Genomic DNA, 135558 nt, shown 5'->3' with positions numbered 1-135558 from the left:
GTTTGCATCTATTTGCTGAGCGGAAGGTCTCATTCAGGGAGGTAAACAGTGGTAGGAGCACGCAGAATAGCAAAAAAGGCCCAGAGGCATAACATGTACAAACTGCAGAATTCCATTAAGTGGTACTTTTTTTGAACGTCAAGTTGCAGTAAAAGTTTCAGTTTTAAAATATGCATCCTTTTCAGTTTAGTTTATGAAAACTTTGGCATTATTTATGGCGGTCTAACAATGGATGATCTACACTTACATAACTTTAGTGATGATGTCTCTTTCTTGTATTCGGTTGTCCAAATGATAGTTTGAAAAATTCCAAAGGTTGTGTAAAAGAGGCTGTTGGGTTGTGGGGGCCGGGGTGGGTTATTGTTATTTTGCAAGTCCTTGCAGATATGTTCACATCCCTTCAATATTTTCATCAAGCAACAATTGATGTCATGCTATTTTAGAAGCACTCTTTAGTGTAATTAAATAGATGACTAAACTGCATCTTAAAACAGCCTTGACATTATCACCTATGACAGTTTCATATCCAAGAATCAATTTCCGGAATAAGACAAACAGCAATTAAATTGCTCTTTATCTCCCATTGTTTATTCTTGTTAAGGCTTACAGCGAGGTAACACTCCCTCTCTTCCCCTCCCTGCCTCTCGATCCTTCTCTCCATATATTAAACGATGGGTGGCACTTTCCCCTCACAGCGCTATCTGCTACGTCGAGTCACCCCCCAGACACATTAGCATATTTATCATCAGTTTCACAGACTTCAAAGTCAGTGCTTGCTTCTCACAGAGATGGGGAAGTGCCACCAGGAAGCCGACACAGATTGCAAAGCACTAGGTGTTCCCTAGGGATCGAATATCCATTTAGGTAAGAGAGGTGGGGGAGGGTGGGGAGGCCGAGGCAAAATTCAATTCATTTATTTGCAGGGCTGATGATGTCTTTAGCAGTGACTTTAAATATTTGCCCAGTGCTAACTGCAGTCTTCAGCACAGTTTTCAGATGTTAACACACAGCTAATGCTGGAGGGAATGATGAGAATTGGCCAGGGTTTAAATAGACATGTAAAGGATGAGTCTATTTAGGGAAATAACAAAGTCAAATAATAAAAACAAACTGAGCTCATACTATGTGAACTGAGCTAGTTAACATAGTATCAGCTTTAATGGGTTAATACAAAGTGAATTATAAATAAGGAGGACAGCGGGAAGTGGAATAGATTTGATAGCTTGCCAATTTGATTTTACATGTGAACTGCAGAAGTAAAACATTTAACCTGGAACTTCCTGTTATAGAACTGCAAATGTATCAAATTGCAATTATATTTTCAAAGGACTCCTTCTATGCAATATTGTGTACAATATTATATTTTATTGACTTTGCATTCACTCCCTACAAAATTGAGTGGAAGAAAAAGCTTGGTTGAACAAGTTCCATGCAGTGATACATCTTGAGACTGTTCAAGAGTTTGGTGATGATTCAAAAGATATGGCTGTGGCTAAAATCAGTGTTTCAAAGGTCAGCACACAGACAAGTCCAACACATGGGCAACAAACTGTTAAATATCTTGTGTTAAGCTGCTCCTAAACACTGCGTTGAAAATATTCTACCTGGATTAATTAAAAAAAGAACAAGTTGCTCACTGCAAAGTCCTCTTTATGGATAAATTTAAATTTGAAGTTTACCAGTCTAAGCTGCTTGAGATTCATTGGGAAGTTTCCACATCAGTGATGTTGGGAGCTATGTCATCTGCTGCTGCTTGTGTTTTTATTAAGTCCAAAGTCAGTTTAGTCGAATATTAGATAATTTTGTATCATTTCCTTCTTTCCACTGCAACGAGCTTTATGGAGATGTTGATTTTATTTTACAGCGCTATTTGGCACCCAGCCCAACCAAAACACTTGCATTAAAGAGTCATTGTCACAAAGAAGATCAGAAACAACAGACTGAACAATCCATATGAACTGAAGGCCTCTGACAAAGCAATCTGAGCTTCTGTAACATACACCATCAATGATACCGTTTTTCATGCAAAAGGAGCCCCCACCGAGTATTGAGACTTTCCAGCATGACAACATTTCTTTATGCACCTTTTGTTCTTTTTTTTTTAATAAAAGGGAGCTTATTAAACTTCTTACTAACACTGTTCTATCCTTGTTTATTTGTTCCTTTCTTCTGTTGCTTTGCTAAATTATTTTCTCACACTGAATAAATAAATGGATTTCCTTACTAAAAAACGGAAAGATGGCTAGCTCAAGCTATATTCTCCTCCTTTTGTAATTAAATTAAATTGTGACAGATTAATGTGATTAATAATGCATGTGGTCGTTTTTCCACGAGGTTAACCTCTAATTCACCAGCTATTTCATTTAACAACTACACCTGTAAATAATCAAACCTCTGGCACAGTCCTTGACACAGATGCATACAAAATGTTTCTGCGTTTCTGATATCACTGCAGACCTTAACTTTGACCTTCCTTTCACCTAGGCAGAATAATAATGGAGTCGAGTCTGACAGGATGCTATTTTTGTCCTCGTATCGCAGCTCAAGGCTTCCTTTTGTTTGGATCCCGTTTAATGTGTAATGACACTTCCTGTGAACCACCGCTGTGTGAAATGCAACCTCTTTTTCTCACACATTCCCTCCTGATTCTAAAACACACACGCTCTGTTAATAATGTGCTTTGAATCATTAATATGCTACATTGTAGGCAACCATTATAATTGGAAAATTAGTTACAGTGCAGTGTCTAACTGCTTCCTACAACACTAATGCCAGCCCTCACTCTGTGTAATCTAAACCCCTATGCTAATGAAGCATGGGCCCACAACATGCAGAAGGTTGAATATCAATTTAATCAGGCCCTCCCTGTAGGGGGTTTTCGAGGGAGAAATGACAGCCCAAGTGCATTAGTAATTCTACTGCTGTCACTTCTTATAGCTGCTTACCTTGCAAACAAACTGCTCTAATGGCACCTGCCTGCTGGGCAGCTTTGCCACTGTAGAAGAAAGAGGACATAAAATGGACTAGAGGCCATTGACCTAAATATAAAAGGACTCTGTCCAAAGTAGCACAGAGTATATTCTCATTTGTGTCACTGTACAATTATTATTGCGTACTGTTGAAATAAAATATCTGAGTATTTCCACTGTATAAAAACATACACAACCAGTTTTATCTCACTAGCTAACATCAAATCAGAAAAAACTTTTCTGGTTGCCAATTAGGATCACCTAAATTATTTCTATTTGCTGAATGCCAGAAAAAATGTGAACATTTTTGGCAGTTTTTTTTTAGAACTTAAATTAAATTAAATTTACACACACACACACACGTACACGCACCCCCCCCCCCCCCCCCCCCCGCCCCCCCCCCCACACACACACCCACACCCCCCCACACACACACACACCCCACACACACACACACATATACAGTACAGACCAAAAGTTTGGACACACCTTCTAATTAAAATGGGTTTTCTTTATTTTCATGACTATTTATAAGGCAAGAAATCCCACTTGTTAACCTGACAGGGCACACCTATGAAGTGAAAACCATTTCAGGTGACTACCTCTTGAAGCTCATCAAGAAAATGCAGAGTGTGTGCAAAGCAGTAATCACAGCAAAAGGTGGCTACTTTGAAGAAACTAGAATATAAGGGGTATTTTCAGTTGTTTTACACTTTTTTGTTTAGTGCATATTTCCACATGTGTTATTCATAGTTTTGATGCCTTCAGTGTGATTCTACAATATCAATAGTCATGAAAATAAAGGAAACTCATTGAATTAAAAGGTGTGTCCAAACTTTTGGTCTGTACTGTGTATATATATATATATATATATATATGTGTGTATATGTGTATATATATATACACATATATATATATATATATGTGTATGTATATACCACGATTAAAACACATTAAACAATTTGTGAAAACCCATATAAAGATGTCAATTTTTTAAATTCACAACATTTGGCAAGTAAAGGTTTTAAAGTGACACAACGACAAAAAAAAGTTACATAATTTATTGGGTTTTGTATTTATGTCTTCTTCTTCCCTGGGTGTTGGGGTGTTGTAGGGTGGCCAGCATTTTTCATGGCCCTTCCTGGCCTCCTCTTATGGGCGCCACTGCATCTGAGTTAATTGATGGCACACCTGTGGATGTATTTCAAGACAACACCTCAAACACACTGCTCCCTTATGTACCATCATGGGAAAGTCAAGAAAATTCAGCCAAGATCTCAGGAAAAAAAACTGTGAACGTTCACAATTTTTGTTCACCCTTAGGTACATTTTTCAAATACCTGAAGATGCCATCGTAATCCCTTTAAACAATTATGCATACTGTATGCACAAGTTTAAACACCACAGCAATGTCCAGTGATGGGATGAGGCAGGTTCTATGTCAGAGATGAAGGTGTTTTGATGTGAAATATGTGCATTAAACCCAGAGCGAATGCAAAAGTCAAACTGAAGCTGCTGCTAATGTTGGAGAGTTTCAGTATTCACAGTGAAAACAAATCCTGTAATCTCCTTTGCTGAAAGGAGAAGAAGCATCACACAATCAGATTACAGTTTGGATTTGTACTAAGGATAAAGAACCCAGGCCCCGATGTTTGGAGACATGTCCTGTGGTCTTATGAATTTTGAAAAAATAATGACTTTTGCTATATTTATTAAATCTAGAGAAATTTGCAAAACAAACAACAAAATCTCATCTGATTAACATGAAGGGGCCCCCATGAGGGTTTGTTTTGTTCCAGGAGGGACGGTTGCACTTCATAAAATCTATGCCATCATAAGAAAAGAACAGTGTGGAACTATTAAAAGCATATCTGAAGACAGCAGACAGGAAGTTAAAGGTTGGACACAAATGAATCTTTTTCATGGGCAATGACCCCATGCATACCCCTAAGTTAGTTGCAAAATGGCAGAAAGTCAACAGTCAATGACTTGGAGGGTCCATCACAAAGCTTTGATGTCAGTCGTGTAACTGAAAAAGTGTGTGAGCAAGGTGATCTAGAAACCTATATATAACAGGAAGAATATAGTCTTCTTAAAAGTCAAATAATGTGAAAAAAATAGTTCCATGTCTTTTAATACGGTAGGTACTGTATATCTAAGTGACAGTTATATCTAAAATTTTCTTTTACAATTTACATTTTGTGCAGCTATTCATTCACATTTCTTCTACATTTTATAACATTTAGCGGTAATTTTTTACCTATTACACAAAGGAAGAGATAAAAGAAATAGTTCATTACTTCCACTCAAACAACTGAATTGCTTTGACATAATCCCTTGTAAATCCTCAAGGGGATGGGGGCAGGGAAAGAGCATGATGGGATTGGTGTTAGCCTGAGTGTGTGTCTCTGTGGTAATATGTTTGTCAAATGCAAGGCTTGGTGTGGCTCATCTCAGCATTATCCTTTGAACATCAGCAAGATGGAAAATATGTCGTTTGTGACTGCAACCAGGGTAACAGCCCATGTTTTCATTCGGTTCAGGTCATCTTGACACACTGACGCTGCTCAGTGTGACGGCTTTAGCAGTTGATTTGAACATGATGACTGGTGAACTAGCACCGCATGTTGTTATTACTCCCACTCTGACCAGCTACATGTCCTTCTTTTATTCTTCAGTGAGTGTATTTTGCTGGTCTTTTTTGCAACACTACTTCTGTCAATATGCAGAGGACAGATGCTCCTTAACACTCAGGACTCTTCACATCAATAAGTCAGGTCAATAGTGTTGGGGGTATTGAACTGAGCTTGAGAGGTGGTGGCTGACGGCATCCTCTAGTTGAGCAGATTCATTCAAAGACAAGAGGCAGAGAAGCTGGTCTAGGGAAAGGAGAGACAGCAGAAGTACAGGAGAATCTCTAGGTGCTAATAAAGCACTCTAAAATAGCTATCTAGTCTTTCAGCTCAGTTCAGTTTATTTGAGAAAATTCACAGCAAATATTATAAGTTATTTTACAAGACCAAGAATTCTACTTCACTCCAAATCCATTCATTCCAGTCCAATACAATTATAGTTAGATTCAGATCCATACACATATACTTCAGTTTGGTCCGAATTATTATATAAGGCACTCAATTACTGTTTTCTGGGGATGAAAAATTTGCAGCACAAATTCGACATCCTGATATGCATGATAGTGGAAAGGAGGCATGTGTCACAGACAGCTGGGCGATAAAAGGACAAAAAGGAGGCAAATAAACTGCCTTTGTGAGGAAAAGAAGCCAGGAGTACTTTCTATGGGATAGAAAAATAAAGATTACACAAATTTATTGACAGCAATGTTGATTGGCTCTATCAATGACTCCATCTGGAAAGGATTAACAGCTAAATATGGCAGTACAGGAATAGGCAAGGAGTACTTTCTACATGACAGAAAAATGGCTGCAAAAAATAGTAAATTCTTTTTCTGAAGCCCCAAATGTGCAAAGATTAAAAACAATTATGAAAAGAAAAGAGGACCATCATCCCCCCACAGAGATGTGTTGCCAGGTGTCACACAGCAGCAGTTGGTGCTGCCTAGGTTGGCACAAAAGGTTATTAGATTAAATGACCAATTAATTTTTCAGATAAAGCCTCAGGTTATTTACTCAGGTTATCTTCGCCTAACATTAAAGTTTTATTACCCGAAACATTCAACTATGGAAATAAACAGAATAATTCTGTGATGTGGCAAACATTTATTTTACAGCACTGCATATTATAACCTTTTTAGCCTATAAGTTCTGCCGAAATATAGTCTAAACAAATATGTGAAAAGTCAAAGAAACGTTTGGTTAAAGGAAACTGCCCTTCAGCTCCATTCGAGTCTCTAGTACTCGAGTGTACTAAATGCAATGACTGAATGACTCCCTCCTTCTGGCACTGAGTCTTGTTGATGGCCTAATTATTTTGTCCAGGTGTTTTTGCGCTGATCACCACCCTTTAGGCACTCAGGTTTATGACTCCTGTTCTAGACTCCTTGCATAGATGTCTTTGGTCTTTTATACAAAATATGAAGCATACAATACGGCTACTGAATCAGAAGCCGTATTGTGTGCTTCATATTTGATTAAACTAATAATTTGAATAGCTTGGAATAGGCTTAAGTTCTTAATTCAATCATTTACCTCTAGCTTCTGTGCTTAGCTTATGACCTTAACAATATCTTGGGAAGGTCTCAATCTGACACAAGCACTTACGGTAAATAGTTTTACATATTTACTATGCAAATTGTCTTAAGTGGAGGATTAGACAGACACATTTCCAGTGACTTTCAGTTTATTTTATAATGTTTGTAATAAATGAGGTATATTGTAATATTTTTTTTCCATGTAGGCACCAAACATCTGAATTAAGTAATACAGTTAGAATGAAACTGTTTTGGTTTTAAAGTGACATTCTACAACATGCATACAGATTTTAAAAAAGCATTTATGGCACGTTATTTTCCCCTCTGCAGAAATGTGAGATGAATGCAGCTTTCTTTGTGGCTTTCCCTGCGGTTGGTTGGCTTCACTCAGCAGAGTAAGGTTTGTGTTTCATTCCAGTCGTGTTTCCTCCTCCTCCCCCCAAACACCCCACCTCCTGCGCTCCTGTCTCCTGCAGCAATCTGTCTGAAAAATGCATACATAACATCCTGTGAAAATAGCTTTCTGCGGAGACTTCACTAAAAAGCGGCGCTGCATCAAATGTTTCTGTCATTCTCCACCAGGTCGGGTTGACGGCAAAACATTTGCATGCTGCACCATCAGAGAGAGAGAGCAAGAGAGAAAGGGAGAGGGACCACAGATGAGTGAAAGTGTATCTGTGCATGGAGTGTATTCATGCGTAATAATCTGCATCAGTCCCTTATCCTTGTTGCACAAAAAGGACACCTTTTTCTTTGTTGACCTGATTGGAATTTGCTTGTATTGGTTTTTATGGGAACTGGTTTTTCATTAAATAAACAGTGTTTATGATAACAGATGATTGCAACATTAGTGTGTTAACTGTGACTATAAATAATCTCTCTGGAAATGACATCAACTACATCAGATAATATAACTACAGAGATGAAAAAAAAGTTTTTTAATTTCAGTGAGCTGACCATATTTACAGTTTTGTAACTGTGCTCTTGTTTGGACTAATTATTCAAGGTTATAAAAATATATTCTTTAATTAAATCATTATCGCTTCTAGCCCACAAGTGGAGAAAATAACATCAACATAACGCCCAAATCTGTGTACCACCAGCCAAAAAGACAATTAAGACAGAGGAGAGTAATTTCATCACAAACTCGTCTCCCTCGTGGAGCAGGGCTGTGAGACATTCGATTCTCTGACTGTGATTATTCAGCCCTCAGCTATGAGATAGATGACTACGAATCAATTGTGTCCAGGGAGAATCACACTGGGGCCTTGGAGTAGTTAAAGACAAGGGGGAGTCTTAGAAAAAAAAACAGTCTTCCATGGTTAAACTGACCATGAGGTAGTCCCATCTACTACACACAGCATCTTAAATATTCATGTGTACTTAAGGAAGGAATGAAACCAGCCACAGTGCACATGGAAATGCCCCCCTTTGCCTGGGAATGGTTTCACTTGCAGTTGCTGTGACCAGTTGGCAAATAAACTATTTCGCTTCACGTCACCCAATCAGAAATTAATAGGAGCCCAAGACAATACTAATTATACCAGACTGCTCCTCATTACATAAAGCCTGTATGAAATTTGTGCCTGCAACATGTTAAAGACCACACAAATCATGCAAGTGGATGCTTCTGGATTAGGGTGGCAGGGCGAACAACAGTTCCCTATAAAACAAGTGTGCTCCAAAGGTATTTACTTCAAAATTGAATGTTTTCTTGTCTTTTCACATAGAAAATACAACAGGTTCATATCTTCTGTTTTAAATGAACATTGTTCATAAATGAAGCCACTGATAGATATTGCTCCCAATAGCTACTGACTTCCCATAGAAAGTACCCATGATGGACATAATGTTGCTCTTACCCCAATGTATTATTTGTGTTTCTTTCCTATTTCAATTACTTATGGGTCAGTTCTTCTGTGTTTAGCTGTGTTTTCTTCCTAGATGAAGCAATTGACAGAGCCAGGGTCAGAATGTTTTCTTTTAAGACTCCAGTGCAGACAGCAATTACAGACACAGCATTCAGTTTGAAAATGTTCATTGGATAAAGGGAAAAGTACAGCAGGCTCCGCAAAATTATGTCTGTTTCCATTTTGGAAGAGAGGTAAGTATGTGTTATTACAATTCTGCAGAAGACAGAGATGAGCAACAGGAGATAGAACTTTCTTAGTATTCTGGAGTTAGTAGTCAAGATCCAAGGTGGCATAAGTATAAGGAAGTTAGCATTGAGTGGGTGACTTGTTCTGATAATAATTGTGTCTCTTTTCTTTGTTCAGTGTACAGCTTTGAGTGAGTATTGGAGGGAAGACAGGGAGCTGAGTGCGTTGTGAAGTGACACTGTAGCAGACAGCTGAGAACCAGGAGAGGATTTACAAGCTCAAAGGATTTGTTTAAGGGTGCAAGTTTGATGATCCTGGAATTCATACCACAAAAAAGGCATACCATCATCAACATTTTTCTTACACAATCTTATCAAATTAGGCAATATATCCAGTTTTGTAAAAAAAAAATAAAAAATTAAAGTCCCAAATTCCTGATTCCAGATCAGAATAAGCCAGTAATAATATCTCTTGTAGCTTCATTTGCCTCTAAGAGAACCACTTTTGGTGAATCATTGATTTTCCCAATTGAAGGTCCTAAGGCAAAGCCCTTTGACTTGATTATATTGTACAAAAATACACAATATTGCTCAATCAGATGCACCAAAGTACTAGCAAACATTTTTAGTGGGATCCTTGTAGAGATGGGGACAGTTCACATCCTTTTGAAACAATATTCTGTGGAGTTGTTATCCTCTACCAACATCTCACCTCCTGCAGACAGCTACATGAAAGACATTGATGGATGATTGAACCGATCTTGAGATGTTTAAAGCTTGTTATGTTGTCTTTATGACCTAACTCCTGTCTGCTGTGTTCCTTGGTCGTCATTGTTTGTTCTCTAATGTTCTCCAACAAACCTCTGAGGCCTTCACAGCACAACTGATTTATACTGAGATTAAATTACACACTGCTTGCTTCTAGTTTCTAATTAAGTGACTTCTGAAGACAGTTGGTTAGGACAAAGGAAGCTGAATAAAAAGCATACCACACTTTGAGATTTTTATTTGTGAAAGTGTTGATGATGTATCCTGTTACTTACACATCACATTTATTCCCTACTTGGCATTTATCATGCTTGGCACAGTAAACATCCACCAACCCTCACATCTTTGTTTACTGCTTAACTTAATCCAGTAATGGCTCAGATTCACAAAGCAGGTGCCTTGTGACTAGCCTCGCTGTTTGACAATAAAACTTGCCCGAACTGAGCAAAACAGCATATGAACAGATTCTAGGAACAACTTGTATATTTCAACTCTCACAGTATTTTGCTGTTTAGCTGCAGTGGATTACAGGAGTGCAGCTGGGTACAAGTGAAGAAACATGTTTCATTTTCAGTGGGTTTCTGCTCTTTCCCGGGAGATACCAGAACCCAACCTTGCCATCTGCCATTTTAGTCCTGGTAAACAAATACCTATACCGCCAGATAACTCAAAGCGCCTTAATATGAAAACAAGCTGTAAGAGCTTTACACATCTCTTTTTGTGACAGGTTGATTAGGACTAAGAAAAAACACTTGCAACAACAAGTGCTCTTAGGTAATCTCTGTAAAACAGGGTTGTTGAAGGAGGGAAGAGAGAGCAGGAGGGGAAAGAAACAGAATGTAGGAGAGATGGAGAAGTGTGGGGAGGGTCGTTGGAGGAGGTTTCAATGCTTCTGAGAGGTGCCTCATTTTCCAGCGCCATCTGTTCCTGTTTTCTGCGAGCTGGAAGCCCTGTTTGTGTCACACACCTCCCACATGCTCACAAGAGCCAGACTTCCACTGCAAGGACTCTGTCACCTGTTTCAAACAACTGCACAATGTGACCCATTGCATTTATTAACTTCTAATCACACTGTGTTTGATGATGTTGTTAACCTAAACTCCTTAAGGAGTTTGTTCCCGCAGGTTGCTTACAAAAGTTCCAGTGGGGCCTGAGCGACTGTTTTTTTCGTTGTGCTTTAGGTGGATGAAGATTAAAAGACTGAAGAAATATCAGACCTGACCTGCAGGCTGAAGGGTGTACCCCCCAGGAAGGTGTGTGTGTATGTGGGTGTGTGGGGGGAGGGGTTTACTGTCATGAATCATAATTGCTCCCATTTCACCTACAACCATGTTGTAGGGTGCTTCTATGCAGATGTGTCCAGAGAAGGTATGTAGTTTATGCAGTGCTCACTGCATGACTGGTGTGTGAGCTAGAATATCACTCAGACAAAAGCCTTGGTATGGGGGGGACAGGTATTATAATTCATTTGGATAAATTATTCATTAAGCGGAGGGAGCGAGCACGCTGTTTCTCATATATAGATAATGTTTTGGCATGGATGTATTCCACCCAATCGACAGGCACTGGCCTCCAGTTAAGATATATGGCTTTAATAATAGTGACGAAGATGCAAAATAATGAGATGTCTGGGAGCAGAGCTCGTGGATGTCCATGAGAGAAATAATAATCTCCTTCAGACTGTGGACCGGTGCCTGTTACACTGAATTCTGATACAAACTCAAACCTTTATGAAAATCCGCAGCATGTGTTTCTGTCTCAGTCTTTACTGCTCTAGCAGAGTGGTCTGCACTTGGATGCAGTTGAGTAATATTGCAAGAGTATTCATAGCGATTGAACTTTTTTCACATCTGATCATGTTTCAACCATGAACTTCAGAGTAATTCATCTGGATTTTATGTGCATAATACTGAAGCCAAAGGAAAATAATACATGGTTTCCAAATAAAAAAATTGAAAATGTGGCTTGCATTTGTTCTAATCCTCCTTTACTTTAATACCTCAAAATAAACCATTGCAACTAACTGCTTTCACTTGAATAGTAAAAAGTCCACCTGTGTGTATTTTAATCTCAGTATAAATGAATTTGCTGACTTGAAAAACATTAATATTTTGTTCTACATATTTAGAAGCTAAACATCTTAGCTTTTGTAGATGTGTAGAGCTGGTAGAGATTGGTCTTACAAATGAATGATTGAGTTGGCACTATAATATAGTGTCACTATTACACTGCTCTTTTAGTTTTCATGTTTTTAAATTGAACAACATTCAACTTTCATCAACATGTCTAACTTTGTACACACAGGGGTTTTTTATATGGAGGCTTCTGGTGGTTTTTGAAGTGTTGATGCTTATAATTCTCACCTTTAAAAGGTGTGAAAGGAGGGGCAGTTGAAGTGGAAAAATTGTGATGGGGGGCACCTGTAAGATCGGTATGAATATTTTTCTGAGGTCCAGTGTTTTTGATAAATAAAGCAAGTTGGGTCAAAATGAAGAATCCAAGAGCATTCAGCTGACGGCACACTCTGACCAGCTTATCTGCAAACTCTTACACTTAAGAGTGGTTGGTTTAGCGTCCCAATTTGATCATTATTATGTCATCTTATGGATAGACCAACCTTTGTGATCTTGTTGACACATCATTGTACTATAAAGCTAGTTCTGATTGTAAACTGGAGGCCTTTTCTTTACTGAACTGAACGCTCATAAAACCATGTTTGATCAGTCCTTACCTAATAAAAACAACCTTTAGAAAAGAATCAGCAGACTAGCATTTTCCTTACTTAAACAAGTACGTAAGTTTTTATCTGCCTCATATAATTTTTTTTAACCACCAATTCACAATTAAGTTCTGCTTTGCTTTGACTAGTTTGTTATGAAAAAATGACAGAATATGGAAAAGTTCAGAGGTGTTAATACTTTTATAAGGCACCATTTCACAAGTAGCTCAAACGTCTTGTAAAACTGACAGCATACAACAGCGTGTACATTCTATGGATCAATACAACTTGTGAAGAGAATACAATAGAGCTCATTTTCATCCCAGCCCTCAGTGCATACAGTCATACTCATGCACGGGAATAAAGGGCTCTTATTACCAACCCGTCCATCATAAGTGACTACAATCTATACTGTGATCCCAATGGCTCCCTTGGGAAGCTCCTCTCATTTCATCTTTTTTATCTCTCACCTCTTTTCTTTTGTTTCAGTAATTCAAACCCCTTAAACCCAAATATGATGCGACACAGAGCCCTGCTGTTTTGACAAGTTAAATGACTACAGGCAACGATGTATGTCTCAGTCGGTCTGTAAGCAACACACGTCGCCAGCCACCGCCTTGCTGTGAGTTAAACAGATATGTGTTTGTGTCTGTGTGGATGTGTTCTTTCCACCAGCACCCTGCTTCGTTTTCTTTTTTTTATTTTACATATATTTTTCTTATGTACACACCCCGACCCTTCGGCAGCCTCCTTTTCGAGGTGAAATTGAAATGGATTGTGTAGCTCAATATTTTATTGACATCAACTTCAAAGAATGTTGCTGCAGTGACACCGGGGATAATTATTTCACCACAGATTTTTTCCTCTTTGCATTGCATGTCTCTCCCTCTCTCCTTTTTTCTCTTTCTCTGTCTGCTTTCCTCCGAGCCCTTCCATTCCTGTAGAGAATTAGTTCTGCATAAATTACCCAGTGGAATATTGAATCAGTCTTCAGCCACCAAAGGCGAGTCTGTGTGGCTGATTACTGAACAGCACACACAACACACATGCTGACACACACTCAGAAACTAGATGGAGGAAGGGGGTTCTAAGTGCAGAGCTGACATTGTTGCAGAAAACATGGTAAAAAGGAAAAAAGGGGGGAGGTGTGGAGAGGGGTGGTGTCGGCCAATCTGGATAAAGAGAACGAAAGCTGTATTAGCCTCCTTAGCCACACACTATCTACTCATTACTTAGTCATTAGCAGGGGGATGGTTTTAAAGAAGGGAGAGATCAATCAATTGTCATGGGTCAATGTTTTGCAGCCACTATTATGAACCTTGGGTGGCTTTGTAAATTAGGAAGAGTAATTACTCATGTTAATTATGCAAAGATGGTGGCCGCATTGATCCACAAATATGTTTTGCACAATGCAGATGGTATGATGTGCAGGAGTTTATAGAACAGCTATTGCACTGGTCAGGCACAGGTCAATCAGAAAGCCCGTTTGATAGAAAAGTAAAGAAGTGTGAACTGCCATATTTTTAAGCAAAAATATGATTATGACTTAAGTGATCACTCTGTTTTTAGAGCTATACCTTTCTTACTAGATGTTATTCTGAATGGAAACTCTGCATGTTTTGCCCTCAATATCTGTTTCACACAGGAAGATCATTTGTGGCACACCACACCCTTGTTCAATTTCCTTTTAAATAACCATCTACTTATGTGTCAACAACCACCCCTTGCAAATGGGACAATGGTTTGAAGGTTTGCAAACTACAGTTTGGATTAACTGCTGCGACATTTTTGAGAATGGAGTTTTTTTAAGACATAGAAAGTCGCTTTGTTGTCTGCTCTCCCAGAACAGAATCTCACTTTTGAAATGCTGAACTGTTCCCTTACAGGCCGGATTATGGATCAACCGGTGGGTTGCTAGTTCAAACCCCCATTCCATCCTTCGTAGCATCCTTGGACAAAACATTTCACTTGCCTTGCCTGTTGGTGGTGGTCAGAGATTCCAGGGGTGCCAATTGTATGCCTTGCTTCTGTTAACCTGCCCCAGGGCATCTACTGCTATAATGTAGCTTACCGTGATTAGTGTGTGAATGACTGAATGAAATGGTGAACATTTTGGAGTTCTTGAACTTGCTAGTGCAGACCATTTAATATGTATGTTTTGGTACTGTGAGAAAGGAGAATCAGAAAAAAATGGGGAGAACATGGCAACTCCAGAAATAAAACCAGACCTAGAGCTTACACTTAGTTCTGGAATAAAGACAAAAAAAAGAATTAAGGGATTGTCCTTAATTCCTTCCTTGCTTCTTATGTAAATAGTCATCATCTTAATAACCCTTTCCCAGATACTAACAAAGTTTTCTTTTTGTAAGTTTGTTCTCAGTGGTTGCAGAGAGAGAAAAAGTAATAACAACGGATAGGTTACTTAAACTTGTAAATGTTACGCCTAATCAGCAGCAAGTTATTTTACTCAGACGAACCCTTATGTTACACAATGATATGTCAGAAAAATGATGAGCAGCAAGAAAATCCTATAATGGAGAGAATATAATAGAAAAATATGCTTAATGGGAATGAATGAATGAATGAATGAATGAATGAATGAATGAATGAATGAATGAATGAATGAAAGAATGAATGAATGAATGAATGAATGAATGAATGACCACTGCATACAGCTAATTTGCGTAGCAGCGTTGACCAATCCAGGAGCCAATTGAGATTTTTTTTCAGCAGATGTCAAACATTTAAGATACTGAATTCTTCCATTGGGAGTACAGTGTTTATACATGTGTGTTTAAGCTCCTGATTGGTCGATTAGCCTTCTCTACTATAGCTGATGTACAGTTTTGTACACAACGATGCTCAAGAGGCACTTTAAAGAGAGCCAACTGAGCAACTCCTCATGGTTAGAAGCATTATTTGTAGTGGTCCCTTGAGTGGTTTAAAGGACCTCTTCATACACTCCTTAGATATATTTATACAGGCAGATACATCTGTGTATCATTAAGTCAGCTGGTTTCCCTACAGAGAGAGATGTCTTTGGGGAATTGTTGTCTTCAAAGGGAGGTGTTTTTTTTCAGAGACAGATCATGTAGAGCATTATATTAGTGGTTCAATTAGAAGCCATCGTAGTACTTAAGTGGCAGCAGAGTTGGAAAATGAAAAATCTGATTCAGTCAAGCAATTTTCACTGTCAGCGTTTATAAGCTAACAGAACAATTAATCAACACAAACACGCAGTGGAAGGAAATTCTCATCAGGAAGTCATCAGTTGTCATCAGCGATTTCATGCCACAGTATTAGACATCACAGGTAGCACCAAACAGCAAGTTTATTCAGTCGTTGCAGCCTCCTCTGTCAGTGAGGTTCCAGTGTTTGTGTTGGAAATAATGTACATTTGTCTCCCTCTACAGGCCAGCTAATCATATTGCATACAAATAAGAGAGCTGCATTGACGCTGCTTGTTACCTGTAACTTTTTTTCTCTCCCGCATGCAAATTAAACATGGCAGTCCTACACGTAGCATTTCTAATATTATTTATATTTATGCTGAAAAAATAGCTCAACTAAATTTCCAGACACGCACTGAAATATATAAATATGGGGATATTAATTAATAATTCATACTGCTTGAGCTTTAAGTTTTGTTTTTTCAAATTTTGGAATTTTATGCAGTAGACCAGGATACAGCAGTGAAACATATTGACGTGGTATTATCCATCCATTTTCTGTTCACCCTTGTCCCTAATGGGGTCGGGAGGGTTGCTGGTGCCTATCTCCAGCTACGTTCCGGGCGAGAGGCGGGGTACACAGGTCGCCAGTCTGTCGCAGGGCAACACAGAGACATATAGGACAAACAACCAGGCACACACACACTCACACCTAGGAAGAATTTAGAGAGACCAATTAACCTTACTGTCATGTTTTTGGACTGTGGGAGGAAGCCGGAATACCCGGAGAGAACCCACGCATGCACAGGGAGAACATGCAAACTCCATGCAGAAAGACCCAGGACCTTCTTGCTGCAAGGCAACAGTGCTACCAACTGTGCCACTGTGCAGCCACAGTGGCACAGTTGAAGTGGTATTAATCATACTTAAATGCATTTTTTGGACTGCACAAAACACTGTACATGAGTATGGGATTCACGTTAAGTAGAGAATTCCCATTTTCCCAGCTTGGGAAAATGGGAATTTTATGGGAATATTTTATGGAATATTTATGGGAATATTTAAGGGCTATCTTGGAATGTTGCCTTACAGCAAGAAGACCCCCGGGTCAGATCCTTTCTGCATAAAGTCTGCATGCTCACCATGTGCATGTGTGGCGGTTTTAAGGTGCACTGGCTTGTTTACACAATCCAAGAACATAACTGTCAGGCAAAAACATCAGGGAAGAAAAACGACAATAAAATTCATAGCCGTTAGAGGGCAGCACAATCTCTATACTTGCCTCACTGTGAGTTCTCTTTGGTGTGCTGCTGCGCGCGATGCTTTTACATGCTCCTCGTAAATTTGAATTTTCAAATCGGAAAACGCCCAAACAAACACCCAAACAAAGCGAAATGAAATTCAGTTGCTGAATTTAAAGAGAAAATATTTATTGTTAAATTCCAAATTGTGACGCAAAATTATGAAAATATTTAAAAAAGTACTCGACATTAGCTCCCTTTTTAAGTCGCCATACATTGTTGTGTTAAGAATGGGGAAAAAATAAATGCTAGCCTATTATTATGCATGTTAAAAGGATATTTAGATGTATAAATATACTTTTTGACCGCACCAAAGTCCAGGGAGAACGTCAGCATTTCAAAAATACGTCTCAGGATAACGCACACACCTTGAACGTAGCACCAATGTGCCTCATGCTACCAACACATTGCTGGGCTTGTTGCTAGTTTGTTCACAGCATGTAAAGATAGCGTGGCAACATGTCGGAATAAGGATAGATTAACAGTTTAATTACTTGTGCGAAAGGTTGTGTAGCAATAGCTATCAAAATGGTGAAGGAACAATTCAGAGAGACAGATGTGGCGAAGAAAATGTGAGTGAGACTGCTAGCCTGTTAGCTCAGTCTGATAGCCGCAGTTAGTTGAAGTGTTGCAGTTATTGCCAATATATTTAAAAGATTAAAGAACAAATTAGGCTTAGTGTGTCTTGATTAACGTATCTGATAATTAGTAGTACTTACAATAATTTATTGCCATTGTATTTGGTGTTGACGAGGCAACTTTGAGTGTTTTTGCAGGCATATTGTAACGTATTTGTGCAACATTAACCTTTATATTCGCGTTTTATTTGTTAATTTTATGATCTAATTTCTCGATAATACTGCTTTGAGTTTCCGTTATGAATATTGCTCATCAAGAGCTGTTAATAATGCGTATGGATCGTTCTTTTTCAGTTGAATGAGATGCAACAGTCGGCAATGAATTGTAATGACTAGGAATATATTTGAAATTATTGTGGATTTTCTGTAACCCACAGAGGGCTTATTTTGTAGTTACAGGCTCAAATATTGACAAACAACACCACTTGTATTTGGTTAAAGGTCTCTAAGCAAGTTGCAGAGAATTCACACACTTGTTAGCTTCTGATATAATTCTGGGTGAATATTCACCCGCGCTTTCCACCAGAATATGTTAGCCAATATTTAAAATGGTTGGTTCTTGGTGAGTTTTAATGTTGCTTACGGTCATTGTCCCAGTTTTATTGAAGTTTGAGCTGTCTTACCTGTTGAGCTCAGAATAAGTTGAATGACTTGGAGGTAGATGTTCATCTTCATCATGGTATCTAATATGTGCAAAGTAGCAAATCTGACCCTCAGCATGATGGTGACAGTCGGTCAAACGAAAGTGTCAGAAACATCTCTACAGCCCAGAATTAATATGACATTGATATTATTGAATGTAGCAACTATTGGTTTGAATAGTTCACACTGAAATGTGTATGTTTCAGCCTTTATCTGGACTCTTTGTGCTTTTTTACAGAAGCCACATCTGCTTTGGGATGAAATCTGCAGAACAGATGCGAAAGCAGGCCCACATCCAGGTGGTCAGTAAAAATCTGTACAGCCAAGATAACAAACGCACTCCTTTGCCTTATGGAGTGTTGGACCACCGAATGGTATGGACCACAATGCTGTCATTTGTTTTTTAATTAATCGTTTTAAGTTATGTCAAGAGGGATTCTGTGCAAGTATAAATCACAAGTTATTCCATTTATTAAATCCAGTTATGCTCACAAAAAAACTGCTCAGGTTAGCTGTCCACATGTATAAAGGTGCTCAAGCAGCCAAAGTTTATGTACTTTATACAGCATATGCAGTCTGTAAAGGTTTGGAAATGTCTGGATAATTTTGGGAAAAGAAAGTAATAGGATAGAAAAATCCTTCTTTCCTTCCTCTTTGTGTCCTTGTACAGATCAACCAGACCAGTCCTTTACTTTTGTTCTCCCTACTTCCTACACTCCTTACTTTCATACTAATAGTTTCCTTCAGAATATGCCTTAAGACTAAATACTTTCAACTCTATATGCATACAAATGCAGAATGTTAAAGCTTAGAAAATGGAGGTGAAGTTAACAATGGAAGTATAACATTTTACAGGATTTTGCACATTAATATTGTTTGCTAATTTTTCATGAGATACATAATGTTTCCTGTAGGGAACCAGTGAGAAAGACAGACCATGTCTGACATGTGGGAAAAATCTGGCCGATTGTTTAGGACATTATGGCTACCTGGATTTGGAGCTGCCCTGCTTTCATGTTGGCTACTTCAAAGCAATTATTGGGATTTTGCAGGTAAGAAATCGTGATTTCCTTTTTATTTAAAAAGGAACATCTGATCATCAGCATGATCAGTGAAAGCTATTAATCCTGCCTGAAATATTCTTTAATTTCTCTGTATGTCCTGTAGATGTCACTAGAGTGAACACTCTAGATGTCACTCTAGATCTAGAGTGACATCTAGAGTAGTACTCTAGATGTCACTAGAGTGTAACAAGATAATAAATGAAGTTCTAAATAAATTCTCTGATCTTAAAATCATTTTTCCTTCTCCTAAATGTATTCATACAACTTAAATGTTGTGTGTTTTTAAATGTTTAGACATCTGAATCTGTCATCCTGTCTTTCCTCATTGAGGCATTTTTGTGACTGATTCCAAGGGTAATTCAATGTTCAAATATAATTAAATGTTCTGTGTGCAGATGATTTGCAAGACATGTTCGAGTATAATGCTGACCAAAGAGGACAGGCAGCAGTTCATGGATTACTTGAAACGGCCAAACTTGGCCTACCTGCAGAAAAGAGGCCTGAAGAAGAAGATCTCTGATAAATGCCGCAAAAGGACAATTTGCTTGAACTGTGGCGCTTTCAATGGATCTGTGAAAAAGTGTGGCTTGCTTAAGATCATCCATGAGAAGTATAAAACAACCAAAAAGGTGGTGGAGCCCTTCGTGTCTGATTTTCTGCAGTCCTTTGATATTGCCATTGAGCACAACAAACTAATGGAGCCTTTATTGCCAAGAGCACAGGTAAGGTTCAAAACTGTTCAAATAAACAGAAATACATAGATACATGTATACTAAAGAGTGTTAGCGTTTTTTTTCCCTCCATTGGAGACTGGTTCACTTTGAATCGCATTCATTTTTACAGGAAAATTTGAACCCTCTGGTTGTTCTCAATCTGTTTCGGAGAATTCCTGCAGAAGACATCCCTCTACTGTTGATGAATCCAGAGGCGGGGAAACCTGCAGATCTCATTATCACCCGTCTGCTTGTGCCGCCTCTCTGCATCCGACCGTCAGTGGTCAGCGATCTGAAGTCGGGTACCAATGAGGACGATCTGACCATGAAGCTGACAGAGATAATCTTCCTAAATGATGTCATCAAAAAGGTTGGTATTAATCAGTGAAACTGTCATCAACTGAAATATAGTTCTTTGCAAATGTATCTGTACCTGTTGACGTTCTGTCACAGTCCTAATGAATCCAACAAACTTTGAAGTATTTTATCAGAAATCTATTCGGTAAACCAAAACATTTTATTTAATTGTTTTGAAAAATAAAAATACAAAATTGTGTACCAAAAATGAAAGGACAGGGGATGTGCTGTGGTGGCGCAGGGGTTGAGCACAACCCACATAAGGAGGCCTTAGTCCTCGACGCTGCTGTCGCAGGTTCGATTCCCGGCCTGACGACCTTTGCCACATGTCTTCCCCCTTCTCTCATTACCCACTTTCCTGTTAATTAACTATCAAATAAAGGCCACTAGAGCCAATAAAACCTTTTAAAAAAAAAAGTATCTTAAAAATGAAAGGAATGTGTCTTTCTTCACTTATACGCCCTGGGGTCTCTGAAAGAAGAGTTCTAGAACTTTCTCATGTTAACATGACAGAAATTCATCAGTTTATAATATGTTATTCCTTCACAGGCCAGATGTCCTTATTTTGCTATTTTTCCTTTTTGCCTGAGATGTTTTACAGCTGCTGTTATAAAGGTGCTATAGAATGTTATAGAATTTTGCCAGATAATATGCTCTAAATCCATGCCTGGTTCAATGTCTGGTTTACCCCTCCTCAAAGATTGCAGATTGTCAATTGCAACACTGGTATTTAACATTCTCTCATAATTTAAGGTTTGAACGGGGTTGAATGTTGAAATTTGTGAATCCAATTAGCTAAAAGACACACTGCATATGTTAAACCTTCACTATAGAACAGAAATATGTTTGTCTTGTTTTTTAGCAGGCAGCTTTAGACCCTTGTGTGAAGATTGTAAATAATTATTTAAATTATGAAGACTGAACTGAGATGGATCAGCTATTATGTCTGATGTTAATAGTTTTTTCAAAGCGTAGCGTCATTGCACTTGGAATAGAAATTACATTTCAGTCAATAGAAGTGTTTTTATCTACAGGGGTTCATTGATGAGACTTGGCTTTTACTCCTGCATAATTAGGTCACTAGTCTGCGTAATTTGTCAAATTAGCTGTTCTGCAAGTTTTAACTGTCATTATCTTCTGTAGAGAGTCTCTGATTCCTTAATTTAAAAACATTACAGTTCTACAGATCGTCTTAATGTAATAAGTCTTATTTTTCCTTGGAACCGTCTACTTTATCATGCCCTTTACCTTTAGCATCGAATGACTGGAGCAAAAACCCAGATGATAATGGAGGATTGGGACTTCCTGCAGCTACAGTGTGCCCTTTACATCAACAGTGAACTTTCTGGCATTCCCCTCAACATGGCACCTAAAAAGTGGACCAGAGGCTTTGTGCAAAGACTAAAGGGCAAACAAGGTACAGTTAATGGAGAAAGCATTCTCTCTTTTAGTCAAATTCCTCCCGCTCGTAACGTCTAATGTCAATCAAGTCTTTCAAAACAAAAGTTTGGCATTTTCTGTTTGTTAAATAAGCAAATAATCATCCATCCACCTTCATGTATTTCTTTTTTTCTTCCTGCCTTCTTTCCTTTTTTCATTCCTTCTTTCCTTTTTACTTTTTTGAGTGACAATATTGAGTCCGAATCATACTTACTGAGACATTTTGAGATCAAGCAGCAGTTCAATAACATATAAAGATTATCTCAAATCTTTGCACAATTAGTACTGTTTTGGCACTTTTATGGTATTACGCTTTTAAATAATTTCTTTTAATTTGACTAATTTTACTTTAATGATTCAGGTCGATTCAGAGGAAACCTCTCAGGAAAAAGAGTGGACTTTTCTGGAAGAACTGTCATTTCCCCTGATCCAAACCTAAGGATTGATGAGGTTGCTGTCCCTGTTCACGTGGCTAAAATCCTGACATATCCAGAGAAGGTAAGGTGTTCTTTATAAGTTTAGGAAATTCATTACACAGCCTACATAAAGTCAGAGTGTAAATTGAAGTATCTGCCTTTGACTCTATCTCAAGGTTAACAAAGCCAATCTGGAACTAATGAGGAAACTTGTTCGTAACGGCCCAGAAGTTCACCCCGGAGCCAACTTTATCCAGACTCGTCACACACAGATAAAAAGGTAAGTTTAGTTGCTTTTTCCTCAGATTAAAAGCAGCATGTATAAAGCTTATCTCAGAGCAAACATCTTCATCTTTCTTCATTAGATTTTTGAAATACGGGAACCGTGAAAAGATAGCTCAGGAGCTGAGGATTGGTGATGTGGTGGAAAGACATCTGATTGATGGAGACATTGTCCTCTTCAATCGACAGCCTTCTCTGCACAAACTCAGTATTATGGCTCACATAGTAAGTTGGGTCTTTGACAAAAAATACTTTTAAGCTCTTCATAACTTTAGTTTAGTTGTCAAAAGGCACTTTACCTGACAAACTGGTATTTTTCATAAGGATTAGAATCGTTTTAGGACCAAATTTAACTGAGCGTTAGTCCAGTTCACTCTTCAACTGAATATTGATGGCAATGCCATTTTAAAAGTTTTTTCTACCCAGGGAGGTCTAGATTGTGTTGACTTTTACTTTATGCAGCAGCAGCAGTCTCTCCTGAGCAAGCTTAGAGGTTTAGTGGGAAAGAACAACTCCAGGAGTTGAAAATGGATCTGTTGCAGTAGCATTACCGCAGCTTTGTCTGGGGAAGAGACACTATATTTAGGACTGATTGTTACAAGGACCAGTCTAATGGAAACCATATTTGTGAGGGCTATTCATCATTTGTAAAGACTTTTTAAGTATTAAAAATGATTAATATGAAGGTCAGCTATTGACTGCCTACATTACGAAGTTAATCTGCTCCTGCATGTTACCTCTTTTGCAATTATCATGTGCAATTTTAATGAACTATTATCTTTCATTTTTAATTTTGATCAGAAGTCACAGCTGAAACATTTTTTTTTGCATATATGAACAAAAGGCAGAAAAGAATGTAAGCAAATTAATGCTCAGGCACTTTACATCACCCACCACATTAATACTTTTCTATGATGCACTAATGAGGCATGAAGTCTCTACAAAGAGCTATGGCTGATTGGAGGAACATAGGTAATTATGGTTATTGTGTGAATTCCAGTGGTGTCTTTTGTCTCCTGTTGGTGATTTAATGTTGCAAAGTCAAAGAGTAGAATACTGATTTTATTTCTTTTGCTTATGAATCATTTCTTTTTCAACCTCGCAGGCTAAAGTCAAACCACACAGGACATTTCGGTTTAACGAGTGTGTGTGCACGCCGTACAATGCTGACTTTGATGGAGATGAAATGAATCTCCACCTGCCTCAGACTGAAGAAGCCAAAGCTGAAGCCCTGGTCCTGATGGGGGTTTGTGTCATCACATTATTGAAGTAGATTAGCACCCTACACAATTATTGCCGCCCAAAGTAAAAATGTGTAAAAAAAAAAACCCTAAAAAAAAACCCAACTTTTTTTTTCTTTTGTTTTTGTACTTTTTCAAATCATACTTACATATAATGTTTTTGATCTCATGCTAATTGATCAAAAATTCAAATCCTCAGCATTTTTTATTTTTATGTTCTAAGTTTTTAGGTCTTTTGAACACTGCAGATGTTTGTCTCAATAAGATTTTGGACTACAGTATTTATGGTGCCATGCATTCAGACTTGACTTCCCAATATTATTTTTGACCAGTTGTGACCACTTTGACAGTTTTGACAGTGTTTTAACTGTTTTATGTTTCCACACCTAGTTTGAGATCTTAGTGAGATGCTAATGCTTAGAGCAGGGGGGGTAATGTGACAGTGGAAAATGAAAAGCTGGAGTAATAATGACAAATTCTATAGTCATTGTCATATTCAACAATAATATTAAACCCAATGTGTTCCTTATTTAATTCCTTCATTCACTCATGAATGAAGATGCTCTCATGACTGAAGCAAGATCTACTTTTATTCTTTTTTTTAAAGTAATATTTTGTCATCTTAAAGTTGGCGCTTTTTACATCTATTTAATACCTCAATATTTCTTAAGTCTAATGTTTTTGTGATGAGCCATAACAGCATTTCTATGGTATAATAGAAATGCTCCATTTGGTTTTTGGAGGAAATGTGGTTATTTAGATTGTTGGGTTCCTTGAAAAATTTCCTTGCTAATAAATCACTTGAAATCCAATAATTTAGTTGAAATCCAATAATGAGACGTTGCCTTCAGCAAGTTTTCTTGTAAGGAATTCACAGTTATTTGTCTTGTCTTGTAGACTAAAGCTAACCTTGTCACACCAAGAAATGGCGAACCTCTGATTGCTGCTATTCAAGACTTCCTGACAGGTGGGTGCAGAGAGGTGTTGTAGGCATGAACAGATGACAGTGGTTTGTTTGGTTTTTTCCTAATACGATGCTTCAAAATCTGTAACTTGGAATGAAAAAATAAAATTCTTCATCAACAAATGTTAGAAATTCTCACAGTTTGCCTAATGTTTAAAAATACATGTTTATGTTGTTTAAAGTGTCAATTTTTTGCTTGTCAAGGGAGCAGTAAAGCAGTTTTGAGAAGTAGCTATGTTTCACCGGCGCTAACTTTTCAACATATTTTATCTTCTAAGGTGCGTACCTGTTGACGCTGAAGGACACCTTTTTTGATAGATCGAAAGCCTGCCAGATCGTTGCATCAATACTGGTGGGAAAAGATGAAAAAATCAGGATCTCTCTCCCTCGCCCTGCTATAATAAAGGTAGTGCAACCACAGTGTCTCTTGTCACGCAACCCTGTTTCCTTAGACCGCTAATATGCTGTTGTGTTTCCATCAGCCAATTGCTTTGTGGACAGGTAAACAGATTTTCAGTGTCATTTTGAAGCCAAGTAAAGATTGTCCTGTCAATGCAAACTTGCGGACCAAAGGCAAACAGTACTGCGGCAAAGGAGAGGATCTCTGTCACAACGACTCTTGTGAGTTTCACATTAAAAGTTTGAATGGTTTTTACTTTCTTTCTTAGATTATTACTTTTTATTCACAGAATGTGCCTGTACTTTGATTTTATGTGATCAGCAATCCCAAAGTAGCTTATAATAGGATCATGGGAGAAAAATGATACACAATGTTCATTATTTTTGCTTTGTTTTGGAATATAAAATCAATAGTAAAATACTTTCAAATTTGGATAAGTATAGTGAGAAATCACAAAAAGTTCGAATGACTTGTTTTTCTAACCAAAATATTTAATTTCACAAAATGCTCTCTCTTAAGGAAAAGATAATTTTTTTCACACTATTCATTGAGTGACTATCTCTCATATTTTATTGCTGAAACAGCATCAGCTGTCCAGAGGGAAACATCACATTGTTCTATTGACCTTGTTGGCATTTCTCTTCTGGATCTAATGGCTTCATCTCTGTACCTGCATTTTTTGTCGCACACCTTCAGTTGTGGTGATTCACAACAGTGAGCTGATGTGTGGAAGCTTGGATAAGGGCACCCTGGGATCCGGCTCAAAGAACAACATTTTCTACATTTTGCTCAGAGACTGGGGACAGCTGGAGGCTGCCAACGCCATGTCCCGCCTGGCAAGACTCGCTCCGGTCTATCTCTGTAGGTGGTCCACAGTGTTTGCCTAAAATTTGGTCACTAAAACTTTGTAAATGTTCAGTGTACACCAAAACATACAACGTAAATATTCCTAAAAACAAACAAAAATCTCTAAATTACGGAAATTTCTCTCAAACAGGTAGGCTAGTTTTTTGGGAGCTTTCTTTAAAAAAGATATATTATAATGTTGATATTGAGACATTTTGTAATTTGAAACCTTTGAAGAGAAGGGTGTGTGGATTGAAACAATAGTTAAATATTTATCTCATTTTCTTTGATTTCCACATTTTCAGCTTCTTAAACTGATCTTTAAAATGAGAACCACAAACTGGAAAATGCTTCCCAAGTTATTGCTTTACACTTTTTCTTTTTAAACATGGTTTTAAACTTTTTTTTTTTTTTGAGGGTGACTCCACAAGTAGGGTAAGCCACAAAGGGTCATTGTAAAATAGAGTGCTTTTAGTAAGCGTTTTTAATGACAAGCTGGGCAGAAGGTAAAGTGTGGTTGAAAATATATTAAGTAAGCTATTATGCATCCGTAACTCGCATTTAAATTTCCAAGATTTCCCCCAGAAAACCTGCTAAGCCCAGTGGTTGGGTGCTAGGGTAGTCATTCATCCAGCGGCCCGTCGTGTTTTAGAGTTAAAAAATGTTTAAAGTTGACAAGAAATTTGAAAATATCACTTGAATGTGGTTTTGAATGTAGTTCTTTCTCATTCAATTTTCAGCCAACAGAGGCTTCTCTATAGGAATCGGTGATGTGACTCCTGGGACGGGTTTGTTGAAAGCCAAACAGGACCTGCTGGATGACGGCTACAGGAAGTGTGATGAATACATCGAAGCTCTGCAGACAGGGAAGCTGCAGCAGCAGCCCGGGTGCTCAGCAGAGGAGACCCTGGAGGTGGGCTTATTACACCCGGACTCCTCCTCACTAACATTTTGATGGTGTCTCATTGGGAGTGTTACTGAATTTTCTGATTTCCAACAAAACAGGACATTCAAACTAGCCTCTAGCAGAAATTTGAGTGATTATTATAAATGTTTAAAAAGTCTTTTTACAGCAGCGGTGATCACATGCTGATGTGACCCTACAGGAATCATTTAACAATCTTTAAAAATAGAAGCCACTCATTAAGCAATTTTTTCAGTCTTATAATGGCCGCTTATTCGTCAATGTTCCTAACAGAACTTACTCCACTAACAAAATGTAAAAGTTTTAACTTGCCTTTTTTACCTTAAAAACATATCAGTTTAATTCAAAGTCACGCAGAACAGCAATAAGCAAGGGCTTTACATCTTTGACATTAAATCAGTAAATTAATGTACATACTCGACACTGATACAAATAGCTGAAAATAGCTTAGCTTGTATGTATAGGATGAAAAAGATCCTGTCGTTTTGTGATGTTCACCAACATGTTTTGTTTTGCTTTTTCGACAGGCTCTCATCTTGAGAGAGCTTTCTGTGATCAGAGACCGAGCTGGCAGTGCCTGTCTGAGGGAGCTTGATAAGAGTAACAGCCCCCTCATTATGGCTCTCTGTGGTTCCAAAGGTAAGCCTGCCTGAAAACTATTCTAGGATTACCCTTCCGTTCTTAATTGGTAGTTATCACAGAAAAGAAACACAAAAAGGGTGAGCTTGATCAGTATGTCTTTCTAAGATTTCTAGGTAAAAAAAATAGCAAAAGGAAGGTAGAGAGGCTAAGATACAAGAAGAACAAAAACTTTCAGGTGCTTTAAAAAAAGGCATTTTCTATAGATGCAACATTGAATAGCAGATAAAACCAGCTGATAATCATACAATATGCTGAATGCAACTGTGTATTAATGTTTTTGTCTCTTTTTTTAAGCCATAATTTAGTTGTGATACATACAGCTTTGGAAAAAAATGAAGACACCACTTAAAATTATCAGTTTTTCTGATGTTACTTTTTATAGGTATATGTTTGAGTAAAATGAACATTGTTCTTTTGCTCTATGAACTGTTGACAACATGTCTCCGAAATTCCAAGCAAAATTTAGTATTTATTTACAGAAACTGAGAAATGGTCAAAATAACAAAAAAAGATGCAGTGCTTTCAGACCTCAAATAATGCAAAGGAAACAAGTTCTTATTCATTTAGAAACAACAATTCTATTGTTTTAACTCCAGAGGAGTTCAGAAATTAATATTTGGTGGAATAACCAGGAGGTTTTCAATGGGGTTCAGTGCAGTAGTCTCTTAATTTTTTCCAGAGCTGAATATTTGATGTGCAGATAAGTTTATAGTTGATTCAGTGACTCCCTGATTCATGAGGTCCTGTGGCTGTTTAAATCATCACATCTTTCGCATTATGCTTAACAATTTATATAAGATTTATTTGCTTATATGCTGTTTGTCTTCACCTAACATGGTGCTGCACAATGGTGACTCATCTCTGCTCTGCATAAATCTCTTTCATTAGTTTTCATTCGTTCAAATGCAACTTTGCAAACTTTTTTGTATAAAAATTTCTGGCAGCATTCACAAACATTCCAAACTTTACCCTGTAATGTCAGATGCTACTGTCTAATGCCCTGTTGTGAATTTTAAAATGTTACATAGGATCTAAGCTCTATAGAGATTCTAAGATGGTGCTCCTATACGGCCCTCTGATGACTATATCTGTTCAGAAGAACAGTTCTGTTATCAAAGAACGAGGGACTACGTTAAGTAACTCAACGTTTTGTGAGCACATTCCAAATACAAAACTTCTTCTGCCAGAATTACTAAGAGGTTATTCGGGAGTCCTTGTCCTTACTTTGAAGGACTTGCAGCAATTATGGGTTAGTATTAATAGCACCCTTTGCCTTATTCCTGCCTTTCTTTCCCATGACTGTCTCTTCATCCCATCCTATCTAATTTAATTTTATAAGGTTGAACTGTAGGAATAGTTGTTGTTGCTGATTGAGTTAGCTGGAAAAAGATGTGCAGCATAAGCTTTGGTAGTCCAGCAAGCTTTTAGACAACATCAGGAAATTGTTTCTAAGTGATTACATCCGAAATTCAGATAAGTGACACCCTGACCTCAGTGCAGCCTCTCTGTGGCAGCTCAGTACAATTAGATAGAGTGATCTTGCTAATTTTTTTTCAGAGGAGACTTGATGCTTTAACACCATGAAAGAAGTGCTTACATTTTTACACACCAAAAGAAAAAATTCTTCTAGACAATGGAGGTCTGAAAGGAAGAAAAGAAGTCTAATTACAGTTGCAGTTTCTTACAATTATAGGTCTAAAATATCAGCGATATAAATGAAATATGTTTTCTTTCATCTTTTTACTATGTATCTGGAACTTTATTTCTTTGTAAACGTTTCTGTCTGGAGACAAAATCCACATCAATGTTTATGACCATACTTTTATTTATATTGTGGCTTTCTTTTTCTTGTTGTTTTAGGACTTGACAGTCACTGTAGTAAAAGTTAGCTACAATGGATAGTAAATGTGAAACTTCTAGAACTGCTATTTCCTACATTTAATATGTTTTGGCCTGCATGCTCCGTTTACTGTCTGATCCTTTTGTTTTGCTTGCATTCAGGATCCTTCATTAATATCTCCCAGATGATTGCCTGTGTGGGTCAGCAGGCTATAAGTGGCTCTCGAGTCCCGGATGGTTTTGAAAACCGCTCCTTGCCTCACTTTGAAAAACACTCAAAAGTAAGCTCTTTCATTCTTCTGTCTCTATTCATTTGTTGTTTATTCACCACTGTTAATACTGGGGTTGCAAACAACCCAGTAAGCAGAAGATTCATGTGATGTTCAACCTTTATTCCTAACATATTTTAATTATAAATCCCTTCCACATAACAAAAAAGAAATTAAACAGCCCAATGGTCATATAGATAAGTAAAATTGATAAAACAACGAAAGAAAGTAACTAAATGCATCAGAAATATTATCCAAAGCATCACCAATGTAGCGTTAGACACAAGGGTAACAATTTTGTAAAAATTATTATTGTCTTGTTACTGTGATGCTTATAAACTACACTAACTTATTTTCAGTAGTCCTTGTCATAATGTCTTGCCCCACATTCTATTGGTTTGTCCCCATTCATGTGTTGAAAGTGATTATAGATTGAACCGCAGGAGAAAACTGGATAAAATCTAGATAAGTGCAATGCTTTCAAGGACATTTTTAGAACATTTGAAAGCTTGCTTAATGATTCGATAATAATTTCACCTCCAGCTGCCTGCTGCCAAGGGTTTTGTGGCCGACAGCTTCTATTCTGGTCTGACGCCCACTGAGTTCTTCTTTCACACCATGGCCGGTCGAGAGGGTCTGGTGGATACTGCTGTCAAAACGGCAGAGACTGGATACATGCAGGTAATGCTGATGGAGCCATATGGTAACTGAGAACCGAATTATACTGGGAATTGAGTAAACCTGTATGTCTGCAGAACATGGATCAGCTTGTCCTCAAACTGCAACTTCAATGCAAACAAACTGTAAAGTGGCCAACAATTGCTGTTATATATTGACTGTCAGTCAATTGATTGATTATTTTTATTCATGGACCATTTTTCATAATTAAAAATTAGCAGTAGCTCTAATGATATGCTAACTTGAACGATTCTTATTGGTAACTTTGATGGACGTTTGGTTTGACAGAGGCGTCTGGTGAAGTCCCTTGAGGATTTGTGCTCTCAGTATGACCTGACGGTGCGCAGCTCCACAGGTGACATCATCCAATTCATTTATGGGGGCGATGGCCTGGATCCGGCTGCAATGGAAGGAAAGGATGAGCCGCTGGAGTTTAAGAGAGTTCTGGACAATATTAGGGTGAGCTAAGACCAAAGTAAACAGATTGCTAGCGATACGTTCTTTTCTTTTTGTTCTCCTTGTCTTACCTGTCACACATCTTGGGGTAGACCACCAAAATACACTAAAAGTATTTGTTTAGCTTAAGGCCCTTCCTAGATTCCAGTTGTTTCTGCTGCCACACAGTAATTTAGTAATTATTATTCTTAGTTTAATAAACAGACCCACTGTTAAGATAATTAGAAAAACTAAATCTATTTTCCAGGCAGTGGTTTGATCCGAAAGATAAATTGGGAAATCTAAACTAAAGTGAGATTCAGTTTGATCTGGTCCAAACCTCTACCACTTTAGCTGCTTAAGGAAGGCTGTCCTTGTAATTTACTGTGTAATTGTTATGATCAAACTACCTTCTGTATTGAATCTTTATCTTTCATTCAGCACAAATTTTCTGAATGAGTGCATTTATGAATATATTGGTCAAATGTTCAAAGTTTCAACATCCACCTTAGGGGATTTGGAGGATTTTCTTATTTGAGGATTGTGGTATATCATTTTCCCCCTCTTCCTCGACCTGAATTATTATAATGGCACTGGAAGCATTAATAATATAAGATTAAGTCATAATTCATAATATGGATTATAGAACAGTAGAATTTACTTCCAGTTTTGATGCAATTGATCATTTGGCTTGTAACAAGAAAAACATGTCCCACAAATCCCAGATTTTCTTGAGCAGCAAAATAATAAAAGATATTTAACTTGGAAATAGGCTCTCGTTTTTAACATTTGACCAATCAACATAATGGATGGGCTCATTTCAAAAGGCAGATCCACTTTCCATTTAAAATGCCTTGATAGCAACATTCTTAACTTGGAATGCAGGTAGCTGTATTGAGTCCATAATAATAACTGTAAAGTTATTCAGAAATGTTTAAAAAATGATAGTCATTTAGACTGTTAAACACTAATGTAATGCAGTAAATGATGGAGCATGCATGTGAACCATTCATCCGGAGGGTTACTGTCTCTCTGCCAGTGACTACTGATTGTGCGAATGATTGCTTCTGATTCTTTGTTCTCTCCAGGCGGTCTACACTTGCCCAAATGAGCCTGCCCTCAGTCAGAATGAGCTCGTCCTCACTGCTGACAGCATCATGAAAAAGGCGGACTTTTTGTGCTGCAGAGACAGCTTCTTGGAGGTAAGAATTGGCCAAGCGTATCACTGTTGTAAATCTGTTTTTTATTTTATCTGCCTAGGAAAAAACATGCTTTAGCATTTTATACAATTAATTGTTGACCAGTTTACAAATTTTAAAGCTGTTTGCTTATTTCACCAACAAATGTGCTTACTATTGTAGCTTTCAGACAGTTTTTGTTCTGTAAAATGATGGTGCTGTTGCCCTTCTATTTGTGCAATGACCTCTTTCAAAATTATAAACAATTTTACATTTTTAATAACAAGTGGAACCGTTATGGAGCACATTCTTTATTTTACATGTCAGCTGACCGACATTTTATGGCTTATTGATTGAGTTCACATGGAGACTGAATGAAGAATTTTGTTCTTTTACATATAAAACCAACATTTTCAGGTGTTCAAACAAGTTGCAATCACCAGATTGAAAAACTCCTGCCTTGACTCCACAGGTCTGCAGTGTGAAAGAACTTGAGTTTTTTTACTCGGATAACTCTACTGTACCTGAAACCAGAGCACATCCAGCTGCTTTAACAGGGTCACATAAACAACAATGTGAGCTAGAAATTGGATAAATGTTGTAAACCCACATTTATATCTTGGGTAGGAGGAGTATACTTTTTCCACCAGAAGCAGATTGACCTTTCTTCTACAAACTACAGTGTTATAGCCTAACAAGCCAAGAAAACCTGAAAAGAGTTTATGTAATTTGTCTAGGCTAAAGTTAGAGTTTACTTTCCAGAGCTAAAGATCAGTAAGCTACTTTGACACTCGCTGTGACACCTAGCATTCATGAGTAAGAAATGTCATGAAGCCCAATGAAAATATCAAAAGTATTTGCTATTCTGTTTTCTAATATATAATTAGAAAGAGCTTCAACATTTTTATTTCAAGGAAAACAGGGACTGGATCTGTTCGCTCCACCAAACAGAGAGGCGGTCTTCTATAGTTTCGTTGACTTTTATAGTTTTGTGACTCTTTCAGCCTCCCTGTTCTTTCATCACTGTTGTTTTTGATCTTACTGTTTTTGATCTCCTGTTTTTATGCCTTTTTTGGGATTTTTCTAATTATTTAGAACGCTACCTATGTTATCTATCATCTAAAACTGGGATAAAAAAAATAACTTGCAGGGTTTTTTTTCCCCCTGTTAAATCTCTTAATGGACCTGTGACTCGAGTTACATTTACATTTTGATTTCAGTTAACTACTATGACCTTGTTGTTTTTTGTGGAAGCAAAAGATGTTTGGAAATTGGTTTGACCTTGCTGTTGATGTTCTGTATTGTAACCAAGTTGTTTTATTGGGCATAGTTAGTTTGCTTGTGCTACACTTTTATTTGGAAATGTAAAAATGAGTTAGATATATTCGGTGTATTAAGCATCTACCGTATACTTGCTTATTTGTATGTACCGCTTGAACTTCTCAACATTGTTTTAGATACAACCACAAATTCCAATGTATTTTCTGGGGTTAAATATAATTGAAAACAACATAGTGGTTAGTTGTAAAGTAGAAATACAAAGTAGTATTGACTTGCCTGTTAAACACTTTGCCGGTTGTAATATCAAACTTTCACCCCTATTGTGAAGGAATTAACAGAGACTGGCGCAGAGAAGTACCTGGAGGTACTGTGACCATGCATGTTGGATTGTTGTACTAAATCCAGAATGGTGTGCCAGCAAGATTTGTGTCTTGAATATATCAAATAACAATGTGACTATTAAAATTACTCTGATCTTTGTCATTTAGACTGACTCAAATATCTGAATGCTGTCTTCATTGCTTAGATTTTTCAGTGAGGTTTTGTAATCTGTTCAATTAATTTCTAACAGGTTTACTGCAGTGTCTAACTTTTGCATGACAATGAAACATATTGCATATCACACAAACAGGCAGTCATCTCAGTCAAAAGAATGTTCATTAATGGCCTTTTGATTTTGTGTCATTCTTTTCTTTCAGGAGATAAAGAAATTTATAAAGACCATGTCAGAGAGAATCAAGAAGACCAGGGACAAGTATGGCATCAATGATAACGGAACTACTGAGGTATTGACAATTTTAGAAAATTTAGTGTGCTCATGGCTGCATTAGATCTAATCTTTCTTATAAATATGTCTTTAAACTATTTATTCCCTACAGCCAAAGGTTCTTTATCAGTTGGACCGAATTACTCCAACCCAACTAGAGAAGTTTTTAGGAATCTGCAGAGACAAGTATATGAGGTACAAAAACTCATGGTGGTTTAATTTTATTGAGTCCCTATTCTAAATGCTTTGTGATATATCTGGCATATGATGAGCGATGCCATTTTGTACTAGAATAGTTACATTCAGCAATACAGAAGCCAATGCAACATCTGTCAACATCATTTGGAAAACTGTGTTTAAGTGTTGGCGTCTTTAATATCTAAATGTTTGGTTTTGAATGATCTTTCTTGCCTATTTTTCAGCAATGTTTGATTATTCCTTCCAAAAGTATTCATACCTCTTAAACTATTTAAACAGTTTGTCATGTTGTAAGCAAAATTACAAAATGATGCACCTCTAAAGCTGTTCTAGTTATTCTCATTGACTACTTGATTCCACAATTGGCCCACCTAATCTCATTGCTGTAAGAACGTCAGTAAAACGTGACACTCTCATGTGACGACATGTGGGATTTTACAAGACATAACTGTTAGCAATTAAGTTGTAAATATATCTCCCATTTGAGAAAAGGACAAATGTTTGTGCCAGTAAGTATTTGCTGTAGTTCCTAAATAAATAAATAAATAAGAGAGAAACATTTTGCATTTACTCGATGTGTGATTTCTTCCTCTGCAGAGATTTTTTTGTGTGTGTGTAAAAATAGCTTATTTGGAATTGGCAATCTGGTTTTTGGATCCAGAAGCTATAATGAAACTGACTTGGGGCTGAAATTACCTGCATTTTTATTAATGTTAATATTGCAGTAATGTGGTTATTTATACTTTTGCAAATACTATACAGTAGAATACCAATTTCATAGAGGTAAATAACAACTTCTTTCCTTCTCTCGTGATCCTTATTAATCTTATGTTGTAACATAGAATTTTATGCTTCCAATTTTGCTTTCTTTGCTGAGAGACTGATTACTACGTTTATTTCTTGGTAAAGAGCTCAAATGGAGCCAGGTTCAGCAGTTGGAGCGCTCTGTGCCCAGAGCATTGGAGAGCCAGGCACTCAGATGACACTGAAAACCTTTCACTTTGCTGGTGTGGCGTCGATGAATATCACTCTGGGAGTGCCTCGCATCAAAGAAATTATTAATGCTTCCAAGAATATAAGGTAAGTAATTACAGAGAAAATTCAATATCGTCCGTGTCGTTTTAGCGGAGAAAGTGTTTTTCAAAGGTGGCGCTTTTCTTTGAAATGGTGCATTTTTGGAAATGGGCTGTAATTTATGGCTGCCAGATTGAGCAAGAGTTTAGTTATAACTACAATTTAAGTGGCTAGAGGTGTGTGTTTTAAAGAGTCATCCTAACCTGTTGAAAAGTTTCTCAAGTCTACAGCTTTAGCACCTGATTCAGAGTATTAGGTAAAATGAGCTATTCAATGTTCTTCTGTATCACAGTAGTAAACAGGCCCCTAATTTGTTTTGAATAAGCAATTGAGAGTTCTCCTCTCACTATGCAGCACCCCTATTATCACGGCTCACTTGGATGTGGAAGACGACGCAGACTTTGCCCGGCTGGTGAAGGGGAGAATTGAGAAAACGCTTCTGGGCGAGGTAATCTTTCTTAATCTTCTAAAGGGGAGCTATTGTGCTGTCGAAATTGACCAATGGATCACCAGTGAACACAAAAGTGTCACAATGTGAAACATGAACAATTTCAAGTGCCGAACTGAATTAAATCCACTTTTTTTTTTGTACTCCTCGACAGATTTCAGAGTACATTGAAGAGGTTTTCCTCCCAGATGACTGCTTCATCCTGGTGAAGCTGTCTCTAGAGAGAATAAGGCTGCTGCGGTTGGAGGTACAGCTCGTTTCTCCTTTTTCTATCCCACTGCATTTGTGAAACGAATCCCATCTTCCGCAGCAGTGCTCAATAATTCATATTTCCCTTTCAGTTACAATGAGTACTGCTGTGCATAAGTATTTGCATGCTAACGGGTTTTTCATTTTCTTTTTTGTCACTTTGTAATGTTTGAGATGTTCTAAGAAATGTTATCATGAGCAGTGAAAAACGGTGTTAATTGATTAGAATTAACTTATATTAGAATAAGTTTTATATTTTACTTGTTAAAATAAGACCAGAACATCTATAGAAGAACAGTTATAGTAGAAGATGTAAAAAATAAATATAACACAGAAGAAAATGTTGAATAAATGATGTTTGTGTCCATAGATCTAAGGCTTAGGAATATAGTTCCAGTCTGTGGGCACTGGTGACTACAGCTTAGAAAGCTCTGAAAATCAAAACTGGGATCTTCAACTGGGCTCAGAAAGTCAGACGGAGTCAGTGTAACTGGAAAAACATGTGTCCTGTGTCATTGTTGGGAGAAAATGGAAATAAGTCTGTACAGAATCTGGTAAATGACAATATTTGGATTTAGATGAACTTTTCACATTTGAATGAAAATAAGACAGAAAAATTGTTGGGTTTGGAAAATCTAACTTTTAAAAAGCAGCAGTTCTGTTGGTCCTTTGGTTTCTTGTAACTGCACTGCTATCAGTAATCTAGGAGCACACATTTTTTTAGACTGGTTTTAAATTAACTGCAGAGGTCAGTGCGAAAGTTCAGTCTATCATTTAGGATTAATTAGCAAAATTAACCAAGCATCACGTTTAAAGGCTGATGCATGCTGTTATTAGCTTTAGACTGGACTACTGCATCTTTCTATGCTCTGTGCTGGACACACACCGTCACTGCTGCACGTCTGCTAACAAGAAAGAGGCAAACTGAGCACATTACCCACAAGTTGTGCATTCTGCACTAGTTGCCTGTATGTTTTTAGGATTTACTTTAATTTTGGTTTTTAAATGTTTTATTGGTCAGGCACCTTCTTTTCTAATAGAACTTTTATAAGCTAGTCTTTTAAATTAAAGAAAAAGGCAAAGAATGACCCACACTCATGCTGTCATTTTTCCTGTCCTGGTTTGGTTACGAGTTAATATCAATTATCTTTTTTTCCTCTTGTCATTTTAATAAATATGTTCAATAATAAAAACATGGCATTGGTCTGTTGAAAATATTAAGAGATATTGTACTTTAACAAGTGTCATTGTAAATGAAGTTCTTTACAGATGATAATATATTTTCAGTAACTTCAAGTAGACAAACTCTTCGCTGTTCAGTTTGTTCATCTGTGAAATCTTTTTGTTTCACAGCTCTGTCTTAACATGTTTCACGCTTATTGCTCTGAGAAAACTTCAGGCTTTTGTCATGCCTGATTGCCTGTAGCTCATTTAGCAGAGATGTTTTTCCACCAGGTGAATGCAGAAACGGTGCGGTACTCGATATGCATGTCGAAGCTGCGAGTGAAGCCCAGCGACATCGCCGTGCACGGTGAGGCGGTGGTCTGCGTGTCGCCACGGGAGAACAACAAAAGCTCCATGTACTATGTTCTGCAGTCATTAAAAGAAGAACTTCCAAAGGTAAAAATAGCTGAATAAACAAAACTTACTTTTTTAGGTCCTTTAATATTAACCTTTCTATAAGGCCAGCCTTTCTGGTGAAGCTCCTGAGGAAACTGGGACTGTGTCCTGTCTGTGTATGTTTTTTTATTTACTTCTAGATAGTTTTGAAAAGCCTTTTAAGTAACAAGAGTCGATGTTCCTTGTAAAGCTTTTTTCCTACCATAGTTTTTCCTTCCATCAAACTTTCCATTAATATTCCTATATACTATGTGAACCTTTTTACTGTGTGTTTTGAATCTATGAGTTTACATAGATCAAAAACATGCAGATCAATTTTGCGTTTTATTAATGCATCATTGTGGCCTACAGCTAATAAAACATAATTTTCAAATTATATTCATTTCAAAATTTCTAATTGTATTTATAATATTCAAATTAGAAATTTTGAATATCACATTAGGCAAATAAAAAAGATTTTTTTAAAATACCAAAATATCCATCTACTGAAAACAACTTTAGTGTTTCACATCTGAGATTCTCTAGCAGTGGAAGGAAATAAAGCGTTATAGTTAACTTCGATTAAGGTAAAAATGAAGTCAAGAGTCATTAGTTACAAATAAATCCAAGTCTCGCTTCGTGTTCCCCTTTAAGGTGGTGGTTCAGGGGATACCTGAAGTTGCCCGAGCCGTCATTCATATCGATGAACAAAGCGGAAAGAACAAATACAAACTCCTGGTTGAAGGCGACAACATGAGAGCTGTCATGGCAACGCATGGTGTCAACGGGAGCCGGACCACCTCAAACAACACATATGAGGTACGTGTGAAGAGGGGATTCATGTTGAAATTGTTTCAGCAGTCATTCTGCATATATTACACAGTTTAAATGGCAGAAAATTACTGATTAGAACTGCGATTAATTAAATGATTGTTTTCTCTTTTTGTATCAGTACAGATTTTTGTGCTCTATTATGCAGCTTTGGAATTGTTCTGATTGATGATTTTAGTCTCATTCACAGCTTTTGAAAAGCAGCCTTTTACACAGAGAAAAAGCTGTACTAAATGAATCTTATACTCTGTTTGACCTGGTTAAAAATGCTGTAATGAAAAACTTGGAGCCTTACAGCCTAAATGTTTCTAACATTTAGTCAATCATACAACATTTCAATATTAAGCCAGTTATAAACTCACTCTGAATAATACTGATGGTCTTATGCTATATTTTTCACTTTTACTGGCTTCTGCAACTTTTCCCTGTCTTGCATTCACATCATCTTCTTTGGAAAAACTTCCCTTCACTTAAAAATAACTCTCCAAGCAAAAATTCTTTGTAAAAGTTAGATGTGATGCGAGTATTGAAAATCTTTAGCAATTTGTGTGATATTGAATGATAAAGCTTCATGTGTTTTTAGATGAATTGTTGTTGGTTTATTGCCCGTTTCTAAAACTAATTAACACACAGCAGAGGAGGCAGGTCTAAAGTGATTTCTCTAGGGGCAAAATGCTAAAAAAGACTGAAACAAGTAGGCGGAAAGGTCTACGGAATATATTTGAGGCATGTTACTGATATGAATCCTGAATATTCTGTCATACTGAAACACTTGTTTTTTCAGTGATATTTATTAAATTAGAGTCTTGCAAATATTTTTTTAAATATTTAAAAAGGACTACATTATTAAGCCTAGCATTAAGAAAAAAAAAAGAAATTCATAAAAATAATAATAAAACCATTTATATTAAAATTTTAGTAATCATGACAATAATTTCACTTTTGTAATTATTTTTTTCCATACTCAAGCAACTTTGGCTGTTAGTGAGAATCTCCATCACATGGGAACATCAAGACACAAATGACTAACAACCATGCACCTGTGAACAATTCAGACTCCCCAGTTTTAACTTTCATGCTGTTGAACTGTGGGAGGAAGCTGGAGTACCCAGAGAGAACCTATGTATGCACAGGAACATGCAAGCCTCATTCAGAATCCGGGACATTTTTGCTGCAAATCAGCAGTGCTACCAACTGCACTACCATGCAAATGTACATGTCTGCATTCATTAACAGTATTTTTGCTGAGTAGCTGCAGGATCTAATAAATAAATAATAATTTACCTAATCATTTATTAGGTCTCTAAATGATCTCACATTAAAGATGTGAGTATTCTATTCTATTTCAGCTTGTTTTGATTCTGCCATATTTTTAATTTTCAAATTTCCTTTAGTTTCTGTTGTGATATCATTCCCCAATTATAATAAAAACTGGTATTTATTTTATATTTAACCAATTTGATGGAATTTCCATCTGCCTTTTTAAGGCAAGTCCACTTTCTATTTATGCTCCCTGCTGCCTGACATCAAAAGGCTTGTCCATGATCTGAGCTTTCTGTTTGTGATTTAAAGACAATAATAGTCCACAGGGAGCTGAAAAAAACATCAACAAAAAAAGAAAACAAGCAATGCTTACTGCTGCGCTCAGTATTAAACCGTGTCTGTGCAGTTTGGTGGCCAATTATCTAGTTATAGTTTTCAGAAGGCTCCTGATTAGTTTCTGTTTCATCTAAATGCAACTTCTGCTGAGTGTTTACCTTTGAGCAGCCAGATATTTTTGGTGGGTTGGTGTTGGTGGTTACTAAGATACAGGGAATAGGATTAATTTTAAAATGAACTAAATGATAAATGATTGTGTTTTGATGTTTCATCTAGGTTGAAAGGACTTTGGGTATTGAGGCTGCAAGATCCACCATCATTAATGAGATTCAGTACACCATGGTGAACCACGGCATGAGCATTGATCGCCGTCACGTCATGCTTCTGGCAGATCTCATGTCCTACAAGGTACTTAGAAAACATGGCGCCTGAGATTATGTGCCCTCTGAAGGTGTTAGGTTGCCCAGGATTTTATGTTGGGGTATGAGATGAAAGGGGGTTGAATATAAACACACTCCACACTTTTCAGATTTTTGTTTTCTATTCCGTCCACTTCACAATTGTAGTGCTTGTGTCCATCTATTACATAAAATCCTAGGTTTCTGGTTATAGTCGATGTGTCCTATTAAGTGTTTCACTTAACATATTTCCCTTTCTGTATGATGTTGTATGAAAGGGGGAGATCCTAGGAATCACCAGGTTTGGACTAGCCAAAATGAAGGAGAGTGTTCTCATGCTGGCTTCGTTTGAGAAAACAGCCGACCACCTCTTTGACGCCGCCTACTTTGGACAAAAAGACTCTGTCTGCGGTAAACTTTTGTGTTTATAACAGGTAATTTGACCTATTTTGTGTGATTTATCCAGTTATTAAAAGATTCCCATGTTCTCATTGCAGGTGTGTCTGAGTGCATCATTATGGGAATTCCAATGAATATCGGAACGGGATTGTTTAAACTCCTACACAAGGCTGACAAGAATCCCACTCCCGTCACCAGGCCGCTCCTCTTTGATAACGCTGACTTTCATATACCTCTGTTCACGTAGCAACAACAAAAGAAACAGCATGAAAGTTTGAAGCTTAGGTATTCATACCTTCTCCAGAGAGACCGTATGAATGCCTTACTACAAGTGCCTGCTGTGAGTTTGATTTCTTTTTTTTAAAGCATCTGACAAAGAATAATATTGTCTTTTTTTTAGGCATCAGGTTGCTGCCTGATGTCATGACTGTAAGACTGCTGCTTTTCAAACTTGTCAGCAAGTGATAAATGGTAATATTTTTTATTTTTGTTTTTGATCTACAAAACAAATAGAAAAGCAGTTTTTCCCTTTTTCTGCTAAATGATGTTCTATTATATAACCTATTGTTCTCAGAGTGTGGAAACAAACCTCTGAATTATTGATGGTAGAAATGCATTGGAAAGACGGTGTCGCAGTTTGAGTTGTTACCTCTCTAATCATGAAGAAACAAAGAGTCGTATTTGAGTTCAGTTTTCTCCGTTTAAATTCTTAAATCTCACTGCAGCTTTTATTTGACTGTTTATTTAGTCTCAAGCTACTGAAAAGTATGTGTATGTATGGAGAAACGTTCAACAATAGTCATAATAAATATAAGATTCTAAAATTAAAGATGAAAAAATTGTTTTCCCTTTATTGTGGGTGCAAACTGTTTCATAATTAAATATTTGTTTTAGCAATGTGGCCAAACTAATCAGATCGGATCTTTATTTATGTGGAGCAGCAAGTCACAATAGAAACAAAACAAACATTTAACCCTCCTGTTATGGTCGTTTCTGAGGTACAGCAATAATGTTCTCGGGTCAATTTGACCTGTGGAGTGTTTAATCATGCAATAGTGTCAGAAACCAAAAAATTCCTCCAAAACATTTTTGTATCTGATTATTAACTCCAATACTAACCATTTCAATCAATATTTGTGCAATGATGTTTTTTTTATTTCTCACAAATAAAGAATCATTGACGACAACCTACTTATTTACTCATTTGGACATAAAAAATGGAATTTACATTTTTTATGTCCACTGAAAAGAACCTAGACACAAAAACCAATCATTTCCTTGAAATTGATCTTTTGTAAATATAATTTTTTTTTTATTGCATTTTGATATTTTTTTCAATGGGTGATCTTTATAATTGAACTTGAGACATGTATACTATTCTGGGTCAAATTGACCCGCTGATTAAAATCAAGACAAATGAGTCATGCAGAGAATTTTTATGTTTTCCTCCACTTCTACTGAGTTTCCACTCAGTGTGGTGCAGTTTGCCCACGGGAACAGAAAATGTTCCCATCAAAAGTTGTATGAACACCTGCTTTCTGGCAGTTTCCTAGTGAAGTAAAGAGGATAGTGAGAAAGTGGGTTCATGTGCGTGCACATGCACATGTATGTGTGGTGTGTGTGTGTGTGGCGAAATATGGTTCATAGCTGCAAGGAAACATACAGAATTGGACATTTTTTTAACCTTTTTTACCCTTCAACTTGACTTGTCAAATTGACCTGAACAATATCTATGTAAAAGGTAGACACAGGGAGGGTTGCAAATGTGTAAAATTAATAAATTTTCAATTTATATGTAGAGTGCACCTATTAAGACAAATAGAAAAATTTTTATGCAAAAAAAATGCTTCCAAGTATTTTTTAAAAATCTTTAAAACGGGTCAATTTGACCCACAACATAACAGGAGGGTTAACTTGAGGACATGGCCTGAAATTCCTTTGTGCCAACCTATTGGGGTTAAAAAGGCAAAGCATGTAAATTGAAAACATATAAGTTGCTGATTGGACTGAGAGGTGAACAATAAATCATAATGACTGAATCCATCACTCTAAGAAACAACACCTTTGCAACTCATAAATTGGCTGTATGAAAAACTAACCAGAGATTGCACAGGCACTAACTGTTTCCAATACAAATTCATCATTATGTTAACTTTAGTAACATTAATTTTTGATAAATCAGAACCTCAATTTCTGCCAATCGTAACAGAATCTGAGTGTGCTGACTTCAGCTTCTAAGCAACACATTAGCAAAATTAATGTGAGGTAGTGACACATCTTTTATTTAAAATGTTGTATAGCGCCAACTCAATTTACATCCCAAAGCACTTAAAAATACAAGTAGGTTGAATTCAATTGTTTTAGGATGAAGAATTACTTTTTTCACCTATTCAAATTAATTCATTATTACAAAAGAATCATTAACATCAATTTTTGTTGCAACCACAACCAAATAAAAAATAAAGTTTTACTTGGGGCCAACTTAGTCTGATACCCCTAAATAAACTCCAGTACAGCCAATTAACTTCAGAAGCCACCTAGTGATTGGAAAGTGCAAGTGAAGAGGTACAGCTGTTCCTGGAAAGGCTCCTGATGTTTGTTAGAGAACATTAGTGAACAAACAGCTTCATGAAGAAACTCACCCAACAGGGATGAAGCTTTGGTGACGCTATGAAATAATATTCTAAGCTCTCAACACTTTTCAGACCACTGTTCAAACCTTCATTTCAAAAGAAAATGGGACTCCTGCAATCTGACAGGACAGAGAAGCAGAAGCTTTATTCGAAGCTGACATGTGAAGAAAAGTAGCTGGAAAAAGCCAATTACAACACAGTCATAAATCCCATTTGCAGCTTGCTACAAGACATGCAGTGGATAGAATATAACTACATTTTTGTCTGTAGTTGTGCAAAGCAAACCTATTAATTTTTCCACTTCACAGTTTAGTACTTTGTGTTGGCCTACCACATAAAACTCCAACAAAACACAGGGACATTTGTAGCCAAGTCACACAATACAAATAATGTCCGTAAATGATATGTTGTCAGGGCACTGTAATATACAGATCTCACTAAATACATTCCAGTTGGATCCAGATTATAACACAAATCTGTCAAAACCAATTGAGCATTTTAATACTCAACTCCTCAAAAATAATTTGCCTGAGAAAGTCCCTCCTGGATCTTCCCCAGGGCCTCCTCCCGGTGGGATGTGCCTGGAACACCTCACCAGGGAGGCGTCCAGGAGGCATCCTGACCAGATGCCTGAGCACCTTCACCTCTCCAGGTGAAGGAGCAGCGGCTTTACTCTGAGTCCCTCCCGGATGACCAAGCTTCTCATCCTATCACTAAGGGAGAGCCCAGACACCTTACAGAGAAAACCCATTTCCCAAAGCTCATGACCATAGATGAGGGTAGGAATGTACCTGTAAATCGAGAGCTTCACTTTTTACTCAACTCTCTCTTCACCACGACGGACCGGTGAAGAAAATTATGTTAACAATTGTTTTTTTAAACAGAGTAGGAAAAGATGTGAACAAGCTGGTAAAAGTACAAATCCCCCACAGGGTTGTTTCAGTCACAGCAGCTTCTAGTGTAATGCTGAGAGAAGAGAGTTTTTACTTTAGCAGTGACATCTCTGTTAAAGCATTTGAGTCATATTGGTGGGTTGGATTGCAGATGCTCCCTGACTATTGGGAGAAGCATCCTCGACTTCAGAAGAGCGCTCCAGCATAAGGTTCAGCAGCCTCGGGGGAGAAATTTAGCCTTTATAAGACTTTCTTTTTCCCCCAGCATGCTCTTGCTTTTAATTACTTTGAAACCTGTTTGGAGGCCTCTTTAGGATTCAGTTCATGCTCCACTGCTTAATATGTCGAGATGGTGAGAGTTTAGTTTCTTTTTGGTAGGTTATAGTAAATAGCCAAAAAGTCAGTCTTTCAAAAAACTTCAGCATCAAACTAGAAGTGTTTTATGCAGTAGGGGAAAAATCGCAGAAAAGTATCAGTCCTCCAAGGCTTATACAATAAATACTACTGAAACATTTCTTCAAATGTGATTTTTAACTGAGTAAGCATGTACTGATCAACTCCTCAAACATCATCATATCTAATGCAAATGTTTAAACATAGAAATATCAAAAAAGGATCAGATACAATGTTAGGAAAGGTAATGTCTTTTATTGCAAAATTCAATAAACAATCAAAATTGTAACTTTTGATTTTATAATGCTACACAGTCGGTAATGTGTAGGACAATATTTGGGTAGCACAAACCAGGAACAGTGCTCCACAGTTTGGTCAAGAAAATCTAAAAGAAAAGTGTTAAAAACATATTTGTGCAAGTCAGATTAATTTAAATGATTTAACTTAGACTGTCATGTTAACTAGTCTTTCTAAATTGCCCTTAGGCATCAGTGTGTGTTACCTTTCCTTTGTGTTGAGTTATCACATAAAATCCCAGCAAAATACATTGAAGTTGGTCATTGTAATGTAACGCATGCTTCAAATGTCATGGGGTGTGAATACTTTTACAATGCACTGTAAACACAACTTTAAATGTATCAAAAATAAACAAACCAATCAGTCTGTAATAGAATGAGGAAAATCATACATTCTTAATTACCATTTCAAACGTTATCATCACTTAACGTTTGAGTGAAAATTATTAAAACCTGATATAAGGTCACTCGTGCATCTTGAGTGCCTCTTGGCATTTCTTTAAATCACAGGGAGTTATAAATGGCTAAAGTATGACTCAAAAAGATTACGTAAAGTCAGTTCTCAGTTTAGCCTGAAGCATTTAAATGATAAAAAATATGTAAATGTTTTGCACTGGTTCCTGCCAACTTTGCTCTGAAGACTAGCCATTGCCATTTTCAAAGAAAAGTGGCAACGACATTTTTAACCTCCAATCACATCGGGTTAGAAATGCTTTGTGAAAAATGTAAGAGCTTCGTTTTTGTAAACAACTAAAGGGGCTTAGAGCATATGAGAACTACACCCTCCCTGAAAGCAACAACACTGCCACGAATCTGCAATTTAAACAGCAATTTCCTCTATAAACAAAACAAACAAACAAACAAAAGCCCCCAAGGGAATACTCTTTCAGCACCAATAATAAATTGCACAGTAAATAATAGTTTTCTTGAGGTCCGGACTACTCTTGTTGGTAATAATCTGACTGAAACAAGGCATCTGTTACCAGCTATCTCATTTTTTATTCGCAAAATAGACTTGTTAAACATCAGTAGACTGTGAGATGAGATTTATGTCAAGGTCAGAACTTTAGGTGTAAATTATCAAACATCATCATATACATTTTTCACAATAGTTCACATCAAAGATTTTATTTTCACATTATGTAATGTGCAGCTCAATAAGTTAGAATATTTAAGTTAAAAAATGGAATTCTAGATCAATATGCATTGCATGCTGTATCTTGAGTGTTTCTGTTACTTTTGATGAATATGGCTTTCTCCTAATGAAAATCACAAATATTTTTCTATAGAAGGAGCATTACATAAGACCAAGCCTACTAATATTTTAGTGGAAGGAAAAAAAGGAAAAGTTTTGTTTTATCAAATCCAAAGTCAGGGCAGTTGTCTATCAGGAAATGTTAAATCACGTCAGTCTTCCCTCTTCTGATGAACTTTGTTGGATGCATATTTCATTTTTCAGCAGGACTTGGCAACCTTAAGGACCTTTATGTCAATACATAAGGAAACTTATGTATACATAAACTGTTCAGTACAAGGACATACTTTTCAGTAGGTTGACATTTGTGTTAAAATGTTTGCTTTTGTTATTGCTGTAATATTTGAAATTTCTGGGAGACTAAATTTTGGATTTTCATCAGTTGTAAGCCATAATCCTCAATATTAGTTTGTGTGTAATAAATATTAATTTTTCATTACAAGTTAGTGAAACATTAACCTGCTGATGATCTCCCAATTTAATGAGATGCACTTGCAGTCACAAGGCTACCCCCCCCCTGGAAAAAACAAGGGAGCTATCATCTACAGGTTGCTTCTGCTAACTGTCAGAGTTAAAAAACAAAAAACTTTGCATGGGAATTCAAAATCTTTCGTCACTGAGTTAGACCTTAAACAAGTTGAGTTGCAGTCCTGTAGCAAATTATGTGCATCTGACTTTAAAAAAGTACATTCAGTTAGAATTTAAACAGTAATAAATTCCAGTCATAATATTATTAAATCTCTGCAGATGTTTTTTTTTTCTGGCTAGCAATAAAGTGCACTTTAGCTTATGCATCTTAGCTTGTGCATAATAAGCTAAAGTGACTTCAGCTTTTGCACAACAAAACAAATTAATGATTGAAGCAGAAGAGCAGCCACAGTTTCATGCTACAAGCATGACACTGCAGCGTGTTTTTGATTAACATTTCTAAGTAGTTGCTGCTGTAGCAGAAAACCACAGAAAGTACTGCAGTTGTGGCTCATTCATGATAAAACGTCATTAACGCTCAGTGAACATGACGTTTTAGATTCCATCTAAAGCGCAAATAAATTCTCAGTTTTAATCGCAAACAGTCGTTTCAGTGTCTCGGTACGGATTCTGTTGCTGCATCTATTTACAATAAAATTCATTATACGTTCTGACTGCTTTAAACACTGGTTCTCTGGCTCCTGGCGCTGCAGAGGATGCAGAAAGGCTATGGAGCTCCAAGTCTTTGTATTTGCCACGTTCTCAAAGCTGCTCTAATTCTGTGGCAGCTGATGATCGCAAACAGCAGATTTGCAAATCGAAAGCACCTGAACGTTTTATTTGACTTGAGAAGAGCTGTTCGGAGGGAGCTCAGTTTGGATGGTTGAAATTTTCTCTCCAATAATTCCCAGGGAGCTCTCTCTGTGCGATGAGCATGAAGCTCCCCTCTCTGCCGAGCGCTGCTCTGAGCTGTTGTCTTCATCTGCGTTCACGAAGGCTTCTCTGCTTTGTGGTTTGATGAACTGCACGCTTAGTCTCGGAGCGACTGTGGCGGCACCCTGATGGTTCGGTTTACGGAGACAGTGGGAGAGGGTAGAAACACAGCTCTTCTTGAAGTTCTCATTCATGAAGGCATACACGATTGGATTGTTGAAGCTGTTGAAGAAGCCAATGGCCTGAACAATGGCGATGATCATGTTCAGGGTGACGCCGTCATACTTCTTTTCCAGATCATCTAGACAATTGCATATAAACAAGCAAGTTAACTTAAATGTAGTTGTTAAAGGGGTAGTTTTGTATTTTTTTATTTTATTTTATTTATTTATTTTTTAATCAATTTAAGGTTCTGTGGAATAGACATGAACAATCAGTATATTAGCATACCTAAAACCTCAGTTTAGATAAGCAAAGCAAAGCTCTGGTTTCAGAATTCACTTAACGTCTAATAACAGCAAAAAAAAAAGAAGAAAGAAGTAAGAGCCAAAATTACTCCAACACCAGAGGAACGACTGACACAAATGGTCACAGAATAACCCCAAACATCTAAAGCACTATAGGTCTCTTTTATCTCCTATAGTCGATAGTTTGCTAACTATATTTAACAGAAAAAAATCACACAAAGACATCACTGATGTTGACCAGACTTTCTGGTGCACAATGGCAGCTGTTTTGTTATTTGAATATTTCAGTTCCCCTCTGTGTTATTGTCACATTGCTTTTTGACCGGCTGCATCAGTCAATCAATCAATCAAGTGTATTTGTAAAAGTACATTTCAGCAACAAAGCAGTTCAAATTGCTTAATATCATGAAAACATAAAAAACATCATGCATGTCACCCCACAGAAATTTTGAGCCAAGACAATTCAACATGTTCAATATCCCCAATTTTTGATGCGAGCATGCTCACTGGAGTTTGCTCCAGTTTGCTTTGGTGAGCAAACTGGATTCTTGATAACACACAACACACAGCAGGAATATTTAATAAGAATGTCTTATTAGATAAGAGCCATGCCAATAATTGGCGGATCCTACAGATTGTCGGCAAAGGAAAATCTTCACAAAAATTGGTATAAAAAGCTTGCTGTGTGAACTGGGTATTATACAAATAGATAAAGGTTCAAAGCGCATTACTATCTCCACCTCTGAATGTCTTCAAAAAATTAATAAAAACATTTCTTTAAAGTGTCCTAGTCAAAACCTGGACTCTGAGATTATGTGGCATGACCTCAAAAGCTAGAAAATCCATGAATGAGCGTCCAGAAATTCTTCCACAGCGATGTTAAAGATGCCAGTTTCTGCAAACACTTGATGGAAGTCTTCAGAAGCTAACTTCTTTTTCACATAAAACCAGGTTGTTTTGGCTGCCTTCTCCCTTTATTAATAATCATCTGAATACTGCTTTTCGTATTTACTAAGGTTGACTTTGCCTAAAGATTTCTTCTGTGTCACAAAAGAGAAGAAATCTTTAGGAGTGCATATGCTTTTTCACTGCAAGAAGTACATTAAGCTGTACTTACTGTACTCAAACAGCATGTGGACTGTGTGGAAAGGAGCCCAGCAAATGGTGAATAGCAAGACGATTGTGACCATCATTTTCACAGCTCTTTTCTTTTTCCTGTAAAATGACACATTATCATTTGAGTAAACATTTATGTAAACAATAAAGCACATCTCAAATTTTACTGCTCTAGCTTTTTAACAGAAGTGCACCAGTTATTAGTCCAGCTCCTAACAGCTGATTCTTCTATTTTAAAGAATCATAGTCCTAGTGAAAAAAGAACACGTGGACATCCTGGTTATATTCAAGTCAAATTAATCAAATAAGATTATTACAGCCTATAATCTTTGTGTGTTTGAAGGCCAGTGGAGGTTTGTCCACATAGAAAGTGGATGGCAGCTATTGTTCATTGAAGAGAAGCAAAGAAGGTCAACATATAAGAAGTACTTTGTTAAAGAAAAACAACAGTCTCAGCGCCTACATTCTCCTATTACTTTGTCATTGTTGACATTCTCATTAAAAGCTTTTTAAAAGCGATGTCTGCAAGGTGAGGATCAGTGAAAGGCTGTCATTATCTATTGCCCATGAACACATCATCTTACCAAGGACTTACACTGATTGGTATACACTGTGTCCAATTGTCAATTTACCATTTCAACAAAAAAACTAAAGTGGGGGAGTTATAAGCAAGCGTGTGAAAGAAGCTTCCATTAATTGTCTACAAACAGCATCCATATGCCGATCATTATTGTTAATGAATTAAAACATTTATGTGGTCTACCTACCTCTTCTGTTCACTAACTTATCACATCAGCATGTTTTAAATGCCAAGTCTTTTTCTGACAAAAGAAATGTACTCACAGGTTGTAAATTTCACTAAACATCTTGTTAATTGAAGTAAACCCTACTGTGGTACCCACCTGGAGATCTTGCCAATCTCCCTGTGGTTCATGGTATTCAGGACCGATGCGTCGCCCACCCGCTTGCGAATCCACAGCTCAATAGCGATGCGTGTGTAGAGGAACAGCATGGCTGCCAGAGGGAGCAGGAATAGAGCCACCATGATGAAGGTGGTGTACGCCTGTCTGTAGGTCAGCGAACTCCAACTCTCCTGACAGCACACGTGGTAGTGATCGTACAGAAAGTCATACTTCACCTGGGGATGAGTAACGAGAAAAGCGCTGAGGCTAAATACATAAGAAGTGACAACTTGGATTAATAGTTTTTTGTCACATAAAGTAGAATAAATTTTTGCTAAGGTTTTCTGTATTTATTTCACATTCAGAGTGCTTTGTTAAAATTTTCATATGCCTTAACCCTCTCCACACATTGTCACATAACTACGACAAGCTTTCACACAACAAAGTTCATCATTGAGATGTGTAAGGAAAAATATGTATGCAGGAAAAATCTGAAAAGTTGTTTGAATTCTGTGGTCACCCCACCTCACTCAGTAGTTTATAAAAGCAACTGCTACTGTAATTACATTACATTACATTTTCGCACAATAGTTCAGGTAAAGTCAGACTGAACAAATCCTGTCTGCAAACAGCTGGTGCTGCCACATATTCTCATCTAGATTTAGATTTGGACTTTGAATGAGTCTTTCTAACACTGTATGTTCAGGGTCATTGTCCTGCTTCATTCAGAAGTTTTTGCATGTCCTGTATTGCATATCAGTGTTTGCATATGTAGTGAAATGGATTTTTGTACAAAAGGCTTCGTTGGAACAGTTGATGGGATCTTTGATTGTTTTTGAGGCAGCAGTCGGAGACGACGGCCCAGACAACCATTCACCAAAAATCACCACTGCACATCAACTAACGTAATCACTTTTACTGACTTCAGTGATGATGTGCTAGTCTAAGATAAATTGTTTGCTTGACACACGTCCATATAAAGGCTGCGATTATCTAGTGAAATGAGGGACGCTATAGAAGGCTATTTAGTAATGGGGCGCTATGATGGGCACTTACCTCTAGCTGCTGCACAAATAGCATCGGTGAACCCACTATTACAGAAGCAATCCATACAAGCCCTATAGGAGTCATGCAGAAAAAAAGCTGATGTTATCTGAGAAAACAGTTCTTGCTTTCATAAAAATGTTTCCATAAAATTGTAAAAACAACCTTTTCGTCTTCAGTGCCACTGCCCTTCTCACTTGATTCACATGCTCCCAGGCAAGTTACTCAACATTTCTTTGATTTGTTTCAATAGTGTAAAGCCATCATACTCAACTCACATAACCCAATGTTGGATGATTCCTGGGACTGACTTTAATTGTTGTATGAAAATTACATCAAATAAAACAGAATTGTTATTTTCACAGGAAACATTCCATCTCATTTTGATTTTATTCATTTTTCTTAAAGATAAAAGCCCTCACTCCAAACACTATAGGAGCTTGTGTGTGTCATATGTTGAAAATAGTTTGCAGAGGAGAAAACAGAGGAGCATAAAAGGTAGAAAATATAAATATGGGAACTTTCAAGTGAAACATAATACCAAGCATCTTGTACGCTCGTTTAGACGAGTACTGCCGCCTCATTTTCAGAGGGAAGACGATGCCCTGGTATCTTTCAATGGCGATGCAGGTCATTGTCAGGATGCCTGTCACTATGGCTGTGGTCTGCACAAAAGGAACTGTCTTGCAAACGAGAACCCCTGCAGGCAAAAGCAAAGGGGTAACACAGATAAGGTCCAGAAAAGCAGCAGAGGTTAATGAAAAACAGTGAGGATGGGAGGACTGTGACAGGAAACAAAGGCAACCTTGTCATCTTTCCCCACAGTTTGAGGTGGCAACCGTCTCCCACTAGACAGCAGTAAGTGGACTCATTTCACAGATAACGAAGTACAGACTTTACCCTGATGCACCCTGAACTTTTTGTGGGAACAGACACAGGTGCTTTCAGCTCTCTGTGGTCTTACTGTGATGTGCTGCTGGGTACCTCTTGTTGATCACATCGTGTAATGCACAATTATTTTCCAACTAGCAAAGGATGGATCACCTAAAACAAGAGATCATGTTTGATCCATCTAAGGAAGTAGTTCTAAATCCCAATATGTTTTAGTCAAACATATTGGTCAAACTTCTCCCTCCTAAAAAATCCAACAAAAGATGTTAAATCACACCACCATACTCACAGAAACAGATTATTTCAGTCTAAATAGTTTAATTTATCAAATGGAAATTTATGTAAAAGCAAATGTAAACCACATTTTCTATGTCCAATTTATATTCTGCCCCACCAAGTCAATGCTACATAGAATCACCTGGTCTTTATGTACATCAGCTTTGCATATTACAGCCTAATAGTTTTGCAGCTTTGTCCTTATAGCATAGCTCAGGTTTATTCAAATTGAATAGCAGGCATCTGTTGGATTTAGGTAGCTTGACAAGGCCATCAAAAGAAATTTCCAATGATGTTTTGGGTTTGCTTTGCTGGAAACTGAACCTTCACATCAGGTTTAAGTGTTTTGCCTCCATCGGGGTTTGCTTTTTTCCCATATTTGCTGTGTCCCTTAAATGGTCATAGAGCAAACTGGATTTCATTTCTGTTAAAGACAGCTTTCTTCTTGCCACTGGTCCATTAAGGCCAGATTTGTGGAGTGCCCAACTAATAGTTTTCCTGTCGACAGATTCTTCCACCCCAAACGTGGATCTGTACAGCTCCTTCGGAGTTGTCTTTTTTTCTCCTGCTGCTTATCTGATCATTGCTCTCTTTGTGCAGGTTGTCAATTTAAGTGGATGACCTTGTCTCTGTAGGTGTCTTGGGTTCTTTCTATTTTAAGACGATGACTTCAACAGTCCTCTGTGAGATCTTCAAAGCTTTTCATATTGTTTTATATCCTAACCGCATTTTAAATTTCCCCAGATCTTTATCTTTGACCTGTCTTTAATATTGCTCGATCGATAGGATGTTTGTTCACTAATACTGTCTGACTAACCTCCATTCGCTTCACAATTTATAAACTCCTTTGTGGTGGTGTCCCATATCAATTTCCAATCAAATAAACTTGATGTTTGAGGACATAATATGACATAATGTGGAAAAAGTTTAATATTTTTGTAGGGCACTGCTGTATGTGCAGAAGCATGAAATTATATTTGCAATCTTTAAATACAATAAGAGAATAATACAAAAAACACTAATAATGAATAAAAAATGTGGAGCAATGGAGAGTTTAACCTTCTCTTGATGTCTTCAAATATAACAAAACCACCAATAAAATCAAAAACTGCATGAGGACGTATTGTGATATGCAGGCAATATTTGACATCAGTAGAGCTGCTTGCTCACAATGTCATTATTCCGTATTTAAAAAGAAGCAGGCATCCACTTCATAAATGTCTGTTAATCTTGTTATTTTCCCTTTGTCACATTTCGTCACTTTCTGTCCTCGCCTCATTAGTTGTAGTTTTTTGCGGGTCATGGATTTGACCAGCTGGTCAGTTGGAGCCAGAGGCACTTCATCGCTCATATTCTCACAGACGTCTGACTCAAACTGATATGCCCTTTTTTTCTTTCATCATTTTCTGAGGCTCTAGGGCTTATTTGTCATTTCAGTGTATTGGCTACAGCTGTGGCTTAGGTTTCTCCTTCAGGTTTTATACCTTGAAGGCATTCTTGTTGCTTTTACATGCTGGCCAACAATTTACTTTGAAGTGTGTTCTGAATCATAACTTGACTTAGAGCCTTCCTGAAAAGGGTCGCTAAGTGATACACTCAATATAAATTAACTACCGTATACTGATTTTTTCAAGCCTTTAGTTCTGTTAATTATGTTTTTTTCCGCTTATAGCTAACTAAAACACAGCATTTAAGAGTAGAACATTACACCAGACCAATAATTTTTATTTTACTACATAATGTTTTAATTCTGTTTTAATACTGAAACGTTTAACACCTGCCAAAAGCAGACTGGGCTCTTCATTCCCAAATAAAATACTAAACATATTTTAATCTGAAAACTTTGGATCGTTAAGTAAAAGTGCAATCTTTCTTGTCCTTAGCCCAGGTTAAGGACCTGGACTAAGGACATTATTTACTAAGCTAACAAGTAGCTTAGTAGCTTAGACTAAGCTGCAGCCTTATGAATATCCTCCAAATTCTTGAATGAGCTTTGAGTCACAGCCGACACCAGGCTGTGGTTCTCTGTGTTGCATATATAGCTTTTCTAAAACAGATTTTCCTTCCGTTCAACTTTCTGTGATTTTCCTTGGACGTAGCACTGTGGTATCCTCCAGCTGCTAAAGGAATAATCTTTTATTGCTTGGTGATCTTCTGGACAATCCTCAAATGAGCCATCGCCTTTTGTAGGCCATAACATTCTGTGTTAAATCTTTTAGATTTCCTATCAGTTTTTCGTCAAATAAAATTTTTCTGAGAAGCTGCCTAAAATAAATCACTATGTGTGGAATGTATGGAATGTGTGGAATGAACATATATTAAATATGCAGTTTATGTAGTTTATAAATTAGAACATACATCCCAATGAGCCTCATTTGTAACATTAAAAATGTGACAACAATGTACAGCTCAAACAAAAATGTTTGGGCTGTACATTGTTCATTTCTAAGTAAAGTTTACTATCATTATTATTAGTATTTTACTTTTGAACAGTTAACAGTGGCTACAAGATGTTGCTTTTATAACCAGGAGAAGCTAATTAGCTCTTCAAAAGCTCAAATAATATCTTCTACTTAATTATGTTGTTCATTTTTTCACCCGCTTAGGAGAGCAGGTGATTTTTATAACTATTTCCTTCAACTGCGCTGACATGCAGATACCTGAAAGGTATCACATTTTCTGCCAAAAAAAATCAACAAAAAAACGCCCATCTTTATGACTTCTTTTTTTCACACTGCAAAATGCAAGTTATTTAAAACGGAAGCTCACCTCCAAACCATTCAGACGAGATGTTCTGTAACAAAGTGAAGGGTATGCAGAAGAAAGTGATGAGGAGGTCGCTGACCGCCAGGGAGCAGATGAAGATGTCCGTGGCTGTCTGTATCGCCCGCTTCTTCAGAACTATGTAGATGACCAGACTGTTTCCGGCCAGCGCCAGGACGAAGATCACCACATACATGATGACGAAGGTGGTCTTGGCGCTGTACGGCAGCACGGGAATGTAGACGAGCGGCTGGATGTTGTAAGTGTTGATGAACTCCTGGCGGCTCAGGTTGTAGAACTGGAGCATCTCCCGCAGCACTTCGGGGGTAATTTTGGAGGAACCCTGTCCCGAATCGGTCGAGGCTGCTGCCATTTTCTCTTGGCAAAACTGTCTATAACTCCGGCGCGAACTTGGGGGTGAAAAAAAAGAAGAAATGCCAACTCTTCAGAGCGCAGGCAGCATCTCCATCCTACAGGTGCGTGTGAATGTGGCGCTGACTCTTTAACCCAGCACAGACAGCTGTTGTGCTGCAGATGCTTCACTCGCTCTCTGTCTATCTCTCTCAGTCTGTCTCCTACTTTCTTTTTCTCTTTAAACATATCAAACGTGAAATTCTAATGGAGATTCACGTCACATATTTTTTCAAATTTTCAACAAATTTTGAATGATTTTTTTTATTTTTTTATTCATGCTTGGTTTTCGGGAATTTTCCCTTTTCTTACAAGGTTTGCTATGAAATAAACGCTGTTTAAAATGTACAGACTGTAGAAAGACTGCTTCACCCTATGGTAATGTAAGAAAATGAGATAATAATCAAAACTTTTCCACTTTGACATTTGCAATCCAACTGAAAAAACAAATTTTATAAATGAAAGAAGATAGAATTTTACATGGTGCAGGAATTTCAGATTCAAATATTCTCTGAACACTTCCCACAAGGCTAAGAGCTTACAATCTGTTTTCCCTCAGTCCCTCTGTTTCCTGCTGTTGAACACCTGCTTTCCATCTGCTCCTTTACCGTAGCATCAAGTAATTAAGTTCCCACTATTGCACTCAGTAATGTCAGACTCAGATCCTCTTATTGTCTTCACTCAGGTTTCCTGTCAATTCCATTCACTAGATGAGCTTTTTCTCTCTCTCTAGCATTTCTCATTTGTATTTGAGTCCTCTACAAATACTCAATATGACAAAGAATTTGTTTCTATTTTTCTTTTTTTTTTTTCATAATTACATTTTGTCAGATTTTACACTGATGTTGGGCCTGGCTCATCTGTTTATAATTTAGTTGCAAGATTAATGATGTGAAAAAGCTTTTGAAATAAGTTTTCACAGCCTTATAATTATAATCAGTCACACTCTTGCAAAAAAAATAAGAACTAGTATAAAAGCATTAGTATTCATCTAATGTGGCTGCACATTTTACCATTTCCTAGAGTAGAAATGGCAAGTCCTTGAATCATCAACTTTTCCGCTCCACATGTTCCACTTTTAGCTCTTTGCCCCTGATTCTTCAGAATTATCCTACTGCCTGTGTTAAACTGTGTGATTCAGCAAGCAACATTTCTACAAAAACAGCAAAAATGTTGTTCACTTTACTAGAGAAACATGATAATAAGCATTAATAGCCTATCTGAAAGGTCTTTTTTTCAAACCATCAACAGAGCACAGGAGAAGGCGAGGCTGTTCCACGGCCATAATAATAACAAAAAATAGAATTGCTCGGGAAGTTAAGATAATCTAAAGTTAACCCATTTATGTTTCCTTTGGTGTTGTTGTTTTATATTTTTGTACCATTGACCCTTCCATTCAAAAACATTTGACTGAATAATTGATAGGTATATACTGTATATATTTCTTAGTTTACTGATTGAAAAACATGTTCAAAGACTCCTTTTCCCATCAACATGCTTGAATGTATGAAACTTGTAAGTAATGAGAAAACTGTCAGTCTTTTAAGCCTCATAACTCTCATCTGACCACACATTATGAAAAATAAGCTTTTTCAAATCTTTTTGAGCTTACAGCAAAGCTTCATGGATCAATGAATGAGTATAAAAGAAGACTGATCGGTGTTTGTTTTCTCCCATTTGTCACATTATTATCTTTCTTAATGGCCTTGGTGGGCTTCGTTAAGCACTGGAAGTCCTTTGGAAAAGAGCAGAAAAAGCCAGGTAAGTGGAAAAAGTGAGTCATGAGGAGCTTTGCACTAACATGTTTAATATATATATATAAAGCAAAGTATTTAATTTATGAAGGAAGGCATTGTGTATTTAAAACCTAATCCTTCACACTTTATAAAGTTCAAGCTTTCTGTTATGACATTAAATTATGTGAGATGAGATCACAGTTTCATGTTACTGTTTGGTAGCCAGGCTACAAGACTGCTCTATTAATACCTTGAAGATTATTCACAGGATTTGGGGAAATCAATGAATGGACAAACAACCTGCAAATCACTGGAAAATAGCATTTATTTAATGTTTCATCACCTTAAATCTCATGCCTGACTGACACTCCTTTATGTTTAAAGCATTAAGCCTTCTTTTGTTGAAGTCTTTCAGCATGCTATTTGCATCAGTTTGTGATAACATTTCTCTATCCAATTTTATTCTGCAGTCCTGCCAGTCCCTTGCACACTTTACGTTTACTCCCGGTGAATGCTTTTTGATCCACTAAGTTAAAAATTAATATGTGGTATTGTGGGCTGAAAGGTTAAAATTTTGTTTCATCAGAACATCACACAGAAAAAGCTTCTGTCTTGCAACCCAACTTTTATTCTTAAGACATATCTAGAATTCAGGGGATTAGAGTTTCAACAGTGTAAAGGTTTCTGTTTTAATAAATGCGATCTTGTGAATATTTTTGATAGACGTCATATAATTCATCTGACAAATTTTTCTTACTTACTTTCATTGCATATCTTGTTTGTCAGGACTGCACATACAAAACCATAATCATCACATTCAGAAATATATTTTTAGATTTTTTATGTTTTACAAATGTGTTTACATTTTAAGAAAAACTCATATAATGAGATTTCTACAAATTCACTTAGAATGAAAGATAAAAGTTGAATAATTTAAACCCAGGAAGACAATTTTACAGCAAATCCCAGATTGCCATGACAGATAATCCGTCAGGGGATACCGATGTTTTAGCGGCCTAACACAGGAATAGATGCTGGTATCAGCGCTGCAGGTCAGCTGGTGAAAAGGGCGACAGCATGATTTATGAACAGAAACGGGCTTTAATTATCTAATAATAACAAGCAACAGTTTTAGTATGGATCACTTGTCGGAGTTATCATAATAGATTTTCTTTAGTCTATGGTCTGGAGCATCATAAAGAACAACTTTTGGTGGATTCTAACTCACCTGCTGGTGGAATGTACAGTTAAATCAAAGTAAAATACAAATTTCACAGGGGATACGATTAACTTTCAAAAAAGGGCAGATGTCAAGGTTTGTCATCTTGATGTAAAACGTACATTTATTTCTAGTTTTTTGGGCAGGCTGCATGCCAAGTCATCCTCTCCTCACCCTTCATCCAACATCTGTAACTCATCAGCTCCATCTCCTCATTCTGACTATTCTTTTTACCCACTTAGATTCCTCATTGAGTCTGTGGTCTATTTCTGAAGGACTGGCAAAATCCGTTATTTTCTTTTAAAGTATGATTTCTAGAAAATCTGTGTCATGATCCTGGGGTGCTTTAAAGTTTCTCCTCCCTTTTCTGCTGATTTTTTCCTTGTCTGGAACAAACCCTGTGTGCTGCATACTCAGATGTTTACCAATCATCTCAACAGCCAACGAAGAGCACTTTGTTATCTTAACAAATATGAACTTGCTGAATTAGGAATGTATATACATATATATGAAAAAGAGATGTTGATAGATCTCGTTTATGAGTGCATTCTCCTTGAACTTCTCGGTGCTGCTTTATAAGTTAAATTTATTCTTTCCAACAACATGAGTAGATGGAATTTGGCTAAAACATTTGAAATGAATGCACCTGACAGAGTTTAGTCAACTAGTGTGATTATGGTGTACTCAGTAGTGTGCTTTAGAAGAACGGATGATCTTTCCATTTTCTCCTGTCATCTGTTTGCGTGGGCGTCAGCCATCCGCCCTCTAATGGCTGTCTCCACAGCAACAGGCGTTGTTTGACATTAACTAAAACTTTTAAATTGGTGTTTGTTGGTTAAATGAAAGAGGACTCATGTGACATCTATAAAAACAAAAAATTCTATCAGTTAAAAAAAGTTTTAAATTAAAATCGACTTAGATTATAAATTTAGATGTTTTTGTATCTCATTTTCTAAAAATTGGGAAGCTGTGAATTGTGAGTTGATTGAGATGTAAATTTTTCTCATTTGTAAATCGTAACTTTTCATTTAATGCTTAATTTTTTCATCTGTCGCAGCTAGAGATGGGCAGATAAAAAAGGAAACGTTTTCACTTTAGAGTTGTTGAGGTGAGATTAAAGTGGCCCTGGCTTTGCTACTGATGGTGGTCAGCAGGGCCTTGGCTCTGGTTTGTGTGATCTTCAGTTTGTGTGTGGAGTTTGATGTACGCTAATGGCACACTTTCTTTCTCTACACACAGTATCGAACCTGGACAACTGTTATACTCACTTTTGGAAATAGTGAGGCAGTTGATTGCCAGACAAAAGCGTTATTACTACATAAAAAGCAAAACAGATTTTTACTAAACCATAAAGATACAAATTAGGAGCTTAATGGATACATATTTTGAAACAAGTATTACCAAATCAATACTAAGTTGTGGTGAAGTTTGGGAGTTATCTTAAGTTGGCCCCTGATTCACATTCTTCCTGCCTTCTGAACTGCTAAAGTTCTCTGTAAAAGTTGAAAGATTTATTCCAGTTGTTTGAAGGAGAGGGTAGTGTTTTCCTTCCTCACCTTTTCCTTGCGGTAAACTTTTCAGTCACTTGCAAAAAAAAAAAATTATTAGTTCGAGTTATGAAAAACTAACTAGTTACAGTGTAGAAACCAAAAGAGCACACCCCATAATTCTTCATTGAGCTAATATCATCTTGTTAGACTTCCAAAACAGTAGAAGGCATATAATTTGTACCATAAGCACTTGAAAATACTTATGTGAAATTTTATTTTTGACCGAGTCAGTGTATTGAAATAAATTTTATATATAACATTAATATAACTTGTCAATATGCTATACTTTAGAAGCAGTGACAGTAATTCCTATATGAGTTAAATTGCTTTCTGTGTGAGAAAAGTTATGGCATTATCATGATTTGGTGTTTTTGTTAAGGACCTGAACTGATTTATTCACTTCACTTTGCAGGCAAAGTGAAGTGAATAAATCTGAAACAAATCAACCAAACACAAACACATACAGCAATGAAGTGCAGTGAAAGGCTCTGTAAGCACAAAAAAACTGACAAAGTGAATGAAGCCTTTAAGTACTGTGCCGGGGGGAATGCTGAATGTGAAACAGGTGAGTCAATCCAGCAGATGAGGAACAGCTGAGGTAAAACAAGGAACTGTTGTAATGACTGAATGACAAAATACAAAATTGTGGAAAATAGTCTTCAAAAAACAAACTGTAATCTAAAAGAAAAGGAGAATGTTTTTTTCCCCTTGATGACTGTGTTAGTGAGCTGCTCTCTTTAGATTTTTCTTTGAGTATTTGTATCTGAGCTTGTGTTGGTCTCCATGGAAGCAGAAGGTTTGAAGAACAACAAGGCACAGATTGAGTGTGCAGAATAGACATACCACCAACAGTAAAATACTAATTACTGTGATACATCTTCTATTTTTCGAGTGCAAATTTCAAGAGCAAAGCACTGAACAACGAAAGCTGAGCTATAGTTTCATTATGCTGACATATTTAAGTTAAAAATCTGAGTTTCCCCAATTTGAAAATGGCCATATTGAAAATTTGGGCAATCTTGATAAACCAGTGTTAGGTCAAATATGGCCCAGTCCAGCACTGAGTTGATGCAGTAACACAAGGCAAGGTTAGGTTTGAAAAGCATAACCCATAATCAGTAATGTTTGGGATGAAATAAATCAATTTTACGATCTTATCATTTCTTATTAAAATGTCTGAAAAGGTTCAGTGGAGTCTGATCTGGTTCAAAATGGTGATATTTGAATAATAATGTCTCTTCTCTAAAGTTTAGTCACAATTTCTGTCCTAGTGTTTGGTTAAAACGACCCAGTTTCTGGGCTGCGAAAGAGAGACGATGTTAAATTTAGGCCCATATTTGTTATATGACATAGGAACAACCCTCAGACTGTACAATCTTTCTGTTGATAACCTTCATTAAGAGAAAACATATGCAGACTTTCTTTTTAATAAAATCGTAAGTGTTTATCAAAGGAGGAAAAGCAGCCAGCAGAAAGAAATAGATTTTAAGATGTATTTTACAGTATCAATCTTTAAATTTTCACATTTTTAAACTTTCATTTGAACTTTCCAATAATAAAACAGAATGCGCAAGAACACTAGTGTTAGTATTTAGCTCCCATCAGGTTCCTAAGCAATACAAAGCCCCCTCTGGATTCTACTGCTTTCTAAAGCATAGATAGAACTGCTATAAAGTTAATTAGGTTGTTTTTTTTTTCAGAATCTGAGCTTATTTTCCTGGAAAGTCATTGATGGTAGGAAGCATAAGTATAGGTTTATGCTGTGACTTAGTCTTCAGGACCTTATATAACATGTGGAGGCAGCAATTTGCAATCAATCGGCATAAGTTTTTGCTATTTCTGTTACATCACCTTGTAAAATTCCTTTACTTAAGCATTTTTATTTCTTTTGGTTTGAGGCCAAACTTCCAGTCATAACTCAAAACTCTGGGGGAACTACAGGAAAAAGGAGCAGCAGTTGAACTCATCAGACACCATTTACCTTCGAAAAGCACTAATTTTAACATATATACACTACCTAATGTAAATGTAGGTTTCAAACGTTTTAGGCTAATTTGATTTGGGAATGTTTGCTTATTCAGCCTGAATTTGTTATTTTTAATTGATCTCTTCATTTACTTTCAGACCCATTCATTAGTTCATTTTTATCCTTTGAAATACCAGAATTTGTCTCATTTAATGTCTGCAAATTAAATCTGATGTTATACTGTAACACAGTATGAACACAAAAAACAGAAAAGAGGAGATAAAAGTTATGAGAGAAAGAAAGGGAAGTACGGTGATTTTACGAAATCCAGAGGAAAATTGGAGAAATGAGAAGAACAGAAATGAACAGGAGAGAAGAGAAAATTAGTTCATGACTTAGAATTGAATATTCTGTCCTGAATAGAATATTATTTCTAATAGGGAAGCATCAGACTGGGAAATGTGATTGTGGGGAAGATGGGATGCTAAAGCATGTTATTTTGAACAATTCAACATGTTAAGAAATCAGTTGGTTCAGAATCTTAGTAATATTAAAATGAGATTGAATATTGTTGATTTAGTGCAGAATGTACAGTGAAAGAAGGAGGAGCAGAAGAAGAAGAAGAAGAACAGTTCCTCAGCACTTAAGTACGTTTTTTCCAAATAATCTTACTCCGACTTGAGCATTTTTCTGTTTTTTTTATTTTTGGGACGATTACTTTCATCTTAGTCTTATATATGCATACTTCTATGCTTACTTAAGCAAAGTAATGGTACTCTTTCTTGAATTCAATCTTGCTGTGCTGTGCTGCCTTTTATTCCTAACCTACTTACACTCACAGTTTAAACATTTTCCTGTACTGTCTTTTTCTGAAAGCAGAAATTATGTCTTGTTTGTATAATAATACTTAATTCCATATCAATGGGGTTTAAATGACTGCAAACCCAAAGCAATCAGAAAACCTTTATATTTGTGGAAATGCTCACATTTCTGTTCTGTTAACTATACCGTCCAAGAATGTTAGTGAAATAACTATTTTGTATGTTTTAACTAGGACTCAATGGCAGGCCTATTTTCATGGTTAGAAATGTCATCTCATCATTATTTCTTCATCCACTTCTCAAGAACCAGGTCTTCCAAAAAGCGCCAGAGTCAGCGGCTTTCCCATTTGCTTCAAATCTTCATGAAGCCTTTGGAAACAAAAACAAATCTGATATGTTGGTGGCACACATGCAATTCTATTTTCTCATTACTTTTCTAAGGCTTCATTCTCATTTTTTTTCTCTTATTTTTCAGGGATAGAGGCCTGGAGGGATGAACTCAGAGACCTTGCTGCAAATGTTAGTCTGTCTTTTCAACCCCTAAAAGAGCAACAAAAACATATTTATAGTGAAAGTGTTTGTAGGGATGTGGAATAGGTCTGAAGTTTAATAACATGATATAATACAAATTTGGCCACTTTTGTAACTTTTACAGTAAAATTCACGTCAAAGAAAAAACATTTTTCTTTGGCATATGGAAATATCCACCTACTCACCTGAAAGTCTTTGAAGACGCCCTGCAGCTTAAAGAAAAATAACATGAGCAGTGCCTTCCGTTATTCAACCTGACAGCAGATGAAAAGGTAAAATTAGAGTGATCTTAAGCACAACTCAAAACTGGCTCATCAGAAGGAAAGAAAAATGCATGTAGAACAAGTTGGAGCTGGAACTGTATATATAGGTGTTCATGAGTGGCATTAATTGTTCAGAGAATTTTGAACTCAGCTACCTTGACAAATATGAACAATGAGAGCCCTTCCTGGTCTCAAAAAATGGCGGTCCATTTAGGTGCGGGTGCTCTGTAAATTGTGAAACTTTGAGCACAATCTTTAGCTTCTTTGTGAGGAAAAGAGATGCAGTATTTCCCATTCCCCACTATTGATCACTTTGAGATTTCTTATGTAACTTGGTACTGCTGCAGGCAAAGAGTGGAGCCTGCTGTGTGTTTTTAGGTGCAACACGGATGATCAGAGGAATGACAGCAGTTTAATCTATTGCACCATTTCTAACTCTCCTCTTTAACCAACTTTCTGAAAAGTGGAGCTAAAATAAAATTAGTGTTGTTGTCTTTGGTCTGGGAATCATAATTTTATTGAGAGGAACACCAATATTGTAGTTTATTCTATCAAAATGAAACATTACTGATTTCTGAGAACTAAAATAGAGAAATATCTGAATAAGATTAATCATTAATTAATTATTAAATTGGCCAATTTAAATTACAGTTGAAGTAAACAAAGAAAACATGAGATAATCATACAACAGTAATTAAGGAAGTATGCAAATGTCTAATGACCTTATACATGAAAAAATATGATGAATGAATTTGAAACAGATTGTGTTGGGACTGTTGGGTCCTCTTTGAACATGACTGAATCTTGCGGGGACTGAATTTAGAAGTAGTTCTTGGTAATGAATGTCTGGCGTATGATGGTACTCCAGACATACTGATAACATATTTATGAAGTATGGAAATTCGCACACAGCCAAAAGTGTACTTGTTTGCTGTTTTACATGATTTAGTTGCTAACTAAATTAGAACACTTTTAAAACGTATTCCAACGTAAACCCTTTAACAAACACATCCTACAAAAGACTCAATATTCAGCTGAAACCGGAAGAATCATTCCTCCATCCATCACTTTTTTGCAACACAAATCACTTTATAAGCAGAAGAAGTATCCTCAACCACTCCGTAATCAAGAATTCATGGTGAATCACAACTCAACCGATCCTTCATTTCTCCATTTATGTCTAAAGTAGACCTTTAGAAGAGTGTAGAGGTTAATACTGCCACAACCATATACTTTTTTTTTACTAGGAGAAAGTAGATCAAAAGTAAAGCTCAGATGTCCCAGAAATAGGATGCAAAGGTTTAAGCTATACATCACTTTATACCCTGTAGCACAACTCTGTCTGTCACCAATAAGTTTGAGAAACTCCTTGATGTATGTGGTTTGCAGAATAATGTGGTGATATCTGCTTTTACATTATCAGGTTTTAGAGCTACTTTATTAGATCCTGCAGGCAGACTCTGAGTCTGCACTGCAGCAGTACCTACTACTTTCAGGACAAACAGGTAAAATTATCACTCTGCTGTATCACTACAAACTCCTTCTTCTAGGCTTGTCACAAAAAAACATCTTTGTCACTAATACCTAAACAACTCATGTGCCAATCCAGACTAAAAATACAGCATCTTGCAAAAGTATTGCAAAAGTATTGATGTCTCTTGAGGATTTTTTGGGGTTTTTGTTGGGTTTTTGGGACGGACTAACTTTGTGTTAGTCCGTCCAGGTCAAGTTGATGACTTGCATTTTATCACTAGTTTTAAAGCTAATATATTAACATGATTCATTTATTTGTTCACACCAAGAAAATCAACTTCAACTGGTTAATTACAACCAGTTAATTACAATCAGGTAAACTAGAAAATTTCGGAAGAAATTTAGCCGGGGCCTGCCAAGGCGCGCCCGTCGGGCATGGGCCCGGCGTCGTCACGCTACAAATCGGCGTCGACGCTAAAGAACGCCGCAACGTAATCAGTGGCACGCGGAGAATCGCAAGAACGTTAAGTGAGGCGGACGTGCACCATTCAGTATTATAAAGTAAGTATATCAGCTAAAATCAGCAGAAACGCTAATGTTAGCGTCATTGCTTTCATCAGTATGTGGGAAATCACTAGGATATTTTCTGTAATTGATTTACTCCATTCAGTATACTAAACATTGCTAAAAAGTAAAATAAATAGCTAATAGCTTATTGAAGCTAAAATGCTAACGCTAATGAACCTTGCATTGAACTGTTTAGTAACAGTTCAATGCTCATAAACTGCAGGAAGGCAGTTCATTAGCATTTACCTAATGATTGTCACAAATATAAATTTTCAATAACGCACACACACACAACATATTACAGTTTAAAAATATATATTGACCTTATGTTAAAGATTTCTACAAACTTTTTACAGGTAAAGTTTACAATGAACCAAAATTACAACATTTAAAGAATACCATAAATTTAAGAATCTAATGTCTCTGCAATAAAAAGAAATTGCTATCTTTTTTATTTTTAAACAACACCTCGTATTGTTAAATAACTGATTTTATGTATTCAAGTTTTAAATATTACATTTGAGTTTGCATGGATGTAAAATTACTGCTCAGTTTAAAAATTACAGTATTTTTAAACTGAGCAGTTTAAAAATATGCTCAGTATTTTTAAACTGCTCAGCTAAACTTCGCTCTTTAGCTCGTTAGCTTGTCGATGTTTCAGTTTTATTCGCTGGGAAAATTATTCTTTGTCTGCTTTGAAGATAAGCAGACAAATAATAAAAAACAAGTTTTGATATTAACTCTCAACTTCATTCACAAAACTTTTTCGTTATTTATTACGCAACGAACTGTCCTTGAACACAACGCTGATCCCTCTTCACCCTGTCACCAACTCACACACATCCTCATTGTGTTGTGTTCTGTAAATAAACAAAACACAAGCAAAATCAATAAACTATATGCATATTCCAGTATACTGAGTTTTGGTTTTACATTCATTCTATTTAAATGTAGTTTGTTCGTGCTTACCAATGTTTTCTGGCCGGATGTCAGGCACCGTTTTCCCCTGGTCAGTTCGTCCATGTCTGGTTTGAGTTCTATTCTGTGGCAATCCGCAAAACGGCGTGTAGGTTTTCGTCAGTAATGCGCGATCTGTGCTTGGCCTTGTTTAAAGTCATTATTGAAAACATCTGTTCGCACAGATAGGTGCTTCCAAACGTGGACAAAGCACGAGCTGCATGGAGTCGAAGCTGTGGCATCAAATCAGGGGGCAGTAGACGGTAAAAGTCCTCGATTGAAACATCACGGGACTTCGCTCTTTAGCTTGTTAGCTTCTCGATGTTTCAGTTTTATTCGCTGGGAAAATTAATAATCAGCTTGAGGTGACTCTGCTGCACTCTAGTGGCGAGAAGCCGTAATGTTGGTTGGTAAGAATCGGAAGGCATTATGGGATATGTAGTTTGTAGTCAATTCGTGCTCAAAACCTATTTTAAGTCAATCAATGGGGCTGTAAAACGGTGGTAGGGGGGAGAGGGCCACATAAAATGACGTAGCCGGCCACATGTGGCCCGCGGGCCTTGAGTTTGACACATGTGCAATAGAGGATCTATCTGCTGCTCATGCAAAACAGTCTATTTTAATCCCATGTGTAATAGTCATTGGGTTAAATCAGTTATATAATGCTGAAAACGCAAGTAGTTGATGTAAAAATATTCAAGGCTTTTATTTTGAAATTTTCAGTATGCTTAATTTCAAAGTTCCGAACGAATCCCATGTGTAACAGTGCTTTGCATGAAAAAGTCAAATAAAGCCAAAAAGAGCAATTACATGATGTAAAAATATTCAAGGCTTTTATTTTGAAATTTTCAGTATGCTTCATTTCAAAGGGCCAAACTAATACCATGTGTAACAGTTACTGAGTTAAATCAGTTATATACAGCCCATAGCAGCAATTAGTTCTAAAGGCCAGTTCAGTCCTGATCTGTTTCAACTGAGCGGTCCACTATAGATAGAACTACAGCGATGCGTATTTGTAGTCCAAACCAGCAGCCAATAGCCTCTTGAGATCCGTTGCTATGGCAAATAATGGTCTCAGCAGGGTGTGAGCTCTGAGCTCTGAGCTGTCAAACACACAATTGTGTGTTTGAGCAAACACGTTTTACTGACAAAAAGCATTGGAAACAAATCCTTCCTGTTGGGGAACCGTAATACATATTCGAAAAGCGTTTAAAGCGTATGAGAGGTCAATGTGTCTTCTGCGATAGTCCCGAGATTCATATCTGTACCTCACTCAGAGCATTTACAGCGATGAGAGAAAGAAATGTTGTGCCCAGATCTGAAATTCTATTCAAATACATGGGAGAGAGCCTCAGACAGCCTCAGAAAATCCTGTCGCATGACTTTGCTCTGAAGCACCGTGACAGAAAACCGTACGGTCTAGATAAATTTCGAAAACATTTTACCGGAGCAGACAGGCGTATCAATGTCAGGACCGATTTTGATACTAATCGTGCGATATTTGTGGGCGTGATGGCGATTTCAAAAATGATTTGGGCTGAAAAAGTTGTCTTCATCTCTCACTCTAAGCAGCCAGAGACGCACTGTAACTTTAGGAAAAATGAGAAACTTTGGGTCGCTTAGAGGCAAATTGTGGACAAACCGTAACTGGTATCGACGAGCCGTCTTCACTTTCGAAGAGATCACAGACGTATCTACAAAATGAAATTTGAATGGCATTTCTAGGTGAATTTGTGACGACACAGAAAATCCTCAAAAATAGGGTATTTCTAGGATTTTTCCCATTGACTTATAATGGGGTTTTTTTCGTAGTTTTTTGCGAATTATGTCGCCACGTTAAGCCCAAATCCCACCACAAATAATAGCTCCAATGGCGTGAATTTTCTGCACGTTTTGATACCTCATTTGTAGGTGTGCACCCAGCGGTTTCTCTCCGACAATAGTAATAGGTTCCTGCCATTGCTTTGCATGGCAGGCCCCAATAACTGGTTGTAATTAACAACATGTTTTGGAAGATTTTATATCTGTATATTTACAGTTCTGGAGAATCTTTTCCTTCACTTTTTTTAGCCTCGGGGAAGTTTTTTTAATGCACCTATCCTTCATTCCTTTGACACCCGTGTCTTTAGATGAAATGACAGCTCTCTCCATAATGTAATACATCTTATTTTAACCAGGGTTTTTGCCTTCAGGCATGAATTTATTATGGAAGAGTAGGGGGTATGTTCAAGTTATTAAAATTCCTCTACTCCCTTTTTGACCCACTACTCTTTCTCAGTAAATTTGCCCTCAAAGTTCTTTGAGACTCTTTTAAACTTGATACAGAACAGTTTCACACTATTTCAGACTCATTTAGCCTTTAAAGAAGGTACTGGAACTAAGAATAAGGGAAAATAATTATATGTGTGTGTTTTATAAAATTGTTACAGTTTGTAGTGTACTGTGTAAAAGATATTTGCCACCCATACAGTCTTCTTCAGCCAGAGCTTTTTTTGTCACTCTTAGAAGTTTCAAATATTCAAACACAATTTTAATATCAGACAAACAAAAGTTTTCAAAAAATTTTATTTCAACCCAAACCAACCTGACTCTATGTGAATAGTAACGCTCTGAATCTAATGACTAGTTGTGTAACCATTGGAACCAACAATTGCCAATAACTGCATGTAGCATGGTTTGATTTTCAGCACAAGAACATTCCAGGTTACATCTTGAGCTTTTGTGTATTTTGGGCTATATTGGATGCAGAAGTTATTTCAACATCTGAAAGAACCCTCTTTTATTTGTGGAGCTAACTAAAACAAGAAAAAGAAAGAAAAAGAGTATTCTGACTGAAACAAAGCACTGCATGTTTGTCACATTTTTACAGTAATTCAGTAATTTCCCATGTGTTTTTTTAAATTGAACGAGTGCTGCTTTGGCTGGTGTTTGATTGGTTTCTTTGAATTTAAATTGATGTTTGTTTTGCAGAAAGAATTGGAAGCACCGAAGTGCTTGAAGTTCATGCAGGAGGTTATGATCAACCGTAGGATTCTACAGTCCAACTGATGGAGAATATATAAATTATTACCATACTATTACCAAAACTTGGTATTGGTTCTGTAAACACATGAATTACCTTCTTACTGCAATCCCATATAGAGAAGAATAGCTGCAGTCAGAAGTTCACATAGAGTCATCATAGCTATGATTGAGAAATTAAGTTTGGGCTTTTAAGGGTACATTTGAAAGTTCCTTATTCTGTTGTTGAATATATATACAACAAACAACTTTTGTGATGTTTTTTAAAGGAGAATTGTCTGCATAAGAATGAATTTATTATGTTCTAATGGCTGCAAGCCTGCCTTGATGTTTATTTTGAATAATTATGTTGTAAAAATCCATTTTTGCCAAAACATCAGATTCAGTCAAACTAAGATGAAAGGAAGAAAGAAAGAAAACAAGAAAGAAAGGAAGAAAGAAAAAAAGAAAGAGAGAAAGAAAGAAAGAAAGAAAGCCCTGTGTAACAATCAGCACATTTAAGTTCTTGATTTTCCCACTCACTTTGGAAGTGGGTGGAAAGATCAAGGAGAAGGACCACCTCCAAATCCTTGAACTTCACCTCAAATCAGCAGTTGAGCTTGGATCGGAGTGGGTGTCGCACCTTGACTTTGATTCTAAGCGCACATGAATACTGGTTTGGAAATGGATACATCAGAGGGATGTTAAGCTCTGGGAATTGTTCCAAGTGGAACTTTATTAAAGGTCTATGCCATTAGTCTTCCAAGCAATTGTTTAGTTTTCTGCCTGAATTTGACTGTGTACACAAGGTCACCCTTTTGCTGGTCCTTGCATGAGATTTTTTAGTCTTACTGAGTTATGATGTTTGCAATATATCACTTAGGGACATTTAACCAAATATGTGAGAGAAGTTGTAAATTGATCCTGTATCAATTTGAGAAAATCCTCCATAAGTTGAAATTGCTGCATTCACTTCTTGTTTTTTAAAATCCATAGAGGTTGTGGTATAATCATTCAATGTCAAGAAAAAAGACTTAATAATTTTTTTTATTAATAAACCATCAGAAGCCCCAAATTAATAAATGATGAGGGTATTCAAACTTCTGACTGGAAAAATATACACATATAATTCCTACGTAATTCATATAGAAACCCATATAATCAGGGAGATTTAAATTAGCTCTGTTTTGTAGTTAACTTAAATCTTTAGATATATTTTTTGTTTGCTGTAGACACAGCTTCTCAGTAAGCATTTATTTATGCCTGCTGAATATGTTTCTTCTGATTTTGAGTTTGTCAGATCAGCTGTCTTTCAGGTGAACTCATACCTTTAATCAATTCTTAACCATTCATTAAAATTGACTAAAATTGGGCAATGCAGTGTATTTTGGGATTAATAGTTTTTATATAAATCTCTTTGTTCACTGTATGTAGTTCAGTCCTTCATGTCTGAGTTCCAACAGCAGCAAGAGCCCGGTTTCAACAAAATCTATTTTACAAAGGTGTTTATGTGCCTTTCATTCAAACGTTCATATTCATCTGTAAAATGCAATAAAAATGGAATAATCAAAAAATGACTGCAGAAGCAAAGCATTTTTGCCTCAAAATTGCTAAAAACATTTGACGAGTCATCATACATCATATAAAATCTAGAAAAAAGAATGATCACAGAAACTAAAAAAGGGAAAATACATTAAAAAAGAGAGCCTGTGTAATGTCAGCTAATGGTTCATGGTTTACTGCTTCTGCCAAATCATAAGTTTCAGTCTAACTTGCAAAAACTCAGAAGCTGGTAATATGTAAAACATCTTCCTTTAAGTATTTTAAAGAGAAGCCTCTCTGACAAGAAAAGAGTTGCTTGGATTTTGTTGATAATAAATGAATACATCAATACATCTGGGCAGCTGCCATGGCAATACTTCAGAGAAGGGTTTTTTTCCTATTAGAGGGATGAAAGAGTTTTGTGCGTGCAAAATAAGTAGTGATTGTGAAGTAGTGTCATCAAAGGGTCACAAAAGATGATAGGAAAGCAGCATCAGCTACCAGTTCTAAGTTCTTCTTGCGGATTTTACTCATCCATCTCAAGTGGTCAAAATCTTACTGGTTTTATACAGAACTGGCAACACACCTGCACATCATTAAGCTATACCATGCGAAAACAGGTCAAACCAAACAACTATCTCATCTGCATAACTAAATGGTCTGCAAAAGAATACATTTAATACACGACAACTTTAAAGGTTACTTTAAAGGACCCAAGCAACACAATGCAAAAAAAGAAACCCCTCCATTTGGTTGTACCCAGTGTTACAATTTAAAGAGGAAGTTGCAGGGCAGCATTCCCATATGCCTGCTCAGTCTGTAGCATCTAAGGGGACAAACAATGGTGAGTATAAAAGAAACAAACAAATAATTTACCAGAAATCTATCTTAGAACAAAAAACATTCATCATTTACACATAACATACCTTGTCTTTATAATGGAATGTTTCTTGAAACTAAGAGCTTTTATAATGGCTGGAATGTTAAGTCAAGTTAATTTCTCTCTTTTTAAAGGTACAACAAGTACTGCTATTGTCAGTGGTATTGTCTGTAAGTGCACAACATAAAAGGAGTTGCTGAATCATTAGTGTTTTTAAGACAAACATGGCATGTGAATAATTTCTTGCTGAAGAAGCCCACATTACCTCTAATGTTTTGAGTCACCATGCTCCATCCTGTTCCCACAAGAACACCGCTGATTTTATTTTGGTGGTTTTAAAATGCTAGGAAACTTGTCCATCTAGAGCAAATGAACACCTTAGCGCTTATTGCAAGCAAAAAATTGTCAGAGAATTTGAAAGCAGAGATTTTTGGTGTGTTTGTTTTCCACTGAACATTTTTTGAGACATCATCCAGTCTTTTCTTTTTCTTTAATATTACATGATTGATATATCAGACTTGGCAATTGTGCAATTATCACAACCAAATAAATGAACAGGAAACATTTAAACCACAACTATGACTGTGTTGGTCATTAAAATGATTTGCATAGAAAGCAATATTTATTTTTTGTTTTGTGAGGATTATTAATTTTTGAGACAATCACTTAATAGAATCACAATTTGTAATGCAGAATCCCTTTAATGGCTCCAAACTCATCTAAGCAGAGGGCAAAAATTTGAGGTGCCAAAAGTCATTTTTGCCATTCCTAAACGCATCCATAATAAATTTCCTTGATGATGCAATCCTAGTTTGAATTTAACGAGTCATCAAGTGAAGTTTACGATCATTTACGTCAGGAGTCCTTCTAGCACGTTCATCTGCTGACTCTTGGCGATTAGACCAATAAAAAGAGAAAAAAAAATGGTTATTGTAATTTATGGCTAATAAGTTGCATGTTTTAACTCTCAGACTAAAAAGGCCTTGAGACTGGTGTCTTATTCTTGATAAGAGCATGATAGTGATAGGACAGTTTTGAAATATGTGTACTGTCAGAAGAAAAGGGAAAGTAACTCTTCCAACTCAGTCTCAGTTTGTGCTGCTTCAAAAATAGTGCTTAGTCATTAAGTGGATGAAAACTAGAAATTTCAACTACACACACCTGCAATAAATTCCCTTTATTTAGTTCCATCAATCTTCCTATCAACTTTGACCAACCTTTTTGCTGATGAACGGCAACCCATGGCATGATGATGCCACCACCATGTTTCAATGTGGGCATAGTGTGTTCTGGTTTGCATTAAGTCCAAACGTTAAATTTGGTCTCATCCCAAAATCACATTGACTTTGAGATTCTCCATATCTTTATTTCTAACATGTCCGGTATGTTAATTTTACTTCATGTTGCTGTTTGTTCACTAATATTACCTAACAAATTTTTGTGGCCTTCACAGAACAGCTGTATTTATACGGTATTGAAATGACACCCTGAATGGACTTTGCTTACAGATTAGGGGACTTCCTTAGGTGCTAAGTGCTGCTTTTTAATAAAGAACTAAACAAAAGAGGGTTGAAATTGAAATGTAAGCCAAAGTTTTAAGAAAAAAATCTTTGGAAGCTCTCTACCAATTTTCTTACATTCCACAAATATATACCACTTTGCATTTTTAATGTTTGATCACAACAACCACACAACACCTGCGGTTGTAATTTAACAAGAGTAAGAATTATTCTGCAAGACACTGCATAGTACTGACCATTTCCTTACTGTTCTGTTTCAAGATATGAACATTAATTTGGCAGCTTTTTCCACACATACCTCTTACCTAAATAAAAATTTAGACTAAATAAACATCCCCACTATGTTAACAGTCAGGACAGTGGAGCAGAAGGAGGGAAACATGTTCCAGCACATAACCAAAATACGAGAGAGTCGCATCTGTGGGATGGAACACAACAAGCAAGTCCAACAGATACAAAATACAGAAACAGAAAACAATTATCACTTGACATCGCAAATATCCAAGAGGCGGAGTAGCTTTTTGGATTTATAGCTAGTATGTCCACAGTTTGTCTGCACTACTTTTCTGAATTTATCACATTCTTTTTCTTTAATTTGCTTTACTGGCTGCACTTATTTAATTAAGGCAATCATATCTTGTTGCTTATGCAACTAGATAAAGAGATGAGCAGGTTCATGCTCATTGTGGAATTCCTAGAAAATGAAAATTCAATTAGAAACCCATTTTTTAATTTTACCCTCATTTCTAACACGAGTGATCTTTAAATCTCAATGGTTTGTAGATTACAGTATCTTAATATGTGAGTGGCTTTGGTTTATTTTAGACTGTAGGAGCATTTTTATGAACTGAGCTACAAATTGCAGCAACAGCACACAAAATTCAGCCTCTCAACCAAATGAAGACAGTCTGCAATCTGGGTCGTTGCATTGTTTGATGCTGCTTTGATTCACTACCTGATTAAAACTAAGTAACATAACCTCCTATTCGAAATGCACTACAATTATTGAACCGTACAGATAGACCAGATATTTAAATAATTTTTTCACAGTCATTAAATCAAAATAGCTTCGGATAAAATAGCCCACAATTTTTGAGTTGCTATATATAGTTGATATATATATATATATATATATATATATATTTATTTATTTATTATTTTTGTATTTTTTTATTTGTGTTTATGAATGTCTTTTCTGTTATCAATCAATTTGAAAAAGCAAATTGATTGCTTTCTTCATTCCGGTATACCGGTATGTATACCGGTATACAGTAAAAACTATATATCGGTATGGGCTGAAATGCTGCTCAGTGAGGAAGAAACCATTTTCCCAGAAGTACCATCAAAAGGAACATCATAGTTTGTAAATTCACTGGGAGAATTAACTTAATTTGATGATGCTAAAATTTAAGCTTTAAGGCCTAATGATCATCTTTGCATTTAGAAGAAAAAGGAAGAAGCTCGCAAACCTGAGAACACTATCTACAGTGTGAAGTACACGGGTGGCCACATAATCTTGTGTGCTTTGTCTTCTGCAGGAGAGATTACATATACTTGCCCCATTCACTCAGACAGTTTCATTTCAGGCTTGAGTCCTGGAGTTGGGGTTTGTGGTCTGCACAGAATCTTAGCTGTTACAAGGACTGCCCTCTTCTGGACAGAGGTCTCTAAAGTTGCTCCTATAATCTGTTGCAGCCAAACCCCAAGTTTGGCAATCAGATCCCCAAGTGCATCAATGGCCAATAGGAACACTTGAGCTCTGACTCTAGACAACATTTTTTTAATACATTTTTTTTATGCATTCTGATTTCTCAATGAACTTGTGTCCCTTCTACTGTTGTGATGTTAATGGTCACAAGACTTTGAAATTTAATCAGAAATTTTACTAGAGCACAGAAGACACATAAAGGTGGACAGGTTCTAATAAAATGGGTTTGGCAATGTCTGTGGTCAGTTGCATCCCCATGGAAAAACACTGAATGAATCTAGTTTTGACATGTTACATAACATCACATCTTGTATAGACATCACATCTTGCAAGATGCATCCCTATGCCTTTTGCACTGCATAGGGCAAATGAAGACAGGTGATTATCCGTGGGAACTAAATGCATCCATTATTCTTTTGCTGAAGTACAAGTCCACTTTACATTTTAATCGTTCTAAGTCACTATGCTGCCAATATGTTGTTCGTTTACCAAGACTTCAACTTTTTCCTCATTAATTTTGTTCGTTTATTCTGACTGTGTTATGAACCTTGTACATCAGAAACAAATTAAATACCCACATTGCCTTGTCAGCAGGTGAAGTTTATCATTTACGTCAGGAATCCTTCTAACAAGGACACCTGTTGGCTCTTGGTGATAAGGGGAAGCTGGTTTCTGGCGCTCTGTGAGCAGCGACTCTGCAAGGCAGCTTTGAGATCACAGGGCTCCTCTGGGCTCTTTATCAAATGTTTCACACAAAGAGCAGTGTTATACACACATGCACACACAGGACACAGAAACTGTGCAAATGAAACTCAAGACAAAAGGTCTTGACGAAAGAAGAATGAGCTGAAACTAGGGAATTTCTGTGAGGTAAATCATTCAATATTCAAGCAAAATGTAAGTAAGTTAAATAATTAAAACTAAAGTGGAATTAAGCATTGGGGAAAATTCCAAAAAGTACTGTATGGTTTCTACATCTGTTAGCAGTTTTTCCTCAAACATAGTGTTCCCAAACTTTTCAGCAAATAGCACTGACACAGAATTAAGTTAGCCACTATAATAGAATTATACATTATTATTGATAAATAATTACCCAACCAATAATAACTACAAAAAATGCCATGGTTTATTATATCAATTTGTAATGCTATTATAACGCAGAATTTATAGTAACAGCTCTGTTATTTGAAGTAGTTTTTTTTGTTTGTTTTTTTTTTTACATCTAATTAGTTTTTATTTCTCACCTAAAGCCTCTGGAAACCTTTACTTAATTATCCATGATCCATGTTTCTTGCTAAAACCAGTTTTCCTATTGTGTCTTTTGTGCAGCCTTTCCTTCCTACCTTGAGTTCAATCATCTGTTTTGGTTAAGGGGAAAAAAAAACCTCATGTCAAGCACGGCCTTCAGGACTGAATCCAGAACAAGTTCTATCTTTTTTTTCTCCGGCCCTTATCTCTTCGGAGTGTCCTTCGAAAGCTGTATAAAGACGTGAGAAACTTCTTTGATACTTTGCTGTCTCTGGCAAAGACAGACAACATGCTGCCTGCTGTGGTGAAGCTCTGCTGTGGAATATCCTACCCACACCTTAGGAGCATGTCAGGTAAAGCAAAGAGGGATTAGAAAACAAACAGCTTCCCTGTATTCCATTCAGATGCTGTACGTTCTGATCGCTCTTCCTCCCATTCTAACTTGCAGGGCTTCAACGCACAGCAGTAGCAGTGATAAGCAAGGAGATCACACAAATGAAGCCTTGGGCGCAGATCAAACATCACATCGGAAAACTTGCTGGTATTGAAACATAGGTTTGTTACTACTACTTAATGTTTTACTATGACGTTTTACTCATCCAAGTTGCTTGCAGAGCCCAAAACAGAAGTGGCAGTGAGTGAAGATCAGCTGTTTTACATACAACATGGCAAGGAAGCACTGAGGAAAGCTGTCAGCATGTTGGAGGACAGAGAGGGATGGAAGCTGGAAATTCAAGAGGTAACATCTATGTACCAACTTTCTTTTGTGTCTTAAAATGTTTCCTTATTGTCAAATTAACTCATTTTAGTCTCTCCTACATAAATGTAAAAGTTGAATAATGTTTCATCTTGTTTAGAACAATGGTGACGTGATCTGTAGCAAAGTGATACCGGGAGCTGGGAAGGTCTTCAGGCTGGAGACGGTATTGGAAGCCAGCTTGGATGACCTCTATGACCTCCTGTTTGTCAGAGTTGAGAACATAAACGAGTGGAACCCGAGCGTACAGCGAATCAAAGTGAGCTCAATATCATTAAATACCCTGTGAAAACCTGTAGCTGACAATAAATGTTTTATAAGTTGCAGATGTCAGACTTGAAAAAGTTCCACAGGGTAAACTTACTGGAGATTTCTGTTTTTCTATTATGGGGGGGAAGTAAGAGTTAAAACTGAAACTTGAAGCACTGACTCCAGCTGCTGTCCATGTCATGTGAAACTCCCCAAAACTTTTAAATGGACTTTATTTTACATTGCTCTCATTGTTGTGGTTATCCTTATCACTTATGAATATTTTCTACCACATTTTTTTGCTTTCCATTCAACTTTCTCTTAATATGCTGGGCCACAGCACTATGTGAACAGATAGCTTCTTTAGGAATTACATAACTATTCACGTTTTGAACTAAATTACTAGAATAGTTCAGTTGTTTTAAGATTACCTTTTTGCTTGTTTCAGCTTATTGCTCATATTCATGTCTTTTTTGAGTTTTGTGGATTATGAAACATACAAAACTATTATTGAAAGCCTGATGTGGTTTTAATGCGTGTTTTTTGGGTTGTAGGTTTTAAAGCGAGCTGGACCTGAAACAGTCGTAACTCACGAAGTTTCAGCTGAGACAGCAGGGAATCTTATTGGACAAAGGGATTTCCTCAGCGTCAGACACAGCTGCAAAGAAAAATCCTGCCTTTATCTAGCAGGAGCAGCAATTCAGCTGGAGTCATTCCCACCTCAGGCTGGATTTGTGAGGTATGTTGTAATCAAGCCAAACTCCAAAACCCATTTATCATTTAGTGTTGAAATTTTCTGAATTGCTCCATTAAACCATTCATGTAATTGTATGGAAAGTCAGTAGTGTTACTCCCAGTTCTCCATGTGCTGAGATTACAACAAAAAACATCTGCTTTGATTAGCTCTGACATTTAAACTTGTCCAAAAGAAAAAATCTGAAACATGTGAGCAAAATCCACTAATGTGAGAGATACAATGCCTTGCAAAAGTATTCAAATTTACTAAATGATTTTACTGTTTAGAATAAATAACAACATATGCATAGTCTATAGGTGAAAGAAAATTATTTATGAGTATTTTTTCTGCATATTCAGCTTCTTTTACTCGGACACCTCTAAATGAAAGCAAACATGTTGAAGACAGTTCTCTAGAAAGATGAGATCAGAATGACACATTTTGTTTTACCTGCAAAATGGTATGTGTGGCAGAAATTAACACCATTACCACTTTTAAACAGGTACCATGCTTCTGGATGAACAACTTCTAGAGGCTGTAAAACACTTGACACTGTGATGGAGGTTCCCCTTTCAACAGGATAATGAGCTTAAGCATTACATGAAATTACATTAAAATGATCCAGTCAAAGTGTAAACATATCCCATTTAGTCTCTGCTAACTGCAGAATATTGTGGTTCTACAAGGTATTGATTTATCATGGATCAGAGTAGATGAGCCTAATTACAAATCCATGACATAGTTTAGATTCTTGTTTGTGAAAAATATTGAAATCATCCATTTCACTTCACATTCATAAGAGTCTTAATATGTTTGTTGAACAAGTAAAATCCATATTAAGTGCATACAATTTTTTGATCTCTGTGTTTGGAAAAAGTGTTTTATTAAAGATGATCAGTTAAGGTTATGAAATGGAAATGACACATCAAACAGATGTAATGATAATCCAAGACAAGAGGAAAAGTCAAATATTTAGATTTTTTACTTTTAATCTTTTTCGGATGCGAGGAGTGCAGATTTTAGGTAACTAGTAAGCACATAAATATATTAACTACACTAGTAGTTAACTAGGTAGGTATTTCATCATAGTGATATTCGGTCGGTATAATCTTTCTTGTTTTTATTTTATATTCATGGAAATAACTGATTTTGTTTGAACTAAAGATAAGGTGTGGTTGAGGCTAACAAGAATGTTACTATAGGCAATTTGTGTGGACACAAACCCAATTTAAATGCTGCCCTGCTGTTAAAATGTGTTTGCAAGAGAAATCAAACTGACTTTAACCGCCTTTTGGCTTTTTACATAGGGAAGTTAAAAGAATGTGATGCAGGGTGCATGACATGCATTATATAAGTCATAATTAGCCTTTTATTGAACTGTAATGTTCATAGCTTTTTTATCATCTTATTATTATTCTAACACAGAGCTGAGGATGGGCCAACCTGCATCGTTATTAAAGCTCTGGATGAGGACTCAACAAAAAGCAGCTTTACATGGCTCCTCAACATGGATGTAAAGGTGAACTAATGAGATTTTTCATGTAATAAAACTTTCATTTGTAGCTTTTGTTCTATGAATGACTATTAATTAAGCACAACACAAAAGAGTGCCAAGATTAATGCCAAATGAAGATAGTTATGATGCCAAAAGAAATTATTTCAATTTGGATGCAAAGTACTATGTACTTAGGAACAGAAACTGCTTGAACAAAGCATCCCAATATAATCAGAGTTTGGGAACAATAATTTTGGAAAAATGGTCCGAGTTGATGTGAAGACAGCTTGAGCTACATATAAGACAATACTGAAAAAAAGTAAAAGCTGCAAAAGTCTTGAGACTGAGATGAAGGTTGAACTTCCCACAAGAATACTGAGTCTTAACCCTGTAGCCAAAGCTACTAGAAGATTATCTGAACAAACTAAAAACTCTACATCTATTTCTATACATCTACTCTGTCTGTGTTGGTCTTTTTCACAGAATCCAAACAAAATACATCAAATTTTGTGGTGCAAAGAACTAAATTCCCCAACATTACTGTCTTACTTCATTTGTTTCTTCAACATTGGAGGATATTTGTAAAAGAAAGTTCAGGCAGCCTAATAAAGACTTTAATTCTCGCTTTTCCTCAGGGCTGGCTGCCTAAGTCCATTGTCAATCAGGGTTTGCCTCGAGCTCAGCTGGATTTCACAAGACATCTTCGGAAACATCTCAGTCTGAGATGACTGAGTCCTCATGACCGTCACACTGCAGCAGCACCTTGTCCTTGTTCAAAGAAGGTGGGGGCATAGTGACAGACTGCCTGGATGGCAAAACGCTACCCTGTTGAAACGAAATGCTGCCTGGATGATATGACCTCCTTGAAGAACAGCGAGCAGAAGGGAGAACCAGCTTGGGGGATGGAAGCTGGATTATAATAGGAATAAATGTCAAATTGTGCCACTTAAACCTCTCAAAGTTTTCCTGTTTAAGAGCCACAACTTGTCTCTTGATACATGACACCCTGCAAATGACTGGATAGAATTAATAAAGTGCTTAAATGCGCGTGTAGTGGCTGACTTGTTTTTACTTAGTACTTACAAAAATAGATTGAACACATTAAGGGAAAACTATACAGCACATGTCTCATTACAGAAAGTGTCCTGTAGATCTGCATTAATTGATTTAGAATGAAATAAGCTGTTAAATAAAGATTTTAGGATATAAAATCTTATTTAGAGCAGCTGTTGTGATCTCCATTCACATAAAGTGCCCATAATTTTTTCCACGCTTTGTCACAGTACAATAGACTTCAATGTATTTCATAAATATTCCACTTCACAAGTGTAAAAGTTTGTTTGGACTTTGTCGTGCCATCATTTATTTTTAGCAATCACAGCTGAAAGTCTTTTGGGGTATGACTGTTAGCTTTACACATCCACATGCTGAAAGTCATCATATTAGATGTAGAGAATCTTTGAACAGCGGTCTTGTCACAAATTTCCAATCTCGCTGTACGAAGGAAGACGATAAACTGAACAGTTTATTTCTGCAGCGGAATTGTGTCCAACAGATCTGACAAACACATCAGTCCATCAATAAACGGACGGGAAATTACATGTGCTTATTACTAGAGTTGGATGCAGAAAAAAGGGAAAGGAGGATGAGACAAAAGAGACAGTAATAGGCATACTTAGGGCTGTGCAAAAGACGAAACAGTCAGACACTGGCTGCAGGGGCAGTCACTTCACAATTTTCCCAGAACATATTCCATAGTTTGACATTTATTACTGAACTTCTTTGGTCTTGGAAACGCTAAATTGGTGGCCAGTGCACCTCCCACAAAACCCCCCCGCAGAACACTGTCTTCAGCTCAGGTTTTACATGTAGTGCAATCTGACCTCAGCCGCTTTTTCCACGTGTTTATTGCATCTCCCACCAAGCTTGTGGTAGCTACCAGTCAGCTAATTTCTGAAGTGGTATCTGTGGTACTGGATTTTACTTTGGGTATCAGAGTGAAGGGAGCTGAAAGCACCTAAACACCACACTTTTTATGTATTTATTTGAAAAATCCTTTGGAAACCAAGTACCATTTCCTTTTCATGTCACAGTTATGCTCTAGTTTGTGTTGGTCTATAAAATAAAATCTTAATAAAACACATTAAGGGCTGTAATGTAACAAAATGTAGTGGGGAAAATCAAAGGCCTGTTTATACTTTTGTAAGGCACTGTGTTGTTACAAATTGAAACAAACGTAACTAAAATAAAAAAGAGCAGTGAAATAACAACAACAAAAAAATTCATTGTACATACTCTGAAATGAATTTTACTTTGTTCACTTTACCACTTAGAAATTCAATAAATATTAACACTTAAAGCTTTCATTCATGTACGTATATACAAGAACTATACAATGAACATAGTGAAGGTGTTAGCTAGAGAGCAGGAACTGTGTAAAAGTATTTCCAGCTTCAGTTCATGGACCGGTAGCATTGTCTATTGTTTCTAATTCCAAATGTTTTTAACATGTAATTTACACTATGTACACTATCTTAAAACTGCAGGAGTTACAAAAATATCATAACATGTTCTTTCTGAAGTTGTTTTTTTTTTTTAGTCCTTAAAGCATCAAGTCCCACAAAAGAGAGAACATGCTACAGTACAATGGGGTTGGCTTGCAAAAGTCATAATTTGGTTTCATTTAAAACAAATCATCATTAGACTTGGAAAATAAAAATAGCAATAAAAAAAGAGCACCAGAGGCAGGGAAGCAGTGAGGTCCCTGCCAGAAATGCAGACCATAAAATTATCAGTGTGCCACCAGAAAAAAATATACACTTAAAAAATTACGTTATTGATTTTAGTTGTGAAGCTAAAATGAAACAAATCAATACAGAAAGCTTTTTTTTTTTTTTTTTACATTGCTGGGTTTGCATCATCTGCTTAAAGGTTCAATTTGGATAGCAATATTTATAATATGGCTAACATACAATACAAGACAGTGAATGCCTTAAACTTTAATACTAATTGATAGTGTCACATCAGTGCTACATTTCAACGAGAATCTGTAAGCCCAGGAAAGAAAATGGAGTTTGATTGCTTGAGAGCCTTAAAAAAGTTTACTTTTTTGTAGACTGAAACATAAAACCTCATTGCTGTTAAGATAACAAAGTATGCAGATTATAAATTCAATCTAAATATATTAGAAAAGGTGAGAAATAAGGCCCATAGTACTCTAAAAAAATAGCCTCTGCTATTCTTTTAAATGCTAATTTATTCATTTCCAACATAAGCTTTAGCAACCTTTAAACACATTATGTACAGCACCTTTACTCTGTTAAAGAGATGTACTGCTCTCCTACATAAATCAGCTTTTGGCCTGTCATCATCCCACAAGAAATTCTTTAGGTTTCATGAATTTTATTATTATCATCAATTATATGTTTCTTTTGATTTATTTTATTTTACTTTTTAATTAATGCGCCATGGCCTTGGCTGTTTAGATGGCTTTTGTTCAAAAATAAATATTAAAAAAATTAATGAATTATTCTGTAATACAGTAGATTTATTCACCCAGTAAAAAATGGATTTCTTCTTAAAGAAATGATTATTTAAAATAATTTTGGAATTAAAATAGAATTGGGTTCACTCAATAAGGGCTGCCAATAAAACCTCTGCTGGGTATATTTGGGTGATAATTTATGATTAAGTTAAAATAATTAACCAGATGGAGTGCAGGGGTAAAGAACAACCCACATTCAGAGGCCTTAATGCTCGAGACGACCATCACAGGTTCGAGTCCTGGCCTGATGACCTTAGCTGCAGGTCTTCTCTCTCTCCTTACCCCATTTCCTGTGTAGCCACTATTAAATAAAGGCTGCTAGAGCCAACTAAACCTTTTTTAATTGAACCAGATAATCTATAAAGTCCATCCTGAAGATTTCTTGGCACAAAGAGGTAATGAAAAGATGAACTATTTTCCTCATGATCTAATACTTACAATTCTCTTTTTATCTGGAAAAGGGTCAATAATTATTCTGGTGTTACACTAATGAAGCTATGGTGGGCACATGCACCAACATGTTCACAATCCAAGTTCAATAGTAGTTCTAATGCACTTGAAAAAACAGGCTAACACAACTGTACACAGATATAAAACATGAATGTAGCTATGCAGTCATCACATTTTGAACATGTCCTGTAGTCTGATTAGTTTACAGCACCTGTGTTTTGACTTTTTTTCTTCTTCTTCTTCTGCTTCATATTTTAAGCACAGAGAACAGAGTGTGTGCAGATGCTTCACACATTTTGCTCTGAGGTTTTGATGAGGTAACCATCACTGGGCTTGTCAGGGTTCACTGTCATACAGAAAAACATTGTTACAAAAAACAGACAAGAAGTGAGCTGACTTTTCTATTCAGTCCCACTAATGCTCACAGCATTGCTCACGGTTCATTGATGAGCCAACAGGGTTCTGTGACTTGAGTCCCTCTCTGATCCTAAATTGTCCCTTCTTGACCTGGCGGCAACAGGGCCTAAAGTGCTCATGGAATTGTGCTCTTTCAATACACCTCCACTTGAGTCTTGCTTGGGCTGCGGCGGCCCTGGAGGTAGACGAGTATCCACATGGGAATCTCTCCTCTCTTCTTTTGGTAAGGAGTCGACGGTGGGATGTGGGGACAGAGCAGCATCTGTTGGTGGAGGAATCTTAGCAGCGGCAGCCGTGGTTGGCACAGGGATGGTGGAGAACAACCGTCGTCTCATGGCTTTAGTGGTTTGTGGCAGGCTTGGAGTGGTGGTTGCCAGCCACGAAGCCTTGGCTGAGGCAGAATGGGAGGGTGTGGAGGTCTCAGGTTCAGTCTTGGAGCTGGAGTCAGGAACATGTGTAGTCTGGCTTTCCTTTTTGTTGCATGACTCACAGCAAAGCTTATAGTAACCAGGGATGGAACAGTAGCGAGCCAGAACTTCCATTTGACAGAAAATTGATTTATCCCCAAGACATGGCTCATCTAGAAACAGAAGACATTACATTACTAAGCAAAACATTTATGTAAGAGATGCACCAAGAATTTACGCAGCGAGAAGAACTGACTGATATTGAGCTTAATCAAAAACTCCAATAGTCAATCAGTGAATGCACCGCTATATGGAGCGATTGCTTCAATACAACAAGAACACACATTGGTCTGGACATTTTTAGTGACGGGAAAAAGTCAAATTCAGCTACTTTCAAAATCTGTGATGACAAAAGACGTCAGAAAGCACAAAAGGTGCAAAAAGGAGGAAACTGTATTTTTTGGAGGACATACTGTATGTGTGCAGTCATTCAGGGTGAAACTTAAACAGAGAATGTGACTTTTGAGAGATCTTTGGAAATCCCAGAATTAAAGAGTATATATTCTCTGGAGAATACACTCAGAGATTCTATTGTTTTTATTGTGCTAAACATGCTAAATGCTAATATTAGATGCTAAAGGCAGTTTGAAACAGAAGCTCTGTATGAAGTATAGAATCAGTCTGCCAAAGCTTTACAAAACACAAAGCATGAAAATAGTGCTTTGAGATTCTAATTAGTGCATCTCCAGATATTTTTAGGTTTGTAAATGGGATTGTTTTAGTAACAGATTTCAAATCAACTTACTAGATAAAAATTTCTGGAAGGGGCTTTCAGAAACACCATGGAATACTGCGTCATCCTTCATTGTAGAATTATCTGTAGTTTGAAAAATGAAAATAAAACTGTTAGACCAGGACAATACAATAAAGACAATAAAGTAATAGTAATAACAAGGGGCCGCAAAGACACAATAAGCCGTTGAACATGCCAAAGAAGAAAAAAGAAAACACAATATCTTATTGCATTTTCAGGAGAAGGCAAAAGAAATGTTTGCTTCACACTGTTTGAGGACAGAGCAATAAAACAAAAGTTGCAGTAGGTCAACACTGAAAGAACATTTTTGATTTAAAAAAAGACCCCTAACAGATCTAGAACAACGGTTCTGCACCCACAGAGCATATTATGAGCCAAGAGTGCTTTGAACTCCTGCGGTGAGTCATCACAAAAATTGAAAATCATAATCAAAGACAACAAATCCAGCTATAAACAGGAGCCTCTCAAGAGAACAACTGATGTGCTGATTGAATTCCTTGAATTTAACTCAGCAAACGAAAACTTCAGCAGTACTGTGTTTGCTATTCAATATGCCTAGTTCCCTCTCTTCCTTTGCTTTTCTCATCTTAGTTTCAACCACTAACTGAGAAGAAAAGCGATAAAGAAAAGCCGGAGATTACTGAAATTATGTCATAACCGAGGGTCACAGAATACCTAATTACTAAAAAATTCCAAAACCTCTGATTGAATTTCTTTTAAACCGCTTTTGTTATCATGCAGGTAAACCTTTGCAAAATACACAGCATCTGACTTGCACAGCTAAATTCCCCTTTTACAAGTAAAATATGAACAATGATCTAAATATTGTCATTCATGACAAGCTGTAAGTCAAATATATTCATATTTCCACCAATTATTTATGTGCATCATTGCTTGTTTTTTCCAGAACAACTCGAGTTGTAAAACTGCATCTCACACAGAGAATGTCAAGCAGTGAAGAGCATGTGAGAGCATTCATATGTAAACAAGCTCCCAACCTGAGTCTCCTGACATTTTACTGTGGGTGTATAAAAACCTGTCTGGCATGTCAAGCTGGTGGGTTTTTAAATCAATTTATTTCTGATTATGAAGCCAAAAACATCATAATCAGATGTTTTTGGCATAGTTGTCAGAAAAATGCCTCTCTATTGATATGAAAAGTACATTTTCTAAAATAAATTGGCCAAAACGGTGCAGGAAAAAGACTGTTGGCCAACATTTCTTCGTCATGCATTACGAGAGCAATATGTACTTTTACTTACCTGTTGCTTGCTTTATGGTTTGAATAAAGATTAAATCTGATTTTATTCACAGAGTTGTAATCTTTTTGGATGTTTTTCTGAAAGTCTGTCTTTTTGGGAGAAACAAAAGAAATGCTCTGTTGTGTTCTCAATATAAGTGTGTCTCAACAATGCAACCGGCAATGTTTTTTCCTCCTGAAACTTAATTTCCTCAATCCATCAATTTTATCTCAGTCTTTATATATATATATATATATATATAAAGAGCAGTAATATATATATATATATATATATATATATATATATATATATATATATATATATGCTCTTCACATGCTCTCACATATATATATATATATATAAATGTTCATATATATATATATATATATATATATATATATATATATATATATATATATATATATATACAGTATATATAGTATATACCTAGAAATCTAATTTACAAGGCGCACAAGAATAAAAAGTTAATTTTATTTATTGTGTTCACTATTTGATGTGTTCAATTTGTCTTCAATTCTAGACTCGATATCCCTCCCATTATTTATCATCGAAACAACCCACTTCCTGTTGACATTAGTCATTTCTCACCTGAACATGGACTTAGTTTGCAGATAAGGACAGTTTCTGGCTTCTCATCCACACATTCTGTGACGGCGCTGTCGCTGGCCTTGCAAGCCACCTGCCTTTGCTGAATCCCTTCACCACACGTCACTGAGCACTGCCGCATAGTAGACAAAGACAAAAAGTACAAGCAGAAACAGTTTGCTTGAGTCTGACATTTATGTACATGTTTACATTTTGCTTTTTTTTTTTTCAACAAAGCCAAAACCTTAACTTTAAGAATCTACCTGGTATTCACACAATGGATATAAATACAATTTTAGAATCAATATTGCTTAATAATAAAACTAAAAAGGACTCCAGTCAGTTTCTGGAAAGATCTGTAAAAAAACTTAGAATAAGTAAAACGAACTTTGATAATAATATTCATGAGGAACACCTTTTATTTTGTTAACAAAATCACCACTGACTCCTGGTGGTTTACTATAATTGTAGCTATCATATTAATTTTATTTTCTATGTATGTTAATCAGATTACAACTTTTACAACAATTATTATGTTGATAAAAAAAAAAACTGACCTCATTACCAATTTTTCTTTGATTTTCTTACCTGAGACCACGCCCCTGTTCTCCACTGAGCGGGACATGCAGTGTAGTTACACACTCTTCTCATCTCTGGCCGATCGCCTGTGCAGTGTTTGCTGTGGACAGCCCTGCTGGTGCCATTGTAGAGCGACTGCATACACTGCACCGCCCTGGTCTGGTAGCCGAGCTTCCCACAGGTCTTACTGCAGGGACTCCAATCTTCCACCACCCACCTGCTAGTACATCACATGTGTTAAAATACTCTACATTCAGATTGGTGGTAAGCTTACTGTTATGGTATCTTTGACTGAAGTTCACTTACGCGGGCTGACTGCACTCTTGCACGTTGCAGCGTTTGCGGATGGGTTTAGGCTTTTTGCTGGTTTCACAAAAGTTTCGATGGACTAAACGGCCATCACTCTTCCTCCTGCATCCATATTTTGTGTACTGTATTCCTAAGGAAGACAAAAAGGTCCAACCATCTCAGAACACCTGAAGTTGTTTTTAGGGATGAAAGTTATGGAAACAGTTAAAACATTTACAGCCATGTCATTGGCTGATTGGCTAGCAAGCCATTGATTTGACAAATAAAGAGGCAGATGAATGTATGCTAACTGTATTTTCTTAAGAGTGTCAGAATCCAGTGTTTTCCATAAGAAATGTGAGTTTAATTAAAATGTTCAAAGTATGAGAAAAGCATATCACTAATAAAGTTAGTGATGTGTGGTCGTCTGTGTCTCAGACTATATTGTGGAAGTCTATCTAACTGTGCATGAGAGACATAAATACAAATGAAAATAACCTTGAATATTGCTGCTGTAGAGAAGGAAAAAAACTGAAATAACATAAATACATCCGCTATGTTTTCTGCTATTATTGCCACCTTTTGCGTCACTGGATAAAAATGTCAGTAGGTGGAAATTTTTGATTACATTTGTTCACAAAAATTAACCACTTTCTTAAAGTACATTCAGAAAGTGAATTTACTTTATGAAATTCATACTTAGTACCAATATTTATCTGGTACTGAATACTTCTTGTCACTGCATCTTTTAATTTAACCCATGCACATTCTTTCATGTTCAGAAGTAACACACACACACAAAAAGAAAGGGGTGGAATAGAAATCCTGACGCTCAATGCCAGATGCAACAAAACATGTCTACCATCTTGTAAAACCTTCACAGTGCGCCTTAACTTGAAACATGTGTTTGAACTTATTGAAACAGTTATTACATGCTGCCGAATGCTTTCATTTAATTGATTATTGTCTCATTATTTATCAGTAATACGTTTTTTTTGCCAAGCCCATTAAAGTTTTCAATTAAATATTTTTTAAATTTTTTCCACAAAAGCCTACTGTGTTATTTCTGTGCCCCAAATGCTGGATTCTATGCTTTTAAACTGAAAAAATCCCCAACTAATCAGAACTCACCAAAACCTCTCCGAAAGGAGGAAGTAAGATATACTAAGACAACAGATTTATTCTGTTGCAGGTAACATTTATTCAATTCAGTCCTTTACTGTCCAACTTTGGAGAGTCTGTGCGAATTGTAGCCAAAACTGAATGTTCTCAGCTGGCATAAGTGCAACTTGCTGTGGTTTTCTGTTGCAGTAACTTGTCTGTAACTTGTAACTTGCTGAAACTTGTCCAAATACTTGTCTACTTGTGTGTTCATACTTTAGTTGTAGTGATTATTTTCTGAAATTTATAGGCCAGGCCATCTAGCAGCAACAGCTAATACCATAGTTATACTTGCTTTTTTAAATCAGGACTTGGTTGGCAAATACACCAAAATAAGTTTTAAATGGGTTAATAACAACCAATGCCAGGAGATTCTCAGCTGCTGATGGACCTATTCTGAAGAACATCAGTAGATATGATATTTCAAAGCAATAATTTTACGTTGCAAATGTTGCAGCTTTTCCATATACACTCACTGACCTCCACCACATGGTTTGGAGCACTGAGACCAGCTTTTCAGCGCCCACTCATAAGTGTCCAGCTCGGCAAGAAGCACATTGTTGTTGGTAATAAGTGGCAGGAGGTCCTCATGTATTATGTACTTATAAGTCAAACTAATTTTGACGTCGTCTTCCAGTGGAATGACCTGCAACAAGCAAACAATATGCTGTTAGAAAACTAATGGAAGCTGGTAAATTTTTACAGTAACCTTTAGTTTTAGCTGTACTCACCAGAACCACAATGCCTTCATGCAGCGGACCGGTTGTTTTTAATGTCTCCCTCTCTCCATCAATAGAGTACTCCCACTGTAAACCATTTTCGATGAAGGTCTTCGATTCAGCATCTTCACTTTTTTCATTTAATATGAAGTGTCCAGTAACTTGATTCTTCACAGCTGAGCATTGAGGAAAAGGTCATTTAATTAGGATATAGAGAGAAGAAGAGACGCTTGCCATGTGAATTTCTTTTTATAATGATATCTTTGATATTTTCTCAAAGTGGGAATCTCACTGCATGTATTCTGACATTTCAACTATAGTGATGATCCAACACTAATTCCTTCAAGTTAAGTACCACCTGCTCTTCCGAATAGCCATTAAAAGCCAAAATTTGATATAGAAGCTTCTGATGAATGCCACCGAGTGTCAGACTTTCCCAGCACTCCTGTGTGATGTCACTCAGGTTTTGAAAAATAAAAATTATATAAACTAATAGAGCATATTTTTTTAGAAGTAAGATTATATAAAGCTTTTATCAGGAGGTAGGATGTAGACTGCATTCAGAGTTTCAATTTTCAGCTTTCAGTAATCAGTTTGAAAAAAAAAAAACATGGTGATCAACAGAAGTAATGACCTGTAATTATATGTACAAGCATATTTTTCTGCCTTGTCAACTCCACTGCTACAGAAAAGAAGAGAGGTTTATGTTTTTAAATCAATGAGAAAAGGGCTTTGAGCAGTCAGTATCACTAGGAAAATAGCTACATGAGTTCAGTACATGTGTTATTTATTTCCGCAAATGATTTTTTATAAGTTACAAACAGACAAGGAATCCAACTGAATGTGAATGTTAAGTTGAAAACCCTGCATGTTAGTTCCTTTCATTTTATTAACAAAAAGGAAAAATGGTTGGTTGAGCTACAAGTAACCCCCGGAAAAAGACACTAACGCTTCTGAAAAACATAAACAGCTGCTGAGAGTAGGAAGGATATGACTTCAAGTTTCAGAAGAAACATGTAATGCATTTTATGATTGGTACAAAGTTAGTGCATAGCATCCAGGTCTGTCCAACCTTTTCTGCACTTACTGCTGAGAATTATGTTTTGGAAATAGTCAGATACAGAGTTACTGAGATCTCACTAATTAAAAAGCACAGGCAACTCACTGCCAAATTAAATTACATTTTTATCTTTGTTCAAAGTACTGGAATTGATGCAGTGAATAGACATCTAGCAAGTAATAAGAGTCATTGCTTCAGGTCACCCTCCAAATCTTTGGAAAGTGAGTTGGCAGCTGTGGTTAAATTATTCAGTTCAATGTGTAAATATTATTATCCCCATTACATCAAATCTAGTGCATAACTGTGAAAAAAATAATAAGTGAACTAAATTCATTTCAGGTGGAAGAATCTAAACATATATTATTAGACACTTTAAAAAGAGAAAACTATGTGAGTCGTACTTACCAATAATATGGGGGGAGGTATTGTTTTCTTCAATGATTATGTGTCGGGCTCCCATTGGGATGTCAAACATTTTTAGCATTCCTTAAAATAAAAACAGATTAGGTCAGCCCAGACTAGCAAACAGTGACCACTTGTTGGGTGTTAAAGTTGCAAATTATTTCTGCCTCTATAATATGATAAAACTTTATGTTTACCATTCTTTTTAGGGGTCTTAGTCAGTGTCAGCTTCACAGTCCGACAGTGGGAGTTATCCCCCTCACAAACTCCACATTTATCCTCGTCTTTGTAAGAGCCAACCTCCTTGTCGCAGCCTACGTGCTGCAGAGAGAGTGCAGACAATCAAATCAGAGCAACCTATAGACACACTGAGATTACATTTCAGGAACAACTATGTCATATGTGGACGCGGCTCATATTTGGGTTTTTAAAATGTCTTAAGACATGCATCTTAAGACATACGTCTTAAGACACATATCTGCGTCTTAAGAAAGACGCAGACATAACATAAATTGCAGCCAAAACAAAATGTTGAGCCTTTTCATTCAAAAAGATTAAAACTTCAAACTTTGTGTTCAAGGTTAAAAACAGAATAGAATACAAATAGTGTACACTCATTAGGGCAGCAACATTTCAGTCCAGACTGTTTACGGTTTGCAGATGATGCTCTACAAAGAACAACTTCATCACAAGCATAGCAACAAAAGTTATGATAATTTGTAAAAATTCACTATGTCTCAGGCTGGAACCTTTATTTCTTAATTTTTGCTTTCATGTGAAAAGAAGTCTTTGGATCTCTCAAGGTGAATATCTCTTGATTTTGCACTTTTTACTATCATACTTTTTCCTTCCACTCAACTTTCTATAAATATGCCGGGATACATCACTCTCTGAACAGTCTTTAGCAATGACATTCTGAGGCTTATTCTCCTTGTCTTCCATATGACTGTGTTGGCCATGACATAAAATAAAATAATATAACATTTTTGTGTTCAAAACATTATTTTTCAGTTTACGAATATTCTTTTTTATTTGAGAAAATGAAAATGAATGGGTTTTCATTAGCTCTATCCCATCATTATCAAAATTCCCCTGTTATGAAGACACTGTGTGTAATCATTTTAAGCAGGATTTTCACTTTTTAATCAGTTTACTGAAATAAATAAATTTTTTAGTGGTAGTCTAATTCAGTGAATTACACCTGTATATATTTTTCATGCTATGTTATATCCTACTATAGAAAAATATTCTACTTGAAGTAATTGCACCCTTTTTATTAAACAATGCTCATATTACTGGGGTTGAATTTTTTCAGTTTAAGGAAGAACAACTTATGGGAAAGGTTTGACTCCAGTCAACCTTTTGGGATTAGCGGCTAAAACATTATGTTTTTTTTCTGCTTTGCCCCAAAAAACGGAGTTATACACATAAAGTACACTGCACATGTTTCAAATATAACCCTCATTAGAAAAACAACTCACTCCTGAAGTGATGTTCTTTAAAAGTTATAGCCTAAGTATAAAATCACTGGTGTTACATCAGTAATTGAGAACATGTGTCTCGTTCATATGTGATGGTAGGATGGAGTGATAAGGGGATAGATGGATTTAGGTATTGCCTGCAGTCTGTTATCATGAGGAACGAACAGAGCCAAAAATGGAGGCTTTCAATTGATCCATCTATATTCCGTGGCTATACCAATCTAAAATAACGATATCCTCAATAAAAACAGGTACAATTTTCTCTATCCATGGGGAGGCTGGGCTCAGCCTTAGAGAGAGTGGGAACTCCAGTAGAGCTGCTGATCCATTGAATCAGAAGGAGTCAGTCGCGATATTCCTGCAGGGAACACCTCAAGATTCCCTAGAGTGAGCTGAAGAGTATTGATGATGATAAGAATAATTGGCTTTACCCCTGTAACCAATATGCCCCCTGCAGGCCGATCTCAGATAAGTAAAGCATTCCAAATAAATGCTGTGTATGTGATTTAAAAAAAAAAAAAAATCTTTCAGTGGACTGCTTCACTTAAGACTCACCAGACACTCTCCCCGAGCGCAGACGCTGAAGGGGTCTGAGTAGCTGCACCTCGTCCCATCATGCATCACCTGGTTCATGAACACCACCTCCCCACTTTCCTTCGATTTACAGCTTAGCTCGCATTTACGAGCCTCTGGAAACAACAACCAACAATCACTAATTAGTTTGTTAAAATGTCTTCCTGATGTGAAAAATTGATTCATAGAATAAACATACAACACACACAAATTCAACAAATTGTTTTCTCCCCCAACAGGTAGAGCCAGCTTTAATAATGTCTTTACAGACTTACCATCTGGGTGCTCATATGGCAGCCAGGTGTGCTTGACGTTGTTGTGGTATTTGTTGCTCCGCTGGATGCATTGCTGAGCGCGGAAGTCTTCATAAGGGCCAGCACACTCCTCTGTGTTGCACATCTGGTAGTCAAATGCAGAGCCTGGGCAGTCTCGACCACCGTAGGCAGGTCTGACCCATGACAGAAACAGCAGTGGTGTTAAATTCTTCGCAAGGATTCAGAATCCTTAGACTTCCAGTTCTGAACTTTGCTTATATGATTTTATTAATTAACATGAAATGATATATACCAATCTAATAAAGATTTTGTCATTGTTCTGCTTGACCGTGCAGTATGCTTTAAGTTCTTTGCAGTTTTTCTTCAAGCACACTCTTTAACTATGTGGCCTTTGCATAGGTGGAAACGAAGCTGGATTACGTTAGGCACTGTGTTCATCTTCTGTTTTTATTCTTTTTAATAGCTGCATTTGCATGCAGAATAACATACTCAGTCTGGTCTGACTTTTCAAACTGCCATTTGCAACAGTGCTGAGTTGTTTATTTTCTCAGTGTAAAGGCATTAACTGCATTGTTTAACAGAAAATGCATGACAATTATCTATTTTTTTTAGTAGCAAGGCCTAAATGCTTCATCCATTCCTCTAATTACTTGATGAGCCAACCTATTAATTACACCATGCAGCACACTTCAGCTCTCATATTTCTCCATTCTTTTTCTCAGCCATTAATCCGTACCTAAGCCTACTCATAACCCTCAACCCTCTTTTTGTGATAGATAAGTATAAGCTACTGAATAATTTAGATGTGGAAAGAAAAGGAAAAGTGCATGCATTTCTTTCATATATTTTATGTAAGAAAAGTCTCCGCACAGCTTGGGTCACCATCATCTTTCTCTTTCAGGATGAGCTGCATTGTTAGATATCCTCCAAATACAACGTCTTCCATGCAAGTGAAAAAATTCAATTTTGTTCTTTTCTGACTAGACCTTTTTCTACTGTAATCCAAGATATTTATGACAATAGTTTTATACTGTAAAGGCTAGTTTTGTGATATGCACAACTAATAAAACAGACAATAGGAGCTTTGGCTCCTCCAATGCTACTATGAGTCCACTGGCTGCTTCTCTAATTGAAGCTCTCTTTCCCGATTCTTGACCATTATATGTTACTTTGTTTTGGTCTATCAAATAAAATGACAATAAAATATACCGAAGTTTAGCATAACAAAATATGAAGAGTTTGCAAAAAGAATGAAAGGCTATCAATACTGATGAAAGAACAATAACCGTGCTGTCTAATCAGAAGCATTCTACTCAGATTTCCGTTTATAGCTTTAAAATAATGACACAATTTCTTTGATGAACAAAAATAATGTGTTCATCCAAGAGGTCATGACTGTTTTGGATCAGTCTCATCACTGCCTCAGTACTCACGGGGGGTCATTGCACTGCCTGCTGCGGGAACGAACTCCACCTCCACACGTCCTGGAACATGACCCATATTTTGACCAGGAGCCCCAGTTCCCATCATGCCCTTGCGGCTCCTGGCTGGACTTCCAGATGCAATGACCCTTGAAGCACCACTGCAAAATGAGATGAGATGAAAAAGATGACAGACGGTTCAAAACATCTTGCAACAATATAATTGAGTTTTCTAAAAAATATTACAGGCATTCTGATGTTCAGTATCCCCAGAGAATTCCACTTCTTACCAATCAAATAAATAAAAAAAACACCAATCAAATTACATAAAAGGAATGAAAAATCAGTTTTATAAAAGCTCTTTCAGTCCCATGTCCTACCTTTCCAGGTGCACACTCCGTCCCATCTACTGGAGGGCCTTTTTTGGTTTTACAGAAATACTGGTTGTCAGGGTGGCTGCACCACAGCTGCTTGCAAGGGTCGTAGGTTCGAAACTAAAGAGGGGAATTTTTTTTTAAGAATTGATTTAAACATTTCTTTTTTTCTTTCTTTACAACTCAGAAATGGTGAACATAACTTCACCATTTCAGAAAATATGCATGCCCCTCCTTTATCAGACAGTAATCCACCGTGATCTTACATGTTAAAATCACTCAGAAAAGATAAAGAAGGACTTCCGTTAGTCAATGGAGTGTATCCAGGTATGCAGGACTTACAGCTGTGCACATTTTGTAACCAACACCAAAGTCAAAGCGGCACTGCTCATCCATTGAATAATTAATTCCAGGAAGCTCAGGAAGCTTGGGCCACTTGTGTTCAAAGGGATCATCCAGGAGGCAATCATAGGAGCTGTGGAAAAGATTTAAATCAGTTAAGCCTAAATATTACATACATGAGGGATATTGAGAAAACAGAGCTTTGCACTGGAACCAAGGGAACTTTATAAAAAAAAATGGCCTGGGAAAAGCAGGACATACTGAATATATCTGTTGAGCTCCTGTTTGCTGCAACGTGACCAATGGTAGCGATGGAAAGCTGCTTGGACAAGTGGGGCCATGATGCTGCCCATACTGGTTTCATCAGCGCAGCGATTCCCCTGACCATCGTGCTCCATGCCCAGCCTAAGGGCCAAAACAAACTCATTAGACAAGAATATATGCAATATTTGGTGTACATATTTATAATTGGCACGGGATAACAACTTCAAGATTTTGCAAATCAATGTCATGTACGAGTAAGTAGGATTTAAGTTATTATAGCAACTCCAGCAAACTGCAGTGAGAGCCACTACAAAAATCAAGTGACAGATTTCACAATCTGCTTCTAAGCACAGGAAACCAACATGGCAGGACAGGAGAGTGCTGAAGAGAAAAACAAGCTGATTTAAGCGACACCCTGTTGTTTTATAAAAACCTATTTCTGCTAATTAATAGTAATTTTTGTATTGTTTTTCACATGAGTGTTAATCATCGTATATTGTCTGAATTTGATTGCAAACGATTCATCCCAAGAAACCTTTTCACACTGGCAGCTCAACAAATCCTCGGTGTAATGTTGCTAAAGCTAATGAATAAAACCACACCTGGGGGTCAGTTTTTAACTGAATAATCCAATCAAAAATCTGGCAGAGCCTCCCTGAAGCTAACAACAGACAGCAAAAAAATGATGAGTTTTGCATATTTTGGTAAATATTTGAATTTAGCCGCAGGAAGCACCTTAATGTTGTCTTGTTGGATACTATCAGGAGAAGCACAACATGTTGGAACCCTTTCGGGTCTCACAGCTTGGAAAAAGTTGACTGAAGAGAAAGAATTATATGTAAAATGCCAATTAAAATCAAGTGAAATATTTCTTCTTTAAGTTGCTATAAAAATACTGTAAACAAAAAATAAATGGTAAATAATTTACAGTTGAAGGTGAGTCAGAAGTCCTGTTTGCATTTTGCTCCAAATCAAGAACATAACAAGCATAAAAGGTGCTGCAAACCACTTAGACCACAATAATACTTTTTCTATAAATGATGTAAGTGGTGGAAAACACACAGTTCTTATCACCCTGAACACCCCACTCCCATCATAAAAACATTGTGTTGACAGGATCATACTGTGGACGGAAAAAATGACTTACTTCGAAAATGGTTGAAATTAAAACAAAAACCATGAGAAAAACCTGCTACACAGGGACACTTCAGTCTTGGCGGAAGGGTCACTTTCAAGCAGAGCAGCAACTCTAAAAATAATGCCAGAGCTACAATGGAACGATCTCCAACCAATCTGACAAAACTTGAGCTTTTTCACAAACAAAAATAGAAAATAAAATCAATTTCTTTCTCTGCGCAGCTGGTAGAGACCACCTGAGCAGTTCTGCAAATCTTTTTTTTTCAGGGGGTCTAAATACAATGGCTCACCACATTTTTCAAAATCATTTTTTGCAAAAGATTTGAAAACTATGCATCATTTTCCCTCAACTTTACAATTATGCACTACTTTGTTGTGCTCTAAAAAAGTGTTACAGTAAAGTTTCATTTGTGCTGTAAAAGGTTAAATGAGAACAAATATTTTTGAAAGGCACTTTATACCATCAAAGTAAACATTGTTTTCCACAGTTATTTAACTGTTCTGATCAGCAATGCAGACATTATGAGAAGACAAGACAAACATCAAGTCAATAAGCCTTAAATCTTCTTACTGAATGACAATAGCACTGTGAGGAGAAAGCTTGTCCTTATTAAAAAAAAGTCCATGCGTTTCTTTTCAGAGACATAATCACTATAACATATTCATCTACCCAACTTCACTTCTCTACGATCCTGTCCATTCAACCAAAAAATTATCTCTGCATGCAAGGGGAGGACAATATGGTGAAGAGACTGCACTTCTTTTACGCTTTTTCCTGAAACAGACTCAGACTCTGCAGGAACATCACGTTTTTCACTCAACCAACTGGAACGTGTTTGGACTGACAATCTCCAAGAGTAAGAATGACAATAGCTCACACGTTGAGATCAGTGATGCGATCATGAGAAACTTTGATTCTCAAATGAATTCTTAAAATCAAATAATTCTGATGCATCCATTCTGAAAAAAACTCTTGGAATTACTAAAGAAAAACTCCAACATTTTCACTGAGCAGAAGTTGTGACACCTAAAACATGAATGCACTTGAGAACTAAACAAACTCATTGAGACAAACAGCTGCTAAAAATGTTCTGATTTGATTTTAGGAGCAATCAGTTGTAACAAGTCTCAGATTACACAGGTGGTTTTCTGTGATGCCATTACGGGAAAAATCAACACTGCCAGCAGTTAGTGGCTGCTGGAATTAAAGCAATAAAGGTGCATATGTAAATTATCATAGAATCTGTACATTACACAGGTATACTTTTCAACATTTCTCAATTAAAAATGCTTTGTTTATGAGAACAAACAGTCTGTGGTAACTGAGCTTGGGTTTTTACTAGCTGCAAATAAAATTAGCAGAAATAAATGTTTAAAATATAAAACTCTCATTGTAATTAATGCAAATATTCTATGTGTTTTATTTTTTAAGTTGAATTACTACTAGAAATAAACTTGTTGATAATGGTCTACTCATTAAGATGTACGCCTACATGCATGTTTTTCTTGAAACAAATAATTATCCAAATGTAAATGGAAAAAAAAAAAAGCTCCTAAAATAGGAAGAAAAACATTGAGAAACCTTTGGGTGGTTGTTGATCTCAAGATCAGAGATCCTTAAATGTCAATAGGCACAGCATGAAGTCTGCTTCTGTCCCCTCCTAATGAATGGAAACATTGGTGACCTTGGTTTTTTCTTCTTTTGTGCTATGTTACAGACAGTCAAGTCTGTTTGGCTGGCTCTAGATTCTCGTGCCACAGAGGGAGGCTGGGCTCGGAAATGTTACAGTTTTTCATTATACTCCTCAGCTCAAAGAAAAAGGAAAAAACTCTGTGAAATGGGGCAGAGGTGATACACAATTTCTGGACAGAGTGACCACAAGAAAAAGCTGCTTGTGACTTGGAGGAAACACAACATGCTACAGCACAAACCTTTAAGACTCATCTCTTCAGCTTCACAGAGATGGAAGTAATCATTAAAAGATCTAATGTAACTGCAAGCAACTTTGAGTATACATATTCTTCTGCCTTCTTCTACCTTTGTTGTTCTCTATAAAATCTCCATGCTACCAAAAACCCATAAAATCAACAAACTCGTGTTAGAAAATATGTCTCTTAATTATTCAAACTATACCCTTTTATGTGCAAGATTTTTAGGTGTTGAATTTTGCTAAGCCTGTATGTCTCCATTGAGGTGTTTGACGACAGACTGCTTTGTTGGACAGTCAAGCCAAACTGTCAGCTTAGCTGGAAGCTCGTAGACCTTGTGAAATGCCGCTAAGCCCTTCATAGGAAAGCTGGTACTTACACATGACCAGTTTCGTGAGCAACGACAAAGGCAGAGGAGAAGCCGTCTTCATGATTCAAGGTGCAGCTCCTCAGAGGGTGACACATGCCAGTCACTGGAGCATAACCTGGGCAACAGAAAAGATCATACAGCCCCGACAATCAAGAACAAGAAGGAAGAAATTGTATCATACACTTTCTTGCATCGTTCCCAGTCCAAATTACCATAAAATTCACACCAGATGCCAATAAGAACCCAAGTAATAATCATTCAATTAGGAATTCCTAATTATGTTACATGTAATAAAGTTTAATGACAGCAATCATTAGTATTAAATATCTCTACTGTAATTTAATGCCTTGTAAAGCTTTTGCTGACAGTTTTAACATGTCTACAGGTGTAATTTCAGCCAATTTTTCAACAAAAACTGTCTTGAAGTCTTAAATCTTCTCGGGGCCTTTTATATGAACTCTGATCTTCACTTATTTCCCTATTTTTTTTTCAAACAAATTCATTGATTTGCTGACTGATTTCTCTAGCTGTGTGCTTGTGATCAGCCTCTTGCATAACATCCACCATAGTTCTCACGTAGTGCATTGCTTATTTTATAAAAAAAACCCCATATCCCATTAATAGAATTTCTACAAGTTCAACATATAGAAAAAAAAAATTTGGTTCAGGCAACATTTGTGAATAACTTTTTTGTTTCCTCTGTCAGGAATCATGCTACCAGGACCTTCTCATTAATGGTAAAATTAAGCTTTTTGCATGTTTGGATTATGGCTCCATGCTTCTTATTGGCCACATTGGTATTTAGAAATCTTTTTATATCCAATCAGTCAGGATTAAGCTAGTCAATATTAGCTTACATTGACTGCTTTGAAATGTGGGCAGACTGTATTTTTTCCTCGCTTTGAAAGCTTGTTTATAACCCCTTTAACCATGATCTCATTATCTTTGCCCTGTGCTTTTCTCTTCATTACACAAATTGTATTATTTTCTCCTTCTTTTTTGTTTATTTTGTTTGTATGTGATGGTTACTTAGCTTGTCAATGACATGAAGTGTGAATTTCTCATTAATTCTGGAAGAATATTTACTGAAAAAAACATTGACATCCTCAGTACTTATTTTCTTATCCACATGCGACACCTGTCAGAGAACCATTCCACAAGTAGTCTTTCATAGTGAGCTGTACAGAATGATAATTTATAGACTCACTATGGACAGCTGGTTCTCAGACCAACTCTGCTGTGTAATTAGTTTCAGAAAAACACCAAAATGATTGCTCAGCTTATTTAAAAAAAAAAAATCCATATCATACATTATTAATGATCTGGTTGAGTAGTTTGTATTCAGAAAGTAGCATTCTCACATACTCAAGGTAAAGCACGTCTAATGAAGCTCTAAATGATAAAAGTAGCTGAGGATTTTGTTTTTGTAATGAGGTGTGAGTGATGCGTTTCAGTCAGCAACCACTCGGCAGGAAAACCTCTTGAGCCTCTGACAAAAGGCATGCAACATTTTGAAACCAATAGCCTTACATTCAAATGAAAACACAGCATGAGCAGCTTGTTTCATGGTAATGAAGAGCAAACACAATCCCCAGGCTCCTGCGGCACAGCATTTTTCCAAGCTACACAAAGCTACGCCCAGCTATCATGACAATGTATTGTCAGCGCACCACGGCAACAAACTTTTAAGCAAAGCAGAAACAATAAACATGACTCGATCAAGAGGTGTGCAGCGATTCAGCTTTGAGCGTTTGGCATGGTTCAGAAGCACATTGGTTTCAGCCTCATTTTTGGCAGCTTACAGAGAATTCTTCATGCTTTCTGACCACCAGAAGACCTTTTTTGGCATGCAGGTAAAAAGCAGAAAATGCAGCAGGCAAACAGCTGGTGATAAAGGCTCTCGTGTTATTTGGCTGGGGTTGAAAAAGAAATGCCCACAGCAAGTTAATTCAGTCATAGTGTAATGACGTTTTCATATTCATAATAGGCCTGTGCCGTATATCCAATGCATTTCAGTGAGGACTCTAGTAGTAAATAAAAATACAAAGAGCTTATTATTGCTGGAGGCAAAATTAAGACATGTGAAAGCAGTTATGGAGCATGACTCTTTATCTCAGAGGCAGATAAAGGGAAATTAAGAGAATGCTGAAAACATTCCCACAAAGAAGTCAGCTATGAATATTTACACCCTGAAGCGCAACCATGCAGCAGGAGAAGCATGTTTCTTTTCTTCCGTGGCTCGTTATGTACCCAGTGAACTCAGATATCATATAACATGCCATTAAAATGTATTCATAATCTGTGCATGTTTCTATGGGGTTTTTTTTTACATTACAACCACAAATTTCAATCTGTCTTATATGAGATTATATGGAGTTCCATTTTGAAATCTAGCCAGAGATTCCCAACAGGACTTAGCTTTAGCTTTTAACTGGATCATTTTTGCACAGGAACATGCTGTTATCTAAACCAGTGGTACATGTTTATGTTGTGCCTGTGCTTCAGAAGTGCAGATTCAAATGGGTGCCACCACTATGGTGGTGAAATGATGTTGCATAAGAGGGTGGGTCCAAGGTGATGTATAGTGTATGTTTTTCCCTAAACATAGGATTTTGTTTCTAGGCCACAGAGTTCAATTTTGGTCTCCCCTGACCAAAACACTTTTTTCCACTTGTTTGTTGCTTCCAGGGCTGCACAGCTGGTAACACTGTTGCCTATCAGTAAAAAGATGCTAGGTTTATATCCCAGGTGGGGTCTTTCATGCATGGAGTTTGCATGTTCTCCCTGTGTATGCATGGGTTCTTTCCAGGCACTCTGGCTTCCTCCCACAGTTCAGAAACATGATAGCAATGTCAACTGGTCTCTAAAACTGAGCAGGTGTGTGTGTCTGTTCTGTGGGCGTGTGTGTCCATGTGTTGTACTAGCAGCATACCCCACCTCTCGCCCAATGACTGCAGCAGAAACCCATACTGTGTTTTAAAGTTTCAGTACTTTTGAAGAAAACCTGTTTGACTCTATTTTATTTCTGTGTATCAGAGTAAAGTGATTTAAATAGAAAAGCTTGTCCCACTTTAAAAAAAACAACAAAAAACTGAAAACCCTCCATGATGGCAGATCACAGTGTGATATGATCTGTCACATCACGCTGAATAATGAAGCATATTGAAGTTTATGGTTGTAATGTGCAAAAAGGGTTATGGATGTTGTTGCAACCCACAATATCTTGCATCTTAATCTTGAAACCAGAAATTGAATTTCTCTCAAGTGTAAACTGTGCTTTATGATTCCATTTGAAATCCACTCTCTTATGTTCATTTACCTTTTAAAAATCATTCCCACCCACTCAAAATCTATATTTGGGTATAGAATCTGTCATCCCATGACTAAACCCTGACGGGAGAGTGCGATGTCTTCTCGTGACCCTGAGAAACAGCGCGGGCTCCGGGGCAACATGGTGTAACACACTATAGAAACTGGGCTTGTTTTGAGCACAACACAACTGCGTCTATGGCAACATCCGTGGGTGTGACAAGCAAAGCAGGTAGCCCGAGGCCTTCCTCTAAACTTGACACATGTACATCAGAAGTTGAGACTGTGCACAGGTCAATACAAGATACCAAGCTTTAGCTCAGTGAAAGTTTTCTTATTTTGGAGACAGTTTTTGTGCAGGTTTGGCTGCTCACTTCAAAGTTTGTTTTGAAGGGCTGAAAAAGAGAAACACAGGGTGAGAACAACATGTATAGCACAAAATTGCCAACTACTGCATACATGTGAACTTATGAAGAGGTAAATTTTAAAATGAGCAAAAAATAAATAAAAATAAAAACTATTTTCTGTTTTTTCTCTACATGCCAAAATCCTTCTTCAACTTTACCAATTAATTTATTTTTTACAGGGTGGCATCAACATCAAGTCAGCAAGGTTCTGAAAAAATAATTTTTTCCATCCAGTGATTTTGCCACTGGCAGAGATAAACCCACATGAGTTTCCATCGACCTTACCTGGGCAAGACATGAAGGAAGCCAACCCCTTTTTTTGTGAATTGAAGCAGATATCAGCACTCAGTCTGCACAGTCCTCGATCGAGAAAAATACAGTACCTTGCATACCTGCGGGACCAAAATCTTGCCTTGTGAGGAAGATGGCGTGGTCGTGGTACTCGGCGTGCTCAGGGTCACGGCGCTGCTGAGTGTTGGCCCATCGGCACACCTGCTCTAGGCTGCGGGAGGGGTTACCACGCTCAATCAAGCTTATAGACTGTAGAATAACAAAGAGAGAAAAAGGATGGGTTTAGAAATTGTATTAGTTCTTCCTTTGAATTCCCTCAGCAGGGGTTCCTCTGCTCAGCAGGTTGAATAAGACTAACTGGCATCTCATTGTTAACTTGCAGAGCATTAAAGAGAGGGAACACCTTCACAGCCAGGGGAAATCTCAGTTTATTTACCACTAAATACTTTTAAAGACGAAAACTTTATTCAAAAGACTCTCAAAGACCTAAAGATGCAAACTATATTGAATTATACAGACAGAAATGTAATGTAATAATCTATACCAAAGATTAATTATTTGGAGATGAAATTAAGACAGTATTTTCAATTGGTTCACGTATTTTCACATATTGAAAATACGTGATAATACTTGATAATTGTTATTAAGAGACTCCAATCAGACTGAGCTTTTTTAAAGCAAATATGAGCAAAGATTTTAGTCTCCAGATGAAAAAAGCTGGTAGAGATGTAGGGATATGGTAAGGTGCCTCTACAAAGTGTTGACTAAGGTCAGGTAAATAAAAATAGATGGCAAACTTTCAAGGTATGTTTTTCGTAAAAATTATTAAAAACCATATCTCATTTTCTTCCACTTCACTTTTGCAAAGCAATTTTGCGGACGAATGGACAGATGGATGGATTTCTGAGTTAGAAATAACCTGGAATCTTTATGAGCAAATCATATGTAGGAGCTTTTACTTACACTTCTAACATGCAGGTAAATAATGTCCAGGTGAAAACGATCTGAGCTGAAATGTGAGCAAGAAGTCAGGCTTTCTCCTTCTCATCTTCTCAGCTTGGATCAGAAACAGAGCATGTGAGGCTAGGAAGTGAACTCATACCTTAATATTTCCTAAATGTCTGTTGAAAGAAGGACTGATGACACATCCAACTTATTTGTGCTAAAAGCTGCAGTCAACATCAGCTAATTATGAGGAAATAACGGTTTTTGATTACAGACGGAAATGCTTATGTAGAAAATGACTCATTTGTATCTGTCATGTGGACACACAAAATTCAATAAATTAGACAATGGACCAATATCTTTTAATTTTGTATCAGCAAACAAGATTCCAGTATGTATATATTGGCATCTTGGTACTTATTTTTCTTCCTTTGACATTACTCTGCCAATTTGCTTATATTACAATAATACTTCGTATAAGCTTTCAATTCAAGCCCCATCTATCTGCAAATCTCTTCACACGGAGGTGCTGCATTTCAAACAAGTGCTTCTTAATATGCAGTGTACAATTATAATATTTCTATAATGTGAGATGTGGTTTTGTTACTTAATGTTTGATTGCCATAGAAAAGTAGCATGTAAGTTTAAGTTTGTTTCAATTAAATGTAATACAGCACTCTAAAGTGAAAAAACTCCCTGCAGGTGTTTTTTCTGTGCATGAAACAATAAAATCTACTAATGATCTAACCCAGGGGTGTCAAACTCCAGTTCTCAAGAGCTGGTGTCCTGCAACTTTCAGATGTGCCTCTGCTGCACCACACCTGAATAGAATAACTAGGTCATTAGCAAAGCTCTGGAGAACTTATCTACACAAGGAGGAGGTAATTAAGCCATTTCATTCCAGCGTTTTGTACCTGTGGCACATCTAAAAACTGCAGGACACCGGCCCTTGAGGACTGGAGTTTGACACCTGTGATCTAACCATTTCTTGAATCACATTTTTAAATTTTTTTTTTTTTTTTTAGCTGAACTGACATGTTCTTTCTGGGTAGACACTAAGTCAATCTTAAACAATTACAGGAAATGCAGTGTCCTGTAAATGTACATATACCCCTTTACCTTTTCTATATTTGTTCATGAACCAAAATACAAAAAGAAATGCAGCATACCTGAAAACCTACCCAGACAGGGACACAAACCTATATTGACCAGCTGGTTAATAAACAGAGATGCAATCAAATTTTCAACAACAATTCTGGAGGAGCTGCAGGAATCCACAGCCTAGGTGAAAGGAAGACAACTAGTACTAGTTATGTCATACAAATTCCTCAATAAACTGAGCCAGTAGCCATCCAGGGAACACAGCAAGCATATTAAAGAAATAAATTTTGGTCAGACGCGACCAAAACTGAACATGCCCACCTACTTGCAGCATGCTATGTCTGGAGACAATGAGCACTAATGTTTGCAAGTTTAAAAAGCAATCATAAAGCAAAGCAGTAGGGCAGGTGACCAACATAAGTCTTTTGTCTCATGTCTATTCTTTCTGTGGTAGCTCTACTTTAAAACATGCTGAAAAACACAATTATGATTGTGACAAAAATGTTAAAACAGAATGCAATTATCTGAAAATAAGTGTGGGGTGTGTCAGCTAAAATAAGCAAGCAGCATGCAGGCAAGCAGCAGGAACATTGCAACATAGAAAGAAAAACAGGAAGTTTTTCATCTTAAATAGACTTCTTAGATTGTAGGGGTGTATTTAATGTGTTTTCTTTAGAACTTGTGTTAAATCACATTGATGTTGACTTCCTGGACATAAATAAATGACTGCAAATACATTTTTAGTCTTGAGACAGCAAGATTTAGTTTTTCGTTTGCTGACATAAAATGAAAAATAAAGCTAATTTAAATTACTTTAAAAGTTATACTTGCATACAAGGAAGAAACAACAGACCTTGTTATATTGTACACAAAACAAGTATCAAGGTTTGGATGTAAAAGGGGATTTTCAAAGTTTGACCCATCAGAAGCAGGCAAAAGGCGACTTTCACTAATCTATAGAAAATAATTTGACCTGAGAATACCATACCTTATTTTAAAACTAATTAGTTTAAATTCGTATGTATCTCTTTACTAGTTCTATGACACTACTTTTACTCCATAGAGCTATTCTCCAAGTCAAAGGTAGTTGAAGACAATACTTAGAAATTTCAAGCATTCTTGTACATCTCTATACTAAAATGTTAACAGTGTATGACATAACTCACCTGTCTGTACCCCACCATTATCATGCGGACCAGCACAATGTTGATATTGGTTCCTAATGACTCATCATGGTAGATCTCATCAACCTGAAAGGAAAGAAAGAGGCTCTGTCACTGCTCAACAAAGTGGATTATGACGCTAATCTCCATATCTAACAAATAGTGAGTATTTCAAGTTTTAAGAGGTTGATAAAACAGCATGCTATGCTACAATCTCATTAAAATTCTAAGCCAAATGTCCCCTAGAATGTAATTCATATTCATAAAAAATATTTCTACATGTCAGCCCTCATTTGGAGCCCCGTAGAACCAATTGGTTTGATGAAATGCACTTTGAAGAAGCGGCAGTTGAAGTAAAAAGGGCGCCTGCTGTGACAACTCCTTTAAAAATTCTGCTAGACATAAAACAAAAAGAAAACTTCAATAATTCTGAGTGGGTGAGTTATAAGTCTCACACGTATGATAGTCGAGAGATTTTTGTATTTACATATGTACTAGTTTTTATTTATGTCTTCTAGAATTTTAAAATGTGAAGTAATCACAGATCAGCAGCATTCTTACTCCAGCTGGAGTAAAAAATTGGAAAAAAGTATGCATTTTGATCTCCATGAAAGTTACGCGTAGGTTTGAAACACAATTTGAGATTGCATTTGCATATAGCTAATTCTATTAATTTCTCTTAAGACACTCTCAGGTATTTTTCCTTTTATTTTTTTATTCTATTAGTCCTACTTCAGCTTCCCTTGAGTTAATTATTCTCCTTCCATCAGTCTGCCTGGTTTGCCTTCCTCCTGTTACTAATAAACCACCTGTTTCTTGTTCACTGATCAAACTCCCCAGTTTCTGTCATTCCCTGCCCAATTTATCTGCTTAATCTTCTGTCAATTTGTTCCATTTTTATGCTTGGTTTCCAGTCTCTTTTGTTTCCATGCAGGTCATGTAAGGAGTGCATTAATCAGGGAAAGAGTCAAGACATCCAAGGTAACTCTGGAGGAGCTGCAAAGCTTATAGAAAAATGCCTCAAAAGACTTGCAGCAAAATACAGTTTTAAAAAGGGGAGATGAAACAGGTATTTAAAGAGAAAAAATACCTGTTTTTTTACTAAATTAATCCCTTTCCTTTACCAAGACTACACCTTTTTCCTTAGGTGTAGTCTATTACATAAAATCTCAATTAAATACATTTAGTTTTTTGTTCTGAGTAAAATTCTAAATGCTTTACAGGTCTGAATACTTTTCAACTAAAGTAACATATAGCTAAAATCCTGACCTAACCTTTTCTGAGTTAAAAGCAATAATATGACAAACTTATTAAAACATTGCACAGCAAAAATTAGTTCTTCATCATCAACAGTTATTTTCTTTTCATAAGCATCTGTGGCCAAATCTAGAGTTTTCACCATTAACACCATTAATTGTTTAAGATTGACAACTGTTAAACCATTTTGTTATAATTGATTATTTTTATGTTGAAACATATAATGTGATATTATTTAAAAAAGAAATGGATGCAAAGTTAAAGATGAATAAAAATGTTTTGTATCAATGGGCAAAGTTGCAGTCTTCTATTTTGTATTGAGCTCACACACATCCTGCTTTCTCTTTATTGACATATTTGAAAAATAGATTATAAGACGCTTATCCTATAAGTAAAAGTGTATGCACACATTAGAGAAGATTTCTTATCTATTGACACAAACTTTATGAACGATGCTCTAGTATTCTCAAGTCAACCGATTCTGTTTCACCAGTGAAGACATTTTGAAGCATTGCATCCATTTAGCATGGGTTAATGCATTTATGTTGGTCTAAGTCAGCCATGTTGTTTAGAAATAATTCAAATTTTCCTTTCATTTTGTTGCAATATGAAGCACGTTTGTTGAAAGCTGTTTCATTTTTGATGTGTTGCAGAGCAAAAACATTATTTCACCATGCTTAGATCCCCATGCTGTTGCTAGGCTCGGTCTTTCAATATTGCAGAGCCCTTTGCTGGAAAAGGTTGTGTGGTTAATTAGGGTCATTGGACCCTGAGGTGTAGTCTAACAATTTCATTAACGCTAAAGCAAATCGGCTGTCATAAAAACAACCTGCTTATGTAAAAGCAGGCTGTCCTACCGCAGCTTTCTTTGGCAAGCATAATGTGCTTTATTCTAATGTGATTAACTCATTTTATTGTTTTAAAAGAAATAAAATTATCTACACTCAGTGCAATTAGTATTTATAAATGAGAACAAAGTGCATTGCATTAATACTCCTGTGCTTTTACCTCTCACCTACAGGGTATTTTTTCCTGAATGGCTTCTCTGGGCTTAAGGCCTAATCAAAACTAAGTTCTTACAGATGCAGGTGGTGTCCCAACATTTCTAAACAGTGAGAGGTACGTATATGACTGTGGTTGACATCATTGCTCCTGTGTGATAATTATTTTGGGTAAATAGTGACTGTTGAAAGTGAAAAGAAATCTCTGAAGTAAAATAAACTTAAAAAACATGGTTTAAAAAAATAGATTCGTGTTTTCATTGGTTTTCTGGCATGGCACAGTTCTCATGTAACCCCAGATTTGCTTCTGATTGGTTAATAAGCCCATCATGATGACTCCTTCCCCTGAAGTGCATCTTTCAGAGGAGCTATGCTCTGACAGTCAGGCAGAAATTTAGAATCCTTTAACAAGACTCACCCAACTAAGTCAGAGGTTTTTAATCAACCCTTAAAGAGTCAGTTGTGAGTTTTTTATTTTGTTCTTAATTATTTGCCATGCTATTGTCTAATTCCGTTTAAAGTTTCTACAGGATTTTGTTTCGTTTTTCCTCAAAGCACACCATGGAGAATCCCTAACTAGTGATATGTTTCCTTTGTCATGTTCATAGTCCTGTTTCCTCACAATATGAAGATAAAAAAACATAGTTCTCAAGGAAACTGTAACAAAACTGACAACCTACTTTCCTCTGTGCAACCTCTGGCTGATAATGATATTTGGTAGAAGAATTAGCTCTTTACATGGAAATGATAACTGAACAAAAAAAAAACAACTTTTCCACCTAAGAAGAAAAACCTTTCTTTGGTATGAATCCAAATTTGCTCTGGGATGCAGGTTTCACTCAAGTCTATTTAAGTAAATATCCCACTTTCAGAAACAAACTTCAGTTAACAATTCAGGAACCTCTGAGTGACCCCAAGTTGCACAGATTTTCTACTCAAAATCCCTAGGAATGCCTACACTGACTTATATCCAAGTGTTTATATTGGATCGTAGCACAGAAGCCGGTAAAAAATGAAGAAAGCTAAAAAAAAAATAGCAACAAAAAAGTTTTGTCATGGAATTTGTAAGCATTTGTGGAGTTTTTCTCTCAACTGAGAGATTCGGGTGGTTGCATTCTTAACTTTCCAGCGAGTCCAGTTGAGGGACGGGCCAGCCCCGTGCACACTGAGATAATTACAAATCCAGGAGGAGCACTCACAAACACACCTACACACACAAGAAGGACTGAAATGGAGCTGTTGTGGGGGAAAATGAGCCTAGCAGCTGTGCTCTACAGGCGCTAGGTGTCTCTGGCTTGTGTATGGTTTTGCACTGACATGGACAAAACGTGGTCTGCAGTGGTCAAACAACACAACCATTGTGCAACAGAGACCTCACTAGTCACCTTGGCATTGTGCAGACAGGATGTTCAGTAATCAATCCCTCGGGAGAGTTTCTCCAGGTGGTACTACACATTCTGCAGCCCTGGAGCAGGGATTCGGAGGGATTTGAGCGGGTAGAGCTCTTTCAGACACAGCAAACCCGTGGCTTACAAGCAGAGCTGAAGGGTTCTGACCTTCGATTGTTTAAACTGCACCACTTTTTAAGTAAAAAATAAAGAAATAAAAGTCCAGTACAATGGGAGATATATTCAGACAACTTTTAATTACCTGACTTAATCTACTGTGACACTCAAGTCAATTTTAAACAAGATTATTTCAAATGTACTCCTCCTGATAGCCTTTTCCAATGCTATTAAGTCATCAGAGTGCATTAAACACCAAGGTCTGACAGATTCCCAGTGTGTATGAGTCAGAGCTGCTACTCAGCACAATCAAGCTCAGTAAAAGTCAGACATTTTGCTCTGTTAAAGACATTTGGCACCAGATTTTAGGTATAAATTCCTAATTAAATAAACACATCATTCTATGTAAGAAGAGCTTTGGCAGTTCAAACAAACGTCTGGCACCACTTTCCATGGCTGCTCCGTACTGCTCCCACTCAACTTTCTAAGTGCTCTAATGCAGCTAATCAGACTGCCATGCATGGTCCAAATGGTAACTGTTACAGAGTGAAACCAGCTCCCTGTGAAAATCTGACTTGGGGGGGATTTAGGCTCAGTAAGAAGATTATGGTGGTAGGAGCTGGTGGAACCTGTAATGAACGAGCTGAGAGTTTCTCAGAGAGTTTCTCGTTTTGGCCCCGTCTCTCATCGGTAATCTGTCAGCTGCAAAGGAAAATGTGGCAGAGCTTGAAGTCAATATAAACACATTCAGCAATATTTTATAGCAGAGACACATGGTTTTAGAGACAAAACAAATTAAGAAACAGCACACTTTTATATCTAGACTATTTCTGACAACAAGGTCATTGTTTGGTCGAATACATGAGTAATAGTAAAGACAAAATTAATTCTAATCTTTTTGCTCCCCTGTTCCTGATGAAGAAAACGAATGCTAACATGATCCTAGCATGAATGACAGGTAGAGCTGGGTGTCATCAGCTTAGCATGGCATGAGAAGCCAGGAGATCAGATGACTTGCGTCACTGAAGGGGTGTGTGCATATAGTAAAGAGATGAGATCCCAGTACCGGGCCTTGGGGATCTATGTGCTGAGGTTGTGTGCTGCAGATGTGTGGTATGTGCCAAACTCTTTTTATCTTCAGATGATGCAATGAAGAATTTTCTGAGATGTCCAAAAGCTTTGGATATTGTTTTATAACCTAACTCTGCTTTAAATGTCTCTGTTTATGGGTATTCATGACTCTGTTTGTTTACCAACATTCTCTGAGAAAGTCATACTTTCACTTCTATATGGAATATAAGGAGTTTAAGTAACACAGGGATAGACTATAATTGCCGATTAGGTGATGTTTTTTTAGGCAAGTGCTTGGACAATATTTTATTTCAGGGCTGTAATAATACAGAGAGGTGAGTATTAATGCATGTCACACTTCTCAGAACTTACAATGTTCATTAGGGTGAGAACGTAATTCTGCACGTGCTCCTTGCCATGGAAACGGATCACTGAGTCATCCACAGCCAGCAGAACCTCGATGTTGTAGTCGTCTTTTTTCACGTGCCTCCTCTTGCGCTCGGACTCGGAGAGTTTATGTTCAACCAAATCCAGAGCTGCAGGAAGGTCTGCGATGCCAACATCTGCCACTGCAGAGACATGAGGAGGATACAACATAACCGATAAGCAGACCTTGAAAATCTTCCTTGTCAATATGCGCTTTATTTCAGGCCCTATGAAGTGACTAGTTGTGTAGAATCTTATGCAAAACACAGATATTTGCCTCTAATCCGTGCACACAAGCTGTCCTGTGTGGAAAATTCCCAGGTGAGTAACACCATAGCAAAATGTATATGCTAAAAATCACATTGTACATCAATGCAAACAAAATATTTTGTTTGGAGATTACCTGAAACCAAATAACTTACTGGAAATTGTAATTATTGTATTCAATGAAAAAAATAAATGTTGCTCATGCTTATAGTCAGAGCCAGTCAGCTGTATGATTGGATGGTAAAACAATCATGGCTGAAGCAGCAGAAAGTAGGTTGTAAAAATAGTGACTTTTCCAGCAGATGCTGAATCAATTGTTAAAGGAGAAGAAATTGATGGACAGTCAATGAAAGTTCACCCCCTTTTCTTGGCTCCACTGCGCTCCTGAGTCTCCCATTGTGCCATTAGAGCACAGCATTCCTCATCATACCAGCTGGTTTTGTGAACAGTGCTTCCACTGCTGGGCCTAATAGATACCCAGAGAGTAACCTTAAAGCTGCAGAGTAACCTTTAAAATGTGCAAGATGGGATTTAATTTGCAAGCTACAGCTCCTTTACCTTTAATTATGTATGATATTATGGAATGTGTGTTTTCTGTAGTTTTCATGCTGAGAAAGCAGAACCCAATTGGATTTTCAGATGGAAATAATATGTTGGTTCACCACACGTTATCTCTCTAACAATAAGTATACAGAAATCGGCTGATTTTCACCTTAACCGGCTCTATCTAGTGACCAGTCAGTCAGAAACTAAATAAAGTAGATTTCTTTTTACCCGGATCAGTGAATGTATCTTACCCAAGCACTACCCCTCTGTGTTTGTTGTGACAGACGGAAGAAGGCTCAAAGTTAGACATGAGACATACAAATGTAAAAAGCTATTTAAAAGGATGTTATTTTATATGACACCCCAAAGCATCTGGTTCATTCAGAAATTCTAAAATCATATTATTTTCTCATCTGTGAAAGCACCATACCCAAACACTGTCACACCTACAGTCTGCAGAGTGGAGGAAATTTTGATGTGTTTTTTTATTTTATTTTATCAAGTCAAAGGAAGCACAAAAGGTTTGAGCAGTTAACTAAGGAAAGCTAACAGCATTTTCTACTGAAGCCTATCAGCCATCTATTCAGCTTGTTTTAAGGTCACTTTGGCTCCAAATATTGCAGTCTGCCACAGGATGTCTAATTTGGGGCACATTTGTCAAAACAGCGAAGAACTAAACTTAACCAGTAATGAGGGAGTCCCAACATATTACAGCATAATTGCTCTGTTTTGTTCTTTTGAGCTTTCAACTTCTTTCCATTGTAAAACATGCCACCTTGCCAGCTTTTTGAAAATCTTAAGGCCTACGCTACATTGGATTTTTCTTGGAAGACAGTGCTTGGAGGGAGAGATAAATTCACACTTGACTTGAGTGCATACTGGTTGCTGTTGCTTTGGTGTCGGATTTAAAACGTGTTCATGCATATAAGAATGTTTTTGCAAAAGATGTCTTCAGTATAAAGCTCAGTGTTTGCTTCTCTCTGACCCTTGTGTTGATGTCTGGCTCAGCATGACCGTCTGGTTTGCCTGTTTTGGAACGTCTGGGGTATATTTTTGGGCGAACACTTATAATTTCCCAGATGAAAGTAGTAAATTTGCAAGTAAAGACTACCACATACTGAGATCAAAGTGGAACACGGACAAATGGAAAAGTTTATTCATACCATAAAGGTGCAACATCTCTCTTTTTTGTAAGATAAAATCAACTCCACCTACCACAATATGCAAAAGTATTAACAGCTTTCCATCTTTACCAAATTTTGTTTTGTTATATTCACAAACTTGAACGAATTAAATGTGACCAGGGATTCAGTGACAGCCTAATCTGGACACAATGGAAAAGTGATCATTAAGAATCCATTTTGAAAGAAAACTGCAGTACTGTTTGCAGTTTGCCAGAAGCCATAAAGGGCCACAAATAACAAGTAGAAGAAGGTGTTCTAGCCAGATGAGACCAAAATGTAACTTTTTGTCCCACATGCGCATCATTCTGAACACACCATCCCAATGGTGAAACATTATAGTGGCAACATCAGGCTGAAGTCTCTTCCCCGGCAGTAACAGTGACGCTGGTGAGCGTTGAGCTTCACCTTCCAGCAAGAGAGCAACAAACAAACACCCAGAACTACAAATTGAAGGGCAAGGAATATTTGAGTGCTAGGCTGGCCCAGTCAAAGTCCGAAACTAAATACAGTTTAGAATCTGTGCCGATAAATGTTTTTCAGATCTGTGAACTTCAGATATTTAGGCAAGAAGCATAGGGTCAGATTTCTATAATTTGATGTGCAAACCTGATGGAGGCAAACTCCAGGAGAATCTGGACAAAAATGCAGACAACACTTTTCAAACTTCTATTTGTAAAAGAAAAAATATATATATTTCCATTTCTTCAGAAAGTTAAAAGTACACTATGACTAGTATGACTTTAAATACTTTGTGGCATTCTCACATGGCCTTGTGAGCTTCTGAAAGATTAATATTCAATATTTACAGTGATCAGAGGAACACTGTTTATGCAGTATTAGACAACACCACAAACTAATATTTTTTTACTTCATAAGAAATGTATATAAAGAAATTAGACAATATATCAGCAAGACAATCGTGGACATCCATAGCTCATCTTTGAATACATTTTCCAAGTGGCTGAAGGTGCTGCATTCATCTGTTCAAACAATTGCATGCAAGTATACATCATGAGAATAATGTGCAGCTATCATGCAGCTCAGGAAGGAGATGGGTTCAGTGTACCAGAGACGAAGAACAAAACTGATGCAGCCTAGAGACAATGCTGGTGAGAGAATATCATTAATCTACAGTGAAATTAGCAGTGTGCTGACGGGGGCTGAAAACCCACTCAGCGAGGATTTAGTCATTACGCCACAAGCAACACAAAAAGCCTGATGATGTTTTGCAGATGGACTCAGAGGCAAAGACCTTCATTTTGGCTATTATGACATTGCTCCATTTTGGAGGCAAAATGGGAGAAGCTTGTAAGCGGAGAACACCATCGCAACTGTGAAGTACGAGGGTGGCAGTATCATGTTGTTTGAGTGTTTTGCTGCAGGAGAGATTGAAGCACGCTACCAAATAGATTGTATATGTGGAAATATTGAAGCAACATCTGAGAAGACATCTAGAAAAGTCAAACCTTGGGCACAAATGGGTCTTTCAAATGGACAATGCCACCAAACTAGCTACAAAGTGGCTTCAGGACAAGAAAGCCAACGTTTTGGAGGGTACATCACAAAGGCCTGGTCTCAAGCCTAGAGAAAATTTGTGAACAGTTCTTAAATGTGTAGCCAAGCAAGATTCAATAAATGTGACTGTCAGAAGAAATGGGCCAAAAATGCAGCAAACAATTTTGAGAAGCTGCTTGGAAGAAGGATTCAGCATTTAACACAAGTCATACTGTTTGAAAGACAGTTCTACCAAATACTTGAAAAATGGATGTAAACTACAGAATTTGAAAAAAGTTAAAAATGATCCTTTTCACTATTTTGATATTTAGCAAATATAAATAATTCAGTCAATACAATCTGAATAAAAAAATACGTTTTTATTCTGATTTGATGTGGAGCAGTGAGAAAAGGTTATGTCTTTTTATCCATTTTAAATAAATACCTGATGTGTTCTGCGCGTCCTTCTTGCAGGACCTATAAGTGACCATGCAGCTGAGCTGTTCTGTTCGTTTTGTAGCCACAGAGCACTTAAACCCACACAGTGCTTTTTGTTTCCACTGATGTAAGACTCCTTCCCTCCTCCTACCTTCATTGTGTAAGTCCTCTTTCCGCTGGCCCGTCTCCCGCTTGATGGCCGATCTGCGGTAGACCACGTGCACTCGCCCCTTTACTTCCACATCCTGTTGGCCTTTCTCAAGTGGTTCAATGAAAAACTCGCCATTATCAGTGCGGATCAGGCCTGCCTGGAAAAACAGAACTTTGTATCAGAGCACCATTCTTACTTTAAATCAAGTTAATCCAACTGGATCCTGTAATAACAGTACAGCCGGACAATTGGGAGATTCAGTGCAATAAGGAATGGTGAAGGTGGACACAACTTGGCAGCTTTGAAGATTATTTCTAAACAGTTATTAGTGAATAACCTGAATATTTTACAGCTCAAAAAGGTTTGTGACACTTTACTAATCTAATTCATTTGTTTACATCTATAATAAACTTTGAATCAAATACAGAAAAACCTTTAATTTGTATCTTTGATTTTTGCCTTTTACTTTAAAGAGTTCCCACTATAAAATGCAGTTTAAGTTTCAAACCCTAATCCTAATAAAAAGCTTTCTTCCTTTATACAGACGACACCTCTTCAGTTTAATCTGAAATTTCAAACACTTCACAAAGAAGTTTTATTAGCTTGTAGACATTTTAACATTAATTGAGCTACAGAAATATAATTTTTGGTATGAAAAATTAATCATGTTTGCTGAGGCTTGTTGCCGAGTGTCTACAAAAAAGGTCAATGTGGAAGGCAGCTGCCATTCTCTAATTCAAGTCAACCACAAACCTGCTATTTTCTCTTGATTGCATAAATATACAAAACGCCCACATAATACAGAGTGAGACATTTTTATAAACATTGCAACAGATTGTGCATTTTATTTGCATAGAAAATCAGTTTATTTGTCACTTTAAGTTATATCTGTCTGGTCCAGAAGTACACACCTTGTGCTCATTTTGTTATATGGGTAATTTTACGGGGGCACAGTACTTTATCATTGGTTTATTATTGGAGCAGAACTGCAGTAGAGCAGGATGAACTTGCAAATATCCCAAGTTCACTTTTTTTGCTTGTTTATTCAGATCTTTTTCAAGTTCTACAGATTAGATTTATATTTACAGTGCCTAACAATAGCTTATATTTGGAACGTTTTCTCATTTTGCCCCTTTACAACCACAAACTTTATTGTATTGGGGTTCTCATGTGAAAAAATTTAAAAATGTCGAAATTTACATATACCCCTAAATAACTTTAGGGGCTTAACCAGTTACCCTTAAAAGTACTTTTGTGGTTAATGAACTAGATTAATTTAACTAAATCCTTCTGCCATGTGAAAGCCTCCAAGGTTTCATAGTGAACATTAGTAAATAAACAGCATCAGGTGAAAAGAAATGTTGCAGTGAAATTTAAAACAGGGTTAAATTACAATAGAATATGACAAGCTTTATCGCTCAGAATACTGGCCAGTTCATCATCTAAAAATAGAATGATTGTGACTAAAAAAATCAAGTGAAGGCATGGCTGTCCATCCAAACTGACAGGTCAGATAAAGAGAACATTAAACAGAGAAGCAGCAATAATAACCATGTTGACTGCAGGACCATAAGAAAACTTCCTGAAGAACTCTCTAGTGCTGCACATCTTTAAGAAACCAACATGTAGCCTTTTTGGCTTTAATTCAAAATATTATGTGTAGTGGAAAACTAACCCCTGGTAAAACATGGTGTTGGTAGATTTTCATTTTACATTATGATAGCCCAGTCAAAGTCTATGTTTAAGTGCAATTGAGACAGCAACACTGGAAAATTGCTATGCACAGACATGCTCTGTCCATGCTCTGAGCTTGAACTATTTTGCAAAGAAGAATAAACAACAAGTGCAGACTCTAAATCTCCAAAGCTGGTAGATACACCTCTAAACAGCTGCAACTAATTGTGGCAAAATACAAATAAGTGCAGGAAGAAGGGAAATTACTTAAAGGGTACGAATAAGTGTTATTAAATTATAAAAGCCTCCCTTTATTGCAGTGAGCATCTTGTCTGCCTTTCCTGAGAGTTTAGAAAAGTTTTTTTTTGTCATCTTCCCAGACAACACTGTTCTGAGTTATGACTATGCAGAATAACAATATGCATATATTTGGTGTAGCTACAGATCAAAAGCAACAGTGTACTGACATTTCTCCGTCAACATATTCACTGCTAGTCACCTCCTGGTCATGTGATGCATTGTTTATGTAATGATATTGATAACAGCTGCTCTATCTGTACACAGGATGTGTTTTGAGGACAGTATTGAGTCACATTTTGGAAGCAAGTTCGACAGGCTACACAATTACTGCTTTACAACAGATAATCAGGGCTGAACATGGGATCATTGGCGTCATATAATGTAACATAAAGTTGTGCTTTGACTTAAGGTTTAGGCTAACTCTGCAAACTCCTTCCAAACAGCTATTTTTGAAGATAAATAAATAAATAAAGTATATAAGAAACTATAATAGTTTGTAATGTAATACATGTCATTACAAACTACATCAAGTTAGGATGACTGTCATAACAAGGGTTGGGGAATAAAATAATCAAAAATCTCAATAACAATGAGAAAGGTAGGTTTTAAAATTCAATAAAACAGATTGTGCAGACAGTGTGAGGGTCAGTATTCTTTTATTTTTGCACAAGAAGTGCACATTTGATTTGCATTATTTTCTGGTTGAAATATATTTGCACTTTTAATTATTATTGTATATAGATTTTGTACATCAAAATATTGCTATTTGAGAAGGTCCCATTATTAATTAACAAAATGAAATTGTTTAAAACCCTAAATTCAGTGTTTAGTTTTTGACAACTTGCATTGCAATACATTTTAAACTCATTTAAATTTGGTCAAGAGAATTTTCATTTGAAACCTTGCTATGATCATTATCATCATAATCACTTCAATTTAGTCACAACACTGACCTACTTTTTGACAAACTCAGCCAATAAATATTAGACAGCAGGGTCACTTTAGACTGTGTAAAGAAAATTAGATCTAAATGCTACAGCAAAATGAAGGGATGCTAAAAGACACTAGCACACAAACAACGTACAAAATATGCACTTAATGAAAAAATGTGGAGAACTTCATGTTCCAAAAAATGCACTCTATCTTTTTAAGTGTTTACTGATTTTCAATGTGTTTATAATTCCCTGACTCATTCTTGCTATTGCCATAACACCAAGGTGATTCATTACACAAACAGCATCTATAACCAGACATAGGTTTTTCATTAAACCAAAGTTGACTGTAATGGAAATTACTTATTTCTTAGTATCACTGTCTGTGGTTTGTGCTCGCAATGAACCCAAAGCAAAAGGTCAACTATCTTGATTTGCTAAGTATTTGTTTATTTACAGCTGATGACACTGTCATGGCAACACTAACCAGCATTACAGCATATCACATGTTTGCCAGCCCTTGTTTTTAAGCTTTTGTCTATTTTCATTTGTTTGCAATGAAAAACATCCCACTAAGAGTGCACAGAAATAACTTTATACTTTTGGGAAAAAAGTGCATTTCTTCAATGTGCCATTTTGGATAAATTACTCCAAATAAGCCCATACTACTATACACTGTTTTCAGCTGAAATGTTTCTCCAAGACTTTGTTGAGAAAGAAGGAAAACCTCTTCAACCTATCATTATCTTCGTGACACAGAGACACCAACAAAACCTTTGGCAAGTGTGTGTGTATTTACAGCTGCTGAATGAAATCTAAATATGGAACAGAAATGAAAGATCTGAGTTTGGTAACTCTCTGCTCAATAGCAGTGATATATTTATTTACCTTCAGGGTGACATTGCACAGTTGGGTTAAAGAAGAGTGAGAGACAAAAGTCTGCAATAAGAACAAATTTGATCATGTGTCACTGTTGTTGCATAATTTGAGCTGAGTCATTTTTAATCTTCCAGACAAGGGTATGGCATCATTTTTAAGCAGAAAAAACGTGTCATAGGTTTTTTTGGGGTTTTTTTTATGTTTTATACAAATAAAAATTCTGAACTTGTGGAGTGAATTTTAATTGAACCCAAGCAAATTAATACCAAACAATTACAGCTGGTGCAAAATGTTTTCCTTTAGTCTTTGTTGACCAGAGCACCTCCTGCATGACTGATTGCAAACAACAAAAATTAATTCTTATATTATCTTTTAACAATGACTTCCCACCCTCTCATACATTACCAAATTTGTGAAGCACATGACAAATACAAGTTTTCCCACCTGACATGTGAATGTCTGCAGCTCATCCACAGAAGTTACGCTCCTAACGGCTGTCAGGTTTTCAGCTTTGGTAGACAGCTGTGTCCTGATAGGTTTGAGGATGTCCCAGAAAATTTGTACTTTTGGTATGATTAGCTTACATTCGACTACTGAAAAAGGTTGGCTGTCCTGCATTGTGTTTAGTGGTATCAAAGAAAAGAGGGTGAATTTTATAACTATAATTGTTAGATTAATACCATGAGACAAAACCCTGTGACTTTCTAACAGGGATTGCATCGACATTCAAGTGTTCCCTCATGTTTCATAATTGCCTGAGAACATGTGACAGATAACAGCTTATGTTTTATTCCTTTTTTCCACTGTCAACTTCACAGTTTTCCAGATTTATACAGGCATGAATTATAAGGCAAGTTTTTTTTCTACTGAAGTCAAGTGACATAGAGGTCATAATGTTACTCCACAGGCTGCGCTACAATCTCAGCATGCAGTTTGAGAGGGAGTCATCCGGCTGTGCCACACCACACGAAAAAAAACCAAACATAAATCTGAACCTTTAGCTCACTGGTGCACTAAATTCCTCACCTCTGCAGGGACAACTTTGAAGTTCCACATGCACTGTATGTCATTTTAGGGTGAGACAGTATTCCTTTCAAATCCCTACTGGAAGGTTAAGTGATAAAATCATTAAGGCAAAGATTTTTTATTACCGTGGTATGCATCTCTGTCACCCAGCAGTTGTCAAAGTTAAGAGCTTGGGTGCTTCTTCACAAAAAGAAACAAGATGAAATCCTACACTACTCTAAACCGTAATAGGCTTCAAACACTGCAACAATGCTTTCCTCAACAGGAAATCATGCCGTGATTCATATGTCAAGATAAAGATGATTGTTTTCTAGAAAAACAAAATCAAATCTTTCCTATTTATTGTTTCTTCTTGTCATTTCCAGCTTTGAATGATGTCCACCATTAATCACAGATAGCTGGTAAACAAAGGCATAGCTACACTGCAGTGTTGCCATCACGCTTGGTGGTCTAGTTACATCATTGCCTGAGATAATCTGATGGAGTCATCCTTTATGGTGCATGTCAGACAAACAAAAATCCGAAAGCTGAATAAGCACCACAGGCTACGGATGCAGGGAAATTAAAAGCCAGCTTTGGTTCCGGAGGCTCAACCTGTAATTTGTGGTAGATTATTTGGAAACATGCATTTAGGTTCCAGGCACGCTCTCTTACTGTTTCACCAAAAAAACTGGGAGACTTAGAAAGGTACTGCGATGTTACATCATGAAGTCAATGGTGTACTCTTTCTGTGAAATTTACCCCTTGAACTTTTGTAATAAGATATACTATCTCTGGTAGGATGAAGTGGGTCCATAGCAATATGAAGGGACTGGACCTCTCTGTCATTCCTGTTAAATACGAATTTTGTGAGGAAAAAAGCAACAGAATTATCAACAGAGTAGGACCCTGGTTCACCTATGCGGCAGTGTCATAATGGGAAATAACTAAACAGAACAGAGTGTAGAGGAAGGAGCTTAGTTCCTCATTTTGTTTTATCCTTTACATCTCACAGTGCTCACATATATGACTGATCAAGAAGAGAATCATGAATAAAAACAGAGGGGTTATAATCACAACACTAATCTGCATGAATTAATCACACCAATTTAACATAAAGTGGATAGCTCAATCAACCAGCAAGCTGCACAAGGGAACAAATCAGTTTGCAAACAAGAAATAGGTCTTTTAAAAACACACTTCTTATACTAATCGTAACAGCATGAGACATAGGAACTTCTTTGTCTAAATTTGACCAGTTTGTATGTTTGCACAGAAACCATGTTCTACAAAACAAACAAGGTGTCCTGTCATCATCTACTCTGCCTTTCGCTGAGCATCTAAGCACCACATTTATCTTTTAGGGTTGCACAACTGCACGCAGACCTCTTGCTCTCAAAGTAAACTGCATGTTTTTAGCTTCTTTGTACCTGTCAAGAGTATTAAAGTAAGGTAACAACTGTTAATCGTTTAGTATGTAATTTTATGATCCTTTGTTGCTAGTTGTAGTGGGGGGTAAAGTACAACAGATGAAGGGGCTTACTCAGTGTGTTATTTATGCAAGGACCTCCATTGACAGCATTTAAAACTTTTATTTTTTGGAAGTCTTAACAAGTCTCTAATTCCTAATGTCACCATCACAAAGTGTCAGTCTGAACTGTTGTTTAAATGTGTGTGATTGTGGTTGAAAATTTTTGTTTGCTGTTCTCATTGCCTGGACGTTTATGGATTTTGATGTTAAATTAATGACCTCAGTCTTAATGCCTGACATTAACAAATAAGGTAATTCTTGGATCAGATAAAAAAAAAAATATTTCAAATAAAATCAAAGCAAAGAGAGTCAGCAACATTCATCCACAAATCTTGGCACCTCTGCTACAGACATGCAGCGTAACTTTAAACAAGCAGCTTTTATTGCAACATAATCTCGGTAATCTCAGTTTTAATTTGAGCATTTTAACTCACTGAGAAATGAAGTTATTTTTAATAAGTGTGGATGATGCATCATTTGTCTAGAGAACATTTAAATACAAAAACATACTGTATATGCTGCAGTAAAAGATGAGAGTGATATGAAATATATCACATTTTTGGCTACAGATCACATAGATCTTTATTTAGAGACTGCCTACATACCAGCAGGGTGTTGGAAGGCTAGAATAATCCTAGTAAAACATGCAAGCATGGGTACAACAGTCTGCATCTATTTCCAATACATGGAAACTCAAAGTCTTTTACTTAGACCTGAAAAAAAGCAAGCTGTCTCACTTTGACTGTTGCTAGGTGCCTCTGTGACTTTTGGACCGATAGACACAGAAATAGCGCTCCTCATCCGGTGACAGGGTGTGTAAGGCACTCGTGTTACATCTATCACACGTGTAACTCTACCCATCTGTCATCTGGGCTAATTCTCAACACATGAGCAACACCAGTATTATCATATCCATCATTCATCATTCCACAACAGTAGCGTGCCAGCTGTTGCTATCGAGAAGGGGAGACTTCAACAGGAGGATATCACAAACTTTGAGGCAGTCAAACAATAAACTATGAGTACAGATTGGTTGTTGGATCATCAGCCAACAAAACAGTGGGGCTTTAGCAACAAAGATAAATCAATGATTTATAGTGTAATGTGATAAGATAAGAATGCCAATAATGTTGCACCATCAGGTTTAGGGCAGAGGATCAAACAAGGCTAATGTGTTGCTTAAAGTCATGAAATAACTTGAAACCTGAAAATTTTTTCAGATTTCATCCGGTTATAACCAAGCACTAAAATGCATTTATTGGGTTTATGTAAAAGTCTAACACAATTGGAAAGGAAGACTATGCATTGTTTTAGAATATTACAAACCCCTGAAAAAAATCCAGTGCAACTAATTACTTCAGAAGAAAAAACATTAATAAACATGATCCTATTTAGTCTAATTTAGTCGCACTAAAAATCCAGCTGTTCGGTTAAGGCTTTGCTAAAAAGTATTAACAACTCCCTGAAGAACCAAGGAACATTACCACTACTGTAAAACATGGTGGTGGTAAAGCTGGTCATATTTGATAAGAACATTGTTTGGAACACAAATGTGCACAACACTTTGTAGTTTTTAATTTTCAAATTCCATTCATATTCCATTCTTTGAATTGACCTGCCACATAAAATCCAAATAAAGGATTATTATTTCTGGTTGTAACATGACAAAATATATATATTATATATATATATATAAAAAAACTGTCCCATACCGCTCAATGCTTTGTTTTAATAAATGCACATGATATGGGTAAGAAAAACAAATCCCTGATATGAATCTACTCTGATCTTGATTCATCCACTTTTGAAGACTTCATGCTGGCAGTACGACAAAACACACGATGTGTGTCAAAGATCTGACCCGCACATTCTGACTCTAATGCGTGATGTACTTTTTTTTATGCCTTTCATTCACAGTCCTTTCATCACACATCATCTTTTGAGCGCTTTCCACATCAAGCATTACATGTCAGCCTGTCTGTGTAGCTTCAAATGCTCCCCAAGCACCCACCCTGCTTGCTCCAACAGGTCTGTATTTAAGTTGGCTTTGATTCAAGGAATCACATGGACAATATTCCTGAGAGTCTGACAGCACCTTTTAAAGCGAGTGCTCACATAAATCACAAGTAAAACGTGACTATAGCACCCCCGACTTTCATCTCTGTGAATGTGCCTTTAGAGTGCTAGCAGCTCACAGTGTCTCAAATAAAAGAGATAAATCTAAGCCACATTTGTTTTTTAGATACACTTTTGTTTTTTTGTTTGTTTCTTTTACTTTCAAACAGTTGTTATGCATCGCCGTGACAACAAGGTATTGTTCTTTACAACCAGGAGCAGCTGATTGGAATCTCAAAAGCTCAAATAACACCTGAACTACAACCCCAAATCTCAGAGGAGCTGAAAAGGTTGGAGAGCAGAGAGAGAAGGAGGAAGTTCAAACCATCTATTCCATTGATCTTACTGGGCGAGGATAATATCCCCAACCCCAATATCTCTCTGCCCAGCTTTCAAAACATCCGGTCAGATAGAGATTTAAAGAGAAGTGGCAAAAGCAAATGAGGTTAATTATTGGTGCTTGCCAACAACTTATGGTGTAACTCAGGTCATGTTACTGTGAAATATTATTACTGCTGACCAGACATTGAGCTGTTAACTCGTCATGACAGACATGATGCTGTCAGACAGCAACAGTCTTCAGTCAGATGGCTCTTCAGATTTGTTTCCATAAACATTATATACATACCTCATATCAAGATAGCAGGAGATACAACCAAATCAGCAGTGCAAATGATTTCTAAAAAAGGAAGAGTCTAACAGGACAAATTCTAGCATGATCTAGCATCAATTTTTATATGGTGGGTGAAAAAAGAGGTGCATAAAACTCTTATTGCTGATATCATAATGTTTCTTCAATAGGAATTAGAAAGGCCATGGTATTTAAAACTGAACAGCATTGTTGTTTAAGGTTTCTTTCTCAAGTTGAGTTAATAAAAGGTTGCTTTATTAATTAACATAATCAGAGAGGAACTCATTTTGAGGAGTCTAATTTAACCAATTAGAATATCAAGGTGAGTACATAAAGATCCTTAAACGATTATTTTTGGTGTGATATTTTTCTTTTACTGCTGCGCTGGAGTTCTCATTAAACACATAATTGATCAATTATGATGACTTGATGGATGTTGTTTCTGCTAAGGCTATCAAAGCTGCAATGTGTGGCTTTAATTATGGCCTCTTATCAACAAGCTAAGATTTATTGGCTTCTCATGACCAATATGGCTGCTCAGAAATATTTGAGCAGAAGAGCTGGGGGTTCTTGTTTTTCCCTTTATCTTTAACAGTTTGTACTTGTAACTCATATTTATGTGCTCTGGGATTTTTGCCACACGATTTATACAAAAGGGAGCTAGCAATTTATCATGTAGTGAAATCGGTTGTATATATGAAATTGAGACTGGAAGCATTGTAACTTCAGCCTTTAAAATATAATGTATAAAATTTTTTTACAATTCTTTCACACATTTGACGAATAAGCACGCCTGTCTCTCAGGCGTTTGTCAATTAGATGGATGGATAGTGGCAGCCCAAAAGCATGGGGAGGTTTTTTTTTTGTAGCAATGTGCTAGTACATCACTTGCAGCCTTAAGTCACCAAAGTGCACAATAGCAGTCTAGCAGTCTGTCAGGAAATAGCACAAAATACACAGGTTTTACTATAATAAAGAAAGCATGGTTTGATTTAATTAATTTTTTTTCTCAAGGTGGTTTGCCGGACTTGTATGGAACAACACAGAGAGGACATAAGTAGCTTTAAGAGACATGTATTACTTCCTAATGGAGTATTGATGGAACACAAATCTGGTCCAAATAAACTAGAAATTGAGCAGTAAAGCTCTAAGGTTCCTCAGATAATATAAATGTGCTCACCAAAGTTTCAGAATAAGTAATAACTTTTTCAGTTACTGAGTAAAATTTAGAGCTTCTGCGATCAGTCAACATAATCAATGTGATGGACTATAGTTAATCTATATTTAATATTATTCATATTTAGAATTGACTTTTTCATTCAATGATTTTGAGCTACTTATTTTTTGATTTTATTAAACTGATATATTTCAAACTGCTATGTGTAAGGGTTATTCTTAACAGCAGTCTATATACGTACTCTGAGAAAATATCTTTTTCAAAAAACGTACAAGTCTTTCAAAGTTCTCAAAGGCTAAAGTCTGGAAATATTTAAAGCTACTTAACAATAGATGGTTTGGATGCTCTTTTGGGTTTCATTTAAAACCACCATCAGCGCAAGCATCACATGTATGATGAGCTTCTGAAGCAACAATAAATCTGAATAATAAAAAACCCTCTTGTTTGCATTCTGCAACATCCCCATTGTTACTAATGATCTGATGGTGCAAACAAAGCTATATTAAGGGCTTTAAAGCTGCTGAGCTCCCCCTATGAAGTTAGTAAAGTGGTTATGGTAACAATTAAACACAATTGACTGATTGATGCTGTGCCTGAGTGTGACAGTATACAGACTTTACACAGCAAAGCAGATGTGTTTTACCTAATCCCATCTTAATTACAGTTAATTGCATAGCTAATGATAGCAATTCAGATTTGACCCATGTTTTTCACTTAGATGCAACAATACAAGTGACACATTCTTCAAATATCATTCCAGATATTGACATGACGGGATCTTAAAGTCGGTGAATATTTGCCTCTGCACATCAACGTCGTCCCCGTTACTGTATATCCCAAAAGGCCTGTGATGACCGTGGAGACCACTGGAGTCCAGCGATATCATTATGTTCAAGAAATCAGCATGAGCTGATTTAAGCTTTGAGACATGGTGCAATCACAACTGAGCCGTAAAGACATAGTCAGGCATAAAACTCAAGATTGGGTCTTAATTAGTGCTAAGGGGCAATGTTACAGCCAGAAACGACCAATCAGACCCCATTTCTGGGTGTTGTGATGGACTCAGAACTGAACCTTCAGAGACACATAAAGACAATTTCAAGTCATCACCTTTGGTCAAATTGTTTTCTGCAGCAAGGTCTTCACAGGTCTGGCTAAAACGTCAATCAGACAGCTGCAGCTGCTCCTGAATGCTGCTGTTCTCATTCTCATTAAAACTAGGAAAGCCCAGTTCGAATGTCTTTACACTCGTGAGAATAGACCTTAAAATACTTTTGTTATTTTATCAATTGCTCAATGACTTGCTACCAAAATAAAGATCTGCTGTTTGGTCTTCTAGTCCAAGTCTACTCTCCATCCCCACATTCCGAACCAAACACAGAGAACCGCCATTCAGTTTTTATGCTCCACTAATTTGGAACAAGCTTCCAAAAACTGGATAACTGTTGAAACACAAAGTTCCTTCAAATTAAGGCTAAAAACACATTTGCGCACAACTGACTTTGATTAATAACTGGAACATCATGAACTGAAGTCTGCTTTTCCGCCTGGTATTTTTTCCCTCTCTTTGTCAAGGAAATGTAATGCATTTTGCTTGTTTGCTCCTTTATTTTTCTTATCACAAAAAGCCTTCTGAACTCCCATTTTTCTGAAAATGTGCTGTACCAATAAAACTGCTTTGTCCTTCCTTGTCAAAGTGTGGCAAGAAAATAAAACCTTATACCACCGCCACCAGCTTGAACTGCTGATAGTGAGCAGGACAGAGGCATCCTTTCATGTGGTTTATACCAAATTCTGATCCTGCTATCTGAATGTTAGAGCTTAAATCAAGTCTTAAATCAATGTTTTTTACTCTGTTATTGCCGCCCCCATGTCTGGCGCACGATATAAACAGTGGAAGAACATATAACCATCTATTGCAATTGGCTAAAGACAATGGAGTTGGAATCTGACTCAGATTAACTCTTAATATGAATGTTTTTCTAATGAGTTTTTTGAGACGCTTGACTGTATTGAATCATCTCTAGCCCAAAGTAATAAGTAATTAAACTGGTCAAACTTGAATTCAATTAATCTACATGAAACATGGTCTTTAAAACAGAGACTGAAATTTGTGAAACTTTTTTACTAACACAACTTTTCTAAAAACACAAACTGCACATATATTATTATTCTTCAGCTATTTGGCTCATGCGATTTCTGTCAAAAATAGTTTTGAGATAGTTTCGCTTTTTGGATAGCTCAAGCATTGGCTGCTCTCAAGCCTGCCAGTTCACGTGTCACACAACTGTTTTGTAGTAAACGTCCATCAGTGGCTCAGCTTTTCTCACTCTCTCTCTGTTTTGTTACACACATTTGAAAACCAAGCAGCTACGCAAGAGCAGAATGAGGGGGACTTCTGATGTTGCAGGATGCAACCAAGTGACTTTTTGTTTTTCAGATTTATGGTTAATTGTTCCCTTTGCTTAATTATGGTGGAAATGTGGAACAGAGAGAGATCATTTCTCTAATGCAGCACAGAATTTCTCTAGTTTGTGTTTTTGTGGTGTTTTCAGATTTCCTATTCATTATTAAAACTGAAAAATGCCTTTTGAACTTACAATGCAACACGGGCAGAATTTGTCTCCTAGGAAAGACAGCATTCAGGGGAAACATTTAGATAAAGTAATAAACTTGTCTCTTTCCACTTAACTTTTAGGACTACAATGACAATGGTTGATAACACAAGCAGTGAGAACTAGTCATTATTTTTGATTTCTTTAACCTTATTTGCCATTAGAGTCAGGTTGGGTTGCCACACAAAACCAGCTTATAGAAAAACTGTGAGCTGTACGAGCAGCGAGGGTTCGTGACGGGATTCAATCAGTGGTTATTATTGATTTCTCAGCACACAGCTGCTGATTGCGTGCCCAACTGCAGCTGCTCCGACTGAGCGTCCTGGGTGAAGCTGAGGCCTAAATGCGCTCCCTCATCAGCTCTGCCAGCAATGCTAGTTTCAACCCGTAGTGCTTTTGTTTGATAGCTTACAAACATATGCAGTGAAAGGTTTTAGTAAAACAGTACGATGTTATGTGCCCTGCTTCTCTTAAGAAATGAAAATATGTTTAGAGGAACATTAGAAGCAACTAAAAATCCCACGGAAACAGAATATTATTTACTGATCACAAGTTACTGCTTCGGCTAACTCAGTGACTGAATGTCTAAGAATAAAAACATTCAAACACCTGTTCTGCCAACGTACAGTCAAATAAATTCAAAGTGTTAAAGATTAAAAGGACAGCTCAGAGATTCTATATGCAGCTAAGAATAAAAGCATTCATAGCCCTGAAGTTTGTTTCTAAAATGGTAAATAGTAAATGGCTTGTATTTGTATAGCACTTTATCAAGTGCTATACAAGTACAAGACGTTTCACATTACATTCACCCATTTACACACAACCACATGCGTTCTGACTGATAATGACATGAGGATACCTCAAAGATCATAACCAAAGCTATTTGCAAAAATAATCTGTTTATTCCTACAGTTTCTTTAAAAAGTATTTATATTCCCCAAAAATCTGTGGAAACTTTTGTTTTATTGGCATTGCATTTGCATGTTTCCACTGCTACTTTCACAATGGACCTGCAGTGATTAGTCTTTGAGGTTGAAAGGCATCCTTTCCATCACCATAATCTTTTGCTCCCTTTGTAGATTTATCTAGCAGATCCAAGTTACTACTCTGAATTGGCTAATCCAAAATGTCAGTATGTCAAATTTAGAGACTACTTTAAACCTAAATCTTTCAGGTGTATGAATAATTTTGAGCTTAACTTAATATATCAATAAAGTTTTACTTTGACTCCTATACTTTTCAAACTTTTCGAAGATATTCTAATTTATTGAGATGTACCTAAAGCTTGTAGCTGATAACTTTATTGGGGTGTTTTATTTAGAATAAATCCCAATTAGTTGTTTGTGGACCCAAAGCTAATGGCTAGTAAGAGAGGAACCAAGACCACAGCAAACCTCTACCATCCTTAAACAGCTCTAATCTCTGAAACATCACTGCTTGGTTTTTTACACAGACACAGTGTGCCACTAGTGATCTTCCTCTGTGAACCCTGTTCTGAAAAGAGAACATTAAAAATGATCCAGTTATTGTAACTGTTTGATATAAAAGTGAAGCCGTGAACAAAACACTAATCGAGGTGTTCTATGAAAGCATAAAGCGTATAGAAGTTTAGAAAAACAATGTTCTGCAACATTTAGAGGGATGTTTTCAGTATATATATTTGTTTCAATTATTGAACTAATTTGTTTGTGTTTAGCCCCACTAAAGGTTCACACTTACCAGTCCATCACAGTTGCTGATGGCCACAGAGGCCTCTGGCATGTCGGTCACATCACCAGTGAAGACACAGTCTCGGTGGATGCGTTCCTTGGCCTTTTCCTCAAAGTCCTCCTGCCATTCCACGAAAGCTCCAGGTGCCACCAGCCTCCTGTTGGCCTTCAGGCGAAGGTGGAGCTCTTTCCCAAACAAGGTGACATTGAAAAACAAGTGCTGACCCGTACTAGAGGTGACTGAGGGCGTCTGGGGGGCACTGCGGGCCATTCTTCTTCTGCTGCCAGGAGCTGAGAGATTCTCATCAGCAGCCTCACTTTTACTTCCACTTCCAGCAGAAACCACGTGAGAAATGTACCGGCCTTGGGAGTCTGTGCTGAATGGCACCATAAGACCATATTCACTTAACTTTCCAGAGAGTTTTTCTGATGGGACAAATGGTGTCATATAAGAATCACATAAAAATGACATAAAATATGCCATGGGAAAAAAATGAATAGAAAGGTCAAATAAGAAGTGCTTATTTAGGAATAGAATGCCAACTGGAGGGGATTCAGTGGAAAATTCAACAATACTTCTTTTCATTTTCAACATAATGTGTCTTTTTTAGTTTTTAGGATTTTGCATACATTTTTCATTTATAAAAATGCAATAAAAAAAGTTAAAATAAAGACTCACCCTCTGATTCCGCAGCCAGAATATGGTCCATACATATTTGACAAAGTGAAAAGCACATCAATAAATATAAACAATCCATAGCGAGGGCTAAAGTGTGAGAGCTGCCACTTTTTTTTTCTTTTTTTTTTTTTACTTTTCCTTTCTGTAGTAAACTTTGTGAGTAAAGTTTCTTTCCCCCTCCAATGAAAAAAAAAGCCCAAAACGCAAAAGCAAACGTGCTCAGAGCTGAGCTCCAGCGAGGCAGCCGGGCATTTCTCAGCGTCCTCCCCGGTCTACACGCCAAACTGAAGCTGCTTCCAGTGTGTTGGCCCTCGCTGAACTGCACACACCGAAACTGCCGCGTCCATTTAGGGAACCGAAGAGGGGGGGGGGATATCTGGGGGTGCTGATGACGACAAACTCTCCGGTATAAGAACCGGGACGGTTGGAAGTTGTTGCCCACTTTTTCCCCTCTCCCCTTTTCTTTCCTCCTCTCTTTCAAAACTTTTTTTTTCAGCAGGACAGCACTGAGTTAACACACGCCTACACTGAGAGAGAAAGAGGTGGAGAAAAAAAAAATAGGTAGAGTTGAGATTCAGAGACAGAGTGTCCCAGTGGTGGAACATCTGCAGTCCAGTCGTGCACAATTACGCACCGATGGTGCGGCTCCGGAACGCACAACTGCTAAACTGCAACCACTGGGAGCGCATTCTCCCTTGAAGACAGCCACATATTGAGACACGCGTTTCCCCCCTACCTCATAAAGGCAATAGTACGTTATATAATCGTATTAAGTTGGGAGAGAGAAAAAACAGCCTCAGACACAGCTGATGTTCAGTCATGGAATTTGGACTATTTTTCCTTCTGTAACACGCCGAAAAAGCCCGTCCAGACGCCAGATGCAAGGTAATAACTCATAGAGAGCGTGTTTACATTAGTCCACAAACATATGTTAGTGATCACATGGCAATAAATCTGGGAACAGCATTCCTTCACATTACACTGAGACAAAACAGTACAAAGCCATGGACGAACATTTACAATAAACGCAAAGGTTGAAAACTGCAGCTCAGAAAAAAAAAAAAGGTTTGGGAAAAATAAGTTTACTCAGATTTGAATCATTTTTGCCCTTTAACAAAATAAATTATCATTTGAAAACTTCGTATTTGTCTTTGTGTTAAGTCATCTGAAAGGGAGAAAATATGTCCTTGTAATAAATTGATTGCACAGACTGAAATTGCAGAATGACTGCATTTTTCACATTCCTTTGACTTTTTTTCTGAATAAAACAGACTTTCTTACTTTTTAATATGCTGCAATGTAAAATTACATTTCATAAAACATCACTCAGATGACTGTATTCTAACTGAAAAGGGAAATATTTCATTTTATTTGATGAAAAAAAATATAAAATATATGTAGTCTTTTTACATAGTGTATGTAAACATCGATTTTAAATAATCAAATTTGACAGTGAGTTTTGTGAAAATGGAGCAATAATTTTTTTCCCCTAATTTCTTTTTTTTTACTTTTTGGTCTATTAATTGAAAAGATAACCATGGTAAAACGGATATGTGTTCTGTATTGTTCAGTTTGACTTTTTCTATTGTTCAAAACAAGAAAAAGAGTTATGAATTTAAAATGATCTACAGGCTACAGGGAAGCTATCTGATTTCACATTCTGATTATGTTACCAGCTTCAGCAAAACAAATCAAATCATAATAGTTTCGTAATCTGAGCTAATCCTGCACATGTCACTCTGAGCATATGTTGCATTTTCCCAACAGCAGATCCAATGAGGAAAATGAGAACCTGGTAATATTTGGCAGTTCTGTGAAGACCACCAAGATAATTTTTTTTTTAATTTGCTCTGCTGGAGTCCAGACTGATTCAGACATGAATGCACTGAGCCTGAATCAACAGCTCTGGAATCTTTCTCAAAGGAAGACAGAAGGCGGGGGTTGGGGCTGCAATGAGTCTTGACTTTCAGGTTATTTTTTGAGAAATCAGGGTGTCTAGACTGGACACCAAGCTTCCCATCCCCCTTCTTTCTGTTCCTCGAGTGTGTCTGGGCTTCAGAGAAGAGCCCGTTGCCTGTAATGCTCTCAGTGTGTGGTTAATTGGCTCAAAGCTTCCAGGATGGTCAACGTTTGGCAGGTGTTGGGAGGGGGGATATTCCGCAGTCATCCCTTCGGGGCAACTGAGAGAGGATTGGATGGTGATCCAGAGCTGTGCATTAATAAGCAGTGGAAACTAACCACAGTATTAAGAGATGGAAACCATTAACTGCCTTGTGAGATGCTTTATGCTGTTTTTCCATCCATAATGTTTAGAAGTTTTTTTCTTTCTTCATGTGTGTCTAAAAGCCAGGAACACATTCCACAATATAGCATAGTATTCAGTTAGAAGCCCTGTTTTTTCCCCTTCAGAAATGAATAGCTCCACTCACAGTCTGTGGTTACATCCACACACAAGTACAATTTTCTACAACAGAACACTCTGTCCTTTATAACATAAGAGTGAAACATTGGTGCATTTTTGACTTGAACTGAACCTATATGGCAAGTTTTCCTACAGAAAAATCTACTGAGATATTCAGAAATTCCTTTAGAATTGTGAATCAGCAAATAAGAAATAACACAAAAATGTTCTGTCTGGTTGGTTTCTCCTCCAAAACCCTGAATAACTGATCCATAGCTGCAAAGACTTAAACTTTTTCCAAGTGTTTTCAGCCACAGGGAGAAGTTGCAGTGCAGAGGGAATCTATGCAAACTGGATGCCTTAGCATGTGCTGTAATTCTGTCTAGCCATGCCAGCAAGCTGTGAAAATATGTTATTTTTCTTCTCCGAGATGCAGAAGATGCAAAGCAGCTGCCGCTCTGCCCAGCAGTTTGAGAGGTCTGTCTGCAGAGAGGGAGTGGAGGGATCTGAACCTCAACAGTTGTTACGCTGAATAAAGTACGAATTGCCTTGCAGTGCTTTGTGCTGCAGAAGCATTTCAGTGTGTGTCTATTCCAAACAGAGGAATGGACTATAATGGATACAGCTTTATGAGTGTATTTATTTTTTTAACTCCTACAAAACAACTGTGGAAAATTCAGCATTTATCAATACAACAACAAAAAAAATTATTTAAAAAAAAGCTGCATTTTCTCTCAATGCAAATCTCATCGACAGAATGTTGTTTTTCTGAAAATTTTGACCTATTTAGGGTCGCTTTTGGGCTTCCAAAACTAAAATGGAACTTTGACTAAAGACCATTGTTACATTTGGAGGGATGTCTGGTGTAAGTAAAACCGTCCCAGCTGTGAAGTATGGGGGTAGCAGCACCATTTTGTGGGGGTGTTTACTGCGGGAGGATCTTAACAAAGCAGAGGGCATCAATAGAGAGAAAACAGAGTAGGAAATATTGAAACAACTAGAGACATCCGCCAGGTAGTTAAAGCTCTGGAGCAAATGGGTTTTCCAATGCAACCACTCTAAGTCAAAGTGGTTAAAAGTGGCAACACATTCAATGTTTTGGTGTGGACACTACAAAGCCTTGAGCTCACTTCTAAAGAGAATTTGTGGGCAAATATGAAGACGTGTTTGAGCAAAATCACGCTCAGTTCCACCAGTTCTGGGCCAGAACTCCAACAAACTATTGGGAGAAGCTTGAGGAAGGTTTAACCCAAATCAGTTGAAAGGCAGTGCTACCAAACACTAAGTTCTGATTTTGAAGACATCAAGAATTCTTTCTTTCATTCTTTCTTTAGCAAATAAAAATAAATAAGTTTGGTACTTCTAACTGATGTAAAGCAAGAAAAGCACCAAAAAAAGGTGCTTCTTTTTATTTGTTGTTTTTAAACTTCTGGTTTTAATTGTCCTTTTCATTAAGCCGACATTTCTGTATTTAAAAAAAATTGCATTATTGGTTTGATGTAATATTCTAATCTTAAATGCCTTGTTTTCATTAGTT

At 36.9% G+C, this 135558-nt stretch overlaps 4 protein-coding genes across 11 annotated transcripts; 2 read left to right on the top strand and 2 right to left on the bottom strand.

The window, feature by feature from the left end:
* Positions 1 to 17573: 17573 nt before the first annotated feature.
* On the top strand, positions 17574 to 41977 carry polr3a (polymerase (RNA) III (DNA directed) polypeptide A). Its single transcript, XM_032574770.1, has 30 exons — positions 17574 to 17765; positions 18712 to 18847; positions 19388 to 19525; positions 19933 to 20259; positions 20381 to 20620; positions 21862 to 22024; positions 22409 to 22545; positions 22640 to 22743; positions 22829 to 22970; positions 23851 to 23991; positions 24884 to 24953; positions 25229 to 25356; positions 25433 to 25571; positions 26047 to 26211; positions 26937 to 27109; positions 27649 to 27760; positions 29765 to 29883; positions 30415 to 30552; positions 30838 to 31008; positions 32073 to 32186; positions 34142 to 34228; positions 34322 to 34404; positions 35317 to 35487; positions 35836 to 35929; positions 36084 to 36176; positions 37634 to 37798; positions 38432 to 38596; positions 40484 to 40615; positions 40884 to 41016; positions 41103 to 41977. Exons 1-30 carry the CDS (start codon positions 17722 to 17724, stop codon positions 41249 to 41251), a joined length of 4173 nt encoding a protein of 1390 aa, XP_032430661.1. The 5' UTR covers positions 17574 to 17721; the 3' UTR covers positions 41252 to 41977.
* A 3176-nt stretch (positions 41978 to 45153) lies between these two features.
* On the bottom strand, positions 45154 to 55707 carry qrfprb (pyroglutamylated RFamide peptide receptor b). The gene is made up of 6 exons (XM_032574310.1): positions 55341 to 55707; positions 51946 to 52104; positions 51417 to 51478; positions 50361 to 50596; positions 49460 to 49557; positions 45154 to 48176 (listed from the first exon to the last, which is right to left on the bottom strand). The coding sequence occupies exons 1-6, from the start codon at positions 55705 to 55707 to the stop codon at positions 47779 to 47781; spliced, it is 1320 nt and encodes a 439-aa protein (XP_032430201.1). The 3' UTR covers positions 45154 to 47778.
* Positions 55706 to 81016, top strand: star2 (steroidogenic acute regulatory protein 2). Of its 4 annotated transcripts, XM_032574312.1 has the most exons (9): positions 63176 to 63433; positions 63513 to 63556; positions 76808 to 77079; positions 77175 to 77267; positions 77341 to 77465; positions 77584 to 77742; positions 78287 to 78471; positions 79894 to 79987; positions 80599 to 81016. In XM_032574312.1, exons 3-9 carry the CDS (start codon positions 77016 to 77018, stop codon positions 80689 to 80691), a joined length of 813 nt encoding a protein of 270 aa, XP_032430203.1. In that variant the 5' UTR covers positions 63176 to 63433; positions 63513 to 63556; positions 76808 to 77015; the 3' UTR covers positions 80692 to 81016. The 4 variants fall into 4 exon arrangements, with proteins under 4 accessions (XP_032430202.1, XP_032430204.1, XP_032430203.1 ...); XM_032574311.1 differs by lacking the exons at positions 63176 to 63433; positions 63513 to 63556 and adding an exon at positions 55706 to 57506; XM_032574313.1 differs by lacking the exons at positions 63176 to 63433; positions 63513 to 63556 and adding an exon at positions 55735 to 55810.
* A 454-nt stretch (positions 81017 to 81470) lies between these two features.
* Positions 81471 to 132264, bottom strand: adamts14 (ADAM metallopeptidase with thrombospondin type 1 motif, 14). 5 transcript variants are annotated; one of them, XM_032574306.1, is made up of 23 exons: positions 131621 to 132264; positions 130952 to 131367; positions 116374 to 116530; positions 112240 to 112436; positions 107037 to 107120; positions 103917 to 104073; positions 99827 to 99932; positions 96379 to 96522; positions 96118 to 96250; positions 95782 to 95895; positions 95414 to 95562; positions 93981 to 94153; positions 93688 to 93821; positions 91849 to 91972; positions 91655 to 91735; positions 90202 to 90365; positions 89951 to 90116; positions 88328 to 88460; positions 88031 to 88241; positions 87446 to 87575; positions 85587 to 85658; positions 84395 to 84954; positions 81471 to 84303 (listed from the first exon to the last, which is right to left on the bottom strand). In XM_032574306.1, the coding sequence occupies exons 1-22, from the start codon at positions 131697 to 131699 to the stop codon at positions 84398 to 84400; spliced, it is 3681 nt and encodes a 1226-aa protein (XP_032430197.1). In that variant the 5' UTR covers positions 131700 to 132264; the 3' UTR covers positions 81471 to 84303; positions 84395 to 84397. The 5 variants fall into 5 exon arrangements, with proteins under 5 accessions (XP_032430197.1, XP_032430195.1, XP_032430199.1 ...); XM_032574304.1 differs by having other exon boundaries at positions 81471 to 84954; positions 131621 to 132263; XM_032574308.1 differs by having other exon boundaries at positions 81471 to 84954; positions 103926 to 104073; positions 131621 to 132263.
* Between the last annotated feature and the right edge of the window lie 3294 nt (positions 132265 to 135558).

Source organism: Xiphophorus hellerii, chromosome 10, assembly GCF_003331165.1.
Source record: "Xiphophorus hellerii strain 12219 chromosome 10, Xiphophorus_hellerii-4.1, whole genome shotgun sequence".
NCBI classification, from domain to species: Eukaryota; Metazoa; Chordata; class Actinopteri; order Cyprinodontiformes; family Poeciliidae; genus Xiphophorus; species Xiphophorus hellerii.
Note: the sequence above shows the minus strand (reverse complement) of the source record. Positions and strands in the feature narration are given on the sequence as shown.

Bases quoted from the DNA above. Each gene is read 5' to 3' on its own strand.
- polr3a (XM_032574770.1), top strand. From the start codon at position 17,722: ATGGTGAAGGAACAATTCAGAGAGACAGATGTGGCGAAGAAAAT. The intron at 36,177-37,633 runs GTACAGCTCGTT...TTTTTCCACCAG, and splicing joins TAAGGCTGCTGCGGTTGGAG to GTGAATGCAGAAACGGTGCG. The intron at 41,017-41,102 runs GTAAACTTTTGT...TTCTCATTGCAG, and splicing joins ACAAAAAGACTCTGTCTGCG to GTGTGTCTGAGTGCATCATT.
- qrfprb (XM_032574310.1), bottom strand. From the start codon at position 55,707: ATGGCAGCAGCCTCGACCGATTCGGGACAGGGTTCCTCCAAAATTACC. The intron at 52,105-55,340 runs GTGAGCTTCCGT...TTTTGCCTGCAG, and splicing joins CTCGTCTGAATGGTTTGGAG to GGGTTCTCGTTTGCAAGACA. The intron at 51,479-51,945 runs GTATTATGTTTC...TGACTCCTATAG, and splicing joins ACGAGCGTACAAGATGCTTG to GGCTTGTATGGATTGCTTCT.
- star2 (XM_032574311.1), top strand. From the start codon at position 77,016: ATGCTGCCTGCTGTGGTGAAGCTCTGCTGTGGAATATCCTACCCACAC. The intron at 77,268-77,340 runs GTATTGAAACAT...AGTTGCTTGCAG, and splicing joins TCACATCGGAAAACTTGCTG to AGCCCAAAACAGAAGTGGCA. The intron at 78,472-79,893 runs GTATGTTGTAAT...ATTCTAACACAG, and splicing joins CCTCAGGCTGGATTTGTGAG to AGCTGAGGATGGGCCAACCT.
- adamts14 (XM_032574306.1), bottom strand. From the start codon at position 131,699: ATGGATTGTTTATATTTATTGATGTGCTTTTCACTTTGTCAAATATGT. The intron at 96,523-99,826 runs GTAAGTACCAGC...TTTGGCCCTTAG, and splicing joins GCTCACGAAACTGGTCATGT to GCTGGGCATGGAGCACGATG. The intron at 87,576-88,030 runs GTAAGAAAATCA...ACTATGCGGCAG, and splicing joins GAACAGGGGCGTGGTCTCAG to TGCTCAGTGACGTGTGGTGA.